This window comes from Lissotriton helveticus, chromosome 7 (assembly GCF_964261635.1).
Source record: "Lissotriton helveticus chromosome 7, aLisHel1.1, whole genome shotgun sequence".
NCBI lineage: Eukaryota > Metazoa > Chordata > Amphibia > Caudata > Salamandridae > Lissotriton > Lissotriton helveticus.
Window position 1 is genome coordinate 17,283,377 of NC_136068.1, and position 144,179 is coordinate 17,427,555.

General features: G+C 44.8%; 1 protein-coding gene across 1 annotated transcript; it reads right to left on the reverse strand.

Moving 5' to 3' along the window:
• Positions 1–2,219: 2,219 nt before the first annotated feature.
• Positions 2,220–118,789, reverse strand: LOC144767941 (uncharacterized). Its single transcript, XM_078651284.1, has 8 exons — positions 117,623–118,789; positions 110,490–110,855; positions 81,061–81,126; positions 59,379–59,516; positions 59,210–59,298; positions 17,805–17,837; positions 16,641–16,684; positions 2,220–4,973 (listed from the first exon to the last, which is right to left on the reverse strand). Exons 1-8 carry the CDS (start codon positions 117,690–117,692, stop codon positions 4,961–4,963), a joined length of 819 nt encoding a protein of 272 aa, XP_078507410.1. The 5' UTR covers positions 117,693–118,789; the 3' UTR covers positions 2,220–4,960.
• Positions 118,790–144,179: the final 25,390 nt, after the last annotated feature.

The following is a 144,179-nucleotide window of genomic DNA, read 5'->3' on the forward strand; positions in this document are numbered from 1 at the left end:
TAAAAAAGACCGGGGGTGAGTGGCTGCTCTACAGTGCCCCGAAGAAGCTCAGGAAGGAAGACTCAGAGATGTGCTTCTTTTATTTTTTAATAAAAAATATATATTTCTGATTATTAACTTTCACATTTTTCAACCACAAAATGTAAAAATAAAAACTATATAAAAAATGTCACAGACAAAGACTGTGCTCGGCAGGGGGTTGGCTGCTCGCAATGTGTTGGATGCAGGGCCTGGCTTCAGGCCTTTGGCCATGTACTGCAGTGGGTTGGCTTTATGTATGGTCATAAAAAATTACTTTATGCTTAAAAAAACAACATAGAAATTCAATGAAAAAAACAAAGGTTAAAGTGTTGTTATAATTAGGTGAACATGTCAGTTAAAATATGCCATTGTAAATGTACAAAACCAATTAAATTCACCGGCTATAGTTATCTCAAGTAACTATAACTCTTACTCTAACATAACTATAACTCGGGTCCTTGCCATGCACTGCTGATTACACCACATATTACATCACTCATGACATCTTGCATGACATCATTGATAATATCACTGCAACATTTGCATTCAAATTATTGATGAGAAAACTGTGCATGGTGGGGGAGCGAGTCACAGTGGAGGGCTCCCAGAGCCAGGTCTTAGCTGTGCTTTCTCAGCTTGAAAGACCTTAATAGCAGCAAACTGCAACCTTATCTAATCACAGCAGCATCTTGGAAACAACCTTGTTATCCAGCTACGGTATGCCTGCTGAAGCCATCTACGAAACCCATCTGGGCACTTTGGCACGAAGATGGATTTATTCAGGGCTTGCAAGGGAGGGGTTTCCTCGTAAGTGCCTTACATCATTTTCTTTTTTTAATTTAATAAATGCCATTTGAAATATTAAAAATATTTTCAATAAGCTTATTCAGCTTTTAAAACCATTATGTTACTTTTTATGGAACCATCTTCACATATAGTTTGCTCTATATTAGGCATTCATTTTAAATCAAGCATTTTTACATAATTAGGGCTTGATTCATAAAACAAAACTTGCACTTTTGTGTAAGTTTGGTTAAAGTTAAGGGGGCATATTACCAACAACTAGCGATAATTTTTGTCTCTAACTTGTTTAGAGACAAAAATTATCGCCGCACATCGGCGATTTTTATCGCAGATAAACCTTGCTATTAGCAAGGTTTATCGCAAATGCGATAAAAAACGGCCGCAATGCATGAATATCGCTGAAAAGTCCGCGATATTCATGCATTATCGAGCAAATGCTCTTAGCCATGTTATCCACCTCCCATTGGATAACATGGTGAAGAACTGCTCAGGGCAGGTGTTAGCTTTTGGAGATATTCGCGCTTAGCGCGAATATCTCCAAAAGTTGGTAATAGGAGATAGCGATGTTAGCGACTGTTTCCAGTCGCTAACATCTTGGCACGCCCACTTTGCATGTCATTAGTGATAAATATCACTGACATGCAAAGCGGGGCCCAAGATGGTCGCTATCTCCTATTAGCTGTCACTAACTGGTGTTAGCGACAGCTTGGTAATAGGGAGATCATTTTATCTCCGCTTTCTTGGCTTTTAAAGCCAAAAAAGCGGAGATAAACCCCCTTGATAATATGCCCCAAGGTTGTTTGCAATTTACAAAGTTATTTTATAATTTAAATTGGAGACTCCACACATGTAAAGATACGACTCGTTAGAAACCTTTGTGGATAGTAAAAAATTGTAAACAAAAGTGCCAGTTACTTTTGAGACTCAGGTCCTTAGTGTGATTTCTTGTGTTAGGAGAGAATACACTAATAAATCTGATCTTTTGGGCCTCGAAATTTCTGACATGATGTTGTGTTCACACAATATTTGTAGCTTTGATATTCTATCAGACATCCTCCTCTGTCTAATTTCTGTACTTTGAGAAAAGTCTCCTAGAGAAGTTAGATGTGTTTCTTTTCTCTCTTATTGCACATTCTGCTCAGGAACACAGCTATTCTTGAGACCACAGAACATCAGCTGGTAGGGACTGAGTCACCATACCACTGCAATATTTATGAACCAGAGTCCGAATACCTATAGTGCCTCACTTGCTCTCCTACCCTTTCCAGAGAAACAAGTGAGTTGACACTCCAGAATATAGTACTCTTGACCCTTTAAAGGATCGCAGTAACAGGACACACGTTTCGCTCTCTCACTTGTATATGTCCACAATAGGATAAACAAGAGACACAAAGGAAGTTTATAATATTTATTTAAACTATTGTGCTCTAAGATGCAGTATTTGTGCCACAATTTGACAACAAAAGCACACCGTAATTATCATCAGCATGGTTAACAAACCATATATCACAAAAAGCCCTGTCATGTTATAAAACAGATTAGCTTAAACCACCCCCTTTCTATTGAAGCTAAATGATTATATATTATAGATCACTGGGATTAGCAGCTGACCCTGTACCATGGCATTCATAGGTGGATGTTCTTCATCTCAGCTGACGCAGCGCTCTTGCTTCAAGATCTTCACTCAGTGTGTGTTTTTCAGAACCCATGTCCTCAGTTATATGACAAGACATGTGTGCTCGCAAACAGCAGCTGCATGCTCTTGTTATGTCTAAGTGCCAATGTCAGACCAGAGAGAATAACAAGGGGCATTGTTGTTTGACCTTGTCTGGTGTGTTCAGACTAAATCCGATGAACAGAACATAACACAAAAATATATGCAGATTCTTTGTGAAAATTCGATGTGGCACAAAAGCAAGCGTGTTATGTAGTAATGTGGGCAAGGGAAATGTGGCCTACTATGTGGACAACTTAGCTAACATAGGGAAAACAACAATGGTCCATGTAGGAAACAAATAACACTCTGGATTGGTCAGGATAAATAATAGCACAATAAAAACACTAGATGATATTAATGTAATTTCCCCTTCTTTCAGGATATTACTGAGCTTCAATATTCTATCAGACAACAGCCTCTGTCTACTTTCTGTACTTTGAGAAAAGTCTCCTAGAGACGTTAGCTGTGTTTCTCTTCTCCTTCTCCCATGTCCCCTTCTTCTAGGATATAACTTTGCTGACAGCAGCATTGTTAGATACTGTGGTTCAGGAAAGACTGCCTTCAGTCTCAGCAGGGCCTTGTAGAACATGGAACTAACACCCAGGGCCACTCGCTGAACATCTCAGGATAATCACTTACACATGTGTGATTGAAAAGCAAAGCCTTTCTTCAGCCGCAGGTCCAGATTAGAACTTCTGAAGCCAAGGATATGGATCAAGCCAAGGCATGTTCCTCACATCTAAGCTTTAAGGTGCAGGAAGGAAGGAAAGAAGTTGTCGAGCATACAACAGCATTGCTGTCCTGAGACTCTCACTCTTTCCACACAGCAAAGAGAACCAGACATGGTGGACCCTCTCGTTCAATGTGTCACTCAGGGTCAGCACTGGCCATGGACCGAGATTGAATGACTCATCATTCTGCTATAACTCTTGCAGCTCTGAAACTTACATATGCACCAGTCATTCAGGTTACTTATGTTGTTGACACAGAGGCGAAAGGACTTCTAGGTCTATCAGTCCTTTGATAGTTGTTTCTTTCATTGTCTGTGCCATTATTTCCAAGCTATCTCGAGAATTGTGATTAGTTATCAGCACAGAATTAGCATAAGATTGGAACTTTACCAGTAGGTAGTATTGGCAGAAGTAGGGAGAGATTTGACTGTAGGTCAAACAAGTTCATTATTGAAGATCCAATGTTATACGAAAAAAAAGCTTCAAACTATTAAGTCATGCTGAGTTAAAACCGGTGCAATACAAGTGGAATCTATTCAATGTATCAGCTAAGGGTTGTTGCAGGGATTCTGCTTAAAAACAGAACTATGTCCAGGGCCACAGAACATCAGTATGTTGGTAGTGAGTCACCATACCACATCAGTACCTCTGAGCCCAAATCAAGACTAGCTTATAGTGCTGCACCTGCCCTCCCAACCTTTACAGAGTAATAGTTAATGTGGCACCCCAGAGCACGCACTCTAGACGCTTCCAGGCATCCCGGGAGCAGGCAATCACCTTTCGTTTGCTCACTCATACGTACCGACAATGAACAGAATAGAGGCAAGAGGAAATCTTGTAATATTTATTGAAACTGTTGTGCTCTATTTTGCAATAGCTGCTCTGCATTCAAATGACATGTACAAGTCAACAATGTCACTAACATAATTAGCAAACTGTACACAATGAAAAGGCCTGCCATATTAGAAGACAGTTGTGCCTAAACCTACCCTCACTATAGAAGCACAGTGATATATAAGAGATCGCTGGGAATTGTGGGGGCCCCATCCCTGGCATATGTAAGTATTTGTTTTACATCCCTGGCAGCAGAGGTCTTTCTCGCCTCAGGACCTTTGCTTTTTGTGACTGTGTCCTCTCTGTTTTCAAAACAACAAATTTTGTTTTTTATGATATGATTTATCCGACCACAGAGCAAATACAGCACCATTTATTGCAACCTTGTAGGAAATGTTCTGTCTAATTCCTAACAGAAGAACTGAATAATAAAACATGTACAACCTATTTCTAAAATAAATGTATTGCACAAAAACAAGCCTGTTCAAGCAAAGGCAGCATACTACCTTTCAGAAATACACAGCAGGGGTATTCAACGTATCAGACAGGGTCGTACATTGTATCAACCGTAGGATGTATTCAACGTATCAGAGAGGGTCGTACACTGTATCAGCCGTAGGATGTATTCAACGTATCAGAGAGGGTCGTACATTGTATCAGCCGTAGGATGTATTCAACATATCAGAGAGGGTCATACATCGCATCAGCCATAGGATCTATTCAATGTATCAGAGAGGGTCGTACATAGTATAAGCGGTAGGATCCATTCACTCTATCAAAGAGAGTCGTGCATAGTATCAGCCATAGGAGGTATTCTCTTCATGGGAGAGGATTGGGTGTGCACACGTTGCGGTCAGTTCTGCGGCCTGTGAGGAAGAAACAAAAGACAGCATGAAGACACTTCTCAGCCTCAGTTTTGGGTTAGTCAGGAGCTCAGGACAACATTATAGGGTGCACATGTTTTTTAGCAATTAATAATCCATATTGCGATAGGAAGGCCCAGCTACCCTTTAAATGCCATCTGCCTGCCAGTATGGTCTGCAGTTTTTTAAATTCTTGTACGCTCTGTGGAAGCGAGGGAGAGTGTAGACATTGAAGATACCGTTCCATGTCTTCAAACTCTACTTTCAGAAAGTGTGGCTTTCAGTTTTTGTGTATTTGGACTGCTTATTCTACAGGTCAAATCCCTCCCTCTCTAGAATTTTAGAGGACTCTGTAACCTGGATGTTCTCAAATATTTTACCTGATTGTGCTATGCATTTGCTATGTGAGCAATTTTATTTTGTCTGATTTTATTGGGATCTCATGCTCAATAAAACTCCTGAAGGTGTCTATATTTCCCTCCAATATAGGTAAAACTCTCTAGAAGGGTTTAATAGCAGAACAAACCTGTGTCCACAAGGACCCTCACCAGGTGATGGCTTCAAGTGCTTCTCCACTACAATTTCCTGAATCAGACGGTGGGAGGTAAAACTGAGGTCCCCATTTTCCTCATGGAGGCTGCCAGTAGCTGTTGCATTTTCTGGCTTTCAGTAGCTCGTTATTTTGCATATAGTTATTCTGGTCTTGTTTAGGAAGAACACACTGCTGGTACCCCAGTAGTGCTGACTTCCTGGAAGTTATATGTTTATTAAAACCACCCTATGCAAGTTTAACTTATATCCTCAAATTTCACATTCTTGCTACAGGTACTAGGGGCAGATCCTTTTCAGCCTTTGCTATCAGACTTTGAGTGGACTAGAAAAACGCTACAGCTGCACGCTAGTTTTCAACTGAGGTTTTCTTTAATGATAGTAATTTTTCTTGTGTCTGTGGAGTTGGGTGGGGTAGGGAATCTGCATATACTCTATAGTATATATACTCTACACATGCATAGGATCTTATCCTAAATGTTGATTCAAAGTATTTTCCTCATTGGAGTCTGTCATGTACCAAAGGGGGTGGTGACTAAGCATGGGCTGCCACGTGATTCTTCATAGATAGAGTTGGATCCAGTTTTAATCCAAGATTTTTTACAGCTTGGGTCGGTATGGGAGCCGTTCCCAACTGGTCCGGCCACCACTCGTGAGTCCAAATCATAGACGCTTTACCCATAAGCATAATCTTGGTCTTGCTAGGATTCAATTGGAGGCAGTTCTCTGTCATCCAGTTTGACACTGCAAGCATACCTGCTGCAAATCGAGTTTTCTCATCCTCCAAGTCGATACCGATTGGAAACACCAGCTGAGTATCATCAGCGTAAGAGATTATCTTGAATCCAAATGGTTCGATAATTTTTGCTAGGGGAGCCATAAATATATTAAACAATGTCGGACTTAAGCAAGATCCCTGAGGGACGCCCTTATCCAGCAAGATTTCTGTGAGAAATACGGTCCTGGCATAATCCTTTGCCATCTATCAGACAAAAAGTGTCTGAGCCATTTCAAGGCTGAGCCTCGGATACCATATGAATATAGTCTCTCCGCGAGCATAGAATGAGAGATGGCATCAAATGCTGCGGAGAGATCAAACAAAATCAAAACAGTGGATCCCCCAGCGTCTATCACCTGCCTCAACGAGTCAGTTACTGCGAGAATGGCAGTCTCAGTGCCGAAGCATGGCCAAAATCCCAACTGAGAAGGATCTAGGAATTTATTGGATTCAAGAAATGCGCTCAGCTGCCTGTTTATGATGGTTTCTAGTTATTTGGCCAACAAAGGTAAAAGAGATAAAGGTCGATAATTGCTAAGCGTCCGAGGATCGGCTATAGATTTCTTCAATATCGGCCTAACATATGCCTCTTTCCAGGCAGTGGGAATAATGCCTGCTTGAGTCGAAATGTTAATGATTTTGAGGATTTCCGGGGCACAACTGGGTGATAGAAGGGCCATATTTTTTGGGGGACATAGATCACCCGGCGAACCGGATTTTGATGACGATAGTAGGTTAGAGACTTCTTCCAGAGTGGTTATTTCGAACTGATCCAAGATGTTAGCTAATGGAATTTCAGGTTCATCTTGTCCAAATGGAGGGGCGGTTTATGGGATTCTCCAGTTGGGAAGTTCGCATAGATTGACATAATTCTTTCATGGAAATAGGTCGCTAATGCATCGCAAATTTCTTGTGATTCCTCCGGAATTGATCTACAGGCTTGGGGTGATACTTTGGGGCCCATTATGATGTCGGGCGGATTGCCTCAGCCAGGCTGGCGGTAGCCACCGCTGGCCTGGCGGAGGCAATCCGCCCGACACCTATGCCCGGATTCCCCCACGCCGTATTAGGATGGCGGGGGGAGCGCGGCGGACGGAAAGACTGTCCGCCGCTTTACCGCCGCGGTCCGCTTGCGACCGCGGCGGAAAGGGAATAATATGGTGGTGGTGTCCAATGGACACCGCCAGCCATATTACAATGGTGGGTGTACGGGGCCTTTCCGCGGCGGCAATGCCGCCACGGAAAGGCAGGCGGTGTGTGCTGTGGATGATGGGAGAGGTGGGGGATCACAGGGGGGGTACCTATGGTACCCCCCACATTTGCATACGCAAAGCGGCAGGCACCGCGCGGTGCCTGCCATTTTGCATATGCAAATGCGTTCAGTAATGTTTAGCATTGTGGCGGGCGGTGCAGAGAGCACCGCCCGCCACAATGCTAAACATGTAGAATGTGCCCGCCACTTTGTAGGGCACATCCTAATTCCCCCTACGGGACCCCCGCCCTTATGGTGGACGGTCCCGTTCTCCGTTAGGGTGGCGGGCGGACAAAGTCCGCCCACCATCCTAATGACCCCCAAAGTCTTTAACTATGTTAAAAACGGCTTTGGCGGAGTTGCTAGCCTGGTCCATTTGGCCCCTGATATAAGTACATCTAGCCACTTTGATACTCTCCAGGGTCTTACATTTTGATTTTTTGATTTTTAATTCGGGTGTAAACCAGGGCGCGGAGTGACATGGCTGGGACGCGCTATGTAAGCTTTGGGGAATTGTGAGATCGAGGGCCTTCGAGTATTATTAATACATCAAGATCATCCGATCCACCCTCCTGTGAACGAGGATGGAAAGCTTCATTAAAAGATTCCAGGGTTAGTTTATTCCAGGATTTACGAAATACCTTCGCTTCCGTTCCCTATTTTGAATGAAAAACTGGGTGACTGGGGGTTAGTAAGTGAACATGACCATGAAGTGGTCAGTCGAAGCTCGTGGGCATGGGGGGCAGCTGCTGAGGTGATCCATATTAGTGAAAATCAGATCAAGAGCGTGGCCGGCCCGATGAGTGGGACCCTGCACCCTTTGAGGAAGACCGAATATACTAAGACTAGTAACGATCTTGCTTACTTCTGGATTTGCAAGATCTTCACCATGGAAATTAAAATCTCCCGGCAGAATGAATTTGTTTCCAAGATATTGGAACTCTGGAAGGGTGGATAAGTCTAGATCCCAACCAATAGAGCACAAAACTGATTTATCCCAATGGAAAACCATTAGGATCATCTCCACTGGCTAGGTGAGGAACAAAAGAATATCATCTGCATAAAGCGAACACCTTCCCTCCTCCAAGGTAGTCTCAGTAACTGGCAAACCCTTTGTACCTACATGACTCCAGACCAGGCTGGCTAGAGACTCCACAGTAAAGGCGAACAGATGTTGGGACAGGTGACTAATCTAATCCGGCTCCTAATGGGAAACTCTGCGGAAAGGACCCCATTGCCACGAGTTCTCGATAGAGTGGCACTATTCAGGCTCGTAATTTGGGGCCAAAACCAAATCTCACCAAGATCCCGGACTGGAGCGGTTAGTGAATGGCATCAAGGGCCTTCTTTGGAATATATGGAATGGAACACAAGGAGTTCTCATTGGGGATGAACTGCCGCCAGCCAATTATGCAGCCTGTACAGACTATATCTAGCAGACCCCTTTGGGATAAAGCCCGATTGGTACCTATAGATCAAGGGAGATGGAATTCCAATGAGCCCGGTGGTCAGATCTGTGGCAAAGGTTTTTCTCAATATTTAACAAGGAAATCAGCATTAAGATCTGCAGCACATTTCTGGCCTCCTTGGTTTGTGTATGACCACAATCATAGCCCGTTGCTGGTCCGGATACAGGGCTCCACCTTCTTGAACCGCGAGAAACCTTTTGAGGCGATGAGGTCCAAGTATCCTGGAGTTTCTTGTAAAGAATTCAGATGGGAGACAGTTGGTCCCGGGTTTTTTCTAGAGTTTAGTTTTGCTGTAGCTGCCTGTATTTCCGGGAGTGTGATTTCTTCATCGAAGGCCACACGATCCTCTAGAGGGAGGACCGGCCCCACCACGTTGTTTAGATCATCAGTAATTTGTTGGGCCTTGGCAAGGGGGTGCTCTCTATTGAAGGCCTCTTATTAACTGGCAAAACTCCCCAACTATACTCGGCAGGCCTCAGCCTCTGGCTTGCTAAGCCATGCCAGGAGTTTACCCACTTTATCTTCTAGACATAAAGGCAGTATTATGTGGCCAGGATTTGGTTCACCACTTCTCTATGTGCCAGAGCACAGCAGTCAGCGCAGAGGGTGGCAATCCTCCTAAGAATCAGGGGGTCAGACAAAGGCCCGGAAGTCCATTCTAAGTGCACCAGTTGACCTTCAATTGCCTCAATCTCCCTTGTGTCCCTCCTTCTCTTATGAGCAATTATTTTCTGAGCCCCTGAGCCCGGTCCCGGAGTACCGTTTTATAGGCCTCTCAAAGAATTATGGAGGAGTCCACATACTTTTAATTTTTCACAAAGTATCTACTCGCAGTTTTCGTGATAATGCCTCATCCCAATGTTTCCAGGTATTCAACTTCCATCCCTGTCTTGGATGGGAGGGCCGCTGATCTGGTGATGTCCAGAGCAATGAATAATCTGACAATCCCCTAGCAAGGGAATCAGCTCATTCAATCCTACCAATTTCACCTGCTGGGCCAAAGATATAGTCTAATCTAAAAAACACCCAGGGAGTGCCAGAGAAGTATGAGTACCCTCTATCTTCTGGGCAATGGTGGTGCCAAATATCTGACAGACCCAGCATGTTCGCAAAATGGGACAATTACATCTCCCTAGGCGCAACCGGGGCGGAACCTGAGTTGTTCACCTCAGGGGCCATTACATCATTAAAACCTTCCCCCAAAATATGAAGAAAAGATTCCTCTTTCTAGCAATATGGCGGTGACTTTGTCTAAAGTAGGTTGTTGCAAGCATGGGGGTGGATGGGCAATGATAAGTATATCATCAGTCCACCCCCTCCCCCATAGGCCCTGCAGTGTGGTGTATGTCCCATGGAAGTCAATCCCGGTATTCCGAACCTGAAAAGGAGTCAATCTCCTGATCAAAGTTAACACTTCCAAAGAGCCCGAGATAAACCCAGCATGGACCAATGTAGAGTATGCCCTTGACCAATGAAACAGCACTGGGTCCATAATAAGTGTGTCTCCTGAAGGAAGTCTCCATCAGGTTTTAAGCATCTGATGACTGTCACAGCCAGGCTTTGCTTGACTTTATTGTTCAGCCCATTGACATTCTAGGTTATTATGGAATGTCTGGAGGTCACTGACATATTAACCTGTGCCATGACTAAAGTGTTTAGTATCTATGTGACCTCGGCATAGTATATTAGCACTGCACTGCATCTGCTTCAAATCAAGTGCCTCGTACAATAACCTAACAACCACACATAAACAACACCCCATCGGGTCTCCTCCACCCCCTACATGACCACCGTCCCCACAAATATGTGCCCTCATGTCAAGAAAAAGACACATCTACTTAGCAGGAGGGCATGAGAGGCCTGTAGCCCACCCCACCCAGGACAATCTCAAACATTAACACAAAATCTCAAAGTTGGATTTGTAGTTACCATTCTAAAAATGCCACTTTTCCCGTGCTCACTAAGCCACTGGAGTCAAGCTATCCGGGCTGAAGACGGCTGATAGCCAGAAACCGGTCCTAGGATGCTTGATTCCCATCCAGGGAAGACATGGCTTGGCAGTTCGGTCTGGACTGTTCCCATGAGGCACAGGGTCAAGACTGATTTGCATATGGCCATGTCTGAACTGGGGTGGCTTGGTGAGCAAAATAACGATGGATTAAACCCAGATCTGTGACTGGGGGTGAATGTTTTGCCATTGTGCAACATTCCGTCCATCATCTTGTGTGTTTTACTTTTAGAAAGTTGGGCATTTTCTTGTTCTTAGCTATGCGATGTCTGCTGCCTGTCTCTGATGACTGACTGGGCAACAGTTCACTTTGTGTGTTCACTCTTGACAGCCACACACAAAGGAAGGCTGGGTGTGACTCTATGCATCTTCCTTGGAGGACGGGAGGGAGGAGCTGGGCACTGCCTCACTCTTACTACTGAATAAGCTGGGCCCTGTCCTCACACAAAGGTCTGTTTACCCCCCTGTGGTGAGTGTGGAGCCAGGGCGGGGAGAAAATAAATGTTAGTACTTCAAAGACCCTGCTTTGAAGTCACCCCCACTTGAAAGGCACAATGAGTATAAGTATCGGCTTCGAACCTCTTATCCTACAGAGTATACGTCTGGACCTGAAACCAATTTGCCAAGAAGAACTGCTGTGCTATGGACTGCCACACTATTGGACTGCTGCTCTGCAAGGCTGTGCTCTCTGCATTCTGCTGATCGGTCTGATTGGACCTTCATCACTAGACCCAGAGTGGTTCTAAGGGCTAATTAACTAGCCTCCTGTCTTCAAAGACTCAGGGACATCAACGTCTTTAACCTTGCTCCTGGTTCACTGGAAGTGAACCCCAGGGCTTGCTCCAGTGCAACCGATGCATCCTCTGCTGCAAGAGCAGAATCTACAAATCACAGCTGTTGCAGGAACAGAACTGGCCAATCGCACTCGGAACGGCTGCATCGCCATCGGGACTGCCACATTGGAACCGCTGCATTACCACCACTTTGGAAACGGCACTTCGCACTCAGGACCAGTGAACCACCATCTTCTCATTTGAGAACACCAACAAATCTTCTGTCTGCAGGATAGACAAAGACGCATTGCTTGGCTGCACCCCACATGTCGTTGATTGCAACCAGGATTAAAGTACGTTTGCTAAGCGGTTTCTGGCCCGCTATCCATCACAGTCGGTCTGAACTCTTAACTTTGTCCCGGTCCAGCGAGACCAATTAATTCTTTAAGCATTTACCGTTTCTAAGCACTATTTTTTCATTTAATCTTTAAAAAAGTCATCTCTTGACTTCTACTTATATTTTTATCATTTTGGTCTTGTTTTATTTTTGAAATCATACTTTCTTTTTCTGAACCTGTGTGTAGTGATTTTGTGGTGTTTTCACCGTTTTAAGTGTTTGACATATTTTACACTTTGGGCCAGATGTAGGTAGGCAAATACCAGTCGGTAACGGCCCGAAATCTGTAAAATCGGCCGTTACCGACCGGTCTTTTGAAAATGAGATGTAGGAGTCAAAAATGTACCGAATCGGAAAATATGAATCTGTAAAATACCGAATCTGTATTTACCGAGTACATATTTTCCGAATCGGTAATTAGCGATTCCTTATTTACCGAGTTCTTATTTACCGAATCGGTAAATAAGAAATTGGAAAAAATGTCCAACGAGATGTAGGAAAGGAAAAAAATAAGTTACCTTCGGGATATTATATCACTCAGTTGCCACCGACTATTGACACACTCTCATGTATTTCTCTTCCCTTATATTTCCGATACTAATCACCTGCATGTTTTTTCGCCGTTTTACCCGCACATTTGAATCCTTCATTAACATCTATTACCATTACCATCAGGCCCTGTTATTAATAACCTCCCACATTTCACACTTTTCTTTAGATTATGTGGACCCCCTGAAGAAGAGCTTTCCAGCTCGAAATGCATCGGGGATATTTATATATGTTTCCACACATACAATCAAGATGGTTTGATTATGGAATTGTCTACAATTGATTGCACATCAACTATTGTGTAACAAAAATATTTTGGATTCAGAATTATGAACCAACTCATGCATGCAACAAAGTGAATAAAAACTTTGAGCTTTCAAACACCTTCTTTCATTTCTTGAGCCTAAATTCAGCATATAGGAGTGCTCAGGTCCTCCACCAGGTAAATAAGTGTTACACATCCTGAAATGAATGTGTCATGTGATTTTAACTCATGTACCTCTCATTCCCTCCTAGGCGATAGTGCATATGCCCTGCGTTCCTTTGTGCTCACACCGTACCTCAACCCAACTAACAGAGTCGAAAGGCGATACAATGTGGCACACAGGTCAACTCGCAACGGAGTTGAGCGAACATTTGGACTCCTCAAGAGCAGGTTCCGCTGCCTCCACAAGAGTGGAGGTGCTCGACAGTACACCCCCGTCCTGTGTTGCAAGATAATAGTGACCTGTGCAATTTTGCACACTCTTGCCACCAAAGAAGGCCCAGAGGTGGAGGTGACACATCACGAGGACATTGATGATGACCAAGAACATGCAGACCCCCAAGCAACAGGACCAGCAGCAATAGATGGTAGATTGAGATGGACAGAAATTACACGTCGATATTTCTAGATAATGTATGACACATAGACAGGTATAGTGTTTGACGAGTGTAGTTTAATATTCACTACATCATCATTGTCACATCGGAAACGGCATTGTACATCAAAGTCTATGTCCATGACTGCTCCTGCTCAGTTGCCGTCACTGTGTGCAGTAGTGTGGATCTGCATCATAGGTCAGTGCTTACGTCCACGCACTACATTGCGCGATTGATGTGCCTGGCTTTCAGATTCTCTGCTGGGGCCTGACTCAGCATGGCTGCGCCGGTCGCTCCTGCGCACCTCCGGTACAGGTGTGCTGGAGCCACTCCTGCTGGTTGACCCCTCTGTCTCCTCCACACCCGTGTCACTAGCATTGCCTGTGTTTGTGTTGAGCATCTGCTCCATCGCAGAGGTCACTCTTCCCATGCCCCGTGTCAATTCTGTGCAGCAGTGCACAATTGCATCCTGCATGGATATTGAGCATCGGCACAGTAGTGACGTACTTGAAGCAAATCTGTTCATTGCCTTTGTCTGCTGGCGCATATACTGCTGATCCCTGCCCGCTGTAAATGATCCCTGTCCAACTTATCCGACAGTACACCCATGTATGTGGAGATGTCTGTTATCCCCTTTGATATTGCCTCCAAACTAGATGCTATGTGGCCTATTCCCTTGTCCATGTTGGTAATTTTATTGTTCATGCAGCGAACCTGCCAATGCATGGCTAACAGTGCTTTGGCCTGCATGCGCTGTACTTTGACCATTGTGGCCTCCAGGCCACAGAAGACGCTCTCCCCTTCCTGCCCCTGGCCACCCTCACGTGCCCTCCTGCCAAGGACACTGGTGCGCAGCGCCTGCTGCAATCTGTGGTCTAGCCTTGTCAGCCACAGGTGAGGTACAACATCCTTATCCTCTGAATCAGAGGTTTACAGGATCCTCTGAGGGGGCTCCTCATGCCTACTTGCCCTTCCCTGCATGGACGACCTGGACATTGCTATGGGTGTACACGGTGTACTTAACAATTCAGGAGATCCAAACAACAAAGGTGATAGCGGGACATGTGTTGAGGCTCGCTCTGGTGATGAGGCTTCCTGGGTGGTGTTGTTGCCTCCTTCTACAGCGCTGTGACCTGTTCTTTTCTTCTCTTTCTCCCTTCTCTCAGTTGCTGGTGCCCTCTCCTCCCTTGCTGGTGCTGGAGTGCGTGAGGACTCTCCTGTGGAATCAAATTGACATGGGGTCAATGTTGTTGTCCACCTGTGTGTATTTCTGAAATAAATCGTTTACACACCTTTGCACAGTGTACATTGTGTGTTTTATGATGTGTGTGGCATGCCTTGCTGAGTCATGTGGTGTATGCTTTGTATCAATGTACTCATGACTACGTCTACCATGATGCATTGCTACCACCAAGTATGAGCTGTTATGCAGTGTAATGATTCTACACAGTGGGGTACGGGTTCAGGTAAATGGTTGTGGATTAGGGTACATGCCTCTTACCTTGTTTCTTTGTGGCTTTTGCTGTACTGTCCAGGTCTCCTATCCCATGGATGCATTCTGGCTCCATGGTGGTTTCCACAAGCTCCTCCATCTCATTCAGCTTTGGTGCTTTGCTCCTGCCACCTCCAGTCACACCAGCATCCTTTTTTTGTGCTGCAATCTTTGTCTTTGTTACGATGCGCAGGTCATACCATCGCTTTTTGATGTCCTCAATCTCCCGGTGGGTCACACCAATTGCATTCACTTTGCCCTGTATGCCAAGCCATATGTTCCTCTTCACAGTCTCTGCAACATGCAGAGACTGTCTCCCGAATATTTGGCTGTAGTGACTTACTATTTCTTCTACAGCCACCTGAAGTTCTTCTGGGCTGAACTTTATCTTTCTTTTGCGCTCCCCACCATCCTTTTTCCCTTCATGAGACTCCATTCTGTAGCACTGCTTGGCTGTGGATGCTCAGCTCCTCTCACCTCAGCTCAATTGTTTGTTCAGTTGGTGTGCACCTGCATGGGTGTGGCCACTCCCAGGTACTGGGGAGGGGTGCTTCATTCTGATTGGTTGGATTCTCAGGGCCTTGGTTGTGGGGTGTGTAGGGTGTCCCTGATTGGTTGGCAGGCTCACATGTCGTTTTTCATACTTCCGAATCGGATTTTACCGAATCGGTATTTACCGATTCGGTAATATCCGATTCGGTAAATTCCGAATTGGTAACACCCATTCATTCCTATGGGCCAGGAGGCCCATAGGAATGCATGGGTTTTACCGATTCGGAATTTACCGATTAGGAAATTACCGATTCGGTAAATACCGAAATGAGATACTGAGTCATTCCGAATCGGTAAGTTTTACAGAATTTTTACCTACATACCATTTTCCGATTCTGAATTAACGATTCGGTATGAGTCGGTATTTAAGAATCGGTAAATGGAAATTACCTACATCTGGCCCTTTGTCTCTTAAATTAAGCCTGCCTGGTCAGTGCCTAGCTACCAGGGGGTGAGCACAGATTAATTTATGGTGTCTATCGACTTACCCGGACTAGGGCTGTCATTCTGCCACCCAGAAATCCAATTTCTAACACCACACATGAAAGGACAGAGCATGCCGTATAGTAGGTCTTAGCAGTAATCAGGCCTTTTCTGGTGCAGTTCAGCTCTCTCCCGTTCACATAACACAGCTCAGCAACTTGCCTTGCTGCGCTGCCTGAACTGTCCGTATCTAGGCCCGAATTTTGTACTGAAAGAGTAGGTTCCAGTATACGTCTTATCCGAGACAGCACCCACACACCTCTGCAACATGGTGCAAAGGTTGTGCATTGCGCTAGGCAGGCTTTGAGGGCACCAGTCCAGGGGAAGACACAAGTATCAGGTAATTTTAAATTAATACTATGGTTGCTCTCGCACACTGTGCTGAAAATATTAAATTTATCCCCTTAGTCATTTTTTCCATTCATGCTATGCGGATCCTTTTTCTGTGGCAGAAGATGGTGCAGATATGACAGTGAGGACAAGAACGTCATGTTTACCATGGCTTACCTTTGCAGGTGGCCGTATATTGCCTGATCTCCATGCTTTAATTTCTGCAAACAAAAGCGACAGTATTAGGATACGTTCAGAAGATATGTTGCTGGATTGCAATGAGATGGGCAGTCTTACTCTGACTTTTGTTCTGTGACATTTATTTTGTTTGTTTCTTCCATTCTATTTGCTTTATTGTTTCTCTTATATTATGTTATTGTTATGTTATGTTATTGCATTCTTGAAGAAAATGAAAGGAGGCTTGTATATCACATGTCCCTGAATGGGTGTGAATTCAGTGAATGGCTGAATAGTGGAATGGAATCTCCTACGGTCCTTGATCATAGGCTTCCACCAGCATCAGGACAGAGTGAGGACCGACCCTCTGTGTGAATACGGCCCTCTACCTGGTTTATAAAGCTGTTCATGAAGCTCATCTCACACTGATGACTAGATAACCCTTCTTGTCTGAGTAGGAGTCCACGCTCTACTACCCAACAAAGGAGATCCAACTGTTAGCTGGGATACTTCTCAGTGAAGGTGTCTCATTGTGGAACATCTCACCTCTAAACATGCATGAGGTGCAGTTCAGGCTGTATTTCCCAACCACAGAGATCCAATTGTGAGCTAGGATACTTCTTAGTGAAGACAGCCATCTTGTGGATCACCTCACCACTAAGTGTAAAACCAGTGCAGTCGGCACTCTACTCCCCCACAGCAGAGAACCGACTACAAGGTAGGATGCTTCTCAGTGAAGGTTGTCATCTTGTGGAACACTCACTTGGTGTCATTTCTTTACTTGTTTCCAAAGTTCTTAATTCTGGGCTGGAAACATTTAGCTCTTTTTATTCCTACCAAACCAAAAGACCTTTGGAGAGTTAATTACAATACATTGCTGCCACAAGCTTGTCAGCCAGGAAATTACATTTGCTAAAACTATTCTATAATCTATAAGGGAGAGTATCGTACCATGTCAGTTCATAAGATTCTGTTTTGTAAGCTTAGATATCCATGAAAGAGTAAATCAGAACCCAGGCCTTCTTCACCACCCACTGGATTGTGTTGCAGTTACAGAGGTGACCTGGTCGGAACTAGGATCCTCAGGTGATATCAAGAAGTAACATTTATCCAAGCAATCAGAAACACAATTCTCTGCTGAAACATAATTTACATTTGTCTTACCATGTAAATGTGGTCTACATCGGGGGACTGCACCTGTGAAAAAAAGATGAGAAGTGGTCACCAGGTGACTAGATGAAAAGAGAGCCGTCATATTCCACCTCTGGTCACCTGGCGGCCATGAGAGGTGAGCACAGAGTAGAAACTCATCCTGGTCTTAGTTAAAGACTCAGAGACATCTCCTTTTTGTTCCGTCACTGAGTCCAGACTCACCATGCATGTGTGAAATGATTCCTGCACAACGAGGGATGCTGTTGACTCAAAAATAACCAAGTTGCTTTTTTAGCAGAAGGTGAAATTAATATGATTAACAGATTAAAGCCTCAATTACCAAAGCCAAGAATTCCCAATTCATAAAGAAAGTGGAGTTCTAGTAAATCTAAATGCTAAAATTGAATGAACAGTACAAGGTGATGGTAAATACTGAAAGACATGTAGAGGATGTCCGCTTCCTACTCTCTGGGGCAAGTATCACAAAAACAGAATATCTTCACATTTTAATCCCCAGTAAAGTCAATATTTCGTCGTCACGTGCACTTCCTTGTTCATACAGGTGTGAACACTCTGCTTTCTTGGTCTAACCACTACGTACTCCTCATCCTACCTTCCTTTAAAGCCACCAAGGTGCCTTAAGTCTGCCACGTAGTGTAGCTAATCATGTTTTAACACAAAATCTCCAGTGCAATACGAAATAAACATACACACTTCATCTAACTGAGGACACCCAACAGCATCTTCCACTGAACAATATGCATTATGGGACATCCTTCCTACTATGCTTATATTTCCCTTTCTGACTCTGAGCATGATTCACGGAACCCCAACAAAGCCTTATTCTTGGCTTGATACTTCTAAGTCAACAGCAATGCCATGGCCAACATACATCTTAGAACCATCCAAATAAAATGCATTGAAACATGTCACACAGTCAAATGCACAACATTGAATCACAGAATTGTACCTTCCTGTTAAAGTGCTCTTCCAGACAAGCAATGAACCACCAGCCATACAACTCGATGAACTTAACTAACTCAACATAATGGTCGAGCCATTGGAACACCTGTCTATAGAGGAAGCACTCTCCAAATATCTTTTGCAGGGAGAAGCTCATTATAATTTCAAATTAGCAAGCAGAATCCATAAAGTAGATGTTTAACAAATACTAACTATATGTAACCACATACATAACATCCATAACATCCAATTGATGGATATTCCAAAACTCAGCAAAAGCTTGCCAATCTGAAATCTGAAAACACAATAGTGCTACACTTCTACTAATAATACGTTGTTGATATGTAGCCTTTCACACCACACTTCTGCTGCTTCATGGAACTGTAAAGACCAGGTGTTACCATTACCTAATGTATGGGTACTCAATTTACCTACCTCGAAGGGATGGAAGGCTTTCTCAGTGGTAAAATGTAGAAGGTGTAACACAACACGGGTAGCATGAAAGGGTCTACATTCAAGACATTATGCAAGTTCTCCGACCATTTTTAAAGACTTCTAATGACCTCCATGCCTCTTATATAAGCAATACAGAAGACATCCTTAACTTCTTGGAGGGTATGTCTTTTAACCCTCACACACAACGTGTGATGACTTTGAAAGCTGCTGCATTTCATTCAAGTATTCCTCAAGAGGAGTCCCTCAAGGTCCTTAGTGAGTTCCTATCCCAATATGAAGTGGCCTCAAAAGTCCTGGTTAAGTTTGATATAAATTGTGCACACATGACCCTTACCAGGAATTATTTCAAGTTTGAAGATGATGTTTATTTACAGATGCATGGTACATTGATGAATAGCTTTGAAAAAGCACTCATATTCAAACTTTCCAACCCTTTCTCAGGGAATGGTTCACTTTGGAAACGCTACATTGATTATATTTTCATTATCTGGTCTGATAATGAAGAAGAAGCTCTCGCCTTTTCTGATTAAATCAAAAATGGGATAGGTTCCTTAGTTTCACTATTAGAAGAAACAAAAACAATATCTCTTTCTCTAATCTGAAGATAGAACTACCAAAGACACTCTTAAGCGTGAAGTATTTTACAAACCTACTGAATACAATAGCCTCTTATGGTATGATAGCTTCCATCCTTAATCCCTACATGATAATCACCCAGTTGGACAAATATTGAGGTCACTGGGTGACTGTGGAGAAAAGCAAGATTACATTCTCTGTGTGGGTATGTTAACCATACAATTACATGAGAAAGAGACCCCTATCAGAATAATAATAAGGGCAGCATTCCAAGAGACTTTTGTTACACTCATTTCAGAAACCAGTGACAGATCGCCTTATCTGTGTGAAAACCTATGGTATTCATTATAATTCAATACAATTTCTAAAAAACAAACATTGAAGAACTATAGTATATGGGACACTGAACTTTGGGAAACCAAAGTTTTCATCAGATATGGTGAATCTCCGAAAGATTAATTGGTTCACACACAACCTCTAAAATTGACCACAAAAAATACGCTTATCACACAACATGGAATCTTCAACCTGTGGTCGACAATTCCCCTGCAGATGTTGAAACATTTGAAGGTGTACAAAAAGACTCAAGCAATTTGACTTAGGGATGCACACTCCATGGGTCCTCAAACTTTTCACAAATTGTGATTCAGGCAACTTTGTCTCCATGATCACATGCCCCTGAGGGCTCAGTTACTTAGCGTGAGAAATTGTGTTGTTGATTGACTGGGGTGTGAACCCTGGTCAAGCATAAACCACCATCACTTGCAGAGTGAACCACAAAAAGTCACAGAATTAACAAGTGTTTAAGCCTGGGTGGCTTGGCACAAAGCGCATTTAGTCTTAACTCAGAGGTAATGTGTAAAATATTTATGCAGCATACGAACAGAAATAAAGTGAAAATGCAACACAAGAAAAATTACAATCAAATTTATAAAAATAGAGTGCATTTTAATAGTAACAGAGTAACAAAAATCCATCAGTAAGCTCAGAATTATACATTTTAAAAGATTTTAGTAAAAATAGCACCAAAACCACGAAGTGCCAACTATTGATGTCTGGTTACGCTAGACAGGGTCCAAGTCATAATTTCAGGTCGACCATGATGATGAAGAGCAGGTCGGCTGCAGGAAATCCAGGTTACTCCTGCTGAAGTTTTACCTTTTCAAATCCATGCCAAGAGTCCCATTCTCCATGGAAGGAGCTGCGGGGCACCCGGAGAGCATCGCGGGAAGCTGCCAGAGTAAACCAGGTGTTGTGAACTTGCATTGCTTGAACTCTACGTTGGCAGTCATCGCAGGCGGTCTATGCTGTAGCATGAATGGTTGGCGGATGGAGCTTTGTGATGCATTGCAGTGCGAGTGGTGAGGTCTTGGTGCGAACAGTCCCGTTCATGGTCACGATGAGCCCAAATGCATGTATATAGTCCTTGGTCCAGGGGCTGGTGCTCAGATCAGGAAGCCAGCAGATTAGCCCTTGGAGTAACTCTGGTAGCCCTGGGTTTAAGATGAAGTTACAGGCCTAGTTCTTCCTCCCCAGACAAATGGGCAGCAGGGCAGAAAGGCAGGAATTCAGCAAAGCATCAGAAGGTCAGCAGTCAAGTAGGGTGGCAGTCCCTTCAGCTCCACAGGCGTCCTACTTCCTGACAGAGCATTCGCAGGTCCAGAAGTATACTGAAGAGTTAGCATCTGAGGTCTTACTTTTATACACTAGTGTCCTTAAACCAGAAGGTGGGAGAAGCTTTTTGAAAGTTCCTTTGAAGTGCAATGAATTTCCCTACTCCACTACCCTGGCTTCAAGCTGTCCGCAGCGACAAGGTGAAGGTGACAGGTTCTTTGTGTGAGGCAGAGTGAGGCTGTGCTCAGCTCCACCCCTCATACTGCCAGCAGATGGCCCATTAAGGCACACCTAATCCCTCCATTGTCTGACTGTCTGAGAGGAATTCACAGTCTAACTGTCAGTTTACACCCAGTCATCAAAGCAATCAATCAATTAATCAGGGTTTTTAAAGCACAGCTACTCACCCTTGATAGACTCAAAGCACTGAGGGGGGCTGCTGATCCGCCTGAGAGGAAAACAACCTTTACAACGCAGTCATTACATCGCACTACATTTACAACACAGTCATTACAGCGCAACATCCTTTACAAAGCATGGCTCTACAACGCAGCCATTATATTGCATGTCACTACAACACATGACACTACAAAGCATGCCACGGCAGCGCAGGTATTACATTGCATGTCATTACAACGCATACCATTACAACGCATAGTACCCCTTCTCTATCCAATACTTACCCTACGGTTGCACCCCCTGGAGTTAGAATAGGAATATTTACCCATACACTATCCAACACTTACCCTACTGTTGCCACCCCTGTAGTTAAAATAGTAATTGTTCTCCCTACACTATCCAACACTTACCCTACTGTTGCACCCCCTGGAGTTAGAATAGTAATTTTTACCCCTACACTTTCCAACACTTTTCCTTAAATGCAATGTAGTGGTTTGCGCTGCAAATGTAGTTTTAAAAAAATCATTGTAATGGCATGCAATGTAATGCATGCATTGTAAAGGATGTTGCGATGTAAAAACGGTGTTGTAAAGGCATGTATTGTAAATGTATGCGTTGTAACATCATACCTTTGTCTGAGCGCTGGGGTTCAGTCAAAGAGGCAGGTCTTGAGATCCTTTCTGAATTGGGTCAGTGACGGGGATTGTCTGAGGTGGAGAGGCAGGGTGTTCCAAGTCTTGGCGGCGAGGTAGGAGAAGGAACTTCCATCAGTTCCAGTCTTGTGGTTCCGAGGGACGGTGGCAAGGGCCAGTTGGGCAGAGCAGAGGTGGTCCTGCGTCGTGGAGGGCTTTGTAGGCATGCATGAGGTGCTTCAAAGTGATTCTTTTGTTGACTGGGAGCCGGTGGAGTTCTCAGAGGTGGTCGGTGATATGGCTGCAGCAGGGGATATCGATGACCAGTCAGGTTGAGGCATTTTGAACGTTTTGTAGTTTCCTGAGTAGTTTCTGGTTGACATTGGCATAGAATGTGTTGACTTAATTGAGTCTGCTGCTGATGACTGTATTTCTAGATTCAGTGGGGATCCACTTGAATGTCTTTCAAAGCAGGTGAAGCGTTTGGAAGCATGATGAGGCGACAACGTCGATCTGGCAGTATTTTGTGAGTGATGAGTCATATATGATACTGAGGTTTCGTGCGTGGTCTGTGGGGTGGACAGGATTCCTAATGCTGAGGGCCATCCCAAGCTGAGGGGATGGGTCCCAGTATGAGGACTTCAGTCTTGTCCGAGTTGAGTTTGAGGCAACAGGTTGTTATCCAGGTGACAACAGCCTTCATCCTGCTGTGGAAGTTGTTTCGGTGGTTATGGTTTTGTTGGTGAGGGAGAGGATCAGTTGGGTGTCCTCGGTGTAAAAGAGAATGTTGAGTTCATAGTTCCTGACGATGGCCATGAGAGGGGCCATGTAGATGTTAAACAGAGTGTTGCTGAGGGAGGAGCTCTGGGGGACTCCGCAGCAGATCTCCGTGGGTTTGAAAAATGAACAAGGGTAGTCAGATTTCAGTGTTCGACCGGTGAGGAAAGAGCGGATCCAGTCCGGGACCTTATCGTAGAATCTGGCATCATGAAGTCTCGTGATTAGGGTACGGTGGGAGATGGTGTTGAAGGAGGCCAAGAGGTCCAGAAGGTTGAGGGCTATGGTTTCGCCGCTGTCTCGGAGGGAGCAGATGTCGTCGGTAGTAGCGAGAAGTGCAGTCTGTGTGCTATGGTTACATCCGAAACCAGTTTGAGAGATGTTCAGGATGTGGTTTGCTTCCATGTACTCAGAGAGTTGGGAGTTGATGTCATGTGACCTGAGACAGGCTACAGGCACAAAGGGCTAAGTGCAGAAAAATATCAAATTTCTAAAAGTGGCATTCTCAAAATTATAATATTTTTTTTTTCCAAAGACAGCAAACATGACATGGATACCTTTTCCCAATTGGAAATTATAACTTAATGAATGTAGTAAGGAATCCTCAAGTTATCTTATGGAGTGGTAGGCCTCAAAGTAGTGAAAAATAACTTTAGGAGTTTATCACTACTTTGACATTTTAAAATTAAAAAAGTAGAAGTCTAACCTTGTAATTACACAGCACAATGCTCTAAGGACTACCTAGGGCCTACCTTAGGGATGGCTTATATTTAATAAAAGGGGAGGTTACGCTTGGTAAGGGGGTTATAATGCCAAGTCAACTTGGCAGTTTAAAACGGCCTTCAGCTGGCAGTGGTAGGCATGGGGCATGTTTTAAGAGGCACATTGAAGTGGGTGGCACAATAAGTTGTGAAGGCTCAGTATTAGCATTTAATTCTCAGGCCCTGGGTATATGGTATACCACTCGACAAGGGACTTACAAGTACATTAAATATGCCAATTGGGTATAAACCAATTTACCATGTTTTATGGGAGTGAGCACAAGCATTTTAGCACTCGTTAGCAGTGGTAAAATGCACAGATTCCTAAGGCTAATAAAAACAAATTATGCAAAAAGTGGAGTGAAAAAAGGCAAGATGTTTGGGGTTGAGCCTACAGAGAGAGCCAAGTCCAACACATAGCGATGACAACATGAAAAGTGAAGATCAGGTTCAATGAACATAAGGTGTAGGAGGACAGTTACCAAAATGATACAATATTTATTGGAGAAAGACCATTCTGAAAAAGACCTGGAATTGACCGTCATTGAGCAGGTGCTATTGATAGCAAGCTTCTTTATGCAGAACAAAGGTGGGTTTATCAGTTTGGAAGATGAAAGATGGTCTCAATGATGAGGTTCATTGAATGCAGCTCTAACTACTTCACCTGTATTATACTCGATGTGACAGGTTATTTTCCACCATAGCATTCCAGCGGTGTTGCTAGAAGCATAGTTATTTGCATGTGAGATTGCTTGTCATGTAGTACAACACCAGTGAAGAATTTTCTCTTTGAATCCCATGTATTTCAATATCAGTGCAACTTTCTTCATATTACTTTTCACAACTTTTGCTTGGGAAATATGCAAAAAGAACGGGCTGCGAGAGATCGGTGTCGGCGGCAAAGCTCTCTCCTCGTTCACATCTTTTCTGGTTGATAGAACTTTTCAAGTCATGTCCCCGCCCTATCACTCCTACTCCCAACCGCTGTGATGTGGGGCGCCCCAGGGCTCTGTACTGCCGCCACCCTGTTCAATATTTATATCCGGCCGCTGGCACTGGTTGTGAAAGCGCGCAACATCACCCTGGTGTCTTATGCCGATGACACACAGTTGGTGTTTTTCTTTTCCAATGATCCTAGGCAGGACCCTGTGAAAATCCAAGAAGATCTGATTGCCATCTCCAAATGGATGGCCGCCAACTGCCTTCAACTGACTTCTACCAAAGTGGAAATTCGTCTTCTGGGAAGGGATAACCACCTATAGGGCAATCCCTGGTGGCCCCACTGCTTGGATTTTTCTGCTCCCCAAAACAGCTGTTAACCCCTTTACCGCACGGCAAATTCTCCCACAGTGTGTGAGAATTAATGAGCAGGTGGGGCTTCGTCGTCCCGCGGACATGCACCGCACCAGGGAGGTCGTGCTTGCGTCAGCCATTGGCCGATGCAAGCACCGAAGGGGTTAAGAACTTGTGAGGGCTTGCGATGTAAACAAACTCGCATTCCCTTGCATATTGAGTCACAGCTCAGGAATATTCTACTATAACAAGGTAACAGATATTTCTTTAAACAACAGCTGGCTGTGTGTTTTACATACTGTGCCGGATTCGCAGAGAAAAAAACAACAACTTGGCCATCATAAAATCAGCGTTATCAAGCAATCCAGGCAAGTTTTTAACCTAACTATTGTAAATGACTAAGTTTTACACGTAATAATGTGCTCAAAATCAATATCATTTGCCATTTCTTTCGGCAGGACAGAACTAAATGAAGATAAATGAAGCACCGCTCTGTTCGTCGGTACTTCTCTGCCGGCATCCGAGCCGACTGTCGGTGCTACATTAATCTCCTGAGCCGCTGCCAGGTGGGGTGAGGTCTTTTCTTCTTACAGAACTGTGACACACACAGTCTGTGAGGCAAGATATGAAGTGGACGCCTAGGAAACCCAGGTGATCTCTATACTTGTCTCCTTTTGATTTCCTTAATTATCACGGAATCACTTTTTATTCATTTACACTTTTTCCACATTTTTCCTGCAGTAGCAATAGTCATATAGGTCCTGAAGAAAGCAAGGACACGTATTGTCCATATGATTTGCTGAAACATGTTGACCTCGATTTAGATCTGGACGGTTATTCTTGAAGGCTGTCTTTGACCATTTTTAACGTTGGTGGAGGGAGTGACACCAGAATAAAACTCTTTAGCATTCCCTCATCCAATTTTAACACACTTCTCTTCTTTTCATCACATTTGTTTGCACTGCGACATCAGTCACTTTGTCCCACCTACATATTCTAGATACAGAATTACAAGACCTAACTTAGGGCTGTCTGAGCAGTTGAGAACTTTTTACCATCTTTGTCCTCTCCTGTGCAAGGCAGGGCCTTTCCGGGTTTGGTCTTAAAAGGAATCCCAAATGATGAATGGCGGTTCCGTGTGGTGACTGATGGGTACCCTGATAAGACCATCCCGGAGATTTAGGCTGATACTTTGACACTAGGGTTATATGTAGTGTTTGATTGGGTGTTCACCATGGTAGCGTAGTTGTCCCTTGTTTAGACCCTCTGACACTTGTGTAGACAGGTGTTAGTAAAAAACATCCTGTTTCCTTTTAACAGACACTATCACAGCCAGGTCCTGATGAAAACCCCATAATGGTTGCGGGGTTGGAAACACATTGACGCCGGCATCTGGGACAACAAATCCTCAAAGTGCTCTGGGAGAAAGCTTATAACTAATTGCCCTCCTTTTGATAGCACTTAAATTAGAGGTCCCATTTAGTGTTTGAATAGTTTGTTTTTTCTCCGCCCAAGTGTGATTATTATCCTTTAGTCAGGACTAGTGTCCTACGTTTAGCAACCAACTGTGCATGACTTATGTATTTTGTACTATATGTTGATGTTTAATGTGCACTTCTCAAACATGTACACTTGTGAAATGTTTGTATAACCAAAATTGTTTAATTTTTGTTATCCTTGATGATGACATGACATGAATGAATTCAACTTTTCCAAACATTTTTTAAGAAAAGTAGAATAAGTCACACACGCTTGTAAATTCACGACATCGGCTCATTATTTGAGTAATTTTGTTTGAGAATCAGAGCCACTGGATATTTTTTAGGATATAAAAAACAAAAAAACAGGCAAAATCAGCAGCAGGCCCTGTTTTGGACTTCTACAGGGCTTAAAGCCCATGCAAGGGATTTTCGACTCCGTCAAACGTCAGATAATATTTCAATCTAGCATTTTGGCTAGATTGGACTACTGTAATGCGCTACTCCTTGGGTCTAACAAGAGGGTGATCAAAAGGCTCCAGCGGGCCCAGAATACCACAGCCCGGACACTTTTCATTCTTCTGAAGCACTGCTCTGTCTTTGGCCTTATCCACCAGCTGCACTGGCTGCCAGTAGAGCAAGGAATCCTCTTTAAGGTCCTTTGTATCTCTCATAAAGTTCTCATGGGCTCTGCCCCCCTCATTCTGGGTGACTTGTGTCTTCCCTATATGCCTGGGAAATATGCAAAAAGAACCGGCTGCGAGAGATCGGTGTCGGCGGCAAAGCTCTCTCCTCGTTCACATCTTTTCTGGTTGATAGAACTTTTCAAGTCATGTCCCCGCCCTATCACTCCTACTCCCAACCGCTGTGATGTGGGGCGCCCCAGGGCTCTGTACTGCCGCCACCCTGTTCAATATTTATATCCGGCCGCTGGCACTGGTTGTGAAAGCGCGCAACATCACCCTGGTGTCTTATGCCGATGACACACAGTTGGTGTTTTTCTTTTCCAATGATCCTAGGCAGGACCCTGTGAAAATTCAAGAAGATCTGATTGCCATCTCCAAATGGATGCCCGCCAACTGCCTTCAACTGACTTCTACCAAAGTGGAAATTCGTCTTCTGGGAAGGGATAACCACCTATAGGGCAATCCCTGGTGGCCCCACTGCTTGGATTTTTCTGCTCCCCAAAACAGCTGTTAACCCCTTTACCGCACGGCAAATTCTCCCACAGTGTGTGAGAATTAATGAGCAGGTGGGGCTTCGTCGTCCCGCGGACATGCACCGCACCAGGGAGGTCGTGCTTGCGTCAGCCATTGGCCGATGCAAGCACCGAAGGGGTTAAGAACTTGTGAGGGCTTGCGATGTAAACAAACTCGCATTCCCTTGCATATTGAGTCACAGCTCAGGAATATTCTACTATAACAAGGTAACAGATATTTCTTTAAACAACAGCTGGCTGTGTGTTTTACATACTGTGCCGGATTCGCAGAGAAAAAAACAACAACTTGGCCATCATAAAATCAGCGTTATCAAGCAATCCAGGCAAGTTTCTAACCTAACTATTGTAAATGACTAAGTTTTACACGTAATAATGTGCTCAAAATCAATATCATTTGCCATTTCTTTCGGCAGGACAGAACTAAATGAAGATAAATGAAGCACCGCTCTGTTCGTCGGTACTTCTCTGCCGGCATCCGAGCCGACTGTCGGTGCTACATTAATCTCCTGAGCCGCTGCCAGGTGGGGTGAGGTCTTTTCTTCTTACAGAACTGTGACACACACAGTCTGTGAGGCAAGATATGAAGTGGACGCCTAGGAAACCCAGGTGATCTCTATACTTGTCTCCTTTTGATTTCCTTAATTATCACGGAATCACTTTTTATTCATTTACACTTTTTCCACATTTTTCCTGCAGTAGCAATAGTCATATAGGTCCTGAAGAAAGCAAGGACACGTATTGTCCATATGATTTGCTGAAACATGTTGACCTCGATTTAGATCTGGACGGTTATTCTTGAAGGCTGTCTTTGACCATTTTTAACGTTGGTGGAGGGAGTGACACCAGAATAAAACTCTTTAGCATTCCCTCATCCAATTTTAACACACTTCTCTTCTTTTCATCACATTTGTTTGCACTGCGACATCAGTCACTTTGTCCCACCTACATATTCTAGATACAGAATTACAAGACCTAACTTAGGGCTGTCTGAGCAGTTGAGAACTTTTTACCATCTTTGTCCTCTCCTGTGCAAGGCAGGGCCTTTCCGGGTTTGGTCTTAAAAGGAATCCCAAATGATGAATGGCGGTTCCGTGTGGTGACTGATGGGTACCCTGATAAGACCATCCCGGAGATTTAGGCTGATACTTTGACACTAGGGTTATATGTAGTGTTTGATTGGGTGTTCACCATGGTAGCGTAGTTGTCCCTTGTTTAGACCCTCTGACACTTGTGTAGACAGGTGTTAGTAAAAAACATCCTGTTTCCTTTTAACAGACACTATCACAGCCAGGTCCTGATGAAAACCCCATAATGGTTGCGGGGTTGGAAACACATTGACGCCGGCATCTGGGACAACAAATCCTCAAAGTGCTCTGGGAGAAAGCTTATAACTAATTGCCCTCCTTTTGATAGCACTTAAATTAGAGGTCCCATTTAGTGTTTGAATAGTTTGTTTTTTCTCCGCCCAAGTGTGATTATTATCCTTTAGTCAGGACTAGTGTCCTACGTTTAGCAACCAACTGTGCATGACTTATGTATTTTGTACTATATGTTGATGTTTAATGTGCACTTCTCAAACATGTACACTTGTGAAATGTTTGTATAACCAAAATTGTTTAATTTTTGTTATCCTTGATGATGACATGACATGAATGAATTCAACTTTTCCAAACATTTTTTAAGAAAAGTAGAATAAGTCACACACGCTTGTAAATTCACGACATCGGCTCATTATTTGAGTAATTTTGTTTGAGAATCAGAGCCACTGGATATTTTTTAGGATATAAAAAACAAAAAAACAGGCAAAATCAGCAGCAGGCCCTGTTTTGGACTTCTACAGGGCTTAAAGCCCATGCAAGGGATTTTCGACTCCGTCAAACGTCAGATAATATTTCAATCTAGCATTTTGGCTAGATTGGACTACTGTAATGCGCTACTCCTTGGGTCTAACAAGAGGGTGATCAAAAGGCTCCAGCGGGCCCAGAATACCACAGCCCGGACACTTTTCATTCTTCTGAAGCACTGCTCTGTCTTTGGCCTTATCCACCAGCTGCACTGGCTGCCAGTAGAGCAAGGAATCCTCTTTAAGGTCCTTTGTATCTCTCATAAAGTTCTCATGGGCTCTGCCCCCCTCATTCTGGGTGACTTGTGTCTTCCCTATATGCCTGCCCGTGCCTTGCGCACAATGGACGTTCACCTTGCCCTAGTGCCCCGGGTGTATAGGGCTTGCGCAGGATGGCACTCCTTTCGGAAGACAGCCCCCGCCCTCTGGAACTCCCTACCTCCCACTCAGTGCATCCAGAATCACTGGGCCTTTAGAAGGGCCATAACCCGCTTGCTGCAGCCGCGATTTCGTGGCAGTGCGGGCGGGGCTGCGTCGGCCGTTGGATGTGCGCAGCACTATGAAGGTAGTGCTCCCGACGTCCAGCGGCCGACGGCAACAGACTATTCTTTATTCTTCATTAGCTGCTGCTGCCTGCCTGCTCTGCTGGCTACAGCACTGGGACGCCCTGTAGCTGGGGCAGCCATGCGCTCTATAAACATTTTAACATAACATTTTCACCTTGTGTTCTGGGCTTGTAGTCTTCCCCATCACTGGCTTACATTTTCTACCTCCGTAATATAGGTTATAGGTAAGTTAAGTCTACTATCCCATGCATTTGTGATATTCCTTTTTTACAACCAGTTACTATCATAGACTATTCTACACTTCATTCTCCAATAATGGTCCTTTACTAAGTAAGAATAAAATAAAGGTGATATGTTGATCCCCTCTCATGAATAATCAAACAGAGAAAAATGGTTCCTTGATCTCCTCGATCTCACCTCTAATCGGACTCCAATTCCCAGCATTCCCAGGGACTTTGTGCATGCAGCAGTTGCATTGTGGATATGCGTTGAAATAACCGGCACCGCGAGGACATCGTGTCTATTATGCAGCAGTGTGGAGATGAATTAGGTAGAGAAGGCTGCACCTACCCTTTGACGAAGTGTTTTTGACTTTTAACTTGGCGATTGTTAAATGCAAAGGGTTTGCTCTGAAGAAAATACCCTGACACTTTTAATATATGTACCTTTATTGCTCGTAGCACACTTTTCTAACCTAAAATAACAAATCAAAGGATGATCTAAGCTATTCTCTCAAACATTTAATAAAAATAACCATAAACCAAACCTATAAAATAGATGTTTAGAAGCTATATTTCTCTACTTTTGTAGAATCTCCAGGTGTCAGATGCATGTAGGTAGCTATCCCGAGGAGATATTCTACTGTCTAACACAGTCTCCTAGACAGACTGACGGTTGCAGAGACAGACTACCTCTTTCTGTTGGCTGTGTGCTGATAGATGTTGGCTGCCACAGTGAGATGGATGGATGGAGAGGCAGGCTATCTCCTCCTCATGGCTGTTCCGGTGAAAAACGTGGATGGTGTTGAGTAAGAGAGATGAATCGTGTTGGCTTTTCAATTGAGACAGACGGATGGTGCTGGCTGTTCCAGTAAGACAGGTGGATGATGTTGGCTTTCCCGTAAGACAGATAGTTGGTGTTGGCTGCCCCAGTGAGACAGATGGATGGAGAGACAGGCTATCTCATCTTCTTGATTGTACCATGATGGATGTTGACCTACAACTGTGTTGGCTACTCCAGTGAAACAGATGGATGGTGTTGGCTGCCCCAGTAAGACAGGTGGATGGTGTTGGCTGCTCCAGTGAATATGCCCAGGTTTCCCACCCAGTCAGTGGGGGTGGGACTGAGCTCAAAAGGCCACCAGGTGGTGTCCCAAAGATAAATATTGGATCCAATGATCAGGATGTTTAGTTCTCAGTGTGAAGTTTTAAGCAGTTAGTGAGCATCCAAGCCACCCCTTCCATCATGCATCTTTTGAAGTTGTTTTTGGTGTTGTCAGAATCATCTGTGGGGGACAGGATGAGTTGAGTCTCATCAGAGTAAGAGATGATGTCGAGTCGGTGGGAGCAGATGATTTTTGCAAGAGGAGCCAGGTAAATGTTGAAGATGGTGCGACTGAAAGAGGAGCCTTGTGGTACTCCACAGTTGATGTCTTTAGATTCAGAAGTGAAGAGAAGCAGTCTGATCTGTTGCGTACTTCTAGTCAGGAAGGAGGACAACCATTGGAGGGCTGAACCTTGGTTTCCTGTATGGTAAAGTCTGGTGATGAGTGTATGTGGGAGTCCGAGTCGGAGGTGGTGAAGAGGTCAAGAAGAGTAGAGGCTGCCAAGTGTTCCTGGTTCATGATGGTGCAAACGGCATTCATTGCTGCAATGAGGGCCGTTTTGGTGCCTTGGTTGCAGTGGAAGCCTGGTTGTGAATGGTCCAGAAGTTCATGCTGTTCGATGTAGCGGGCAGGGCAGAAGTTGTTTGCTTTTTCCATGATTTATGCTGGGAAAGGAAGCAGTGAAATGTGTTGGTTGTAGCTGATGGCTTCCCAGTCCATGGATGGTTTCTCGAGGAGTGTGGTGACATCTGTGTGTTTCCAGGCATCCTGGAACATGGCTGTGGTGATGGATGAGTTGATGATGTTCTAGGGTACAGAGCTTACCGTCTGACCTCTGAGGTTGAACCCGCAGGAGGAGCACCTGCCAGAGGATAATCTGTGGGGACACGAGAGTGAGGGGATGCCATATTTGCTGTGACTTCTTCAGTGGTCATTGGAGTCCGATTGGTGAGTGGAGAGGCTCATGCGATGAGGGGCAGTGATGGAGGATGGATCACGGGGGTGGCTGAGGGTCGAAGTTCCTGTAGATGTTGGCTATCTTGTAATGCCTTGTGATTCATACAACACACTTTGGGCTTAGTGTACATACAATTTCACCGGCTTTCTACTTTGGAACCTCTCTTGATGAAGACCCGGCCCAAGCCACCTACAACTGGCCCTGGAAAGACGTAACAAGGAGAAATGTTTTTTTTCTTTTTCTATTCTGAATTGTGTAGCACACATGGAAAGAGGAAATTGCCTGAACTGATTAATGTTGAAAGGATGCCTGCATTGGTGCATGGCAGCCCATTGTGCACCAGCACAGTGGAAAAGGACAGGAATGCGCCGTATCTCATAGATACCACCAGTGGTCGAAGTGGGCGGGATCGACAGGGCATAGCGTGCCCCTACTTTTATAATATAATCAAATCCATTCCCCTACTTTTTTTATTTATAAATGCTTCTCAGGACAACAGAAATAGCCAAGGCCTATAGATAAGGCTCAGCTGTTTGCGGCTGTATGTGGTCAGGCAGGGTGGGCAGAGACGGGAAAGGACTCTGCCTTTTCCTTCTTGCACAGAGAAGACAAAGACAGTGCCCACTTCTCCTGCTCTGCCGTGGTCAGCTGCCCCCCTCTCTCTGTTTCTTCCTCTTCCTCTTATTCCCACTCTCTCTGTCTCGCTTCTCCTCACTTGCTAAAAACTATGACTTCAACAAACAGCTTTTAACCTCTCTTTCCTCTCCTTTCCTCCCTTCATTCCCTGTGAAATTGATCCAAAAAAGAAACACTTTTGCTAGAAATGTTGTATTTTTTTTACATTTTTCTATTCCAAAGTGCAAACTCGGAACGAAGAAAAAAAAAGGTTCAAAATATGAAAAATAACTACATAAAGCAAGACATGGTGGATGCATGGTATCCAGATTGGTTTATTCGCAACCAAACACATTAGCGCCACTTTACAGATTTTGCCAGGGAAGCGCTACTTTCGTTTTCTTGTAATTTCTTTTAACAGCATAGTTTTCTTCAGCTGGAGAAGTCAGCATTCCTGGTGTACTGCACTACCTGGTTGATGCATGGAGTGGAAAATGTTTAACCACTTGGCTGCTAAGGCACCTGATGAGCTTCCATTGACTTTCCATTGAAATCAATGGAAAGTCCATGACGAGTTACCCTTGTCATTAGCGCTGAAGTGGTTAATGTGATCCTTATCAGCTGTTTTCCTTATTTTAGTTTATAAGATGTGTGCAGCTCTGTGTTTAGGGATGTGGTCTTTTTAAACTATTCTGCTTACGTTTTGGTTGGATACAAGCACTGGATATTGAAACGAGTCACTCCCGGGCCCTGTAGTCATGTCCTTAACTTTTCAGACAAAAACACTCATTGATTTTTGAATAATGAATGTACACGAGTCAAGGTAACCATGTTGTTCCTGCTTACATCTCACTTGCTTACTTATCCTTGCATTCCCTGTGAGTGTTTACTTTTTCCAGGATGTTATTACTTTTTCTTTTCTGGCCGCATATTACTCTTAATTAGTGCATATTATGAATTGAGTCACATTCAAGTGTTTATAGCGGGGCACAAGCGGGTTGCAGCTGAAGGCGGTGCAATTTTCTCTCAGTAGGGCAGTATTGTGTTCAGTGGGGGAGAAGATGTGGCACTATGGCCCGATATGCCGAACTTGGAGCTGGGGAACCAGGTTCAGCCTTCATGACCAGTCCACTCTCCTGAGGGCACACATTCCCATGCTAGAACTTAGAAGCCCTGGTGTCTTAGCACCAGCAGGTGGTCCCTAGCAATGGCAAGTGTGGGTTAACCTTGAAGGCCTGTCCACCACCATCCATACTGAAGTTCACCTTAAGTCTTGTAAGCAGACCTACTCAACAGCACACCCTAGAGCAGCAGTGATTCTTTCACCGAGGTTACAAGACCCTTGTGGCCAGTCCGCCTCAACTATTGGTTCCATCCATTGGCCTTGTTTCAGCAGTATTAGAGCAACTTACCAGGAATTCGCAATGCAAGATTTCCACACACACCAAACTAAAGGGGGTATTTACAAAGAAGTGGCGGAGTGAGGCGCTAGCCGTCATGCTTAACGCCTCACTCTGCCACTTCAGAAAAGCAAGGCTGCACCATATTTAAAAGGCTATGGTGCAGTCTTGCGTTTTCCCCAGCGTTGGCGCTACACTTAGCAGTGTAGCGCCATCGCAGGCACCCTTGCACTTTAGTGCAAGGGTGTCTGCATGCAGGTGCAGGTGTCCCTTCCTATACATAAACAATTCTGAATTGCCATTTTGTCACTTTTAGGTGTGCTGCTTGATGCAGCACACATGAAAATTTTTTATTTTTTTTAAAGGATTGTTTAAGTGCAGGAAGGGTCACCTTCATGGACATAAACAATCCAAGGCATTTTACTTTTTTTCAAGTGTGCTGCACAAATCAGCACACATAGAAAAATAAAAATCGAGGATAAATAAAGTATTTCTCCTCATTTTGTCAAGTTAAGACCAGGATTTCCCTAGTCTTAATTTTGGCACTGCCTCCTATTCATGCCACCCTTGTACATAGGGGACAGCATCAAAATCAGTGGGTGTTGCGGTGGAACGGCCCTCTAAGACAGGATCGAAGCCAACGACACAAAAGCAAAGAGGTCTTCATCATCATCAAAGAGTTCACCAGGCCCAACAGCAAGACCACAGACGTCCCTCCTCCCAAGACCTCTACAATAAACTCTGTACTTTCTTCCACCAGAAGATCAGGATGATCTACGATAGCTTCGACCACAACACCTTTCCACCATGCTCGGGACCACCACACGCAACCACCCCACACTCCAACAGATCCTGCTGAACTGGACCCTGCTCACTCAAGAACATGAAGAGCATTAATTCCTGAGCCCCCTCTGACCCTTACCCGTACCACATCTTCCATAGAGCGCCACCTCCATCATCCCCGAGCTGCGCCGCACCATTAACTGCTACATCGAGACTGCCAACTTCCTCGACAACTGGAAACAAGCCGAGTACAACTCCCTGCTAAAGAAGCCATCCACTGACCCAACAGACCTCAAGAACCTCAGACCCATCTCCCTCTACCCTTCCCAGATAAGGTCATTGAGAGGCCATCAATGCCCAACTCTCTGAGTTCATTGAAGGGAACCACGTCTTGGACTTCTCCAAATCCAGCTTCTGAAACAACCACACCACAAGACTGCACTCTTCACTGCCACTGATGACTTCCGCTCCTTCTTTGACTAAGGCCAAACCGCAGCCCTCATCCTACTGGACCTCTTCACTGCCTTTAATACCAGTTCCCACCGCACCCTATTCATGAGACTCCACGATGCCGGCATCGGCGACAAGGCCCTGCACTGGATCCACTCCTTCCTTACTAGCCAAACACAGCGAGTCAGTCTACCTCCGCTCCACTCAGAACTTACAGAGATCATCTACAGAGTGCCCCAGGGCTCCTCTCTGAACCCCACCCTATCCAAAATTCATATGGCCCCCCTCAATGCCATTGTCAGGAACCATGGTCTGAACCTCGTTTCCTACGCCGATGACACCAAGCTGATCTTCTCCCTTACCAACAAACCCACAGCTGCCAGGATCAGACTCCTAAGCGGGTCAAAGGCTGTTGAAACCGGAATGAAAGATAGCTGCCTCAAGCTTAATTTGGCAAGATTGAAGTACTCATCCTGGGTCACACCCCTTCAGCCACGGACCACTCCTGGTGGGCCGCCGCTTTGAGAAACCCCCCACCCTTTTGGACCACACACATAACCTCAGCATCATACTGCATTACCCCCAGGTTCCTCCATCCTCGACACCTTCATTAACTAAATAAGATATTCCAGCTCGCTGACAGAAAAAAAGAAGAAGAAGGAATGCTGGACCTACCCTCCCCCTCCCGTCGGGAATACATAAGCCTACAGGTCCCAGCATTCCCTCTTTTCTTTTTTTCTGTCATTCTGACAGGATGTTTGAAGTGTGAAGAGCGTGGGCGCTCCTGCGCTGGACTTACTTCTGGAGGGCTCTGTTGCCTCTCCCTCCCTGCCAGGCTTGGGGGGAGTGGCGCGGGCTGCTATGGACGCTTCTCCGGGCCGCGCATTGGTGTCTGGACCGCGTGGGCTCAGCGTTTACCCGATGGCCGCCCCTCCTGGTCTGCCGGGCTTACTGGGGGGCGTGGCCTCCTTCGTGACTCCGGATTGGCTTGCCTTGCTAACGCCTTCCGGTTTTGCCGCTGCCTGTCTTCCGGCTTGAGTCGGGTCAGGCATTTCTGTCCCGGCGTTTTTCTGAGGATTTAAAAACCGGGGCAGTGGGTGAGTACCGCATAGCGGTTTCTGTGATATTGTGGTGCTTACTATTTTGCCGAGTGTGCTGTTCCTCGTGTACCTTCTTCGTGATGGGGAAAAGTTCGAGAAAAAGGAGTCATAGGGAGAGATCCTCTTCCTCTTCTTCGAGTGATTCTCGCTCTCCGTCTCCTGCCCGGTCCAGGCCGGTGGGGAGAGGATGCACGCTTGAAGCGCTTGATCAGGGAGACCATTACGGAGATGGGTGACGGTGGGGCCCGCCGCAAAGGGCCGGTTCCGGATTCCTCTGTGTCTTCTGGCGATGAGTCTGCCTGGGCTGGGGACTCTGGCCTGAAGGGGGAATACATTGACAAGGACGGCCTGCCTGGCATCTTGAAACATGTAAAGGAGAACATGGGATTCCCACATGAGGCTGCTCCCAGTACCTCTAGAGGTCCTTTGTTGCGGCAATTCCAGAGTTCTGCCACTGTTGATGTACCGGTGCATCCCTTCATTAAAGATGTCCTGAAGAGGAAGTGGGCTGATCCGGATCGCATTTTGGTTCCGTGGTTTATGGCTCACCTTTATTCCCTGCAGGAGATGGCTACGAAACTCCCGGATTCGCTCCCCATTGACTTCTTTGTGGCTAGTTTGGTGGGTCGCACTTCATTGGCGGAGGACGCTGTGCTGAAGGATCCAGTGGACAAAAAGGCGGATGTTGCTCTCAGGAAGGTTTATTCTGGTTCCCACCTGGCCTTGAGGGCCGGCGTTTATAGGACTTATGTTTCGCAGTCTCTGCTGTCTGACATTAAGTCTCTCTATCAATCGATGGATGATGCCACTGACTGTTCCGGTCTTCTTGAACACATTGAGCGTCAGGTGGAGCTTCTGTCAGATGTCTCTTTTGACGTGCATGCGGCTGCACTGTCCGGTGGGGCTTGTGTGGCAGCTCGTCGCTGTCTTGTACTTAAGGACTGGAAGACTGACTCTGCGCAGAAAGCCTGTGCCTTGCGTTTGCCCTTCCAGGGTTCTATGCTCTTTGGGGGAGAGTTGGAGTCCAAATTGCATAAGCTGTTTAAGGAGAAGAAACAATCTTCTTCTTTTAAGGGTTCTTCTGCTGCTCCTGCCCCTTCTAAGCCTTTCTTTCATCCTTCCTATCGTAGGCAGTTTAGGAAGGGCCAGGGGAGGTTTGCTTCTGGCTGGGGTCGGGATCATAAGGCTAGGTCCCCTCCTCCTCCTAAGCCGCGTTCCTAACTCTTTGGCTGTGATTCCTGGGTTGTTGGTAGGAGGGCGGCTGCACTTCTTCCTGGATGCCTGGGTTCAGTCATGTTCCGATGAATGGGTGTTGGATGTCCTTCGCCCGACTCCCTGGCCTGCTTGCCGGTGCAAAAGGGCTCATCTATCTCAGGGGGTGGAGGTTCTTCTTCTGAAGGGTGCCATTCAGGAGGTTCCTCCTTCGGAGGTGGGGTCAGACTTCTATTCCCTGAACTTTCTGGTGCCCAACGTTACGGGCGGTTTCGGCCTGGTTCCGGATTTAAGGGTGATGAACTGGTAGGCATTGCGGGTTCCCTTTCGTATGGAGACTTTGCAAAGGGTGATTCCTTTGGTGCTTCAGGGTCACTTCATGTGTGCCCTGGATCTTCAGGATGCTTACTACCATGTCCTGGGGCATCCTCGGTCCCGTCGCTTCCTGCGGGTCTGTGTTCGAGGGCATCACTTCCAATTCCAGCACGCCGAATTTTTCTGATAGGAATGACGTTTTGATACGGATACGTGGATATGAATACTTAGTAAGGGTAGCAATTACTTTTGGACACTGAGAGATATTGATGAATTTGTAGAGACCTTCTGCATGATATTAGCAGTACTATATTGAAATCAGGATTGTCTTAATATACAGGATTCGAGCAATTTCTATATGACCTTAGTGCGTGCGACCTGGATGGGTGCTTTCTGAAACTTATATTGAAAGAGAAGAGGATATATTTTAGTGGTTAAGTCTCTTATTTCGCAAAGAAAATTTGAAAAGGACCAAATATATATTTACATGAGTTAAGCCCTGATGAAGTCATTGGCAACTGTGATATGCCAGATGAAACACGTGTTGGCTGCTTTGGAAATGTACCGGTTGCTTTGGAAATGTACCGTAGCTGTGTTTTAAACTTTTTGTTAAGAAAATAAAGAAGAACTCTACTGGAAACCAACTGCTTGTGGACAACGGTGTTATTAATATCAGTGGACTTGAGAAATGTTGTTGATATATTTGTAACCAATGATTTATGGTTGCACCATTATTTTGATATTTGTAATTTGTGATGCATTATCAGTCTCTTTTGAATTCTAAGCTATTATAGTACATGATTAGTACACTTAATTGTATACCTTTTGGGAGCGCAGGTGAGATACTTTATCAATTCCGGGTTTTGCCCTTCGGTCTTTGGTCTGCCCTGAGGGTCTTTACGAAGGTCGTGGCTCCCTTGGTCGCCTGGCTTCATCTTCAAGGGGTGATGGTGTATCCCTACCTCGACGACTGGTTGATCCAAGCTCCATCTCGGGTCCTGTTGTTGAAGGCCAGGGAGTTGGTGTGTTCTGCGTTGAGTCAGCACGGGTTTCTGATCAACTTGCCCAAGTGCCAGCTAACTCCATCTCAGGACTTGGTGTTCATTGGGGCTCGGTTTCGTACTGACCTCAACCGTGTGTTCCTGCCCGATCCTCGGATCTTGACCCTGGTGCCTTTGGCTCGGCGGTTCCGGGCGGGGGGCTCCTTTCCGGTGCGCCTTTGGTTGCGTCTTATGGGTCTGATGGCAGCGATTGTCTTTACGGTGGCCTGGGCTCATTTTCACCTACGCCCCCTGTGGAGGTATCTTCTGTCCCACTGGAATCCGTTGTCCCGCGATTTGGAGTTTCTTCTACCGGTGTCTCCTGTGGTCCTCCCGACTCTTCTTTGGTGGTCGGCGCGGTTCCATCTGTCTCCAGGTCTCCCTTTGCAGCCTTCTCCTTCACTGGTCTTGACAACGGATGCCAGCTCCTTGGGGTGGGGGGCGACCTTGGGGTTCCGGTCCCATCAGGGTCGTTGGTCCGTCCTGGAAAGTCGTCGGTCTTCCAACTGGAGGGAGTTAACGGCTGTGTCCCGTGCTGTGATGGGTTTTTGGGGCCTGTTCTGGTGAGGTCGGACTATATGTGGCTGTGGCCTATCTCGATCATCAAGGCGGGGTCCGTTCGGCCTCCCTGAACGCGGTGGTCATTCCCCTGTTCTGTTGGGCGGTGGGTCATCTGCTGTATCTGACTGCGATTCATATCAGGGGAGTGGACAACTGTGCGGCGGATGCCCTGAGTCGCCGCTTTTCGGGTACTCTGGAGTTGTCTCTCAACCTCGCCCGGCTTACCTGGCGTTGCAATATTTGGAATCTGAATACTTAGCAAAGTGTGTATCTAATTTCCTAAAATCATGTATTAAACATCGATGTAACCTTTGAGTAATGCAATCTTCACTTTTCCAACTCTCCAGAATGTGTCAATGTATTTTTCAATGTCAGAATATCACTTGCAACTTCTTTTTTTCAAAATTTTAAACATTTTAAATTTTGGGATGTATCTATTCTTCCCGCTGTTTGTTTCTTTTATGGTTTTGCATTGTATTATTTATTTGTTATATGTACTTTTTATGGCTACAAAAATCATGGTAACCGAATAAAAGTTTTATGACTGACTCCCGGGTTGCGTTTCGGCTTGTGTGCGGGAGGTTTCCCTTTCTGGACCTCTTTGCCTCCCGGCACTATGGGCAGCTTCCCCGCTTCTGCTCCCGGTTTCTGCAGGAGGGTTGTTGGGGGGTGGAGGCCCTGTCGGTTACTTGGCCATCCCGCCTGCTCTATGCCTTTCCTCTGATGGCGCTGATTCCCCGGTTTCTGTCCCGCTTGTGTCTGGAAGATCGGGAGGTGGTTGTGGTTCTGCCCTTTTGGCCACGGAGGTCGTGGTTTCTGACGGTTCGTCTTTTGGCTGTGCTGGGCCCTTGGTTTCTCCCCCTGTCCCCGTCTCCATGCGGTCCTCCCCGTCCCTGTCTCTTCTCCGGTTGCGGCCGTCGGTGTGGAGGTTGAGAGGCAGGGGTGGCGGCGGCGAGGTTTCCCGGAACATTTAGCAGTGGCTCTTCAGGGTTCCCGTTGGCCTTCTACCCTCAGGTCTTATGATCGGCATTAGGGTAGCTTCAGTCGTTGGTGTTTGGCGTTGAACCTTGCCCCTTGCACAGTTCTTTGCAGGCTTTGCTTCAGTTTTTGTGGGAAGGTTTTGAGAAGGGTTGGGCTGTGTCCACATTGCGTGCTCAGTGGGCGGCTGTTCGGGTGTTTCGTTCCCCGTGGGGTTTCCTTTCAGATGGTGAGGACTTCGTTTCTCGTCTGCTCCGCAGCTTTTCTCTTTCTCGTCCCGTATCCCGGCCTTCCTTTCCCCTGTGAGATTTGCCCTTGGTCCTTCGGGCTTTGAATGGTCCTCTGTCGGAGGTGAACTTGAAGTTCGTTACCTTGAAGGTTGTGTTTCTGGTGGCCATCACCTCTGCTCGGCGCCTTGCTGAGTTGAGGGCCTTGATGGCACGTGTGCCTTTCTTGACCTTTTCGGAGGGTGGGGTGGTGCTTCGCCTTGATTCGTCCTTCGTGCCTAAGGTTGCTTCTCAGTTTCACAAGTGCCAGGAGTTGGTCTTGCCTGCGTTGGGCTCTGTTCTGGATTCCCCCGGTGGGCCCTGTTGGTCCTTGTTGGATGTGTGCAGGGCTTTGCGCGTTTATCTTGAGCGTACGGCGGCCTTTCGTGTGACTGATTCCCTTTTTGTTTCCTTTGGGGCTGCTTCCCGTGGGCGTAGGGCATCCTCTGTGTCTATAGGTCGCTGGCTGAAGCAGGCCATTTCCTTGGCCTACTCTCTTTCTGGGACCCCTCCTACGGTGGGTGTTCAGGGTCGTTCTACGAGGGGGGTGGCGGCCTCTTGGGCTGAGGTCCGGTGTGTCGTTCTCTCTGAGATTTGTAGGGTGGCCACTTGGGCTTCTTCCAATACTTTCATCAGGCATTACCACCTTCTCAATTTGCTGGGTGATGAGGGCGGTTTTGCTTTGGGGGTGTTGGGTTGTGTTCGCCCATGATTTCTGTTTTCTCAATAAATCTCTAGGTTTCCTTGCGGTCCTGGTGGTTTGTTGAGTTTTTTTGGGATGAATGTCGGGGTTTGCTTTGGTATTTCTCATTTAGTTAATGAAGGTGTCGAGGACGGAGGGACCTGGGGGTAATGTCCTATTACTTACCGGTAATCTTCATTACTCCGGGTCCCGTAGTCCTCGACGCCTTCATTGGTTCCCTCTCTCCCTCCCGAACTGCCGGCCTTCATCCTTGGCTTGGTATTTCAGAGGGTATGCTGGGACCTGTATGCTTAGTCCTCCCGGTGGGAGGGGGAGGGTAGGTCCAGCATTCCTTCTTCTTATTTTTTTCTGTCAGTGAGATGGAATATCTCATTTAGTTAATGAAGGTGTCGAGGACTACGGGACCCGAACTAATGAAGATTGCCTGTATTGAAAGACATTCAGATGGATCCCCACAGAATCCAGAAAGAAGGTCACCCATTTACTCATGACCAGCAGACTCGACTATGGCAACACACTCTTTGCCGGTGTCACCCAGAAAACACTCAGGAAACTACAGAAAGTTCAAAACGCTGCAGCCAGACTAGTCCTCAACATCCCCCACCACAGCCAGTTTACTGAACACCTTTGAGAACTCCAATGGCTGCAAGTCAACAAAAGAATCACTTTCAAGCTCCCCACACATGCCTATTAAGCTCTCCACGATGCTGGACCAGCATATCTGAACCACCGCCTCTTATTCCACGTACCCACCTGACACCTTTGCTCCACCGAACTAGCCCTGGCCACCATCACATCGATCGACAAGACCAAAATCAGAGGAAGATCCTCTCCCACCTCGTCACCAAGACCTGGAACACCCTGACTCTTCACCTCAGGCAATCCCCGTCACTGACCCAATTCAGGAAGGATCTCAAGACCTGGCTTTGGACTGAACCCGGGCGGCCAGACAGATCAGCAGCCCCAGCCGGGAGCTTGAGACCTTCACAGGTGAGTTGCCACGATATATAAACTCCTGATTGTTTGATTCTTTTGATATTTTTAGGTCGAGCCTAGACAGCGCTTGCTCTGTCTGGAAGGACTGTTGTATGTACTTTGTGGGCTCTGGAGAATTGCTGCAGGACTTGTCTGCTTTTTGACGTTCTGGTTAGGGATTTTTTTTTGTTTACACAGCATCCCTCCAAGGCTTTGAATTAAAAAAAATTCACAGCTTGTGGCAAATATCCATATGGTTTCTCTCAATTTGTCTGTGCGGCGCTGTTGAGTTCCGTTGGCTCATGCTATTTTCGCGGTGGAGATCCTCTAACGTGCTTTTTGTCATTTTCCCCACTCCAAACAAAGCCTGCGCGACCAAGCGCCCCCCCCCCGGCACAAGCAGGAACCCAGCAGAGTGCAGGCCTAGTTTAAACCTTCTTTCAGACTCTTGTTGGTGCATCAGGGATGTTGGAACTTTGGGCCATATTATCAAGAAAGGGCAATACATTATCGCCGCTTTTATCGGCAGGAAACTGCCGCTAAAGCGGCGATAATGGGCTTGATAATATGCCCTTGTGAATTCCCATAGCAGCCCAGGTTCTGGTGTTAACCTGGGCTGCTATGGGAATTCACAAGGGCATATTACCAAGCAGTGCCCTTTACTCACGAGGAAGTTCCAACAGGGACTTTATCTCTATAACATTTTTCCAGCAACAAAACAATAAATTATTATGTATACATGATCTATATCATTTCTAAAATCTGCTTACTTTGAAAAGTGTCCCTGCATAATTTCAATTACAGAGAAAATATTCTTTTGAAATATCTTTACATTGTTTTAGAGATGAACTGTGGCATCAGCGTGCACTTTCACATTGAAATGTATTGTGGGTTGGGCAGAGACGCTGTATTGTAATATGGCCGACATGTTAGCATGCTCCTCGGCTTCTTTGCCAGGTTTGAGACACTTTCAGTTTCAGGGTGGAACCTTGTGCGTGCTTCTTACTGTCCTGACTCCTGACGTGTGGCTTTGCTCTGCTCCTCTCGCCTCATTTATGCTTCTCTGCTGAACTATCTGCTATTTGTGGATGTTAATGTCCCTGGATGCATTTTTTAGCCTCTGAGTCTAGGAATTTGACTGCAGAGCAAATCGCTGCCCCTATAGAAATTGTGGAGGTGAGAAAGACTCTGCTGTGCAGAGTTGGAGTTGGGAGGGAGAAGGCTATCAAATTTCTATTTACACACTGTCCCATTCGAAATAGGTTTATGGAAGACGAGGGGTTAGGCAAGATAAAAGCCAATTCAGTTCAATAAGCCAACTTGCCCCATTAACCAGACAGAGAAGATATATTTTAGTAATTACCAAATGTATAGATATATATACTTATGTATGTATTGTCTTTTATATACTGTTTTGAGAGTGTTCCATACTAATGTCTTCTTTTAGAATTGTTTTTTTTTTGTTGCTAGTTCTCTTTTTAAACCTTCTTTTAACTGGCATGCAAAATGTAATGCAAATGGTTTTAGGTAACTGTGCAATATAAATAAAATAAATTCATATAAGTAATTCATACTGTCCCATTTGTGTCGACAAATACCTCAATGTGCCCTTGCACGTCATTCACTCATGGTGTGCTTCTTCTTTGAAGTTAGGCTTAACAGGGCCTCACATTTAATGGAAAACTGTTGCATACAATATACAGAGTAGGGCAATTGGTCTGGAGCATGTTTTTGAAATAGGTAGGATATGCAAGCTTCACAGCATGGTAACTGATTTTTTCTTCTCAGATGCTAATTAGTTATTTTCCATTGCTTACCCACTAACAGTATCTTTAAAAAAAGAACAACATTAAGGTAAACACTTATTGACGTTGCTCAGTGGTCCATAGCAGTATATCTAGCTAATGTTGCTAATGCCCTTGTTTTCAAAATAGGGCTCTGTTTCATAGATCTAGCTATTGGCCAGGAGAAATATAGATGCAGATAGACAGGATAACAAAATGACCTTTTGTGATGGGTGTAATGTTTTATTGTCACATAGCAAAACTACTTCAGATGAAAGCAGGAACATGAAACGAAAACCTTCTCAAAGTTAAGGTTAGTACACTTGAAGAACCTTGTCCTTTTTTTTAACACCCAAAGACACAGATCTGGAGCTTAGCTCCTACCTTTGCGTCACCAAAAAGGAAAAGCTATCCACACAGTTCCAGCTATCCACACAGTTCCATGTCACACAATTCAACTCCACACATTTCCAATCCAACCACATAATTCAACACCAAACCACGTTGAACAACAATTCATTTGAACAACACAATTACACAACACACCACATACATCCAATCCACACAACAAAATTCCACATCATGCCACAAAATTCAGCAGCACACCACATAATTAACCCTCACTACATACCACTCCACAAAACAAAATGCCATTCCACATGATTATACTCCATAACACACAATCCCACTACACATAAGTCCACTACATTCAATAACACATCATTTCCTTCCACATATTTATATAGTACACCATGCACACTACACAAACACACTTTACACCACACAATTTCATGCCATTCCGTACCAAAACTAGCATCCAATCCAACCCACGTATTTCTACTACACACCACATTTATGCACTCAATAACACATTATAAAAGACATTGCCATTTAGAATGCCAATAGTTTTAACCAAATAAAATGTGAGACCTATTACATTTCTAATGCTTATTCAATGTGGAATTGCCAACAAAACATACTTGCTTTGCCTTCCCCAAACCCAGGAAATCAATTTCATGTGTTCTTTATAGAAGTGAAGGGGGGGCCTACGCACCCCTCCCCCCATGAGCCTATTTCAACCCCGGGGGCGCAATCTTCCAGGGACCGGGCAAAAATTATTGGGGAAGGAGACTGCACAGCCCCCCTCCCCAGGCCAATTTTGGGCCAGGGGATCCCATCTCCCAGGGCCTTGGCCTCTTCATGCTGGGTGCCCTGGAGCCCACCCAGGGAACCCAGTGTGCAATGTTCGTTACCACGCGGGAGACCCAATGACCCCACGGTCCCTCCCCGCTCCCCATATCCAGTGGGAGGCAGTATTGCTCCGGTGCATAGGGAGAAGCCAAAAATACTGCTCCATGCGTACCCGTTTAATTGCAGTCATGAAAACAGATAAAAAGTCTGCTCCCAGCTAGCAGGAGCAGTTTTCCAGCTCCCGCTCACGGGAAGCGGACTTGGAGTTTTCACTCACATGGCGGGAGTTGCCAGAGCTCCTGCGATTTGAGAGCAAGCAGCTATATCCCAAGGGTGGGAACCCTGGGACATAGGGAGCCTGCGACCCTCCTTTGTTCATGTAGGGCCTGCCCCAGGTTGGGGTGGTCCCTGGGGTCTAAAACAGTCTAGGAGGGGGGCCACGCAGTGCACTTCCTTCTAAAATAAATAGCAAAACCCCAGAGAGATGGTGGTCCCTGAGGCCGTACATGGCATGGCCCGGGAGGGGGGCACTTAACGGATCACCCCAAAAATTCTCATGCACAATGACACACATTGTTTTAAAAATTTTGCGAAGATTTGTCAATGACACCAAAAATATAGGCAAGTCAAAAAGGATTTTTTGGTCCTAACTATAACTACGCACTGGTGACTGCAAGTAGGTAATATAAATATATATAATTATTTAGGTTGTTGCCTAAGTGTTTATGGTTAATGCTAATATGCTAATATTTTTGGGGGATTGTATTCCTATGATTTTAGGCTCATATTTTTTGGTGTGAATGATTGCTAAATATTTTGGTGATGTCATATATGTCTTTTTATTTCATTTAAACTTATTTATTAAATGTTTTAGGTTTATTTCTAATGATTGTTTTATATAGAAAGTTATTTTTTTTAATGTATTAATGATAACTTAAATATTTTGATGTTATTATTGTACTCTATATTGTGTGAGTCTATGTTTTTGACGTATTATATGTTTATTTAAAGGTGACAATATAATTGTTTCCAATATTTGTGTTTTTGGTATAATTATTAACTCATATTTTTAGTAACAATAATTGCATTTTCGATATTTGTTGTTTTGTATAAGTATAGTAAGTCGATATCTTTGTTACCAATATTTATTTTCTGATATAGTATACATCAATACTATATCAATGATCCATGGAGCGTGGGTGTTTGTAGGAAGTGAGCTCTTCTTGAAGACTTCTGTACAAAGTTAAGAGTGTGAGTAGCAGGTGTTGGGGCTTGGGTGTGAGATGTACTGGCCTCTCGATAAGGAGCTGTGTACAGAATGAAGGCTGTGTGCAGTAGATGCTGGGCAACTTAATGGGGTTTTGGTCTCAAAAGGGTGAGTGGGTTCTCGGGGAAGACTTCTGTAGGACGCGAAGAGAGTGTGTAGTATGATTTTATCCACCTAATTGTGCTTGAGTGTCTGAGGGGAATGGGTTGTTCATGAAGAGTTCTGTACAAGGAGAAGGGTGTGCATAGCATGGGCTTGGTTGTGAGATGGACAGGCCTCTCAATGACGAACTGTGTAGAGAATGAAGGCTGTGTATAGTAGACACTTGGCTACTTAATGGCGCTTGGGTCTCTGGAAGGAGAGTGGGCTCTCAGTGAAAAGTTCTGTATAAGGTGAAGGGAGTGTGTAGTAGTGACTTGGGTATCCGAAGGTATTTGTTTTAACACAGTAGGCCTCACTGGCTCCCACTGCAGTTCACCAGGAGAAGAAACTGATGATTGTTTTTAAATTGATCTCATGGTGGGTTGCTCTGAGACTTCCGACCACTACCACAAGAACCAACGGTTCTGGGTGCTCCTACCCTGCCCTGCTATGTACTATTTACTCTAACAAATTCAGGGCATGAGGTTGTGTACTTGTGTCTATAATGTTGGCTGCAACATTTCCCTCAGTGTTACAGCCACAAATTCAGATTGCTCGGTAGTGAAGGATCAGTGTAGATGGTGGATTAACCTAGAAGGTGGGTAGGAAAAAAAAGGTCTCTAGGCCATTAGAGCACTCAATTTGTTTTTATCGCCATACCGCAGAAGTACTGCAGGATTCCAGGTGGCACCAATCATCTAGATTTTTTATTTTTTTAACCTCAATTTCTCATAAAGTGCTGAATGGATTTACACCAAATCGCAAAAAGCAAGCTTTTTGATTAAAGATCTAGCTTACTGCCAGATTTGGTGCAATTCTGTTGATCCATTTTTCATGTATTACTGTCTAAAATTTCCTGTGGAAAATTCCAAGTGCAAAATGCTTTTTGGTGAATCACTTGGACAGTTTTAAAAATGGCCTTCTGATTGGCCTGAGAACTTTTTCTATCTTGTGCGTTTGTGGTATAGTGGGACCAAGACTGGTCAAACAGTTCCCATGAATTTGATTTGCTGGCCACAACAAGAAACAAAATATTGCGGCAGACATTGCAAATCAGGACTGCACACTGACCAATGAAGGCAAGTAACAGGGGTAGGGTCAACAAGCTAACCCAGAGGGCAAGGCAGAGGGTCAGGATCAGCACAATGAACCACAGAGGGCAGGCCATAGGTGCAGAGACAGCAAGATGACATCGAAGAGCAGGTGATAGGAGCAGGGAAAGAAATATGAATCACAGACGAGAGTTGGGAGAGGCAGGGGCAGCACATGGACCATGGTGGATGTTAGAAATTGGGGGTCTTATTTTTATGAGGCCTTACGACGCTGCAGTGGTGTAATCAATGCATCACATTGCGCCCTATTTTCAAGGCAACACATCAAGGTCACTGCGTCACTTTGGAAAACCCCTGTGCTACAATATACCTGCACCAGGTTTAATGTATGCAGGGTGGGCGTTCCCCTATAAAAAAGGCTTGTAGAAGTGGTGCAGTGAAATCTGAGATTTCAGTGCAACACTTCTATCAGTACATTGCATCAAATCCTAACACCTGCTTCACAGCAGGTGTAAGGACTGATGCAGGCACGTTTACATCGGACTCACCCATGTGTAATGACACATTGCTGGGGTTGCGTATGTTTTGCGACACACTCCAGCAATGTACTATTACTGTGCCACCAGATACGTCAGGATTCCTGACTGCAGCGGCTTATTGTCCATTAGGGCTCAAGGGCTGCACGCGTCTGAAATTCCTATACATTTACATAAAAACATCAGGGCAGGTTTACAACCTCCTTGTGTCATTTTTGCGCTGCCGTTGTGTCACTTTTTGTGATGCAGCGGTGGTGTAAAAATGAACACCATTTACAACGTGACACATCTAGGTAGATGTATCATGTTGTAAAGCCCTGTGTCACATTATACCTGCATAAGGTATAATGTATGCAGGGTGGGCGTTCCCACGCAAAAACCAACGTAGAACTGATGCAGTGAAATGTACAATATTTCAATGCATCACTCTACTCCTTCACGGTGTCAAAATTCCTACACCTGCTGAGAATGGGCATAAGGAATGACACACAGCTTTTTAACCGCATGCGCGTTAGCGGTTTTCCCGCTGTGCGCGGCGGTTTTTAAAAAGCCGCGTTACATGATGAGCTCAGCTCGTCATGAGCGTACGAGCGTCGTGACTCATGACGAGCTGAGCTCGTCATGAGCGCGGAAGGGGTTAAAGGGGACTCATCTCTCTGTTCTGATGTATTGCTGGAGTTGTGTCACTTTAATAAACAACTCCAGGAATGCGTCACTTCTGGGTCAACAAATGCGTCAGAATATCTGACACATCTGTCAATCCTTGCGCCAGGGTGCACCGTATTGTAAATCCATAGTGGCGCAAGGATTTTTCAGGGTGGTGTAGGGTGGTGTAGGGAAAGTGACACATCTCTACAGATGCGTCACTTTCTTGTAAATCTGACTGTATTTTCAGTTTGGGCTGTCTGTTAAAGGATGCCTGCCCTGCCTCGCTCTGAAGTAGGTGATGGAAGTCAGGCATAAATGAACTTTCTGATCTGTGATGCATGACGCTGGGCTTTCTGTTTTAAAGCCCTTCATTGCCATTGTGGTCTAGGGTTGTATACCATCTGTGATGCAATAAGCTTCACGGTTTTGGGCGGAGACTTAATCCCTGCTTGCTTTCAGACGTCCGTCATTCAAAGGCGTAGATCCCACCCTTCCACCATATGTGAGAGTGGGTGCAAGAACATCTGATCCTGTGCCTTGTTCTCAGTAATGGTAAGTGCTTGCATAGTAATCTTGTGTTATGTATAATGTGCTGAGACCCCTCCTCGCACTAACCCACCCCACTGTGACACCCAGGCTCTCGCTGCATATTGCTGGCCCCGTTAGAAGTGGAGTGGAGCTGCGGCATTTGTTGCCCTGCAAAATGGATCCAAATAACGAGCCGGGTTCTTGTTCCCTTGAATCAATGAATCATGAAATTGTCAAGCGTGCTACTCCCCCTTAGGGTCTCAAGGCCCTGGGGGGGGGTTACCCTTGGGGGGATAACTTGCAAAGTTGATCCAAATATCCAAGTCAATCCCGCATCGCAGTACTCCAGCATCCAGAGGTTACCGCGGCAGGAGCTGTGTCACTTTCACACCAGCCGGCGCATACAGCCTGCTTCCAGCCCCAGCAGTGCGGGACGCGCGCGGGCGTGCAAGGACAAACTGCGCCAGTCCGAGCCCTGAGGGCCATCACTCGTTGAAGTGCAACTCTAAGCACATCAAGGTGAGCTAAAAATTATTGTATTTGTCACTATTAGAAGCTCTGCAAAATACACAGATATGGGGAAACGCAATGGAGTATTAAGCCTAAACCCTCGGACTACGACAAATATCGATAGCATGTTGGAGAGAGCAGTCAATATAGTCGCTAATGAGATAGAATTAACTGAGAGGCGCTTGTCATTGGGTTTAGTGGCACCACCATGCAGCCTCACTGTTGGGGAAGCCTCGGAGGACAATGCCGATAATCTAATGGAACTTAATACACAGATCACTAGGCCCATTACCCAGTCACCAACAAGATCTAGTGACTGTAATAAGGATGTATTGGTGGCACCCCGCAATGGCACCTTGGATGGTGTTGTCCTTCCCATAACAACATCACCAGGCGCAAAACGAAAAAGGAATCCAACTAAACCTATTGTCTCCAAGAGGAAACAAAGCCCCGTGTAACCAATCCTTGCACAGCTATCAGTGCATGGATCCAGGGTTCTGCAAGCGCTTCCAACAGTGCTACGGGCAATTTAATAGCAGAGCCAACATAAACTAAGGCTACAATTTGCTCCACCTGTACACAAACTGATGCCACTGTGACCTTTTCCACCAGCTGCGGACTGGGTGAGGCCTCAATCAATTCCATTGTGGACACTGTTGTGGATACTGTGTGTGAACGCTTTAAAGACATTGTGGATAAGAACTTTTCTGCTCTTTGGCGACGATTAGATCATTTGGAGTCACTGTTAGACAAGTCAATTTCCCAAATAATCACCCCCAAAGATATCTCACAACATGGGTCAAATCCTAGTCTTGTTGGTGCATCGTCCAGTGGTGAGCATTCACAGACACCAGTCACAACAGTTACCGCCTTTTCAGAAACGTGTATCACATGCCGTAAAGTTAAGGAATGTTTTTTACCTAAATCAACCTATATTAATGGTGAACAACCTAAATCAGGGCTAATGAGCTGCCCACTTGCTATCCCACCTGTTATCTCACCTGTTATTCCATTACGTGGGCCATCAGCTCCACATAATGCCTGAGTGTGCACTGCAGCGCGAGTAAATTCGGGGAGTTCGAGGGACAGCCCACATAGCATGCATAATATACAAAGTGGTGGAGTCCCCAGTTGCCCGAATAGGGAAATGGCAGAAGGCAGTAGGGACGTTCTCAGCCTCCCCCCGGCAGCTTGCCCATATCTTTTGGTCTTAGCTGGAGTACCTCCACTCAGAAACGACCAGACAAAATCTGGGGTCCAGTTGCGCAATAAATGTGCTGACTGGCTTGGAAAACACAGAGGGCTGCGGGCAGCAAACATTAATGATATTTTCATGGTACGGAGGATAGGGTGGGTTGGTATCTCCCCAAAGAACATCAGGGGTGACTGCATAGTCATCAATTTTAGAAAACCTGTACTGGTAAAAAAATAATTATTATTAACCATGGAGGAGCCCAATACAGTGAATTCCACCCTTATTTGGTCATTGCTTCTGGGTTATTTTTATAAGCCAGTGCCAGGGACAGTAGTTCATGAGGCCCCTCCATTGACCATGCATAATAGGTTTTCCACCCTGTCTGGTCTTGATAATCAGGATTGACTGGCACCCTACGATTGCCTGACATGATTATCCCCTCACCAACCATGTCCATATGTCCATGCCAAGATCCCTAACCCATTGTTGAGAACAAACTTAGTTTAAATATTTTGAGTTGGAATATTGCCAGCCTGGCCTCCAAAATCAAACTCGATGAATGGGCAAAAACAGTTCAAGCATATGGCATTCTTATGTTGCAAGGAACTTGCGCAACACGGGAATTACATCAGGAAGGGTTCGAATGTCATAATATATTTGCCCCTATCCCTAAGATCGCCCGCCCATCAGGCGGTCTTTCTATTTGGATCAAAATCTCCGCAGGTGGCAGCATTAGGGCCCTAACAACTGACAACAACAACTTCCAGCCATTAATTTATACCCAGGTGTTTCCATCTGTTTTATTAATTTTTATAAAAATGATTTCTATACTAGCCCAAACGTGAATTTTACAAATTTGTTTAATTTTATTTTAAAGTTACAAAGGCAATTGTTGTTTGATAAGCTAGCTGGTATATGTCTAGGTGGTGATTTTAATGTCAGGATTTCAAGCAATAACCCACTAGACAAGGAACCCACCACAGATAAATGTCCATGTATTAGGGGGCCTGAATTGTTGGTCCATTTGTCCAATTACAATTTGATAAATGCAATGGAAATTGTGGCTGTATCCCATAAAGATAGCTATACTGTACCAACATACAGAGGGCAAGGTTGCGCGTCCACTATTGATTATTTGTTTATATCTGCCCCACTGGAAGATTGTCTGTTAAGGGCTGAGGTTATATCAACCTTTCTGGGTGACCACAATCCTATTGCCACAATATTAAGAGTCGCCCCTAGGCCAAAATTTGTAAAAGAGTGCGGGATAGTAACCTAATGCCCTCAACTGATAACCTAAGATTGACCTGGTGAGGTGTTCATAATAATGACCTATTTCGTAGAATGATAAAAACTCATTGAACACTCATTGAATATTGTTTGTCACAAGGTGATCATAACCCTAGGGTAACTGAGGCCTTTGTCCAACTATGTGGGTGCACTAAACAAATGTTATCCATACCAATAACTAAGCCCAATCAAAGCCCACGCTGGTTTAATAGTGCTTGCTCTAAAGCTAATAGAGATCTTCGCTAGGCCCTTGCGATGAATCCGAGGGACCCAGTAGTTGTAAAATCTCTGAGAAATCAATACAAGTGTATCATGAAACAGTGGAAAGACGTGGTTCTAAAAGAGATATGGGATAGCCTTGCGTGCGCTGCTACACTTAATAATGGGAATGGCTTTTGGTTAGCAATGAAGGATATGAGAACTGCAGGCCTCACATTAACTCCCATAAGTTGTACAATTTCTAGTGAAGCGTGGGTATCTCATTTTTCAAAGATCTATCAAGCCACACCAAGTAGTGAGGAATTATATAACTATCAAAGACCCTCTAAGATCGAGATATCTGTATCAGAAGTTGAGGATGCTATACACCAAAGCGTGGGCAATAAAGCCCCCGGCCCGATGGGCTACCGATAGATCTTATCAAACACAAACCTGATTTCTGGGCACCCCTCCTACTGAATGTTTTTAATAATCTAACTGTTGCTTCAATTCCTTGCACATGGTCTACCAGTATTATTTTCCCTATTTTTAAAAAAGGTGACTGTTCCAACCCTAGCTGCTACAGACCGATCTCCCTGATTGATAATACATTAAAAATACTCAGGAGAATCCTGATTAACAAGATTAGGTCCTGGGCCAAGGATGACCATATTTTAAATTCTTGCCAGCTAGGTCTCAGAAGCAAAATAGGCACTGTAGAACAGTGCCTAAACCTTAACTTGATCCTCGGTAAATATACTGTAGCACGAAAATCCCCTATTTATTTGGCCTTTATGGACCTTACTTCAGCTTTTGATTTTGTTAACAGTTCACACCTTTGGTCTATTCTTTTAAAATATGGGTTGGATGAAGTTTTAGTTAATTTTTTGGCGTACCTACGTAGGGACTTAAAGGCCCGGGTGCGGATTGGTTTATTTGCGGTTTTATTTATTTATTTATTTATTTGCGGTTTTTATAGAGCGCAACACTCATCCCAAGGGATATCACGGCGCTTATACCAGATAGCAACTGCTGATGGCGGATATTAAGAAGCTAGAGTTTGGGGAAGAGGTGGGTTTTCAGTTTTTTTCCGAAACTGGAGATAGTTTGTGGTATGTCTCAGGTCAGTGGGGAGCTCATTCCACCTCTTTGCTGCCAAGTAGGAAAAAGAGCGACCACCTGTTCTAACTTTGTAGATGCGTTTCGTCTTGGCCAAAACAGATTGACAAGAGCGTAGGTTCCTAGTGGGAACATAAAATTCGATTTTCCCTTGAAGAATTGTTGGGCCCGTTTTATGTAGAGCTCTGTGGGCGTGGCTAAGCTGTTTAAAGGCAGCCCTCTGACGCATCGGTAGCCAATGGAGTGTCTTTAAGCATTCCGATGCCGAGTCTAGTTTGCCCTGCAGGCGAGAGAACAGATGTTCATTCATCCCTACGAATAGTGCATTGCCATAATCCAGGCGGCTGACCAGTAAGGCCTGTGTGACTGAGCGTCTGCAATCCAGGGGTATCCATGGGAATATCTTGGCTAGAAGTTTTAGAATGGCAAACCCCTTGCCACAAAGGGATCGGACATGATCCTTCATGGACAAGACATCGTCCATGATAATTCCCAGGTTCCTGGCATGTTGCTTAGGAGTGGGGGCCAAACCCAGTGAAGGTGGCCACTATGTGGCATCCCATACTTGTTTGGCACCATCGAACAGCAGAATCTCTGACTTACCTGCGTTCAGCTTTAGGCAGTGGGCGAGGCAGTCATGTAGCTTGGTTTTGGTTATATCAGGCCCTTCATCCATGGTCACCATCAGCTGCGTATCATCCGCATAAGAGCAGATGCCGATGCCCCACTTCCTTCCAATGTCGGCAAGAGATGACATATAGACATTGAAAAGAGTGGGGCTCAATGAGGCGCCTTGGGGGACCCCGCAGCTGATGGGATTGGGCCTGGAGTGGAACTGACCCATATGTACTGCCTGAGTGCGGTTGCTCAGGAAAGACTGTAACCAGTTCAATGCCGTGGCTTGAACTCCTTTACTCCGAAGTATGTTCAGCAGGCAATTGTGGGATACCGTGTCAAATGCCGCTGACAGGTCAAGCAGTATCAGCGCCACCGCTCCACCTTGATCGGTGGAGGATCTGATACTGTCCGACACTGCCAGCAGCGTTGCCTCGGTACTGTTATTGGCTCGAAAGCCAGTCTGGGAAGAATCCAGAAGGGAGTTACTTTCTAGGTACCTGGTCAACTGTACGTTCACTAGTTTCTCTAAAACTTTAGAGAGGTAGGGAAGCTGGGAGATTGGTCTGTAATTCTCTGGATTGAGAATGTCAGATCCCGCCTTCTTCAGAAGGGGGGTCACAGAGGCATGTTTCCAGGCATCCGGAAACATGGCAGTACTTAAAGATTTATTAAAGAGTTGTGTGATCAGGGGGCAAAGCGTGGACGCAACTCTTGAGAACACGAAGTGGGGGCAAGGGTCCAGGGGGGAGCCAGCTTTCACTGTGGTCAGGGCTGCTAGGACCTCGTCTTCGGAAAGTGGTCCGAAGCCAGTTAAACGGGGTGCATTTCCTAAGTCTGGTGAAGCAGTGAGGACTTCGGATAGTATCACAGTCTTGGTAAAGGCAGTGAGGTCACACAGGATATAACTATTGGCAGAGGGGTCAGGCAGGGATGCGTATTAGTCCACTTTCATTCATTTTATACATTAACGATCTGCATGACTCCCTGACTAAGCTCACTAAAGACGTCCCAATTATCAATGTTAATATCCTACCCACCTTATTATATGCGGATGATGTGGTCCAGATGGGCCGCACACCAAATGCACTGCGCACTTTAATACAGGGCTTTGTTGATTTTATGGCTGCCTTAGATCTCCGCACACATTTTAACAAATCTTTTTTAATGGCCTGTGGCGCAAAAAAGCACCTTGTTAAATCAATCACTATAGGCAATGAACGTTTACAACGCACTTGTACTTTCCCATACCTGGGGCTGGTATTTGCAGCCAATGACTCCTGGATCACTCACGTGGCACACAGCAGGGGAAAATTCAGTAAAGTAATCAATTCGGTATTGTCACTACCACAGCCGAAAAAAGCCGAGGTGGTATTACCCATCACTAAAAAATGTAATTACAATGTATCCCTGTTGCAACCTCTGGGGCAGAAGTTTGGGGCTTCATGGGTTGCAGTGGCATTCAGGGTGAGGAAAATAGATTTTGCAGAAAATTGCTGGGGGCCCCGATCTCTGCCTCACAGTATATCTGCCACAGAGAGTTAAAATTGTCATATATTGAGGATTTCATTAGGGCACGGCCCAGCATATTTTGGCTTAAAATTTGGCAGAACCCCGCAGCAACACTCACAAGAAACAAAATCTCTGATTGCCCTAAATGTGAAAAGGGGATGGACATACCATGGCTCTTTTCCGTATGGGAAAGTCTGATCAGTGTAAACCTTGAACATATTTTCGTAAATCCAACTAATATGGGCGGTGTAAGCAAGAAATCGCTGCAGGAGGCGTTATATGACAAATATAGCAAGGCAAGATATGATAAAGAGCTCCTGATACCCTCAGTAGTAAGGTACATGTCTCTAGAAGATGTACGATTGTTGCCATCACATCTGCCATCTAGCTATCTTTTGAAAAATATTGGCTGCTGGGAAAGAGAAATGTTGTTTCATTTAAGAGCGGGTACTATGAAATATATGCTCTGTCTTCCCCTAGGGTTTAATGTCAAGCTTGATCAAATGTTCTGCCCATGTGATAACCATAGAAGACAAACAATGCCAAATTTCTTATTCTTTTGTCATTTTTATCAAATGTGTACGAAACTGTTTTTGATTTCCTATTTTAAGAAAACTGATATTATTGATCACAAAATAGCCTACACAGAAATTCTTAAATTAGAAGAGGATGCTCTGGTTTTTCGCGTAGGTTCTTTCCTGAAAGCGGCAGTCGGCTCACGTACTTCTATGAGCACTAAATGAAGGTTGTTTTCCATGTTTGCATTTTTTACATGTTAACCTTTTTGGGACCACACATAACTGAGGTGTCTTATAAAGAATACATGTAATTAACAGTACTTTTGAGCTATACTTTAGTGCTATTTTTGTATCAATAAGAATGTTTTTTATGGATATTGTTCTGAACAAGGTTGCCGTTTTTATATCTATGTTATGTATTTTAATATCGATTTATCTGACCTGTTCTTTTATGGATACATGTTATAATCCGAATAAAGTTTAAATTGATTGATTGACAATGTTTATGTATTGCGTTTGCTACTGAAAGTCTGTGGATATGTGTGTGAAGGGGGTACAGTGATGTCCAAATATTTGCAAGGTAAAAGTAAGAGAAATTAAAGTGCTTACAATTGAGGGAGTGCAGTGCATGTTGGGGCGGTGAAGTGACAAAGATACGAGGATGTGCATTAGAGAGCGAGTGAAAAGAGGAGGCTGAAGAGGAAAGAGCTGGTTAGAGAAATGCAGATGGACAAGATATGCAGAGAAAAAGAGGATACATATCTAACATAAAGCATAACTGAAGGCCAAAAGTACTTCCACAGGCCTCATTGCTATTTGGTTCACAGACCCACTTTTTCAGAATGTAAACATTTCCAATGTTAATTATTCAAAACAAATCATTGTTGTTACTCATTTATCTTAAACTGATACCCCCAGTGACAAAGCCAATCATACTGACAGGCATTAGGCGTATGTCAGTTGCTGTTCCATTTCTCAGAGAGAAACCAAAATACTGGTCAGGTGACAAACTATGGGAATCACAGAAATGTATTTGACATGTTCCTTTATGGAGAACCCCCACTTTTTTTTATCTCACTTAAAGACCTGTCTGAACATATTTCTATATGACTGGTTGCAGCCAGCAACTGTGGGTGCTTCTCGAAGTCTGGTTAGAGCACATTTTTCCAAAGTTAATGATGCTTGCAGTACAAGACACTGGGCAGGCGTACATTTTAAAGGGTCTACATTTGTCATGCTGTATACTTTACACATTACAAGCCTTGCTTTATCGCTACATTCATTTGCTTTAAAATGCACCTTTCGCCAATCTTTTTTTAATTTCTTTCTCAATAGAGGGACTCGCCCTGGACCCCAGTTTTGTCCATTAAACTTGTTAACATTGCTCACCATATAAAAGTCATGCCCAACGTTTACGCCTTACCACTTTCAAACGTCACCAGCGACCACTGCCTGCTAAAACTGGTCAATCCTTGCGACATAGAGTGCTGTATTGTAAATATGGTGCATCCAATGTGTCGCAAGGAGGGCGCAATGAAAAGTGTTGCATCGCTGTTTTCAACCAGCAATGCAAACTTTTTCATAAATGACGCTCTGGGTTTCTGGTTGGTAGAGGTATGCACCCTGTCCAAGCAGGAACCACCGTCTTAGTCAGGGTAATCAGTAAAACGCTCAGAGCAGTCGTGCTTAACTAAGAGGCAATGTGCAAAGTATTTGTGCTCATAACACACAGTAAATTAGGGAAAACACCACAAAGGACTCAACACCAGTTTAGAAAAACAGACCATATTTTGATAAATGAAACAAAATCAAAACGACAAAAATCCAATTATCAGAAGTTCAGTTATAAACTTTTAAAGAATACACAGTTCTATAGTGTTTAGAAGCTGATAGCGCCACCCGGGGCTTTCTGGTTGTACTTCACTCGGCCAAATCCAAAAGCTCAGGCAGACAACATTGGAGCATGGGTCGAGTGCAGAGAGCTTTGCACTTTGTGAGTGGACTCTTGGTTACAGGTTGTACATATATATTTATAGATTTATTATAATGCACTCACTGCAGGCTGTGCTCGGTTTCCATTCTCCACGTTCACATAATTTACTGCAGGTTCATAGATGACTCTGGGGCTGCCACCAGGGGTCACGTCTGAAATAAGAGACCACATTCTATAATATCTGGTTTTTCACTGCTTTAAACTTTGAAATGGGACTTAAATTGACTCTTACCATTTGCTTTTCTTAAGCGTCTCTCATAGAAGAGAACCACACCAAGGACAGCGACGACAGCACCGAGGAGCATCCCTGAAGCCACTGCCAGGGTGACCCACCAGGTAGATATGGGGGCATCTGAAGCAGGAGGAGCCCCTGAAGAAGAGAGACAACCTGTGAGTGTCAGGCTCCTCCGGCTCTTGGCAGGTGCAGGAAGAATGTAGAAAAAATGGAATAACAAAAGGAGTAGAGCGAAAAAGGTCTAAGAGATTCATCAAACACACCAGTACTTTGGATGAAAGGTTCTGAGCTGGTTATCGTCACTCCTTAACAGCAGCATATAGTTTGTCAAAATGGGTATGTTGATGAGGGTTTAGAATTTACATTTTCATGAAATATGTCTCAGAATAAAGAATGTAATAATAGATAAAATCTAGCAATGATAATCTAATAGGTGCACAGTCTAAATATCGAGTTTTTATTTCAACCTACAGTATTATTGAGTTGTAAATATCGTAGGGACAGAATATCGAAATGAAGAATATCGACGACCAGAATATCGACCTGAAGGTAAGAAATACTGTTTTTGTTAACATTGAAGTTAGTAATATCGATAACAAAAATATCGATGTTACTAATATCAAGATTTATATTAGAGTTATGTATTTTATTATGTATTTTATATGTTTGTGTTTATATTTTTCGTTAATTATTGTATTGGTTTCAGAATATATGTATAACATTTTTACAAGTTAGTAATTTGTTTTAAAGTAAATAATGCGTTTTACTACCGTAGGGGGTTGTGGATTTATAGTGGGAAGTAATTTAATTATAGTAAATGAATTAAAACATTTTAGGAATTTGTAACTATTTGTAAGTACATTTTGCATTTTCGTTCTGTAGCGGGTGGTGGGTTTATAAGGGATTAGGGTGGGAAGTAATTTAAATGTAATTAAGTAAATATGTATTTTTATTTATTTGTATTGATAATTAATTTTATGTTAAATAATTATTAATTGGTAATTCATTTTTATTAATTAGTAATTCATTTTTGTTAATTGGTAATTAGTTTGTATTAATTGGGAAATAAGTTTTATTAATGGGTAATTATATTTACTGTATTAATTTATTATTAGAGTGCGTTGTGAGTTTATAGGGGAATAGGGTGGGACGTAATTTAATTCTAATTAAGCTATTATTTATTTTATTGCTGTGTATTGATAAATACTTTTTTGTTAATTAATTATTAATTGGTAATACATTTTTCCTAAGTATAATGTAGTGGTATTTATCAATACTGTATTGTAAATTAATTAATAATTGCTAAATAATTTTTAATACTTTTTATTTTTTGGTATTGGCAATTAATTATTTGTTTTTATATTATTATTTGGTAATTATTTTTCAATAGGTAGTAGTTATTGGTATTTATCAATAATTTAATTGTTAGTTAATTATTTATTGGTAATTATTTTTTATTAATTATGTATCGGTATTGTTAATTAATTTATTGTTATTTAATAATTAAATCATTATTTATTTAAAAAAATGTAATTATTTGTAAGTAATTTTTACTTCTACGCTATCCAACACTTTCCCTAATGTTGCACTCTGTAGAGTGGGAATAGTAATTTTTACCCTACGCTATCCAACACTTTTCCTACTGTTGCACTCTCTGGAATGGGAATAGTAATTTTTACCCCTACCCCTACCCTATACAACACTTTCCCTACTGTTGCACTCTCTGGAGTGGGAATAGTAATTTATACCCCTAAGCTATCCAACACTTTCCCTACTGTCACACTCTCTGGAGTTGGAATAGTAATTTTTACCCCTACACTATCCAACACTTTCCCTACTGTTGCACTATCTGGAGTTGGAATAGTAATTTTTACCCCTAAGCTATCCAACACTTTCCCTACTTTTGCACTCTCTGGAGTGGGAATAGTAAATTTTACCCCTACGCTATCCAACGCTTTCCCTACTGTTGCACCCACTGGAGTGGGAATAGTAATTTTTACCCCTACGCTATCCAACGCTTTCCCTACTGTTGCACCCACTGGAGTGGGAATAGTAATTTTTACCCCTACGCTATCCAACGCTTTCCCTACTGTTGCACTCACTGGAGTGGGAATAGTAATGTTTTTGAATTTGTTATATATAATTTTTATATTTATATTTATATTATTGTTGTATGTGTATGTATGTATTTATAATTTATAATTGTTTTAACAATTTATAAGTTATTACAACAATACTTTGTGAATAATATTAAGTATATATATTATAATTTATATGTATGTTTTTTATTTTTTTAATTATATGTAATTTTAAATATATTTTTAACTATATCTATTCTAATGATATGTATTATTTACTTTATTTTACAATATTTTTAAACATTTGTAAAAAATGATATTCTTAACAACGATATTTTTGATAACAATATTTTTTTTCCAATATTTTTGTATTTACCATAATGTAGATAGGACTTTGATATTGTTGACATCGATATTTCGACTCCGAAGTTTTTGAGTTCGATATTTTTATAGTCGATATTCTGTCAGTGATTCAATCTAATATGAATGCACTTGAAATCAGTTTAGTAATGTATAGAACAGAGCTTATTAATGGGGTTTTCTTCTCACATTTTGCTGGAATCTCCATTTTATTTAATATGGATTTAGTTTTTATGCTCACTCCTGCTGAAATAATATTGTACCTTGTTTCCACAATGAATTATCATGGTGTACCATTAAGTACTTTTTTTATGTTTATCATGTGACCATGTGATTCACTTGAGAGGTGGAGCATCACTTTAAAAAATAAGTTTATAAATAGTCAGCTGACCGGGTGTACGGTGTGTGAACAAGAGCACTTGTTGCTCAAAACGCGTCCCCCGTTGAGAGGTCAACAATAAATCTACCTTGCCGACAGCCTGGGGTCCGTGTCTTCATTTCGCCGTTCATTCAGAGGTGGTGAAGATTGCTGGTGTATATGTAACGGAAGTTTGTTGTCTCCGTTCACGGTACCCGCTTCTCCGAAAGTGGCCTCGCTCTACAACTACCCAAGAAGTTTTCATTCCGAGGAGGAATACAAGCGAGACCCCCTGGACTGGACATTAAACCGCGAAAGCCGTTGGGACACGCAATCAGCAGGTCCGAGAGGCTAGCTGGGAGCATGAACAGCCAATAGCCAGTGGCGTTACTCGACAGAATCCAGGTGAGGAGTTCAAGGCTCAAAGGGCAAGAAGACCGTCAGTGGCGGGCTGCCAACGGTTGTTATTCTAAATCCTTTCACAAGCACCATGTCAGCCAGTCTGGAAAAGGAGCATGAGGATGCTGCGGAAGCTCTGTTCAACAATATTCATCAGAGCAGCAACAGCACCGTCACGCAAGTCAGTCAACCCAGCGGTGCACAACACGACGTCAAGGAACTGCTCACACCACTTGAGAAAAAAACCAAAGCCGAAATAACAAAGTGGTGGGAGCACAAATCGCTCACCAAATATGTGGAGGCGGGAAGAGTGCCGCGAGGTTTAAGAATACTGCTGGCACCAAGTTTCGAGGATCCCAACCCCGCGATGTTGAAAGAATGGGGGGAGTGCAATCTCTTGGCCTCAATGAACTTGGTCAAAATGCTTATAAATTATGCTGCAATTGAAAAGTTGCTGGAAGAAATAAAAAAACTTGACGAGGAGCTAGACAATATAACTGATCCCGATATAAAATCATCTATAACGGCTACACGCAAAGAGATGAGTGAGCGACTCCGCAAACATGAGGAAAGAATAAAAGTCAGGAAGGTACACAAGTTTGCGAGAGACCTCAAAGATTACGAACTGGGTCAAATCTATACCTTTTCCCGCAAATTCGACAAAGCCAACCAGTCTAAATGAATTAGCAAAAACAGTAAAGTGGGTGAACCTGCGAGAAACGATCATCTGGCAGTTAACGCAGTTAACGCAGATTCAGATGCAGATTCAGCCTCAGTAACTAGCGCTTCCAGCATTTCTTTTTCCATAACAAGCAGCACCGACGGAAGATCAAGAGGCAAGATATTGGATCTCGGCGAAGAGATTGATTTTTTAGTGGAGGACCGCCTGCAAACTTTGCGCCCAAGATTACGAAAGAATTACAACGCAAAAAGCATAACGCAAAACGTCACGCCAGACGAAAAAAGCGCAAAGCCACAGCAACAGCAAACGCAGAAAAAGAAAAAACAATGGTACAACAAGAGAAAGTAATGCAGGATTGTACCATTACAAATCTATCTGACGTTACACTGACTGCAGCGGAGGAGCAATTGTTAGCCCTCGGGTTAAATTATTGCCCAGAGAGTACCTTCAGCTACACCAATACGAGGGCGGACGTGTTCCGCTTTATTTGTAAATTAAAACTCAAGAAGTTTTTTTCCTCCAAACCACCATCTAAAACAACAGAGCGTATAAATAACCAGGAGCCATCTAAAAGCCGTACTACCACAATTCCAGCTGCATGAGATGCTAGATTGTTATTAACACTTTGTGACCTAGGGGAATTTGGAAATCCCACAAGAAATACAACCACTACCGAAATTCCAAGTACACAGCGTGAATTACAGGATGTTGATATTCGGCAGAAGGGAGCCGGTGACAGTCCATTCAAGCCGGTAAGCACATTTTTGCCTGTTATGCCTAAAGACGCGGTAGACATTTATCACTAATGCGTAGTAGAAGATTTTTAAAAACTACACCGCATGGCACAGGGACAAAAGTACAAGTGCAATGTTGAATTAAATCAATACACGATGTTAATGAAAAAACTAAGTCAAAATCAGGAAGTAGTAATCAACAAGTCTGATAAAGGCTGAAATATTGTCTTGTGGCAAAAAAAAGATTACATCACAGAAGCCATGAGACAATTAAATGATACCAATTGCTATATAAGATCAAATGGCTTGGCCTACAAAAAAGCTAAAGAGGAACTTAAAAAAATGTTAATATCATATAAAAGACAGAATTCCATATCATCAACGGAATTTGACTTTTTGCACGTGGAGCATTCGGTTATACCGATATTATATCTAATCCCCAAGGTGCACAAAATGAAAGTTCCAACACCAGGTCGACCAATTATATCGGCCATCAATAGCATTGGAGAAAATATTTCCCGATATATTGACTTCTTTCTTCAAGACCTTGTTAAGAGCTTACCGAGCTATTTGAAAGACACTGGTGACTTTTTGAATAAGTTGAATTTGATTCAGTGGCAAGAGAATTGGTGCCTAGTGACTCTCGATATCGAGTCGTTATATACTTGCATAGACCATTCCAAAGGTATTGAAGCAGTATAACACTATTTGGGTTTAAGAACGTGTGAGTATTATAGTCACAACAAGATGTTGTGTGAGTTGGTACATTGGTGCTTATATAACAACTACTTCATGTTTGGGAAGGAAGTCTAGAAACAGGTCAGGGGTGTGGAGATGGGCTCATGCTTCTCTCCCAGCTACGCGTGTTCACACATGGGCTGGTGGGAGGAGCGTGGTCTCATCGTCACACCCGGTTTTAATGGTGTTAAATACTGGATGCGATTTATAGATGATGTGTTCTGTATATGGGAGGGTGACGAACAAAGTGCCTCAGAATTCATCAATGCCTTAAATTGCAATAAAGAAAATCTTTTCTTTACTTCCAACATCAGTAAAGTGCAGGCAGACTTCTTAGATGTACACATCACAGTGAACAACAATACTATAGAAACATCACTTTTTCGCAAACCTATTGCTGCCAATAGCATACTGCATGCCAGCAGCAAACACCCAAAGCATGTTGTTGAAAATATTTTGTATGGATAGCTGTTACGACTGAAAAGAATCAGCAGCACTCCCGAAATATTCGAACAAGAAGGTAAAGTAATGATAACCAGACTGAAAGCTAGAGGATATAGCAATGTAACATTGCAAAGGGCTTTGAGACGAAGCTGGGAAAGATCTAGAGAGTCTCTGTTGAAATCTGAGGTTCAACAGACCAATAACGACAATGCTACTCCTCGCTTAATCCTATCATACAGCAAACAAGAGAGACAAATCAAATCGATTGTCAAGAGACACTATCCAATTCTTATGACTGATGGGTTTCTAAGTGACACACTTCCAGAAATGCCAATAATAACATACAGAAGAGCAAGAAGTATGCACAACAGCTTAGTTAAATCAAGCCCTGAGCTAGGTGGTGGCAGCATCTGGCTCAAACAAAGAGATGTTTTTTTCAAATGCTCATCTTGTCGAGCGTGTAAATTTGGTATCAATACCACGCATTATAACATCCCCTTCAGTCAAGTCAGTAAAGCTATTAGAGGTAATTACAACTGTCACAGCGACTTTGCCATATATGTTCTGACGTGCACCAGTGGCCTACGATACATAGGCAGTACCAAATTACAGGTGCACGTCAGAATTTTACAACATCTTCGAGCAATAGTCAATAATGACAAAACATACCCCGTAGCTCGCCACTTTAGATCTACTCACAATAATGATCTGAGTAATCTGACTTATTTTGTCATTGACGCAGTGCCCCCCGCCAAACGAGGAGGTGATAGAGAAAAACTCTTAAGACAGAAGGAGACACAATATATTGTTGAGCTAGATAGTAAATATCCTAACGGGCTCAATACCACAGAGGATTTACATCACTTTCTGTAAAATATTAAGCTGTGAATTTAAATATATGTGTAGTAAACCCATTTCCGAACCAAGTATTCAACTTATGTTTCCGATAATAGGGATTTCCAGTCCGAATAAAAATGTGAATCTGTTGGAGGACTGTTTGGCGATCTAGTGTATCACTGGTGAACAGGTTGGATTTGACACAACCATAAAGAAAATGAAGCTGAATCAATTCACCCGCTATTATTTCAAACCAGATCGCACTATGTAAATATTGTCTATATATGTAATATTTGTTTAGTATTTCTTTTTCTTCACCTTTGTTTAATGTATCTATACACCTCAGAAACCACAGACATCTATATTTTGGTATTAAACGATTAATTATTAGGGTTAGCAATATTGCACAGGGTGTAAATGATCAATTCTATGACATTAATCTTTCTTTTGAAAGTGTGCTCAAAGAAGATTTGTGTTTTTTAATCACGATATATCTACAAAAAAATTATAAAAATATATTTTTTTGCACAGGTCATGTTTGGTTAAAAAATACCGTTAAACATTTTATAAGATGAAATCTGTTTTTGGGTACAATAGGATTTTTCAATCCACAAGGGGCCATTTCATATAGTTATCCCATCTAATAGGGAACTATGTTCGAATACAGGATAAGGGAATGTAATATTAAAACTCGTTAGTATTAAAAAGTATTGTAACAAGAATAGGATCAACTTTGGTCATGATTGTTAATAGCCCTTTGTATATAGATGAATTGTTATGTAGATAGTGTAGATGGATGTATATATATTTATTTGTATATATTATCTTTAACTTTTCTATGTTCCTGTAACGAATATATCGGCCACACTATTTAACTAACATTTGTTTACTGTATAATTCTTGTGTGATCAGGCATTTATGCTGAAATATTATTGTACCTTGTTTCCACAATGAATTATCGTGGTGTACCATTAAGTACTTTTTTTATGTTTATCATGTGACCATGTGATTCAGTTGAGAGGTGGAGCATCACTTCAAAAAATAAGTATAGTCAGCTGACCGGGTGTATGGTGTGTGAACAAGAGCACTTGTTGCTCGAAACGCGTCGCCCGTTGAGAGGTCAACAATAAATCTACCTTGCCGACAGCCTGGGGTCCGTGTCTTCATTTCGCCGTTCATTCGGAGGTGGTGAAGATTGCATGTGTATATTATCATTTATATGTATGTTTTTTATTTTTTTAATTATATGTAATTTTAAATATATTTTTAACTATGTCTATTTTAATTATATGTATTATTTACTTTATTTTACAATATTTTTAAACATTTATAAAAAATGATATTCTTAACAACGATATTTTTGATAACAATATTTTTTTCCCCAATATTTTTGTATTTACCATAATGTAGATAGGACTTTGATATTGTTGACATCGATATTTCGAGGTCGATATTTTTATAGTCGATATTCTGTCAGTGATTCAATCTAATATGAATGCACTTGAAATCAGTTTAGTAATGTATAGAACAGAGCTTATTAATGTGGTTTTCTTCTCACATTTTGCTGGAATCTCCATTTTATTTAATATGGATTTCGTTTTTATGCTCACTCCTGTTTCTTTCCCATCCCAACCCATCCTGTATGTGAATCTTCCACTGGTGCATAGTCCATTATCCATTACTGGGCTTAGCGCTTTTCCACTGGTGCATAGTGATTGTCCATTACTGGCCATAGAGCTCTTCCACTGGTGCATAGTCTATTGTTCATTACTGGGCTTAGCGCTTTTCCTCTGGTGCATAGTCTATTGTTCATTACTGGGCTTAGCGCTATTCCACTGGTGCATAGTCCATTGTCCATTACTGGGCTTAGCGAACTTCCACAGGTGCATAGTCCATTGTCCATTACTGGGCTTAGTGCTCTTCCTCTTCTGTGTTTTTTTGTTTTAAACAAAAGGTTATGTGTCAATTACATTACCTAACTATGACATCACTGTAACAGTTGGGTTTTTTCAGTTAATTTCTGTGGTTTTTTTTAATGTGAGTTAAAATATTACTACGACTCTTAACTATAACATCCTGTTCTATGTTTTTTCAAAACGTACTTTTTGAGATTTTCACGCACTTCAGAAATCAACAAAAAAAGTTAAATATTCGACTTTCAACTCTGTAAAATACAGGCATATATTCAAATTCGTTTTTTAAAGGAAGATAAGACAATATTGAAGCTAGATGTCAGTACATTCTTTTTTATACTGTTTTTGGACTCTGCAGACCTGCCACAAAGCCCTAAAATGCATATAGTCTCCATTGCAAAACAGAACCTGCCATCCTTTATACAATACTAGCCGCCCGTCCCGACGTTGTTCGGGTATAAAAAAGATTTACCTGAAGGACGGAAAACTTTACCAAATGCTACCCGAACGCTTTCCAATGCAGCAGACGTCTGAGAATGCACGCGCCCACACTCAACAACACTGAAGGGCACGCATACCTCACGACGTGCACGAACGCTAACCTCATCACAGTGAGATTAGTGTTCTTGTACGTCGTGAGGTGTGCGTGCTGTTCAGCGTTGTTGTGTGAGGGCGTGTGTATTCTGAGACGTGTGGGCATGTGCATTCTGAGACGCCTGCGTTTATCCCCGGTTGAGATTGGTAACGCTTATGCCCACAAAGGTTGCTTTGCAACATATGTTATTATAGCCGCCTGAATGGCAATGTGCGTGAATGCGGCACACCTAGTGTCTTCTATAGAGACATCTGAGAAGTGATTATAACTCGTGAATGGAAAGGCGTGCTACTGAATGACGCGGCCATTTTTTGGTTATAAAATTTGTGGCATGCCCCTCTGAGAACGCTGTTGTGGTACGCCCCTCTCACAAAGTATAATGTGTGTACTTTGACACGGCTTCGACCATGCCCCCGACACGCCCACGGCCCTCTGAGTGTGTTGTTTGACACGCCCACGCCCCTCTGACAACGGTTACGGCCACAAAGTAAAATGTGTGTAGTTTGATACACCCACGAACACGCCACCGACACGCCCACGCCAACGCCTACGCCCACAAGGGACTACTTTACCCCTAAGGTTCTTTGACGTTTCTAATGTATATGGTGGCCACCTGTATAGCCTATCTCCATCTGCTGCAACTCCCCTTTCCAATGCTGTATTGGGTGTTGTGATTGGTGCTGTACTTCTTGAGTTTACCCGCCTCAAAGGTTTCAGCTCTCTCTTTATAATAGTAGTATGTATGCGGCAGATGATAACATTTTATTTTTTTCAATTTCCCCTTTCAAGTTCAAAGCCCCTGTTTTTTGGTTTTACCCACTTTATTTAAGGCATTACAAAATAACTTAAAAAATTAAAAACCCAAAAAGGTTCTATTTTTGGCCTCAAATATTGGTTTAAAGATAGATGAACTACATTTTATTTATTTTATTTAGAAAGTTTTATATAGCATGAACATGACCACCGAGGGTATCAGAGCGCTTTACAGTTTATACATCAAGAAGAATACAAGCAGTCCAAACATAACAAACAAGGACAACATTTGTGTAGAGCCAGGCATCCTCAGGAGACCTGGCAGCTTAGGACACAAATCTGCGATGGTGGCCTCAATCTCCATTAGAGCAGCCTATCTAATTTTCTTCATCAAAAACACTTTGACTTCCCTTTTAAGAGGACAGTGGAAGGATTCAGTCTGACTTCAGGGTGGGGTAGGGAGTTCTAAATCCCCGCTGCAATACCTGAGAAGGCTCGATTGTAGGTTTTTCTTTTCTTGAATTTGTGTGTTTTGAGCAATATAGTGCTGGTGCTTTTGGAGGCTCTCTATCCACCTGAGCGCTCCAGTTTTTGTGGGAGGTACAGTGGGGTATTGAAATGAATGGCTTTGTGTGCCATGCGTGCAATTTTTAACTGTATCCACGCTTCATATCGAAGCCAGTTCAGGGATAGCAGATCTGGCCATATAAGGTTGAATATTTAGCGCCTGTTAAGATCCTGGCAGCAGAGTTGAGGGCAGCCATTAGAGGGTCCGTCTTCGCTCTAGGAAGGCTGCAAAGGGTTGCGCTGCCATAGTCCAGCTTTGAGATCACTAAGGCTTGCACCGTAACCTTTACGTCATGAGGAGGGAGAAAAGTTTTAATTTTCCTTAAGATGCTGAGTGGGAAGTTTGCTCCTTTGGTGAGGGAACTGATGTGCTTCTGCATGTTCAGACTTTTGTCTAGCATTGTTCCAAGAGAGGTTGCTGAATCAACGAGGGGCGACGTACAGAGCAGTTAGCTGATTTATTCATTGTTCTATGACCGAGCATTGCTTGTGTGGTGCGATTAGGGGGAATTCCAATTTGAGAGCATTTAGCTTCAAGTGGTTAAGTGTCATCCAGCTTTGTGTTTTCAGTAGGACTCAGTTGAGGGACATGATGTCCTTAGGGGAGGAGATCTTCAGGTATAGGTGGATACCATCAGCGTGCATGTGATAGTGAATGTTGTATGATTTTAGAATTTCTGTTAGAGGCTCCATGAACAGTTTGAAGAGCGTGGGTGAGAGTGCCAAATCCTGTGGAACTCCTAGCGTGACCGGAGAAGGATGAGAAAGAGACTGGTTCACCTTGAAGTTTTGCATTCTGTTGTGAAGGAATGAGGAGAACCAGTTTAGTACAGGCCCAGAAACCCCATCCTGTGTTCCAGGAGGTCAATTAGGTTATTGTGTTTGACAGTGTCAAATGCCGACGAAAGGTCGAGAAGGATCAATAGGCAAGATTCATTATGATCCAGTATTCTTAGCGCATCATCTACAATGTGAGTGAGCGCAGATTCTGTACCATGACCCGAGCAGAAACCAGATTGAAATTGGTCCAGGAGTTGGAAATGATCTATGTGGTTACAGAGTTGGGCGAGCACATATTTCTCCAGGAGCTTTGCCAACGTGGGGATGTTAGAGATTGGGAGGAAGTTAAGTAGGTCTGTGGGATCAGCAGATAGTTTCTTTAGAATAGGGGTAACTTGCCCTGATTTTAGGCAATCCGGAATATCACCTTGCCGAAGTGAAGCATTGACGATCTTTGTCCAAAATGATAGTAAGGGGGTTCTAATTTCAGAGAAGAGGTTCAATGGCAGGGGGTCGTTGTAGTGATTAGAAGGTTTCAGAGTAACTAGCATTTTACGTATAGTGCTTTCATCCAAGGTTTAGAAAAGGCTCCAGGATGCGTTGTTTATGGGTGGGCAAGGCTGCGCAGGGACGGCGACATCCAACCATGGAGGAAGGAGGGTGTTCGGCAGTCTGATCGACATGTGCTGAAGGGCTGAGCGTAGCTCAGCTTCGATCTTAGTAGTCTTATCTGTGAAGAAATCAGCAAATTCTTTGCAGTTTGGCTGTGTCCCATGACCAAATGCAGAGAGATTAGGATGACTATTAACTTGAGACTTGATGAGTTCAAACAGTTTTTTGGGACGGTTGTTTACCTGCTCTAGTTGATTTCTGAAGAAGGTGGGTTTTGAGCATCTCATGCTTCTTAGTGATCTCATAAGGTAGAGATGTTCAAGGGAGGGATAAGATCTCCAAAGTCTTGCTGAGGCGTCTTGGCACTGAGGTGAGTGGAAACCAACCAGGTACTGATGGATCTTAGGGCATTGAGAAGAGCCAGGTCTTATCGATTTACTGAAAAGGGCCCTGTTTGATTGTAATCTAGTCATCAGGGGGAGGGAGTTCCACAGGGTTGCTGCTTGATATGAGAAAGCCTTTACTCCTCATTTGGCTCGTTTGATCTTAGGGACCTGAACCAATCCTGCATTGGCAGACCTGAGACAATGTTGCAGCTGGTATAGAGGAAATAGGATTTGAATGTCCACAGCTCCTCCTCCATACAGCGCCTTATGCACTAAATAGAGTGCGTTAAAGTCCACTCTCCGACGAACCGGAAGCCAACGGAGCTGCTTAATACTAGCAGACGTGGGGTGATGTTTGAGTAAATCAAGCAAAACACAAGCAGCAGCGTTTTGAAGTGACTCAAGTTTAGTGATCTGTCCTTTGCTCGCACCTAAGTATAGAGCATTACCATAATCAACTCTAGAAAGAACCGGAGCTCCGACTACTGTTTTGCTAAGTGATAAAGGAATAAATGGGAGAATTTTTGCACAGAACTTTTAATGTGAAGAAACATGCAGAAGAGTTTTGATTTATTTGTGGGGCAAGTTTCAGATCCTCATTGAACACAAAGCCAAAGTTCCTAGCCTTGGACACAGGGACCAAGCAGTTACCCGCTTCAGGGGGCCACCATGCTTGATTCCATACAGACGTTTTTTGACCAAACTCAATTACCTCAGTTTGTTTAGTGTTAAGCTTCAGGAAGTTCGAGTTCATCCAAGCCATCACATCCGTGAGGCAGTTGCAAAACCTGTCAGCTGTTAAATCCACACTTTGCATCACCAACACCACTAACTGTGTATCGTCTGCATACGACACCAGCATAAGACCATGATCTTTGATTAATCTTGCCAGTGGTGTAACATATAAGTTAAACAGTGTCGGAGACAAGGCCGACCCCTGTGGGACTCCACATGGGAGGTGGAAAATTCCTGACTGAAGGCCGTCCCAGTGAATCAGTTGTTCCCGAGATGCTACGAATGAAGTAGAGTTAACTCTGCACCTTCAACACCTGCTGCCCTCAGTCGGCATAGCGAAAACGCATGATTTACGGTGTTGAAAGCTGCAGTCAGATCAAGCAGGATGAGAGCAGCTCTATCCCCTCCATCCATCACTTTAAGGATCTCTTCAGTGGCCATATTTAAGGCTAAATCAGTGAATTGCCGAGATCTAAAGCCATGTTGGGTGGAGTCAAGGATGTTATTAGAATCCAAATAGTCTGTCAATTCCAAGTTCATAGCTTTCTCCAGACTTTTTGATGGTAACGGAAGGCAGAATATTGGGCAATAGTGTGTTGCCGCCGTAGGATCTAAAGAAGCCTTTTTTAGGATGGGTCTGATGCATGCATTTTTCCAGGAAGAAGGGAATTTCCTGGAGCTAGTGATTTCATTTAGTAGATTGGTCAAAAAAGTACTAAGTTCCTCGAGAACCAAATGCAATATGCGCAGGGGACAGGGGTCCAGCGGACAACCGGACTTGGTCTGTAGCAGCAAATTTGTTACTTGATCGGCTGCTAGAGCAGAAAAACGTGACACGCTATGCAGTGATAGAAGATCATCCAATAGCTCTGCACTGTTCTTTTCAGGATCACTTTCTGAGGTTAATAGTGCATTATAGACTGTACAGACTTTATTCTGAAGAAAGGGGGGCATTTGGTCCACAAAATTTTGGTCTGGCGAGAATACACTATCATGCAGACATTTAGATAAGGCTGTCACAGTTTTGAACAACTCCTTTGAGGAATTCTTAGCCACCTGAATTTTAGCGGCAAAATAGACTGATTTGGCATGTTTTATAGCTGCCTTGTATTCCTCAAAGGTGATATTATATTCTTTTTTATGATCCACACTATAGTCCGATCTCCAAATATGCTCCTTGCGTCTGCATTTAACTTCAATTTGTTGGAGCTCAGCTGAGCACCAAGGTTAGGTAACTTGTTTGTTTCAGGAATGCTTTGTGGTTACAGGAGCAAGCGTATTTACTGCTGAACTGAGCCAGATATCAAAGTTTCTGGCTACAGCATTGGAATCAGATGCCACATCAGGGGGCTCCCTCGCCAGAGCAGTTTTCAAATCTCTTTTTTGGAGGGATTTCCAAGAACGAGATTTGACCATACCAGATCTTTCCCGACGGCACCTCCTCGTATGAGGGTTTGTTATAGTGAAATATACTGCGGAATGATCAGACCAAGGTAGTGGTTGCACGCTGACTATCTCCAGATGTTGGTTTGAAGACTTTGGAGGCCAGTCTTTTTAGCTGTAGCGGCGCCACCGAATCTAAAACAATTGTCATGGAGCAGTTATAATGGTCTGTAAGGTCATGGACATCAGACATGTTCTTAGGAGGGGACAAGATGTAATCGCAGAGAGCCGTCAGATCATGGGAGTGGTTTGTATCGTAGACATCTTTTCGAACGTTTGGGGTTCTTAGGCTGACCACTATTAGCTCTTATCAAATCCAGGATGAGGAAGGTGATGCAATAGTGGTCTGTCCAATCACACGGGAGGATTGAATCAAGAAGGATGGTATTGGGCTTACCAATGACAAGATTTAAGGTGATGATCGATCACAAAAAAACGACCTGGTTTTGCAAGGGGGTCATCTGCGTTTTTGGTCAGGACTCGGCGGTCATCTAAGAAAACCTACCAAATCCAGACAGTTTTTAAAACTGGACTCATGGGGAAGTCCAGGGAGGTGTGGCTTTTATGGATCGCCCAAGGCGTTCTTATCTAGAAACCCCTGCAAACATTAGAATTTGCTAAAAACATCAAATTTTACTCACATTCCTGTGTGGAAAAGTTGTAGGATCATCAAGCCCACACAAATTTCCTACCACCCAGCCTTCCTCCAGGTCTCCTGATAAAATGATACCTCACTTGTGTGGGTAGGCTTAGTGCCCGCAACAGGATATGGCCCAAAACATACTGTGGAGACTTCTAAATTAACGATCACAAAAAGACATGGTTTTGCAAGCGAGTCACCCTCGATTTTGGTCCCAGGATTAGCGGACATCTAAGGAAACCTGCCAAACCCAGACATTTATGAAAACTAGACACCCGGGGGTATCCAGGGAGGTGTGGCTGCATTTCCCTGGAAGTCTAGTTCTAAAAAATGTAGAGGTTTACTAGGTTTCTCTACGTGCTAGCTGAGCTATGATCCAAAATCCACAGCTAGGCACATTGCAAAAAAGGTTTAGTTTTCACTTGAAACAATTATGTGTCCACATTGCATTTTGGGCCATTTCCTGTCACGGGCACTAGGCCTACCAACACAAGTGAGGTGCACTTTCTATCGGCAGACTTCGTGGAATGCTTTGTGGGAGGAGGTTTGTGGCTTCCCACAGATTCCAGACCTATACATCCTAGAAATTTGAGGAAATATGTTTTATTTGACACCTTTATTTTCACAGGTCTTTTGATTTATCGACCCCCTGGGCCAGCGAGCACTTTCCAAGAGTCACTGGCCTTGTCTATTTCGACCTTTGCCCTACTGTCCGCAAATTTTTGTATTTTGGGGGATCTTAACCTTCATTTAGAGTGCCTGGACACTCCGGCCATACTGAACTTTTTGGGTGATCTGGAGGCATGTCAGCTAATTCAGTTGGTCAAAGGGCCCTCCCACTCGGCAGGCTACTTGTTAGATCCTGTGTTTTCCAACATTCAAGACATTACGGCCTCTGCACCCCTCCCTCTTAGCTGGACGAACCATTTCCTTATTCACATCTTTATTAGGATACCAACCTGTCCTAGGCAAAAGCCCTCCCTCCCCCTTTGGAGGCGCCCATGGCACAAACTAGATGGTGCCATTTTTGAGTCCAGACTCAAAACCTCCCGCCCGGATTGGCCCAGCAATTTGGAGAAGGCGGCTACAGCATATAGGGAGTGGATCAATAAATCGCTGGATCTCCTTATCCCTAAGAAAATGTCTAGGCCCAAACGCGAACAGTCCCATCCTTGGTACTCTGAGGCACTCGCGATCGAAAAAAAGCATTGCAAAATCCTTGAGCGTACCTGGAGGCGCTCCTATGACCCTCTAGCAAAATCTAGCTACAGATCTGCCACCAAAGCCTATCACAGACTGATAAAAAAAGCTAAAGCCACCTATTATACCGATCTGATTAATTCCAGCACTAATCGTTCGAAAACCATCTTTTCCCTAATAAAAAATATGACTAAAACGCCTGAGGCAACAAGCAGCACAATAATCTCCGACTTTCAGTGTGATAAATTGGCCTGTTTTTTTGCTAACAAAGTAAAAGGAATCTATGCTTCATTAAACCTTGAGGAGTCTGTTATGACCTACAGTGAAGCCACTGGCACATATGATCTACCCTACTCTCTTCTTACTCTTCCACCTCTTACTCAGACAGATCTGGAACTCCTGGCCTCTAAGGTGAAGTCTGGGTCACCAGATGACCCTGTAAAACCTGAGATGTTCCGATTACACCAGGATTCCTACTTGCTCGAGGGATGGCAGCTGATCAATAGATCGCTCCAATCAGCTATAGTCCCCAGCTCCTGGAAACACGCTAAGGTGGTCCCTTTGCTGAAAAAGCCCACCTTAGATCCTTCGCGGCCAGAGAGCTTCAGACCCATCTCTTTGTTGCCGTATCTGGCCAAGGTGACGGAATCTCATGTTAATTCCATCTTGACCAACTACTTGGAGACTATTGGGATCCTGGTTGAGGCTCAAAACGGTTTCCGAGCTAATCACAGCACGGAGTCCGCTCTTTTGGCAGTCACTGAACAGCTGAGGGCTGCACAAGATCTGGGCGATACTTCAGTCCTGATCCTGCTGGACTTGAGTGCGGCCTTCGACGCGGTCTCCCATAAGATCCTACTTAAGCGACTTGGGAGATCGGGGTCGGGGGCGGGGCCCTGGATTGCTTCATGTCTTTTCTATCTGACCGTTCCTTCCAGATCCACGCCCCACCGTACTCGTCCAGCAGGCTCCCCCTCAGTTGTGGGGTCCCACAGGGGTCTGCCCTCAGCCCCACGCTGTTTAATGTGTACGTCCGCCCCCTGGCCTTGTTAGCCAGGGAGCGTAATATCAAATTAACAACATACATCGACGACACACAGCTTATTTTCACCTTCTCCAGTGACGCCGAGATGGACCGAGTTAAATTTCAAGGAGATGTACTAGCCATCTCTGGCTGGATGTCAGAGAATTGTCTCCAACTCAACTCGTCTAAAACCGAGGTGCTCTTGGTTGGCCGTGATCCACAGAAGTGGGATGAGCCTTGGTGGCCCCCTGCATTGGGTTCACCCCCGATTCCAAAACAGGAAGTAAAAAATCTGGGGGTCCTCCTGGACAACTCTCTTTCTCTCGACTCCCACGTAAAAAGAGTGGCAGGCACCTGTTATGGTCGTCTACGCTCTCTCAAGCCCATTTTAGGTTTCTTCGAGCCTCCCACCCGTCAGACAATAGTCCAGTCCATGGTCCTATCTCATCTGGACTATTGTAATGTGCTCATGTTGGGCTCAAACCTGACAGTCACAAAAAGACTTCAAAGGGCTCAGAACGCGGCCGCCCGCATTCTTCTTGCCTTGCCGAAACACTGCCCCACCTCACAGATTTTACGTCGACTACATTGGTTACCCATTAAACAAAGAATTCAATTAAAAACTCTCTGCTTAACTGACAAAATTCTTCATGGCCATGGCCCCCAAATATTGCAGGGACTCTGTACTTTCTACACTCCCACGCGTGCTCTCCGTTCTGCTGATCTCCATCTCGCCCGCACCATTAGGGTGCGTAGGAGTAGAGCTGGGGGTCGCTCTTTCAAGTGCATGGCTCCGACACTTTGGAACTCCATCCCCCTGGAAGCACGTAATACCATGAACCATCTGCTCTTCCGAAAACTAATCAAAACTTGGCTGTTTTCCTCCTTCTAGGGCCCTCCTCCCGGACACTGACCGCTTTCTTCCCTCTCTATTATGCGCCTGACATGCCCTACTGTTGGTCCGTTTGCTTAGCGCTGGGACGCCCCGTTGCTGGGGTAGCCACGCGCTATACAAATACATTTAACATAACATAACATTTTTACAAAGTTCGATGTTTGCAAGGGATACTGGGTAGCAAACCCTGGTGCGAGCCACACAAGTCACCCTATCCTGGATTCCCCTTGGTGTCTAATTTTCCAAAATGTGCAGATTTTCTAGGTTTTCCTAGATGCTGGCTGAGCTAGGGTCTAAAATCCACAGCTAGGCACATTGTGAAAAAAGGGTCAGTTTTTACTGAAAAAATGTGATGTGTCCAAGTTGCGTTTTGGGATGTTTCCTGTCGCAGGAACAAGGCCTAACCAGACCAATGAGGTACTGTTTTTATTGGGAGATTTTGGAGAATACTGGCTGGGTGGAAGTTTGTGGATCCACGCAGATTCCAGAACTTTCCATCACAGAAATTTGAGGAAAATGTTTTTTTTCACAAAGTTTGAGATTTGCAAGGGATTCTGGGTAACAGAACCAGGTAAAAGCTGAAGAAGTTACCCCCATCCTGGATTCCCCTTGGTGTCAAGTTTTTACAAATGTACAGAGGTGCTAGGTTTTAGGTGCTGGCTGAGATAGGGCCCAAAATCCACAGGGAGGCACATTGCAAAAAATGTGTCAGTTTTTTGTGTAAAAATTTGATGTGTTCTCATTGTGCTTTGGGCTGTTTTTCTGCTGCGGGCACTAGCCCTACCCACACAAGTGAGGTACCATATTTATTGGAAGGCAGGGAGGAATGCTGGGTGGTTGGAATTTTGTGGCTCCCCACAGAGTCCAGAACTTTCCATCACAGAAATGTGAGGAAAATGTGTTTTTATTGACACATTGTGAGGTTTTCAAGGGATTCTGGGTTACAGAACCTGGTGAGAGCCACACAAATCACCCCATCCTAGATTTCCCTGGGTGTCTAGTTTCCATAAATGTACAAGTTTTCTAGGTTTCTCTGGGTGCTGGCTGAGCTAGGGCCCAAAATGCACAGCTAGGCACATTGCAAAAAAGGGCCAGTTTTCAGTGGAAAAATGTGATGTGTCCCTGTTGCATTTTGACTCATTTCTTCTTGTAGGCACAAGGCCTATCCACACAAGTGAAGTACAATTTTTATCAGGAGACTTAGGCGAATACAGAATAGTAGAACTAATGTTATTACCAGATGTCTTTCTATGTATTTCTGCCTTCTAAATGTAAGACAGTGTTTAAGAAAAAGACATTTTGAAAAATTCCCCCTAATTTAGAGGCTAGTATGGCTTCCCACAAATTCATAGATTTGCAAATAACCACTGCTTCTAAACTCCATATCTCCTTTCCATTTTGGAAATACATAGGTTTCAATGATACCTATTTTTCACTCTTTATATTTTACCAAATAAATTGTTGCATACCCGGTACACAATGAAAAACCATTTCAGTGTGGATCACAGTTATTGGCTCTGGGTACCTCAGGTTCTCAGTGAACCTACAAACCCGATATATCCCCACAACCAGAAGGGCCCTGCAGATATAATGGTATAGTGCTTTAAAATATCTAGCAAAGTTAGAAGAAGATACTGGTGAAAATGTAGGCACAAATGGGTGTTTTTTTCAACTCAATTTCAATATTTCTTTTTATTTTAACTGTACTTTCCATAGGAAAACCTTAAAGGATCTACACAGATAACCCCTTGGTTAATTCAGAGTTTTGTCTTCTTTTCAGAAATGTATAGCTTTCCGGGATCTATTCTTGGTTTTACACTCATTTCTACCTCTAAAGGAAGGAGGTTGAAAGTACAAAAAAATAGGAAAACTAAGCTATGTCCCAGTAAAATGCCTAAACTGTGTCGAACATTTTGGTTTTCTGACAAAAGTCTGCCTATGCCTGATAGCTGGGAAGATGGTAATGTCAACATCACAAACCCTTTGATGATACCATTTGCAGGAAAAAAAACAGATGCTGGTTTCTGCAGCACTTATTTCCCATTTTTCCCCAAAAATCCAAAATGTAGCTACATTTTGCCTAATTTCTCAGTCCCCTCCAGGGAAATTCACAAACCTGGGTACCATTAGAATCTTCAGCATGCTGGAAGAAAAGGACTCAAATTTGGCATGGATACCTTATGTTGGCAAAAAGGTATGGGGCCTAAGCGCGAAATACTCCAAATAGCCACCAAAGGGTGTGGCATGGGGGAAGGCAAGTCAGGGAAGGGGCTAATTACTCTGAAATTGTGTATAAAACCCTGGTTTTGGGGGTGAGCCAGAAGACGTTCCTGTCTAGTAGGGGCTATGTCTATTTATTGGGAGGCCTTTCCTTTTCTGCTGGAGATGCTGTTGGTTTCTTTTGTGATTATATCAATTATAATGTGATGACTTTCCTTTTCTACCAAGGACTCAGGGGCATGTTACCAAGGGTGGCGATTGGCAATTATCGCCGGTTTAGCAGCCGTTTTCGGCCGCTGAGCGGTGCTAATTCTATCGCTCTATTAGCAAGCTAACTGATGTTAGCGACAGCTTTTAGGCAATGCGAGCGGTTTGGGGCCCGCTTTGCATGTCAGCGATATTTATCGCTAATGACATGCAAAGTGGGTGTACCCAACCTGTTAGCGACTGCAAGCATTCGCTAACGTCGCTATCGCCTATTAGCAAGGCAGGTGTAGCGATGGAAATATTCCCGCTATCGCCAAGAACTAACTCCTCCTCAGACCAGTTCTTAGCCATGTTATCCAATGGGAGGTGGATAACATGGCTAAGAGCATTTCGTCGCTAATGCGCGAATATCGCTGTATTCTCAGCGATATTCACGCATTTCGCCGCTATCGCTGGATATTTTAGCACAATGGAGAAAAACGTTGCTAATAGCATGTTTTCTCTGCTAATAAATCCAGCAATAGGCAGAGATTAAAAAAAATGCACTAAGCGCATTTTGCGATAAATATTGCTATTCCTTGGTAATATGCCCCCCAGTTCTCTCCACTTATAATTTAACTGTTCAGTTGGGACTTACAATAATTGGATTTTTGTCTATGTATGATGGATTTGAGACTTTACGGCATATTTTGCAATACTCTGTACCCCTTGATTTTGAGATGTTGTAATAAAACCCTTTACCTATTCTTGATCTCGAACTCAGTTACTGAATGTTCCCAGTTAATTATTCAAATTCAGCCAAACTAATGTTAGGTCTGATAATGAGGATGGGGTTCTTTATTAAAAAAGTGAGGGTTGAAGCGGAACCGCTAAAGGTAAATTTGGGGTGATCTGAATTGCAGAGTGCCTAAACTTTGGGGTTTGGGGTGCTGCTCCCCATACTAGCAGGTCCAGCTCAGTGCTTGTAAGTTCCCAAAGGAGACATGAAGTTCATGCTTCTTCCGTGACAATCACCTATAATCTGCAACACACAACCCTTGTTACACAAGAAATTCACACCAAACTTCACTCCGACATACCTCTCTCAGGAATAGAGATGATCATTGGGGAGAAGTTCCGGATGTTATTTCCACCAGCTTCAGGAGCTACAAGGCAATCAGAAATTCAATTCATGAATCTTTGGAGCACTTAATTGTGAAGTGCATCACAAGGGCCTTGAATTTCTTATCTTTGGAAGCAATTTCCCCACTACACAAAAACCTTTCTTCTTTCCATCAGTTATTTTTGGCCCAACTAAAGGTTCCAGCCTCTATCCAACCTAACAGTTTTAATTAACATCTGCAACAGTTGTGTCAGTGACATACTGAAAACCATTCTCGACAAGTAATCACATATAAGGAGGAGCAGATTTACAAGCCCCTTGTTACACTTTTGCGCTGCAGCTGCGTCACTTTTGTTCTGCAGTGGTGGTGTAAACAATGCAGACAATTTACAACATGAATCATCTAGGGAGATGTGTCACATTGTAAAGCCCTGCATCACAATATACCTGCATCAGGTATAATGTGCTGAGGGTGGGCATTCCCACACAGGAAAGCCTCATAAAAGTGTGCCACTTTTAGGATGCCACTGTGTCAAAACCTTACGCCTGCTTGAAGCAGCATAAGGAGTAACGCAGTACAAAGAGTATAGGCCCCCCATGCATTCCTGGAGTTGTGTTGTGCTTGCAAGACAGCAACGCATGACGTTTGGGCCAACAGATGTGTCAGAATTTCGGATGCATCTGACAATCCTTGCGCCATGATACGCCATATAGAAAATATGGCGCATAAATGGTGGAACAAGGGTATCGCAGGCTGGGGCAGTTTCTTGTAATTCTGCCCAGGTGTCTTTAAAGTTTAGTTGTATGGTTTGTCACACAAGGGAGTCTCAATGGCTCCCATCACCAATCATCCACTGTGCCAGCACCAGTTTCCGCAAGAAGGTGTCATAATCTGCTCAACTGGGAATTTTTTTTTTTTTTTTAAATATACTTCATCATCCACTTGTTCAAATTGTCCCCACGGCAAACATTCATCATAAAAAAAACGTGACCTGTATTGTTGCAGAGTGACTTTAGGTCTGTATTTACTCCCATACTCCCTAAAACAATCTCAATGGCAGACTAGAATGTTGCCTAATAAACCAAACTCTTGTGAGAAAATCCGCATTTTGAAAATGTCTATTTTCGTTTTATCTATCAGATTCTGTCTCTCTTGTCACCTTGTGCTGGCAAGAAAGAATAAATAAAGACTATGCTAGTTGTTGAAGATCCTATTTAACCCTTTCCCTGCGGGGCGAATTCCCCCATTGTGCTGGGGGCGGGGGCACGCACAGCGCCCCGGCGCTCATGACGAGCTGAGCTCATCATGGCCACACCCATTTCTTTAGAACGCTCAGCACAGCGGGGGAAATAGCCCCGCGTGCGAGCGTTGCGGCCGTTATGACGAGAACACAGACACCGTGAGCATGTGAGGGATTAATGGAGAGCCTAAACACTTTTAAGTTCCTGTCTTTGGAACACTTGGATAGAAACAAAATTGTTTTAAAGCAGAAGTTAAATCAATCAACTAACTTGTTCCCGCTTTTATTGGATAAGGTGGCGATTGCAAAACAAAGCATGCTTGGCCGGTAATTAACTCGTACAATAAAACCGAGCCCCAACCCTATTTAACCTCCCATTTAAACTGGTTTTAAGGGATAGATATCTTATGTTAAGATTTGGTCGCTATCCAACAAAGGATGGGACTCCGAGATGAGTACAAAATTGTAGATTATGTGGTTGTGTCAATGAAACGCTATTGCATATTGTATTTATTTGCTCTGGATTGCGACAAGAGAGACAAACACTGTTAAAAACCATTTTTAAGGAAATAGGAGTAAGAATGTGCCGCAAAACAATTATATCTTCCTATATATTCCTCCTAGGGAATACCACCGGTTTAACAACCCATTTATAAGTTCATCCTTATAGCTGAGAAAAAACTGACCCAGACTGATTTTGCCTGTGTTACAGGAATACTATATGGTTATATTAATAACCTTGTTGTTGTATTATTATTGCTATTGTATCGATGTAAGATGGGTGTCAGTTAAGGTAAAACCTTACTGTTTGCAATTAGTAAAGCTCATTACGACCAGATAATCAAGCTGCTGAACTACCCAAAATTAGTCAAATAATTTGTATCAATCTTAACTTGCTCCTTTAAAAAATGTTTTTGTAAGAACGAAGGCACGCGTAGACATTTCAAACTTTTTAATTATATTTATTTGAATTTATCAAGAAGTCCTCCTTTGGCTAGTTTCAGAAATGTGTTCTGAAACATAGGTTTCCTTGTATATGATCCCAATAAAATGCTGTTATGCTTCGAGTAGAGACACAGAGGCCCTTTATAGATTAACAGCCTGATTCATGTAGCTAACAGCGCTCGCAAAAGGGCCAGATTCTGAGAATCTGGCCCTTTGCGAGTGCGATTTTTGCATTTGGTATTCATGATCCCAAATGCAAAAATCGCTATTAAAGAATTAGCAAATATGCGAGGATTAGCATTTAAGGAATCTCTATTAGAGATTCCTCAAATGCTATTCATGACACATTAAAAAATTGCGATTTTGCACTTTTGGGCCGCTATTTACCGAGAGGTCAGACCTCTCGGTAAATAGCAAAAACTCAAAGAGCAAAAACTCAGAAAAATGCTTTTAAAAGCATTTTTCTAAGTTGCATGTTGCACACACACATGTCCTTTGGACATGTGTGTGCGCAACACCTGTTCAAATGTGCATTTTAGGGGTGCTACAGGGTGTCCTTTGGACACCCCTGGCACCCTTAAAATCGCTATCTTATTTGCGAGTAGCAAATTGCTACTCGCAAATAAGGGATACTCCCCATTCATTCCTATGGGCCTCTTGGCCCATAGGAATGAATGGGGAGTTTTTGCGAGTAGCAAATTGCTACTCGCAAATAAAGAACATGTAGGAATCGCTATTTATTTAGCAATTCCTACATGAATGCCGTTTTGCGTGTCCTCAATAGCGAGTCGCTATGATTCGCTATTAGGGCCACGCAAAACGGCCCGTACATGAATCAGGCTGTAAGTTATTGTTTATTATTATTAAATGTGACATGTGTCAGTATCAAGAATAGCTTGTTTGACGAGATTACACAAAGGCAGTTTAATTACTTGGCTGGGCAAGGCGGATAACATTGAACGTATGGAAGGTTTTATTATTATTATATAGAGTGGTTACATAATGAAATGAAATGACTAAATATTACTTTTATGGTGTTTTATGTGATGTTAAGGCTCTAGTATGGCATGTCATCGCTGAATTATCTTAAAATTTGTAATGTATCTGTTCCAAAATTATTTTTGACAACTGTGTTTTAAGAAACTTGATGGTTTTATTCTCCATGATTGTAATGATTTTTATTAATTGTTCAATAAAGACTTACAAACTTGACTGATCCACTGAATGCTTACCGAATTCACTGGTGTGGTTTCACTCATGTTTTTCTCTGATTTTAAAATCAAACTCTACCATGTGATGCACTCTTTAGATTTCCAGAAATCCTCCAGCGAATCCTCCTCTTGTCAGTCAGCCCAGGTCTCCCTCCTCTCTGGCAGACCACCACAAAGCATCAGACAATGCCTTGGATATCTAACAAAGAATCAAGTACTGAAGAGAACCAAACTGACAAATGTGATCTCATCTCTGATCATTTTCTGAATCACAAACTCCTCACCACCCCTCATCAATGTCCTGAGAGTAACCGACGTTGTGGAGAGACAGTCCCTCTCCACCTTAATCTATTGCATTTAATATAATTATTCAGAAAGAAATCCATCAATAGTTACAAACTTCTGAATTTAAAAAGATTGATATGTCTTAAACTTTGAGAAATTATATACAATGGCGTAATTAAACTTTGTCAAGTTGTCACTAATTTCAAACAGTCAAAACACATTTACCACATTACATTTGCCTTTTAATTGACCATTCTAAGCATTAAGAATCCAAAGTTTCAATCCAATTCTAAATGTTCCTAGTAAATATATTGTGAAGGAATATGTGGTGTATGTATTTATGCAACCCATTTCTACCCAAGAGCAATGGAGAGTAGTTCACTGAAGCACTAGGGGAGAGGATGTGGCCGAATAGGCTATGTCTGTGAATCTCAAATCAGATTTGATTCTTGTCAATGACTGCTCAACACATCCTGTGATTCTGGGCAAATCACCTCATCTCCCCGTGCCTAAAAAAAATTAATGTGTCCTTGTGTAACGTAACTTGTGCTCATGTAAAGCGCTCAGATACCTGTAGTGTCAAATTTGCGCTATATCTCTGTAAAAAAAATAGGGCATAATACCTTGGAGGACTAAATTATTTAGGATTATGTACACAGTTCTGCTGTTTCTACATTTTCATTTAACAAACTGATAGAGTCACTTTTCTTTTTTGAGTTTTGGAAGGTCACTGGAATACGGCTAAGGTTTTAAACCCCTTTATGAGCTAAGAGGAAAGTTATATTTTGAAATGTACTAGAGGTGACGTTAAAGGGCAGGCAGGCTCTAAACCATGGGCCTCATTTATGAGGCCTTGCGTCAGTTTTGCGCTTCCGATGCGTCACTTTTTGTGACGCATCGGCAGCGTAAAACATGCCTCCTGTTGCGCACTATTTACAAAGTGACGCATCTAAGCAGATGCGTCACTTTGTAAACCCCTGCGCTACATTATACCTGCGTCAGGTATAATGTATGCAGAGGGGGCGTTCCCCCGCAAAAAGCCTCGTAATAGTGACGCAGTGAAATCTATGAGATTTCACTGCGTCACTTTTAGGACGCTGTTGCGTCAAAATCTTGCGCCTGCCTCCCAGCAGGCGTAAGACTGACGCAAGCCCTTTCACATGGGGCTTTCCCCATGTGAAAGGACGCATTGCTGGAGTTGCGTCACTTTTGTGACACACCCCAGCATTGCGTGACTTTTGCGCTTACAGATACGTCAGAAATACTGACGTATCTGTAACTCCTTGCGACATGATGCGTCATACATTAAATATGACGCATCATTGGTGTCGCAAGGAGTGCGCACTGAGAAGTGACGCATCGCTGCTTTCACGCAGCGATGCGTCATTTCTCATAAATGAGGCCCCATGTGTTAAATGAATAATTTAACCAATTTAGATCGAGCCTTATTCGGGACAAAGTAGGCTCAATTACATTTCTATTGAAGATAATTCATTATCTTCATGCTGCAGTTTATTTATAGAGAGATTATGTAATATTTGACCGGCGGCTGGATAAATAGTGTGAAGGAAGGCTTTATTCATCCAGACATGAATGAGAAAGGGCCTCCAAGCAATGGTAGGCTGGTGCCCATTTTGCAACCAAAAAGGAATGCACTATTAGGAGGTGACTGGAACTTAGTCCAGAATCTGTACATGGAGAATTCTGACCACCCTTGCTCTCAGAATGCCTCGGAAAGAAGGCTACTTGGGTTTATGATGTCAGATAACTCCATGGTGGACCCCTGGAGTTTACTTTAGCACACAAATTGGAACTGCACTTACGCGTCCTGTTATCCCCACCCTTCTGGCTCACGTACTTGACACTGCCTTTCCAAGGGTTTCAGATCACAAACATATCTGGCTTGATCTGGGTGTATTGAGACCACCTCAGAGTCAATGAAGAGTGAATCTGTCTCACTGCAAATTGCCCGACGACAACACTCAACTACGCTCCCAACTCGAGGTCTTTTGGGAACATAATAAAGAGTCATTTGACTCCTCTAATAAACTTTGGGCAGCTAGAAAGGCAACTGTAAGGGGCTATCATCTGAGACACACCCCATAGGAAACAAGAGGCCTCCAAGACCAAAACCAGACTAGAACTCAATGATAATAGTATAATGATATACTTTCAGAAGCGAACAAAATCTCATCACTATTATCAAATTCGCCTATTATGAACTCTCCATCAAACCGAACTCAGAAATATGTGGTCGGGCAGGCTCTGCCACCTAGGCCCGAGGTTGCTGATTCACAGGCCGCTCTTAACAAATACTGATTGATTGATTGACAAATATTCTATATACGAATGATGTTGATTCTATAAACATTGAAAATGTTCCTCTGTGTATCCTTTGCATATTTCTCTGAGCAAAAGAGAGCATGAGTGGGTGAGAGAAATGTTCTAGATCTGTCACCAGTAGTCATGATCAGTCGTTGCCAAAACTGTTAACTCTATGCATAGTTTAAGAAGGCTTATGGTGGCTCTGAGAGGTAGCTGATCTATGTGGCAACATATCCTGCGGGGGGCACAGAATCCGTCTGGCCCCGTCCCAAAGTTTATGTCATCCACAAACACACAGTTCCTACTGGTTAGCGGAAACTATATGACATGGTGCTGCCAATTTGAGACATCTGTGATGGTAGGGAATATCCTCCTCAGCTGAGTAGGAATACCCTATGATGTGTCAGAAATGATGTGTTGGTAATTCAAGCTTAAAAGGATCTAATTCCCACTGTGATGGCCTTATTTGTGCTTCAATTTTGCATACATGGCACAAAACATCACTGAGAACTGGAGATATGCAGTCACTCAGAAGCTACTACAAAAATGATCTCATACAAGATGGTGGGGACGTTACCTTCATGGTAGAGGCACACGAAGCATATAGAACAGAGGTGTTTTACTCTTGGGTTTAATTCCCAGCTGAAGATAATGCAACACTGGTATTTTACACATCCACTGAGGATCAGATACCAGATGAATACACTACATATGAGGAATATAAGTTCCTCTCACTTAACAAGAACATATTAATTGGCTACATTTGGTTTAGGATTACAGGGGAACATTTTAGGGTGATGTAGTGGGGATGTTGGGGGCGAAATTAGGGGGAAGGGCTGATGGATCAAGATGAAGTGTGTGAGAGGTTTGTGATGGTGGTGAATGTAATCATAGGTGATTATGAGCAGATATATGTTAATGCAATGGGGTGTGCATGGGGACAGGGCGCAAAATCTAAGGGGAGCGTAGGGCAGCGGAGTGAATATCGTAGGGACAAGGAGACTGCATATGATTGTTGAATGTAGAATACACATGGGTGTGGATGGCATTTGGGTTAAAAATGGGTTTGGTTAGTGTAAGTATATGAGTTTTGTGGGGAGCAAGATTGAAAGAGAAGCGCGTCAGGCGGATCAAGTAATAGATTAAAGCACCGGGAATGACCTAGAAGCTACATTAAGAATACGTTTACAGATGAGAAAGGGGAGATGACAAACAATGGGTTTAGGGGAAGTATGTGGGAGGGAAACACAATAAGTTGGGAAATAATTGGGAATTTTGGCAGTTGTTTGATTTAAAGCGTTACATTAGAAAGCAGGTTACATCGCGTGGAATATTTTTGAATAATTGTATAACCATTTGCATAACTATTTGTGAAACAGCTATGATGTTAGAAGGTTAAATATTAATAGTCATTTTATTGTATTTGTCGTTGTAGCGACCCCTGATGAAGAGCACCAGTGGCCCGAAATGCAGTGGGTTATAAAAGAAACAGCACTGCCTAAGACGAATTTGCATTTTTTGTGTTTTTCGCAAGAGGTTCGGATGGCCCAGCTTAAACATTCGAAACTGTGAAAATTGGCAAAACCACTCCGCATGTGGAGAAAAAAGGTTGAAATTAAGTTGAACTACAATGTTTATTCCTATGGATTGCTATGGATTACATGGATAAAATTGGCATCACTAGATAATGGCCTAGCAGGTGACTTCAGCTGTGCGTTTGGACGGAGGAGACGATGCCCCGAGCAGTCAATGTGATTTCCCCAGGTGCCTTTTGGGCATGGCAATAGCCAAACTGCACGGATTTAGTTTCAAAATGGACAAATATGAAGATAAGACATACAAGTCAGGTGTGCATAACTATTGTTGAAAATTCATGATGACATATATTTGACAGATAATTACCTTATAGAGCACTTGACCAGTAGATCACATTAACCTGGGGTTTGCTAACATGGGCTATACATTTAATTTCAAGAAATTAAAAAATCGCCCACCTCAGTGTCCTGTTTCTGGGATATGAGTTCTCTAGTGCAAGAGGGTATTTTTTACCCCATGTCCTTCTTTTCCTTCAGGCACTTATCCACCTTTCCACATCCTTCTGGCCCCCCTGATCCTTCTCACTCTGTTCCAGTACCCCAGTCCTCTTTTCCCAAGTCCTGTTCCTCTAGTCCATGTATTCCTGACCTTGGCCCTTGTGGATTAGGTCTCCCTAGGTCTGATTCTTCCTGTCCCTGGTCCTTGTAGCTCTGGTATCCTAGTCTTCCAGATGGTCCATCTCCAGGCCCATATCTTCCTATCACTCCGATTGTTGGCCTTGTTTTGGCTTCAAGATTTCTTTTACTGGGTTTAAGGTAATGCCTCTTTTTGCGAGGTCATCCCCAAGTTATTGGAATGATACTTCTGATATTTTGATTCACAGTGCACCAAGAGCTGCTAATCAGACCTCAATGCCAATGTCCTGATCTCAAAGTGCATGTTGAATTGTTTGTACCCAATTGGAAATGTCAAACTTACCAGTAAGTTAGAGGGGTACCTTATTGATTGCAGCAATGGCTGTGCCACCCTGGAGATCCCAGAAGTAAAACAAGTTTTCCAATCAGCCACTGCAGACTGGTAGAGCAGTTGTGCTCTGCTGGCCCGGCTTTGTCATTGAATGCTAATGCAGATAAGGAGTGAGAATCTCAAATTGTTGAGGTGGTCCATCTTGGTACAGGAAATGGAATTCACGATGCAATACCATCCTGAGACTAAGCTCTCCAATGCTGATGGTCATGTCTGATGCGTCCGCAGATGCAATGTCAGTCTCTCTCCACACCCTATACTTAAGGGTGAGGTCAGGATCCCCAGTAAATTGGGTGACTGTTGGGATCACTCTTTGTTCAGCTTTGTCTTTTTGAGCCAGGTTTGGACTAGATGTAGCTCATAATAGAAATGGCATCATGGCGGGGTTGAGCTTCAAGTAGATGCTTACATTCCATTTCTGGTATAGGTGCTGCCTGCTTGAGGTGTTGGATGTGTGGAGCTGATTAGACTTTAAAGTTCAGTTGGCGTTGCCATACAGTTTCATGTAAATGCTGCAGATGACCAAGCAAGATAGAACCCTGTCTGCAGCTGATAGTGATCGTCTGAACCCTGGGTGTGGTCATGCGAACCAACTGGTGTCTGTTGACTAGGCAGGAGGAGACCCAATGAAAGATGTTGCTGATGAATCCCAGTAGAACCTTAATGGTATGGGGTAGGTTGAGATTACCAATAGCAAAGGTAGTTTAGAGTTCTTACAGTGTCAGTAAGCAGGTTTCACCTTTTCCTATTGTTAGGAGGCCACCGCCTACGATATGTAGGTACCTCCAGGTGTATCTCTATTTACAGTACAAAAGTAATGTAGCAGGGTAATTTCTGTGCACTATTGTGTTAAATATTTAATGCACTAAGTCCAAAACGTTGCCCCAGGGATGTTAAGCAGCCACTGCACCCTTCAAGTAGGTGACCATACTGCCTCCAACCACAAAAAATGTAATCTCGAGCACCAATATTCAAATCACAGAGTTTCCACAACGAGTTGCTGTAGATATGTTATCCTCTTTATTCTAAATCTTTGTATGTCTTCCAAATATACTCTCTGTAGATACGATATATGTACATGTAGTCCTGTGATATCACCGAGGACTGTATGGACACTGGAACACGTCCACACCTTCACTGTGTCTTCCAAATATGCCATATTCATTCTGCGTGGATGTGGTGCATTGGGGAGATGTAGTGAGGGTGCTGATATGTTTTGGTGTTGGTATAGTCCTTGATGATATGATAGGATTATATATGCATATATTTTTTATTTAAATACAGACTGTGTACTTGGAAGACTTTGGGGAATGTTGACTATGATTTGGGTTGACAACCGCATTGATGAATACAGTAAGGAGTTGAACCTTAGGGGTCTTACAATTGGTTCGGACTTTGGTCAAATATGGGAGCACTAATGGCTTTACTTTATCCATTTAGGACATTGAAAGGCACTATACAATATTGTGTGCTCGTAATAACAGTACCTTTGCAATAGAAAGAATAGGTGAGTAGGTTTGGAATGGAATCAGTCTGCTGATGGCTGATCTTTTAGTTTGAGCACAATACAGTTGAGTGAGGCATGACATGATTTTGATAAAAGAAATTATGAGGTTATCCTTCACCTCCTATTTTTTTCTTTTATTTGTTTCCGCTAAGTACGCATAAATATTGTTGTTGACAACAGATTGCACTGATCACAGGACTGTTCTAGGGTGTAACCATGGTCCTAGAACACAGTCACATTGGATGTCTATGGCAGTATCTACATACTACTTTCAGCCATTTAGCTAAGGCTACTCAGCGTCTAAATTTGTAGTTCCTTACGCAACAAATTCTTATCTTGGATCTATTGGTTTTGCTAATATTTGTTGATACTTGCCATTTAACTATCTATTCTCCTAAAATGTAACTGACAGCATGAAGAAGATCTTACCAGTTGCACATCTCCGGCGAGAAGACTCTAGATAGACTCTCCCCACGCTCCAAGACATTGCGTCATAGATTAGCAAATTTCGCAGCGTCAAAAATAAAACTTTGCAGCACACAATTGAATGTTATTACTTCAATTTTTTTTTTTTCAGCCTTTAAAATGGAAGCTATTCGAGCAAAAGTATTAGATTTGAAATAGGCATGTTTAAGGGGATGGAGTTGTTTTTTCTTTACCTTTCTTACTTGAACACTCTGCTGTTTGTACTACCCATTGCTGAACCTGATGGGCTAAAAGGTGCTTCCATGGAGGTCACCCCATACACAAACTATACCTTTATACTTTCTCAGAAAGACTGTTCTATCGCATTTGAGTGCTGTGTACTCTTTTGAATGAGCCCAGTAGCTTCTTTCTCCATGGTGGTTACTTTTGTTGTATGTTAAAAGCTGCAAAAAGCCTTCTGCTCCATGGTATAATGAATAGCTGAGACTGATGAAGACTAGCTGTAAACAAGCTGAAAAGGAAGTGGAGGAAGAACTACTTAGAGATAGATAAGGCAGAGCTAAGAAAATCTGCTTTATACTTATAAAGAGTCAATAGGCAAAGCTAAGTCTAAATATCTTGAGGAAACTATTCATCTCTCTGCTAAAAAATCACAAACTCTATTTAGCCTAGTAAGAGGCCTGTCCAACCCAGACTGTGCTAAGTCTAATATCCTGGCTTCACAAGATCATTCGTTAACCTTTTTCGAGGAAACAATTAGTAACATTTTAACAAGGCTCAAATCACCGTGGAATGGGGATGGGCGCCAACATACAGGTAATGATACCTTATTAAATTATGGTATATATGATAAGGAACACATGATAGTTCTGGGCCATTTTCAGATGCCTTCACAAGAGGATTTCTATGCAATTGCTGCTGGCGTTTCCTTGGGTTCCCCTATGGACCCAATTCCACACAGGTTTTGGAAATTGTTTGGAGGTGAGCTCTTTCCGCTTCTATATCACATATGAAATCAATCTCTAACCACAGCTGTAGTTCAGGACTGCTGGAAAAAGGCAGTTGTCTCCCAATTGCTAAAAAAGGCCACACTGGATCCCCAGTGCCCCTCAAACTACAGACTGATTTCCCTGCTACCCTATCCAATTAGGATTCTGGAGAGGGTAGTGACCAAATCTCTTTAAAAATATGTAGAGGATAATGAGCTGTTGGACGAAGTTCAATGTGGTTTCTGCCCTGCTCATGGGACCAAGACCGCCCTGGTGGCAGTCTTGGATGACCTGAGAATGCGGGCCGACAGTGGTCACACAATCTTTTTAGTGCTGCTCGACATGTCGGCCGTGTTCGACACAGTTAACCATCAAACCTTGATTTGGAGATTGGAGGAACTGGGTGTTGTGGGTAGGGCGCGTGACTGGTTACACTCCTATCTTTCTAATAGGCAGCAGGCAGTGATTTTCTCACCGTTTCTCTTCCAGCATAGAGATGTTAAACAGGGGGTTCCTCAGGGCTCGGCTATCAGCAAATCCTATTTAATCTATATCTTCGTCCCCTTATTGTTCTAAAAAAATCATTTGGCATCAATGTGCTCAATTACGCAGATGGCACTCAGCTTGTCTTCACTGTTGAGGGCAACAATGTAGTATCTCTGGAAAAGTTCCACAACTGTTTGCATCAAACGGCAGATTGACTGAAAGAGAATTCTTTCCAATTTAATGAGGAAAAAACTGAAGTCTTGTGCTGCACAGCAGGTAGAATTCAACGTCCTCTCCTAGAAGACTTCTGGCCTGGTTCGGCTAATAATTCCTTAGTGCCCGCTAACACAGTGCGCAATCTTGGAGTATTGATTGACAGCAATTTGCAATTGGACTCCCAGGTGAATAAAACGGTGAGCTCCTGTCTATCTCTGCTTCGAGCTTTGCGAAAGATACTCCCATTCTTGCCCACTAGTACTAGACCTCAAGTGGTTCGGAGCATTGTTTTAAGCAGAATAGACTATTGTAATGCACTTCTTTTAGGTGCCCCAGTCTCTTTGACCAAGAAACTACAAAGAGTACAGACTCTGGCGGCTAAGTTGGCACTAAACCGGCCATGCGGAGCCTCTGCCTCTCTGGCCCTTAGGGACCTACATTGGCTGCCTATTGTACAAAGAGTACAATTTAAGGCACTTTGTATTGTTTACAGGGCAGTACACAAAATCGGACCTAAAGTACTACAAAGGAAATGTGTATGGTACTCTCCGATTAGACCTCTGCGTTCCTCCTCCGCAAATCTGGTCTGTGTTCCCCATGTCAAAAAAGAATGGGAGGCAGATTTTTTAGCTACACAGCATCTAGACTTTGGAATGCACTTCCTCCGGAGCTTAGACAAATGAACACCTTGTCATGCTTTAGGAAGTAATTGAAAACCAAATTGTTCCCAAGAGAGTAGACCGTGCCTCTCTCAGCCTTGACACTCGCTGCTTGGTAATCTAAGCGCCAGGATACCCTTGGGGTGACAGTCAAGCTATATAAGTGCACCCTACATTACATTACATTTCCCTCTACTTGTAGAGTCTCACTTCAAGAGGAGTCTCCATGCAATGAGAGCAGGTCGCGCTCCTCTACACCATCCTCTGTGCAATTGGACTCCTTTTAGTATCCCTCTGTAGGTCGCCTCACTCTGCCCCTTCCCTTTGCTTGTGTCCCATGTCTTCCCTTCCCTGTGTATAAGATCACTTCCTGGTCCTTCTATGTGCAGGTGGCATGACTCTATTCCTTCCTATAAAGTACCCTTTCCTATGCACTCCTATGACGATGCCCCCTGGGCAGATACCTAACTGTTCGTACTTACAGCGGTACCCGAGCAAACTTGGCTGATGCTGGGTAGAGCTGCCCTATGCAGCTATGGAGGAGTTTGGCTTGGGTGCACCGCCTCGGCTGGCACCTACCCAGCCGGACACCTGACATGGTTTTCCTTGTCTTCCTTGTCTCCCTGCTTTGTTTTCCTCCCCTGCCCCTCATATTCCCAGTGTCTTGGCTATACTACACGTTAATTACTATATTATTGTGTAATCTCTTTTTTTTTCCTGTGTCTATACTTTGCTCCTGTAACTGACGTAACTATGTAACTTGTAAACCGCTGATCCTCATGTAAAGCGCTCTGATACCTCCAGGTCTAGCCAGCACTATATACAACTTTGCAAATAAAAAAAATAGTGAGGAGAACTTCCATGAGGGTGGATAGTTCTCCCTCCTTTCAACTGGGGGACAGGGACATACATTAGACCTGACATCCTTGGTGTGGCCTTTCCCCAAATTCTCTTTTGAATTTTTTTTGTTCTGAAAACGCCACTTTAAGAAAGTTACAATTTACTTGTCATTACCGCCACTTGATGCATGTTGCCAGTGTCCTGGGTCACATGACTGTGAATGATTTAGCTGCTGTTCTTTGTGTATGCCTTCCAGACAGTGAGACAAAAGGGGGCTAGGTGTTGGCAGGATGGGCCATCCTCCCAGGATGGCTGGGGTGGAGCTGTTCCCTGCCCCACTTACACTTCAAAAGGCTGCTCCCCGTACACACATAAAGTAACCTGACACTAACCTTTTCTTATCCCCAGATATCTTGGAATCATTACAAGTAATTTTCAGAGCCAGGTGTGGGTATAGGTCAAGGTGTTCACCCACTTCACAGAATGGCACAATTTGTAAATATTGGACCCTTAGAACACTTCTTCAGTACACTCCTGAGCCTGTGGAAGACTTTAGAAGGACTACTTAGACTCCAAGAGGACTGTACTGATGCTTAAGACCACCCTAGTTCCCTAGAAAACTGTTTTGCTGTTACTAGAGGATTTCTCTGCTGCCTGAGGCCTAGCTTGTTCCAAAGGGGGCTGCCCTGCTGCTGGTAGGAAACCTGTCTTGCTGCTTGATGAAGAACTGAACCATTTCCTTGAACCGAGGATGGCTAGAAGTGACTTCATGGGCTGGTTGGCTGGCCTCTTGTGTGAGCTACAGGACTGTAAGCTCCAAAGACCTTGAACCCTTCTGCTGACCTCTGTTGGAGTGAGTCCTAACCCACAAGTGGTGCCCCCAGGTGCTGGACCTTTGGAAGTGATGTTCGAGGTAATTCTCTCGCCTAACCCTAAAACTTGGGATTTAGAAAAACTTTTATTAAAAAGTGCCAGAAGAAACAACAGATGTCTGGGTCACCTGCCAGCCGATCCACCCAAGTTGTGTCACTGGTCAGCCTGCCTTTATGGAAGCTTCCTCTATGTTCTTCTCCGTAGCAGTAAATGTTGTTCAGCTGGACCTCTCAGTAATGGTATCCATCCAGTTCCGTCTCGCTGGAGGTTTTTGACTCCAATAAGTTGTCTAAGTCCGATGGTAAAAATCTTCACTGAGCTCGACAGTGATTGGCACCCCATCGATGACGATGATGACCAGCCTGCTGAACTCTATCTTCTAAGTCTGAAGGCAAGCCTAGACTGGGTCCCATCGTGGTCAGACTTAACTTTTGATTTTGCCCTGATCATGCACAACCAGATACCCGTGATTGGTGCTTTGTTCTTTTAGGCACTGTTTTACACTAAAAACGTTAAAATTTCTTAACCCCGGTTTTTAGTTCTGGAAAGCCCATTGGTAGCCATGCACTTAAGAAGCTCCTTGAATTGAATGGAATTGAATTGAGGCAGTGTTATTTAGTGTCTTGAAAGTGTGGGTGGGGAGTTTGAATTGTGCTCGTTCATGTATGGGGAGCCAGTGAACCTCCTTCAGGTGTGATGTGATATGAATGTGGTGCAGGAGGTGGGAAGTGATTCTGGCCACCGAGTTCTGAATAGTCTGCAGCCTTCTGGTGAGTTGTTTGGTGATCCAGCATAGAGGATGTTCCCGTAGTCCAGCTTTCTTGTGACAAAGAGATACATGATGGTTTTCACAATGTTGATTGGGAGCCATTTGAAATCTTCCTCAGCATATTCCAGGTATGGAAGTATGAGGTGGTGAAGATGTTGACGTGGGTGGTCATGTTAAGTTTGCTGTTGATGACGATCTTTAGGTTCTTGACTTGAGTGATAGGGGTGGGTGGGAGTCCTAACTCTGTTGGCCACCAAGAGAGCTCCCACTGTGAAGTTCTCTTCCTGACGTGGCTGCATTAGTCCACTGAGCATCAGACTGGCCTCTTACCAGGACAGGGGCTCCTTAACTTGGCTTAACATTAACTAACCTATTATAGTTAATTAAGTTATTTATTTTTGGAACACAGTCCGGTGTCCGTATAGGCTTGATCTGGACAATGCAGGGATGTTCTGTTACAGTCTTTATCCAGTATGGATATCAAAAGTCACTTTTCAACCCATTTTTCTGACACTCTTTTAAATGTGCAGCACCTAAGGTGTGATTGGTGAGACTGACAGCATTCACTGTAGTGGAGATGCTTTCTGCAGCATATTGTCCCATGAAAAATGCCTAAAATTCCCATGCCTGCCTTTAGCTGCTTAAATCCCTGGATGACGTAAGTGATACATTGATTTTATTTTCTTTGTGGATTTTTATATCAGTGGCATAGCTCTACAGACAGTTACAGCACTTTACAAAGCACTGAGTTACATGTCAGACATTAGAAACAATGCATGATAACCCCTTTTCAAAACATGGGTTGCGAAGCATATCTATTGTTCCCATCTCGTCTTAAGGTAATAGATAAGGGACAGACCAAGATCTTTTTCTCAGAGATTAAAGCACAGGAGTACCTTGAGGAGATCAAGCAAAGAAAAGGGGGCACAAGAGAAAATATGGTAGTTGCACTAATCCAGATAAAACAAAAAGTTTAACAATAAGGTGGATTACTTGAAAGGAAAAACTTAAAATATGTGTCTGAAATAAAAGAGCAATGGTATAATGGCATAAAGAAATGGATGGTAACTAGAGCAGTGGAGGGAGGGAGGGAGGGAGGAGCGGGTGGCACCTGGGGCTACAGCTGTCACGCATAGGTCAGGACTGACCTATTTGCCTGTAAGGGGGGTGTGGGGGGTGAGGAGGGGGGGGAGGGGTACAGGGCACTTGGATGTTTTTTGTCTAAATATTTATGTACAGGGAAGATTTCACGAAATATGCAAAATTCAGTGGATGGATAGATCACTTCGAGGAGGTAGTGACAGAATATTGTGTGCTGTTGAGGTTAATTTGATGGGGCAGGTAACCAATCTACATTAATGGGTACGCGTATAATTACTGTAAATGTCTGAGGGTTAAATGATCGAACCAAGGGGCAGCGGGTGGCGGCATGGCTAAGATCTTTAAATGTGGACTTGGTGTGTCTCCAGGAAACGCATATAGCGGGAGAGCAGGGGCATTTGTTAGATCAGTTGGGATATCAAGTTCTAGCCTACACTAAGCAGGGTGCCAAAAATAGAGGTGTGGCAATTTTGTCTAAACAAAGGGATTTTACAATAAGGAGAAAACTTGAAGATCGATGGGGGAGATGGGTCCTTATAGAGTATAAAATCAATGAGCAATGGTTTACTTTAGGGTGTGTATATGGCTCAACGGAGGATGATCCTGATATCCTGGATTTTCTGGATTTGGAGTTGTCCACATGGTCACCAACTATTATTTTAACTGGGGATTTTCATATCAATGGGGCAGGTGGGCTTGGACTGGCTTCTAATAGGGGGTATCAGGGTAGAAAAAGGAGAGTTTGGTGTTCATTGGGTAACCTCGCAAGGAATAATGCTTTGATGGATGTATGGGGGACACTTTATCCTGACAAACAGGGGTTCACTTATTACTCAGCAACTCATAGGGTATGTGCTAGGTTAGACTACTTCTTGGCTTCAAACTCTCTTCAATCAAAACTAAAAATCGAAAAGCTACCACGTATAATCTCTGACCATAACCCTCTTATCTTAACAGTAAGCCCTAGCAGTAAAAGACCGGATCGTAATTGGACATTTGAGAGGGGATTGTGAAAGGATGAGACATATATTACCCATATGAAAGAGTGGATTACTGATTTTTTAAAGAATCAATAGAGGCAGTACGGAAGTTGGGAATGTTTGGAATGCCTTTAAGGCAGCTATTCGAGGGGAGACAATAAGCTATAGAGTAGCGAGTCGGAGGAGGGAAAGGCAAAAAGATGAAGACCTTATTAAAGCGGTGGTAGAAGTAGAGGATGAGTTAACTAGTAACGTTATAAGGGGAGCACCTCTAGATCAGGTTTTAATAAAAATAGCTAAGGCAAAGATGGAAGCGCAGGAGAGCATAGCCAACAAAGCTGCTAAAACATACTTAGCAAATAGAGAGAGATGCTACGAGTTTAATGAATCTGTGGGTCGAACTCTTGCTATTCGAACTAGGCAGAATGTGTCTACCGGTCAAGTGCGTGAGGTTCAGGATGAAGTAGGAACAACGGTCTCGGATACAGAGGGAAGAAGAGAAGTATTTAGAAAATGTTATACCTCACTATATAATCAAGAGAACCCAGCGGATTCCTCTAAGATAGGCGATTACCTCCGAGATATCCCAGTAACAATGTTATTGGAAAACAAGGCAAAGGGACTGGAAGACCCTATTAGTTCCGATGAGATTTTTATTGCCCTGACTAGTTTACCCTCTGGGAAGGCCGCAGGACCTGACCAGATTCCAGTGGAATTTTTAAAAATATTTTGGGATATAATTAAACAGGATCTGACAACTACAATGCAGCAGGCGCAGGGAGGGATATCGATCCCAAAAAGTTGGGCAGGGGCAGATATAGTCATAATTTTGAAAAAGGGCAAGCCCCCTAACCAACCTGGATCATATAGACCCATAACATTGATGAATGCGGACACAAAAATATATTCGAAGGCATTGGCTCTTAGAGTTGCCAAAGTCATCAACAGACTTGTGAGCATTAACCAGCATGGGTTTATACCGGGGAGAGGCACCACCCATCATATACGAAAAGTCATTACCCTTCTTGATGCTACAGAGGTAACAGGAGACCCGATGGCGATTATGTTATTGGATGCTGAAAAAGCCTTTGATCGGGTCTCCTGGGACTTTCTGTGGTTTATATTGAGGAGGTTGGGTTTTGGAGGGGGGCTGGTAAGAGCGTTACAGGTATTATATGAGGCTCCAACCGCTCGTATTCGAGTAAATGCTGGATATACGCTTCCATTTAAAATAAAGAGGGGAACGCGACAGGGGTGCCCCTGCTCCCCACTTCTGTTCGCTCTTTATTTGGACCCATACATACGCCGCATAGAATTAAATAATAATATCTGCCCAGTAGGTACTTATGGGACCCAATGCAAAATCCTGGCCTACGCCGCTGACGTAGCGATTGTGACTTCTAAACCTATGGAAGCCATGGCAGTGGTTGAGATGGAAGCCCAACAGTTTGGAGAAGTGTCTGGTTACGCTCTTAACACTACTAAAACACAGATTATTAAAAATTGCAAAGCACACTGCTCAGATAATCAGGTGGTGGGAAGTGGAGTATATTTAGGGGTAACAATCACAGCGGATCTAGACAAATTAGTGGAGGCAAATATAGCACCTATAATAAACAAAGCCAAGAAGGAATTAGACAGATTACATAACATCCATTTTTCAATAGTAGGACGAACTAATATAATTAAAATGATTTATCTACCAAAATTTTTATACCTATTTAGGGCTATACCCTTATTATTTGAGGCGAAATGGTTCAAAACTCTGGAGCATATGATAAACCGGTTTGTCTGGTCGCATGGAAAGACCCGAAGGGCATTGAGATTTATGGCACTACCTAGGGAACGTGGTGGATGGGCCTTGCCAGACTTAAAACTATATTACTGGGCGGCAGCCCTTCAAAACATGGCAGGGTTATTAGGAGGGGGAGAAAATGAAGGACAAGACCAGTTAGGAACCCTAGCATTTTACACATTGGTTTTAGGAGATCATGCTGAGAATCTATTTCTGAAAATTACTGACCATAGTTATTTTAAGAGGACTAAATTTAAAACAGTCAAAGCAGCACATAGAATTTGGATTTCATTTGCGAAAAAGTTTGGATTGGGTAGATATAACGCTTATACTAGGTTAGAAAATAATATCAGTCTCCCTGATGATATATTCTCAGGAGTGGTTTTTAATGATTGGGTAAGACGTGGGATTACGAAAATGGGGGATATGATGGGAGCACAGGGGGTAATGCAGTTCTCTGGTTTGCAGGCAATATATGGTTTGGATTCAACTCATTTTTTTAAGTATCTGCAAATAAGGAGCTTCATGACGACAAAAACCGGAGGATTGGCGGGATTTAATTCGAACCCCATTCTGGACATCATAGAGAATGGTACAGAGGGTACAATAAGAAGATTTTACTCTGAGTTGATTGAGCACCAAGTTGATGACTTGGAAAAGTTTGAGAATAAGTGGACGCAGAAACTGGGGGTTGAGAAAAAGTGTTTTCATAGATCATTGGAATTAGGTCAGAAACTCCTGTGCTCAGCACCACTCCAGGCACAACATTATAAGACTCTCTACCTACTATATCATACACCCGCCAGGATAGCGCAATGGGGAGGGACAACTGGAATTATGTGCCCAAGATGTGATAGCGATGAAGCTGATCTTGTCCATATGCTTGCGACGTGTACCCATTTAAAAAACACCTGTGATGAAATTGAACTATTTTTTAAAAACTCATTAAGGATAGAAATCACACTTACCCCAGTAGTGGTGATGTTTGGAATAAAACAGAGCGATATCCAGGTACCTTATGAATATTTCATATTCTTGGCTATGGCTGTTTTGAGACTATGTATTGCCACAGCTTGGCTGGACCGCATACCACCCACATTCCATCAATGGTTAATGAAGCTATTGACTATGTATAATCTTGAAAAAGCAATTTATGCTAGGAAAGGTATAAATGGTAGGAAAATAGGTAAGGAAATATGGGAACCTATTCAAAGATGGAGAGACATAGATCCAGGGTAGGAGGTACTTATGTTCTGACTATATCTGATGAAGATATATTAGGATTGTAATGTGATTGTTTATGTTGCTTTATCCTGTATAGCTTAAGATGTATTCTCGGATCATATGTTTTGGATTAACTTGTTATGTTGTATTATTTTATATGTTAATTTCCATTATCCTATATGTAAATATGTGCCCTGTACAAACATAAAATGGGGAAAAAATCTGAATAAAAACACTTTAAAAAAAAAGAAGCAACAATAAACACCATGGTTTTTGGTTACAGGACAACAACAAGAAACGCAGTTTAGAAGGACATAATGAAGCATAGAGAGCCATTAGAGGGTGATCAGAAGTGGATATGGTTGAAGCTGAATGATCAATTAGAGAGTGATCAGAAGTGGCTATGGTTGATGAACAGGAAGTCATTAGAGAGTGATCAGAAGAGGATATTGTGGAAGATATTTCTCCCTATGCAAATTGTGGTGCGCAGTTTAGGGCTTTTCTTTAAGAACATCTGTAAAATGAGAGTCTCTGTAATGTAATCTCACTGGGATCAATGATTGAGCAACTGGGTGTCCAATCATTTTTGACTTTTGATTCTTTTTTTTTAATCTGTGTGGGATTTTTCTTGTGTGGTGTTTTCACTTTCTTACTGTTTGTGTGCTGCATAAATACTTTTCACATTGCTTCTAAGGTACGTCTGCCTCTTTTGTACCAACAGACCCAGGGTTAAGCACAGGTTAATTTAGTGACTTTTTGTGGTTCAGCCTGCACGGGACTGTGGCTATTGCTTGACCAGGGCTCCCACCCTAGTCATCCAACAACACAATTTTTCAAAGGCGGCCAACCAGGTTTGTTTGTCCCCTAAGGTATTAGCAAGGTGAGGTAGATCTTCCTGGTGGAGACCTTGATGTGCGTCTGAGATTCCTCGGCACTTCGGTGGTACGCTGTGCCGGAAATCTGTAAGGGCTAAACAGGGCTAGAGGAAGAGTGGGGCCTTAAGGGACCCCTTGTGACAGAGAGACTGAGTAAGGGTGATTTGTCGACGTAAAGAATTTAGGAATGATCGCTCTTTAGAGCTTCAAGAAGAATTCAATCTGTTATGCTTTTCAAGGCCACTGCCAGGCGAAGGAGAATAGCGACTATATAGGTTAAACTAACTAATCCATACATCATCAACATAGTGCTACAGGTAAAGCCCACCCTCTTCAACATCCAAATGACCCCTCTCGCAGCCATCATAAGAAACCACAGACTCAACATCACATAAAGATGCTGATGCAGCTGAGGCTGTGGCCTGTCAATCACTGGTTCAGACTCAATGACGTGTCAAGGCTGCTTGTCGCCCAATAGACTTTGCTCCATTCTCATTGGCTGTTCAAAGCCACTGGACTGAAGCAAACCAACCCTTTTTCCAATGTTTACATGTGCCACACCTCCACCCTTCTCACACAACACGGAGCCTCAGACAGGTCTACATGGCCACAGGCAGTGAAAGTGAAGCTGGCCCCGTGGCCCTTGCCTGCCATCTTCAAGTCCTGGCAGGACTCAGCAGAACTTCTGGTGGTCCCTGACGGGAACCAGCTCCGATCAGGAGGTCTCTTGAGTGGAGCTTCGAGGCCACTTATAAATATGAAACAGATATTATGATCAGTCGGAATATAAAGACGAGCCTGAAACACGTCCTGCATGGGCCAAGTAAACGGGAGACTGCCTGGCGCGAACCCCAGGGTGGCCGACCTTGGAAGTGGAGAAGCAGGTTCAAGCCCCAGCCTTGGATCAACATCCTGTGACTCTGGGAACTATGTTAAACTTCCATCCTTAAATAAATGTGCAATGTAATCTGGTGCTGATGGGAAACGCAGCACTGCCCTTGGGCCAGGAGTGCCCTACATAAAACTGAAAAAATAATCTAAAAATCCAAATTTACCATTAATTCTCGCTCAAATACTTAGATGCAATGACCCAAAACTCCTCCATTAAGTATGTTTTGAATGTTGTCAAGGTTTGTGGGACACTCTTGGAAATGCACAATATTCTACTTACTTCATTATATATTTCTGGTTAACCCAAGGCCGAGCACAACCGTCTTTAATGCCTATGATCTTTAAGGAATGTTATTGACAAGCGTGTAATAAAAAACCCATGGTGCGGCCCTCCTCATGGAAGGGGTGCTAAGCCCTCTGTAAGATTATCTTTACATCCATCTGGGTCTCCCTCTCGTCCCAGACTGGAACAATGGGGCATATTAGCAAGGTCCTGCGATAATTATCGCTCAGCGCTTTTAGCGGGAGGATAATTATTGCGGGCTAACGCTGGATTCCATCGCAGAGATAGCATGCTATCAGCAACGCTTATCTCCCAAGCGAGAGGAATCCATGCGTTAGCTGGTAAACAGTGTGATTATCATCACACTGCAACCAGCGAAACCTTGCTGATAGGGCAGGGTGATCTTAGCCATGTATCCCACCTCCCATTGGATTACTTGGCTAAGTCTGAAAATTAGCAGACGTAAAAAAGCAGCGTTAACTGTGGTTAGCGCTGCTTTTTTTGTCTCTAACATGCTTAGCGTGAAGCTTGATAATAGTAGAAATGTTGCTTAGCAACATTTCTCCTATTATTTTGCTCTGGAACGCCCACTTTGCATCTCATTAGAGATGCAAAGGGAAGCGTAGTGGAAAAGGGTGCTGACATGTGATTTTGCATGTTAGCACCCTGTTCTAGATAGGGCAATATTTTTTTCTCTGCTTCTTTGGTTTCTAAAGCCCAAAAAAGCAGAGATAAAGCCCTTGATAATATGCCCCAATGTGTTTTAAAAGTAAGCTCCTTCAGGCTCTAGGGTGGTGCAATCGGTGCAACCGCACCGGGCGATGACTTGGGGTGGGGGCGTCATTCTTCAAAATGTCTATTATAATTTTAAAAGTACCTTCTGCCTAGTTCCTGGCCTCCAGCAACTCTCAGACATTAAGTAAATTGTCAAGAGAAGTCCAGTGATTAATCGTCTTTTTGGAAAAAGACGGAGGTTTGTCTAGTGGAACCCTCCAGCTATTAGCTCACTGTTCTTTGTTAGGATTTAAACTTATAAACGTCAAGTAACAATAGGGGCCTCTGACAGAAGCAGTAACACACTGATCTGTTTCCATTATATGCTCTTTGTGATCTGTAGGGTACACGTGCATTGCAGCAAGCACATTAACCCTCTGCGCTACCTTATGAGAACTCAAAACTTGCATTAAACAAAACACTGATCTCTGCAGCAGACCCATCAATCACCAGAGTTGTCTGGACACTTTTATTGGTGCCGTAAAGGTGCTGGAGGCCAGGGGCGCCGCAGCAGGTGCTTTTAAAACCATAATGTACTTGAAAACGCACACGCCGATCCGCCCCACCCCAAAGGTCAGTGCCTTGTGCGGAGGCACCAACGCACCGCCCTAGGGCCTGCCCTGCTCACAATCACCACTGACTGAGGAGAGCAAGTGTCTGAGGGTCACACAAGACCCTGAGCTCCTGGAGTGAGACAAGTGTTCGAGGGTCACACACAAGACCCTGAGCTCCTGGAGTAAGACAAGTGTCTGAGGGTCACACAAGACCTGAGCTCCTGGAGTGAGACAAGTGTCCCAGGGTCACAATAGACCCCGAGCTCCTGGAGTAAGACAAGTGTCCGAGGGTCACGCAAGACTCCGAACTCCAGGAGTGAGACAGGTGTCCGAGGGTCACACAAGACCCCAAGCTCCTGGAGTGAGACAAGTGTCCGAGGGTCACACAAGACCCTGAGCTCCTGGAGAAAAACAAGTGTTCCAGGGTCACACAAGACCCCAAGCTCCTGGAGTAAGACAAGTGTGTGCAGGTGGCAGTGACAGGACAGGTGTAAGCGACCTTACCGTGCACTCCAAGCTGTGCTTTGGCCTCCTGTATCCATCCCATCACCCGGGCTCACAATCACCACTGACTGAGAAGTGCAAGTGTCCGAGGGTCACACAAGACCCGAGCTCCGGGAGTGAGACAAGTGTCCGAGGGTCACAAAAGACCCCAAGCTCCTGGAGTAAGACAAGTGTCCGAGGGTCACACAAGACCCTGAGCTCCTGGAGAAAGACAAGTGTCCCAGGGTCACACAAGACCCCAAGCTCCTGGAGTAAGACAAGTGTGTGCAGGTGGCAGTGACAGGACAGGTGTAAGCGACCTTACCGTGCACTCCAATCTGTGCTTTGGCCTCCTGTATCCTCCCCATCACCCGGGCTCACAATCACCACTGACTGAGAAGTGCAAGTGTCCGAGGGTCACACAAGACCCAGAGGTCCTGGAGTAAGACAAGTAGCAGGGGATCACACACAAGGCCCCGAGCTCCTGGAGTGAGACAAGTGTCTGAGGGGCACACAGGACCCCGAGCTCCTGGAGTAAGACAAGTGTCCGAGGGTCACAAAAGACCCGGAGCTCCTGGAGTAAGACAAGTGACCGAGGGTCACACAAGACCCCGAGCTCCTGGAGTAAGACAAGTATGTGCAGGTGGCAATGACAGGACAGGTGTAACTGACCTTACCGTGCACACTGAGCTGTGCTTTGGCCTCCTGTATCCTCCCCATCACCCGGGCTCACAATCACCACTGACTGAGAAGTGCAAGTGTCCGAGGGTCACACAAGACACCAAGCTCCTGGAGTAAGATAAGTGTCCGAGGGTCACACAAGACCCCGAGCTCCCGGAGTAAGACAAGTTTCCAAGGGTCACACAAGACCCTGAGCTCCATGAGTAAGACAAGTGTCCGAGGGTCCCACAAGACCCTGAGCTCCTGGAGTAAGACAAGTGTCCAAGTGTCCGAGGGTCACACAAGACCCCGAGCTCCTGGAGTGAGACAAGTGTCCGAGGGTCACACAAGACCCCGAGCTCCTGGAGTAAGACAAGTGTCTGAGGGTCACACAAGACCCCGCGTTCCTGGAGTAAGACAAGTGTCCGAGGGTCACACAAGATCCCGAGCTCCTGGAGTGAGACAAGTGTCCGAGGGTCACACAAGACCCCGAGCTCTTGGAGTGAGACAAGTGTCCGAGGGTCACACAAGACCCTGAGCTCCTGGAGTAAGACAAGTAGCAGGGGATCACATACAAGGCCCCGAGCTCCTGGAGTGAGACAAGTGTCTGAGGGTCACAAAAGACCCCGAGCTCCTGGAGTAAGACAAGTGTCCGAGGGTCACAAAAGACCCCGAGCTCCTGGAGTAAGACAAGTGACCGAGGGTCACACAAGACCCCGAGCTCCTGGAGTAAGACAAGTGTCCGAGGGTCACACAAGACCCTGAGCTCCTGGAGTAAGACAAGTAGCAGGGGATCACATACAAGGCCCCGAGCTCCTGGAGTGAGACAAGTGTCTGAGGGTCACAAAAGACCCCGAGCTCCTGGAGTAAGACAAGTGTCCGAGGGTCACAAAAGACCCCGAGCTCCTGGAGTAAGACAAGTGACCGAGGGTCACACAAGACCCCAAGCTCCTGGAGTAAGACAAGTATGTGCAGGTGGCAATGACAGGACAGGTGTAACTGACCTTACCGTGCACACTGAGCTGTGCTTTGGCCTCCTGTATCCTCCCCATCACCCGGGCTCACAATCAACACTGACTGAGAAGTGCAAGTGTCCGAGGGTCACACAAGACACCAAGCTCCTGGAGTAAGATAAGTGTCCGAGGGTCACACAAGACCCCGAGCTCCCGGAGTAAGACAAGTTTCCAAGGGTCACACAAGACCCTGAGCTCCATGAGTAAGACAAGTGTCCGAGGGTCCCACAAGACCATGAGCTCCTGGAGTAAGACAAGTGTCCGAGGGTCCCACAAGACCATGAGCTCCTGGAGTAAGACAAGTGTCCGAGGGTCCCACAAGACCATGAGCTCCTGGAGTAAGACAAGTGTCCAAGTGTCCGAGGGTCACACAAGACCCCGAGCTCCTGGAGTGAGACAAGTGTCCGAGGGTCACACAAGACCCCGAGCTCCTGGAGTAAGACAAGTGTCCGAGGGTCACACAAGACCCCGAGCTCCTTGATTAAGACAAGTATGTGCAGGTGGCAGTGACAGGACAGGTGTAAGCGACCTTACCGTGCACTCCAAGCTGTGCTTTGGCCTCCTGTATCCATCCCATCACCAGGGCTCACAATCACCACTGACTGAGAAGTGCAAGTGTCCAAGGGTCACAAAAGACCTCAAGCTCCTGGAGTCAAACAAGTGTGTGCAGGTGGCAGTGACAAGACAGGTGTAACCAACCTTACCGTGCACTCTGAGCTGTGCTGTGGCCTCCTGTATCCTCACAATCACCCGGGCTCACAATCACCACTGACTGAGAAGTGCAAGTGTCCGAGGGTCACACAAGACCCGAGCTCCGGGAGTGAGACAAGTGTCCGAGGGTCACAAAAGACCCCAAGCTCCTGGAGTAAGACAAGTATCCGAGGGTCACACAAGACCCTGAGCTCCTGGAGAAAGACAAGTGTCCCAGGGTCACACAAGACCCCAAGCTCCTGGAGTAAGACAAGTGTGTGCAGGTGGCAGTGACAGGACAGGTGTAAGCGACCTTACCGTGCACTCCAATCTGTGCTTTGGCCTCCTGTATCCTCCCCATCACCCGGGCTCACAATCACCACTGACTGAGAAGTGCAAGTGTCCGAGGGTCACAAAAGACCTCAAGCTCCTGGAGTAAGACAAGTGTCCGAGGGTCACACAAGACCCTGAGCTCCTGGAGTAAGACAAGTGGCCGAGGGTCACACAAGACCCCGAGCTCCTGGAGTAAGACAAGTGTCAGAGGGTCACACAAGACCCCGAGCTCCTGGAGTAAGACAAGTGTCCAAGTGTCCGAGGGTCACACAAGACCCCAAGCTCCTGGAGTGAGACAAGTGTCCGAGGGTCACACAAGACCCCGAGCTCCTGGATTAAGACAAGTATGTGCAGGTGGCAGTGACAGGACAGGTGTAACTGACCTTACCTTGCACTCTGAGCTGTGCTTTGGCCTCCTGTATCCTCCCCATCACCCAGGCTCACAATCACCACTGACTGAGAAGTGCAAGTGTCCGAGGGTCACACAAGACCCCAAGCTCCTGGAGTAAGATAAGTGTCCGAGGGTCACACAAGACCCTGAGCTCCATGAGTAAGACAAGTGTCCGAGGATCCCACAAGACCCTGAGCTCCTGGAGTAAGACAAGTGTCCAAGTGTCCGAGGGTCACACAAGACCCCTTGCTCCTGGAGTGAGACAAGTGTCCGAAGGTCACACAAGACCCGAGCTCCTGGAGTAAGACAAGTGTCTGAGGGTCACACAAGACCCCGCGTTCCTGGAGTAAGACAAGTGTCCGAGGGTCACACAAGATCCCGAGCTCCTTGAGTGAGACAAGTGTCTGAGGGTCACACAAGACCCCGAGCTCTTGGAGTGAGACAAGTGTCCGAGGGTCACACAAGACCCTGAGCTCCTGGAGTAAGACCAGTAGCAGGGGATCACACAAAAGGCCCCGAGCTCCTGGAGTGAGACAAGTGTCTGAGGTGCACACAGGACCCCGAGCTCCTGGAGTAAGACAAGTGTCCGAGGGTCACAAAAGACCCCGAGCTCCTGGAGTAAGACAAGTTACCGAGGGTCACACAAGACCCCGAGCTCCTGGAGTAAGACAAGTATGTGCAGGTGGCAATGACAGGACAGGTGTAACTGACCTTACCGTGCACACTGAGCTGTGCTTTTGCCTCCTGTATCCTCCCCATCACCCGGGCTCACAATCACCACTGACTGAGAAGTGCAAGTGTCCGAGGGTCACACAAGACACCAAGCTCCTGGAGTAAGATAAGTGTCCGAGGGTCACACAAGACCCCGAGCTCCCGGAGTAAGACAAGTTTCCAAGGGTCACACAAGACCCTGAGCTCCATGAGTAAGACAAGTGTCCGAGGGTCCCACAAGACCCTGAGCTCCTGGAGTAAGACAAGTGTCCAAGTGTCCGAGGGTCACACAAGACCCCAAGCTCCTGGAGTGAGACAAGTGTCCGAGGGTCACACAAGACCCCGAGCTCCTGGATTAAGACAAGTGTCTGAGGGTCACACAAGACCCTGAGCTCATGGAGTGAGACAAGTGTCCGAGGGTCACACAAGACCCCGAGCTCCTGGAGTAAGACAAGTGTCCGAGGGTCACACAAGACCCCGAGCTCCTGGAGGGAGACAAGTGTCCGAGGGTCACACAAGACCCGAGCTCCTGGAGTAAGACAAATGTCCGAGGGTCACACAAGACCCCGCGCTCCTGTAGTAAGACAAGTGTCCGAGGGTCACACAAGATCCCGAGCTCCTGGAGTGAGACAAGTTTCCAAGGGTCACACAAGACCCTGAGCTCCATGAGTAAGACAAGTGTCCGAGGGTCCCACAAGACCCTGAGCTCCTGGAGTAAGACAAGTGTCCAAGTGTCCGAGGGTCACACAAGACCCCAAGCTCCTGGAGTGAGACAAGTGTCCGAGGGTCACACAAGACCCCGAGCTCCTGGATTAAGACAAGTGTCTGAGGGTCACACAAGACCCTGAGCTCATGGAGTGAGACAAGTGTCCGAGGGTCACACAAGACCCCGAGCTCCTGGAGTAAGACAAGTGTCCGAGGGTCACACAAGACCCCGAGCTCCTGGAGGGAGACAAGTGTCCGAGGGTCACACAAGACCCGAGCTCCTGGAGTAAGACAAATGTCCGAGGGTCACACAAGACCCCGCGCTCCTGTAGTAAGACAAGTGTCCGAGGGTCACACAAGATCCCGAGCTCCTGGAGTGAGACAAGTGACCGAGGGTCACACAAGACCCCGAGCTCCTGGAGTGAGACAAGAGTCCGAGGGTCACACAAGACCCCGCGCTCCTGGAGTAAGCTAAGTGTCCGAGGGTCACACAAGATCCCGAGCTCCTGGAGTGAGACAAGTGTCCGAGGGTCATACAAGACCCCGAGCTCCTGGAGTAAGACAACTGTTTGCAGGTGGCAGTGACAGGACATGTGTGACCGACCTTACCGTGCACTCTGAGCTGTGCTGTGGCCTCCTGCCCCCTCCCGGGGTTCATGTACATTTGCACAGTGTAGTTTCCGGTGTAATTCGTCTGCACATCTGTGATCCGCAGAGACCCGTCCAGGAGCAGTGCCTCTCGGCCGGTGGATTCAAAGCCATAGAAAGGAGGATCGCTGCCAAAGAGACTGAGGATGACGTCATCTCTGCGTGTCCTTCCGCCCCTGAACCAGATAACACCTTCTAAACGCCCCTTGTGCCGCACAGACAGGGTGACGTTGTCTCCCACCGCCACGGTCACCACATCTGGAGTGATTGACAGCTGCGCCGCTGTGCACTGGAACAATGACGTCACCCAGACTGACGTCACCCAGGCTGAAAGAAAACACAGACGAGAAACAACATTAGAGGCGCTGCGGCTGAACCCCAAAAACAACAGACCCCAGTGGGTGCGGAGAGACAAAGTCAAATTTAACTAGATGAATGGATTACACAAAAGCATCACAATATCAGTCCAGAGCTACAATGACTTTGACGTCCTATACAACTTATTTTAAATAAATATCCAATTATCCAACTAATTCGAGAAAAACTACCTGACAAAATATACATAATTGTTCCCCAGTTAATTTCATAATCCTATGCCAGGGTTACCGTATAATACAAAATCTAAAAAAAAAAAGTTTAATCAAACTCCCTAAAACTCAGCATATGTATTGCTCTCACAGAGAGTGTGGTGTAAACAAGGGTCGTGTCTCTTCACCCTAGCATAGCAAACATTATGACATCTATGAGTTGTGAGAATTCCTTTAGACAATTGAACACTTGTGACATCAAAAAATAAAGTGATTGATGGAATGCTTGAATTAATCTCAGCCACTGGCGACCACTCTGGGCCGTATTCCAATCTATTGTTTTTCACCCACCATGCTACCTCAGTTTGGACCCAGCTATATGCAAATCAGCCTTGCCCCTGCTCCAATGGGAACAGTCCTGCCGACCTGCCAGGCCATGTCCTCCCTGTTCCGGAATACAAGCAAGCCAGGACTGTTTTCCTCCTTGTTATTGGCTCATCAGCCAAGAATAGATAGATTCCAGTCACACAGTGAGCACCGGACCCACGTCTGGGGAGACTCCTCACACTTGGGGCATCCAAAGGCAAAGTGATGTATGGAATGCTTGAATTAATCTCAGCGACTGGTGAACCCTCGGGCCGCATCCCAGTCAATCGTTTTTTGCTCACCATTGCCGTTCTGCCGGACAAAGCCTTGCATTTCAAAACTCGCAGGTATCTAGCGCAAAAGCTTGAATTATCCTGTGGCGGGAGAGACACAAGAAGCGCTAACACTTTCCTCCTGAAACCTCTCATCCTTAGCAAAAAGAGAACTTGTCACCGAGCCTTCTCTGGGGCGGCCCCAAAGAGATGGAACTCTCTTCCACCGGAAGCTCACAGAATCCCCTCAACGACTGCTTTCAAACTGGAAGCCAAAAGATTCCTTATGGACAAATTCCTGCCTTAATCTGGGCGAGGTCCATTGGCTCGAAATCATCGCTCCTACAATCTCTGGTCCATCACGTGGCTCTGCTCTTCTTTACAGCATTGTGTGCCCCCCTTCGTAGCTCACTGTGGGGCATATTACCAAGGGGGGCGATAGACAATTATCGCTGATTTAGCGGGGGAAACGGCGATAATTCTATAGCCCTATTAGCAAGCTGTCGCTAACTGATGTTAGCGACAGCTTTTAGGCGATAGCGAGTGGTTTGGGCCCGCTTTGCATGTCAGCGATGTTTATCGCTAATGACATGCAAAGTGGGCGTACCCAACCTGTTAGCGACTGAAAGCAGTCGATAGCGTCGCTATCGCCTATTAACAGGGCAGGCCTAGCGTTGGAAATATTCATGGTAAGCGCGAATATCTCCAAAAACTAACGCCTTCTCAGACCAGTTCTTAGCCATGTTATCCAATGGGAGGTGGATAACATGGCTAAGAGCATTTTGTCGCTAATGCGTGAATATCTCTGTTTTGTCGCTAATGCGTGAATATCGCTGTATTCTCAGCGATATTCATGCTATCGCCGGAAAATGTATCGCTTTGGAGATAAACATTGCTAATAGCACGTTATCTCAGCGATATTTTCCGGCGATGCTTAGCGATAAAAAATTTGTTGCTAAGCCTAGTTAGCGATAAATATTGCTAATTGTTGGTAATATGCCCCTATATTCCTGATTTTTGTATTATTCTCCTTTGTGTCATCTGTATGTGAATCATGTGATTATTCATGTTTTGTATTATTACTTGATGTTGATATTGGGTCTTGACCTTCCTTCCACCCTTTTGTAAAGCGCTCTGATATCCTTCGGGATCTGGTTTGCGCTATATAAAACTTGATAAATAAATAAATAAAAAATAAATAAACCTTGACCAGTCTCCCATCAGCCCACACGTGGCTCTTTCTCCGCAAACCTGGGCAGCATCACTGACCCCCAGACCCTAATGTCCATTAAAAAGGCTTCAGGAGTTTAACATGATCAACCTTTACTTCTGGACAGACACAAGGGGTGACTCTCGAGTGAGCTGTAGGGTCACAGAGGTGGCCACATCTACTATGAAAGATGTGTCACTTCCTCCACCAGACCGGATGGCAGATATTGGCAATAACAGGGGTCTGCATCTCATCAATTCCTACCTCGAAGCCGCCTCACTGGGCTGGATCAATAAATCTGTGGATTTGATGATCCGAGGGTCTCTGGAACAGAGTGACCTGCCTGTAGGTTCTCACCACATGTAGGGCACATTTACTAAACTTTCACGCACTGCAGCGTATCAAGCAATGCTTCTGCGCTGCGTGAAAGGGAGGGACCAGAAATACGCACTATTTACAAAGATATGGATAATTCCTGCTCTCTCCTTGCAGTGATGCACGGTGTGCTGCCTAGCGCCAACACTGGCACCATGGTGCACAATAGCACCTGCAGTACAGACATGATTGGTTTTGTACGGTAAGGGATACCTTCCTGCACATAAATAATCATTTGAGGCCTCGTCCTCTTTCTATGTGTGCTGCAGAGTGCGGCTCAAGTGGAAACCGAAAACAACAAGGAGAAAAAAACATGGTTCTCCTCATTGCGGCCATTTTCACACATTCCCAGGTTTACTCATCATTGTAAATCTGTGAATGTGCCAACATCCATGGGTGGACGCATGGCAACGCTCTACCCATGAAATGCCTCCCAAGTAGAAATGTATTATAACTCAGCACGTGTGATTGCATTGCGTTACATTTCTTTACAAAGCTGTGTGATGTGGCACAAATCGCCCCTTGCACGGCATTGCAAAACTTACTGTTGACTTTGCGTTGTACTTGTGTCACCTTTCGTGACCATCCACGCTTAGTTACTTAAGGAGAGCTGAAGAGCATCGAACAGTAAATCATCTCTCGGCCCACCCACAGCTTGTACTTCCCATTGGTGGAGGGACATGCATGTCAGGCAGGCTGCTTGTCCATTGGACGGGAACAATGTCTATCCTATTGTGGGTTCAACCCCTTTTGATGAACATGGTTCTTAAGCTTGCTTGAGTAAGCCTGACATTATCCTGTCTTCAGCAGAGAGTTGTTTATCAATAAATGTTATTGATCCATGGATTCTCGTAGCTTGTAGAGTTCATTCCAAATACTTGCAATCTCTTCCTGTGAGAATCGCAGCAGAAACATCCAAAAGAAGGACACCCACTGCTCGATGGAGCTTTGAATGTGAAAAGGAAGTGAATTCTGTAATTTAGGACCTTGCAATGAATAGAGCATCAAACAAGAGGAGGAGAAGGAAGGACGGTTCTCAGCAGCACAACTGAAGATGAGGGAGATGGCAATACACACTTTCAAGACACAAAGGTGAGGAGTACAACCCACACAAGAGAACAAGGGGGGGGGGTCCTCCACTCCCACCAGGCCCCTTACACGTCAGAGAGATCATAGCAAGGCTCGACTCACATTCAGGAATACCTTCAAAAGTAAGAATTCTGAAGGTTGGGCAAGAGATAGGGGGGTGCTTGGGAGATCAATCAATTGATCATCAGTAGATTTGTAAAGCGCTTCTTGTCCCCGATGAGGGTATCCAGGCGGAGATCACCGAAGAGGAATGAGGGAGGCTATCAAGGACCGATAGACAGAGAAACCAAAGGCAGAGGGTTTATCTGATGAATCTTATAAAATATGTGGTGAAGTTATGGCCTAAGTGCTGGCTAAGAGTTTCAAGAATCTGTTGACTGGGAAAGAGTGTGAGTTCAATAGGGCAGTTATGGTGCAGAGAAAGAATATTGTGGAAGAAATATCGAATTTCACAAATATTGTGGTAATAATATCGTGGTAAAAATATCGTGGGTCAGGAATATCGACAGAAAAATCCTTGTGGTCAAGAATATAGATTTTAGGTAAGTAATATCAATTTAAATGTTATTTATTTATTTTAAGAGTTTTATGTAGCGCTGGCTAGGCCCGGAGGTATCAGAGCGCTTTACATGAAGTTCCACAAATTTACAAAATTACATCAGTTACAATTTACAGCAGTTGCTAGACAAACATTACAAGAGCATAGAAGACGAGATAAGTGAAAGTGTAGAGGGGAATGGGGTAAGGGTAAAGGGGTAGGAGGGAGATATGGCGGAGAGACAAAGGAAAGTCTGCCCAAAGCCTGGCTGGGTAGGTGACGGTCGGGGGGAAGTCCCAGAACCCATCTCTTCTATAGCAATCAGGTAGCTCCACTGGGCATTGGCCAAATAGCTAGGTCTCAATGGGAAAACATTTAAAGAAAATAGAAGACGAAATAAATGGAGCGTAGAGGGGTACTGGTGTAGTGTAAAGGAGTAGGAGGGAGCATATGACAAAGAGACGCAGGAATATCTGCCCAATGTCCAGTTGGGTAGGTGACAGCCGAGGGAGAAAGTCCACAGTCCATCTCTTCTTTAGCTACCAGGTAGCTCCACCGAGCGTTGGACAGAAAACTAGGTCTCCACTGTCACAAGTAACAGACAAAAACATTTAAGGCGCATAGAAGACTAGGAAATGGAGTGAGGGAAGGGTAAGGGATAGGGTAAAAGGGGTAGGAGGGAGATACGACAGAGAGACGAAGGGAAAGTCTGCCCAAGGTCCAGCTGAGTAGGTGAGGGCCAAGGGGGAAGTCCACAGCCCATCTCCTCAATAGCTATCCAGTAGCTCCACCGGCCATCGGCCAAATGGCTAGGTCGCCACTGAAAAACATTTCAAGAGCATAGGAGATGAGATGAAAGGAACGTAGAGGGGAAGGGGGTTAGGGTAAAGAGGTGAGGGGGAGGTACAACGGAGAGACGAAGTAAAGACTGTCCAAAGTCCGGCTGGGTAGGTGAAGGTCGAGGGGGAAGTCCACAACCCATCTTCTCTATAGCTATCAGGTAGCTCCAACGGGCATCGGCCTGATAGCTAGGTCTCCTCAGTCGGAGGAAAGTTCAGCAGGTTCTACGTCTTGATGGGGGATAGGTGAAGGTCAGTTTGATGTCCGGTTTTTGTACGAGAGCAATAGCATAACATGGTAGGGACCACTGTGTCAGCCATCTTGTGGTCGGGCAAGGGAATTTTGACCTTGATGTTACATTCGGACAGTCCCCATTATTACATGGGACCAAACTAGGCCCTAGCAAGTCCTCCAAGCTCCCATTGTGATCACTAGAGGAAACGTTTTCCAAGGCCACTTCAATGATTCTGAAACACAGAACTGTACCATGTACAGTTACTCAAAGTCAGGGGTATGCACGCACACACAAATACACATACATACATGCATGCACACACATGGAAGAGCACAAACACACACACGTAAATATACACACACACGTGCACACAGATGCACACACACAAAACTACACATACACACACGTGCATGAACGCACACTCAAATACACAGACGAAGGCACGCACACAAGTACACGCACACACTCACACCCTAGCGCACGCAGTGCTGTGGAGGTTAATTTATAATTGGTACATCTGAAGGAGCCCTGGCGGAGCACAGAACTTCTGTGTGATGTGGTTGCTCTAATAGCCCGGTGCTGTGTGCCTGCAGCCACATGGTAATGAACACTCTGGAGGAGAACTTGATGCATTCCGTAGGCCGGCAACCACCCTTACCGCCAACCGGCTCCTCCAAGGCCTGCCCACACTCAAAGACAAATCTCGCACCTGTGGGGCACAGCGTGTACCACAGGTCGCGCCACCCCAGAAGGACGCCATGTTTTTATTCTTTCCTTTAGCAAATTATCGAGCGTTTTGATCAGGTTGGATGGTTGAAGTGGATATAGAAGTGTTTAATATCATTTGTAAAAATATAGGGGATCATTACGATGTCAGATGGCCCGCCACCGCCAGCCGTGCGGTGGCGGGCCCTGCCTGACAAATTAGGATGGTGGGGGGAATCCTCAGTGCAGAGTGGTGGTCTCAAAGACCACCCACAACTGTTCTTGAAGGCGGTCCTTTTCTGGAGAGGGCTCTGTCCACACATCAGGCTCCCTACTCTTCACCTTTCTCCCAGTTCATCTCCTTGTGGATCAAGGTCTCATGAAGGTCATGCAAGGAGATGAAGGTCTCCCAGATAACAGGGCACATGGCTCCGGATGGAGGTCATGGACTGTAAACAACTGTCACCTTGGAGATTAGGAGGCCATAAGTCACCTTATAACAATGGTTCACGAATAGTTCACAATTAGGAACAATAGTGCACACAAATAGTGCACATCTTGTAACAGTAGTGCACTAACTGTAGGAACACTCAACCTGTGTTACTCCATCACCTCTTTAATTCCCAACCTATGTTCTTGAAAGACTTCTCAAGGTCATTTAAGTGCATTATACAAACAATGAAAGAACATATTAAAGAACAATTCAGAAACACGCCTGCCTCTTTTATCTCCCTGCCTACGTCATACTTACGTCATTCATGGGAGACATGGCTTTCCACAATGTTAGATTTTGAAGCTACAGACATAGCAATTAATTAATAATGATGTGAGGTCAGTGTCCTCTACCTCTAGATGACGCAATGCATGCCCCCGGAATTTCCTGTGTGTTGCGAAACTACAAGCACCGGTCATAGTGTCGCATTGCCACTTGCCTTACCTGTGTGAATCCAGCCCCAGCCGCCATTAACTCGTCCACTCTGCCTCCAGCTCTTCAGTGAAATCACCATTGTGCTTCAAACACCACGAGCTGAGCTCACTCTTGAGCTGGAAGAAGACTTGAGTGTGCAGAACCCGCCCTGTGTCCTCACTCCCTGTCTGCAGAGACAGGACTCCTGAGCCTTCCACAATCTGATCCTTTCACAATCCTGTGTGTGGTGGGATTATCTCTCTCGCCCTGTGTACTCCCTTGTCTCGACAGGCAGGACTCCTGAGCCTTCCACAATCTGATCCTTTCACAAGTCTGTGTGAGGTGGGTTTATCTCTCTCGCCCTGTGTACTCCCTTGTCTCGACAGGCAGGACTCCTGAGCCTTCCACAATCTGATCCTTTCACAAGTCTGTGTGTGGTGGGATTATCTCTCTCGCCCTGTGTACTCCCTTGTCTCGACAGGCAGGACTCCTGAGCCTTCCACAATCTGATCCTTTCACAAGTCTGTGTGAGGTGGGTTTATCTCTCTCGCCCTGTGTACTCCCTTGTCTCGACAGACAGGACTCCTGAGCCTTTCACAATACTGTGTGCGGTGAGAGTGTCTCTCTCGCCCTGTGTACTCCCTTGTCTCGACAGAGAGGACTCCTGAGCCTTTCTCAATCCGATCCTTTCACAATCCTGGGTGCGGTGAGAGTGTCTCTCTCACCCTGTGTACTCCCTTGTCTGCAGAGACAGGACTCCTGAGCCTTTCACGATCCTGTGTGCGGTGAGAGTGTCTCTCTCACCCTGTGTACTCCCTTGTCCCGACAGAGGACTCCTGAGCCTTTCTCAATCCGATCCTTTTACAATCCTGTGTGCAATGAGAGTGTCTCTCTCACCCTGTATACTCCCTTGTCCCGACAGACAGGACTCCTGAGACTTTCACAATCCGATCCTTTCCTGTGTGCGGTTAGAGTGTTTCTCTCACGCTGTGTACTCTCTTGTCTGCAGAGACATGACTCCTGAGCTTTTCTCAATCCAATTCTTTCACGGTCCTGTGTGCAGTTAGTGTCTCTCTTTCCGTGTATACTTTCTTGTCTGCAGAGACAGGACTCCTGAGCCTTCCACAATCTGATCCTTTCCTGTGTGGTGAGAGTGCCTGCTCTTGCCCTGTCTCCAGACAGTCTCGTCCAGCACTCTGCTGCAGGGATGCCTCCTCCCCTCTCACCAGCTGTCAAAACCCAGGTTCTGTGGTTAGAGTTGGTCACTCTTCTGCAGAAAACTTCTGTGTGGGTTTACTTTACCATCATAGTCAGTTCCTCCTCTCTAGCAGGAAACGGTTCCCACGCCTTTGGTTATATTTTTAACTTTTGCAGGCCTGCTACATCACACAGGACATGGAGACCCTGTATCCCAGATCCAGAAAGATTTAGCATCTAGTTTGCATCACTTATCTAACACAGACCTGAAGCAAAATCCAGGTTGTTCTTCGCAAACCAATCCAAATGGTGATTTGTTTTGGTTTGTAACCAAAAGTAATGCCGGCCAAAAGAAAACATTTGCACTAGAAACAGAAAGTTTTATGATTTAGGGAAACAGAATGTAGACAAACACTAAGAGTTTCATTTGTAGCACTTGATTTTATAAAATGTATTGTTATAGTTATAATTAACTGAAACAGTAAACTTTGTCACTTTTTCACTAATGCCGGCCAATACTATGCCTTGCATTACTCTGCTTTAGGGAAGCTTTGAACGAATGGTTCATGGCCATGCCTGTGCATCCACCCATGGATTGTGTCACAGGCTCATGTCTACAAAGACTTGTAGAGATGTATTTGGCATAATTTTGGGCCTCGCTTCGATGTGTTTGTGGCCCATGGCTTTCTGCTGGGTGATACTAAAATGCTCAGGAGACACCCCATATATCCACGCAAACCCTCTGTGACATGATCCTCACCTTCAATGTCATGGGGATGCACTTGGTCATAAATGACACCTGATACACTATTACTTGGTGCCGAGGGGGTGGACGTCGCATTCCTCCAGGAAACACTTTCGTAGGGAGATACTCATATGGATCTGTGCAGGGGTACACTTCCTCTGTGAGTCCCACCTCACTGACGATGAAGGGCCACGTGTACTGCTTGCTGGCACCCTTGCAGAGACCTTTGGAGGTGGGCAGCATCTATGCCCCCCAGTATCAATTAGACCGCATTCCTGGAATCCTTGGCATCACACTTAAGTATATCCTTGCCAGCTTCAAGGATACTGGGACGTGATTTCAATTGTGTGGCATGTATATCATTAAACAGATCATCCCTCCAATAATTGACTGCCCCATCTGGAAACCAGCCACCACCTTCCATGAACGTTTGGTGGCTCCACCATGGCCTGAAGCTGGTGCATTTGTTTTATTCACCAGTGCATGCCTTCTATGTGTAACTGGATGGGATCTCAGCATCTCCAGCAGTCACAGACCAGGCTACGCAGCCAGAATATCTGGGCCGTACTTATATATAACCCGCTCATGTTGTGCTTGCACTGGGGAGGTGGCAGACCCGGATCCCTAAATGGCAACTCTGACCGGAATTCCTGGCTGACACGGTATTCAATGGCTCCCTACGGGAACTGATTGGTAAATATTTCCCTCATAATCAGGGCTCAGTGCTGATAGCAGTGTTCTGGGAGTAATTTAAAGTGGTGATTAGGAGCCTGTGTACGGCCGTACAACCTGGGGTATGCCTAAATCTAGAGTCTCTAGCTGAATACCCTGGAGACTAGGATGCAAGCCCCAGAGGTTGCATCTGTGCTAGACTCCACCTGTCTCCCGGAACTCCTCAGTGCGAGCATCAATCGATCAATCAATGTTTATGAAGCGCAGCTACTCACCCGTTAGGGTCTCATGGTGCTGGGGGGGGGGGGGAGTGTAGCGTGTGCCGGTAAGGTGGATTAAAAAAGCCAAGTCTTCAGTTCCTTCATGGAGTGAGGTGGTTTGTCTGATGTGGATGGGTAGGGCGTTCCAGGCATTGGCTGCGAGGTAGGAGAATGTGGAGGTTTAGTCGCTGGTTCAGATAGGCTGGTCAGGTGTTGTGGAGGACTTTGTGTGCATGGGTGAGGATCTTGAAAGTGATTCTTTTCTCTATGGGGAGCCAGTGCAGTGTATGTAGGTGTTGCGAAATGTGGCAGTGTCGTGGTGGGTTGAGGATCAGTCTGGTGGTGGCATTCTGGATGTTTTGCAATTTGCTAGTGAGTTTGTTGGTGATTCCGGTGTATAGTGCGTTGCCGTAGTCCAGTCTGCTGGTGATGAGGACGTGTGTGTCGGTCTTTCTATGTTTGAGAGGTAGCCATTTGAAGGTCTTGCTTAGGTGTCGGAGGGTGCGGAAGCAAGTGGAGGTGACTGAGTTAATCTGATGGGTCATGCTGAGGTAAAGGTCCAGGATGATTCCGAGCTTGCGGGCTTGGTTGGAAGGGATGGGCAGGTTTCAGAGGTTCAGAGGCTACCAGGAGTTGCTCCATGCGTTGGGTTGAGGATCCATGATGAGTACTTCTGTCTTGTCTGTGTTGAGTTGAAGGCAGCTGTCTCTCATTGAGTCGGCGACTGCTTTCATGCCTTCGTAGAAGTTGTGTCTGGCCTTGTCAGGTTCATTGGAGAGGGAGAGGATTAGTTGGGTGTCGTCGGCGTAGGAGATGATGTTTATTCCGTAGCGTCTGACGATGGTGACTAGCGGGGCCATGTAGATGTTGAACAGCGTGAAGCTGAGGGAGGATCCCTGGGGCACTACGCAGGTGGTGGGTTTGGGATCTGCGATGAAGGGGGCGAGTCTCACTCGTTGTGTTCTGCATCTCACTAGGACAACAATATGTCATCTGGACATTTTCTTCTACAAAGAACATGTAGCTAGATCACATGTGGGGAGGGCAAGTTTGGGAGGATGGTGTCATGACTCTTCTCAACAGACCCCTAGTTAGCAGTCAAAAACACACTCCGGACAGCAGACGATATGTTGCTACATACTCAATTCAACATTAACAGGGAGGTTGTGTGTGGCCTGGTCCATGCCATGGACAATATGTTTAAGGGGTTCCTGGCCGGGGTGACCCTGCCTCACCTCTCATATGCAGCCCATTGGGACATTGGCCAATTGACTTCAGAGCCTGAGATCAGGGGAGTCATTAAGTATTTAGCATCAGGGAAGTCCCCTGGGGTGGATGGGCTGCCTGAGGAATTTTACTATTTGTTCTGCTCACCGCTGGTACCCCAACAGGCGACTCTATATAATGCGGTGTGGGAGGCGGGTGCCCTAACACCAGCCTGTTGAGAAGCACTGTTGATTGCTTTGTTAAAGCCTGAGAAAGACCCAGTGGACATCTCTTCATATTGCCCCCTGTCAATGCTCACAGTAGATTACAAAATCCTTAGCAAAGTCCTGGCTACCAGCCTACAACCCCATATATACTTCTTGATCCACGAGGATCAGATTGGTTTTATTCTGCTTTGCAACACCTCTCTGATCATCCAGCGCCTGTACAGAGTGTTGCAGGAGATACAGCCGCAAAGGCAGTGGTACTATCAGTGGGCCTGTGTGAGGCTTTTGATACCTTACAGTGGAAAAATATGCAAAAAAAATGACCTTTATGACCATGGGCCAAGAGTGAGCCAAATGGGTAACACTGCTATATAAGGGAGACCGAGACAGTACAAACAGGGCAAACAGCTTGTACCCCATCGAGATTCGCACAGGCACGAGACACTGGGTCTGTGGTATAGTTGGTCACTCTTCTGCAGAAAACTTCTGCATGGGTTTATTTCACCATAAAAGTCAGTTCCTCTTCTCGAGCAGGAAATGGCTGCCATGTTATGTTATGTTATACATTTATTTTTATAGCGCACGGCTACTCCAAAGGAGTGTCCCGGCGCTTTATTGAGGCAGCTCAAAATAAAAAACATAACACCATACAGCGAACAACTGAAACAAAAGAAAGCACAAGATCATGTCTTTGATATGTTTTAACTTTGCAAGGCTGCTACCTCAGACAGGACATGGAGACACTGTAGCCCAGATCCTGCTGTTTGCATTGACCATAGAGTTGTTTGCTGGCGCAGTTTGGCAGCAGGGGAGGGGCCTATGTATATGGCTTCATGATGGGGAACATGACATCTCGCTATACATGGATGACATACTTCTATTCTTCTGCATCTCTGCACAAGGAGGTGCTGTGATGGGTCTCGATGCTCAAATGTCTTGGAGAAGCGAGGGGCTTCTGTACCAGCTGGGAGAAGTCCTGCGTCTTCCCAGTTAGGGAGATCACCGCAGTCCCACCCCAAGGGATCCACGAGATCACCACAGTCCCACCCGGGGATCCATGAGATCACTGCAGTCCCACCCAGGGGGATCCATGAGATCACCGCAGCCCCATATAAGGGGATCCATGAGATCACCACAGTCCCACCTGTGGGGATCCACAAGATCACCACTGCTCCACCCTTTGGGATCCACTCGATCACTGCAGTCCAACCCAAGGGGATCCACAAGATTACCACAGTCCAACCCAAGGGGATCCATGAGATCACCACAGTCCCACCCTCATGGATTCACAAGATCACCACAGTCCCACCCACGGGGATCCACTTGATCACCACAGTCCCCCCACAGGAATTCACAAGATTACCACAGTCCCATCCACAGGGATCCACTTGAACACTGCAGTCCCATTCAAGGGATCCATGAGATCACCACAGTCCAACCTGAGGGCATCCACGAGAACACCTCAGCCCCACCTGGGGGGATCTGGTCGATCACCACAGTCCCACCCAAGGGGATCCACAAGATCACCACAGTTCCACCTAGGGGGTCCATGTAATAAGGTATCATGGGAGCCCTGAACGTTCTCTGAACTCTGGATCTGAGTTTTCTTTAAGGGCACGCACCGCGGAGGATAATCTTGGGGGCTTGGGGGTGCGCTAAGATCCCTACAAGCGAGAGTGGTATTCTGACACACACTGAGGATCCCTTTTGATGGAACGAGTATCGCCTATGAGCATGATTATCCTGCCCAGACTGATTTATTACTTTGCAAATCCCTCTCTGGAAACCCCGGTCTTGGTTTAGTTCTCTAGACACCTTGTTGTGGTAATCGACTTGGGATGGCATTATTTCAGGGCATAGCTGCGCACTTTTCAGCACCGACACTGGAAGGTGTACTGCGGGTCAATCACCTTGAGCTGTGCCACATAGCAGCAGAAACACAATGGGTGGCGGCCAGCCACAGAGTGGAACTGGGGTCTCTGGTGAAGACCCTGATTATGGATGGCTGCTGTGGCTCAGGCTGGGGGCATGCCCCACTAGAGGACTGACACCCAAAATACTGCAAATCACACTACAATGCTGAGTACAGTCGCTGGGGCTGGGCCAGCTGTGCCCCTACTCTGCAGTCCTACCGCTGGTGGGCCTGCAAATGCCGACAGGCCTGCTTACAGCCCACATGATGCGTGACTAGACTGTGGCTGACAAACACACAGACAGGGACTGTTATGCAGAAATACCAGTGCTGTTCAGGTGATCGTTCTATCTCATGGGAAGCTCATATCTTGGGGTGAGGGAATGACGAATCCAGTTTTTTTGCGTTGAGATTCAGTGTGGTGATCTCCATCCACAACTGTACTTTGGAGATGTATGACGTCAGATGGGCTTATTTAGAGGCCCATTGCACCGGCTTTGCATCACTTTTATTTTATGCATCAGTGACGCTGAGTGCAGATCCATATCTCCAAGGCCATACACACGGTCGGGGACACAGAGGGTAGATTACTTGTAGTTATGGAGTGAGGCAAAGCAGCACAAGTTGCTGCGTTGCCTTACTGTGCATCAAAGATGTGTGTCATGGGAGTTGTGGTGAGTGTTCTCACACAATACCCATGGATTTTGATGCATTCCCAGATTTACACTGACTTGTAAACCGGGGAATGCGTCAAATGCCTACACCTCCCCAGGGGAGGCATAACGAGGAGAAATAACCTTACACCTCCCCAGAGATGGCATAACGAGGAGAAATAACTTTATGTCTCCTCCTTTTTTCCGCTTTCCATATGTGCTGCATTATGCAGCACACATAGAATAGGAAAAATTTGTCAATTTATTTTTTTGTGTGCAGAAAGGAGTCTCTTCCTGCATAAAGAACATTATTCCTCCAAAGCAGGCACCCTTGCTCCAGAGTATTTTGTACTTTTTCCCTCACAGCTGCGAGATAATGAATGAGGAGGACGTCCTATACTTGTTCTGGTTAGATGTAAGGGTGCTCTGTTATCCATGTGGTATCAGTTATTTATGGGAGAAGCTTGCCCTACTGAGATCTAACCTGCATGTGTGTGAGGCTCATGTGCATTGACTGCAGTGTATGATAGGTCTGTTCAGGTGTTCATAAGTTTGCTGTACTGGTTCTGTATTTCAGGACAGGTACCAGGGGTGGTGTCAGTGCTGCGTCTGTTCTGAGTGCATGCAGAGGTATGCAAAGACATAGTGTGGTTCCTATCTGATGTGTGTATGTATGTGTGTTTATGTGTGTGTGTAGGTGTGTGTGTGTGTGTGTATGCGTGAGTGAGTGTGTGTGTGTCATCCACTGCTGCAGCCAGCCCCATGCCTGACTAGTGTGGAAGGGATTCCTGTCCTCCAGCTGTCAGTAGTGCATCCAATAGGCATGTGTGTGTATATATATGTGTGTGTCTGTGCATGTGTGTGTGTGAGTGAGTGTGTGTGTGTCATCCGCTGCTGCAGCCAGCCCCATGCCTGACTGGTGTGGAAGGGATTCCTGTCCTCCAGCTGTCAGTAGTGCATCCAATAGGCATGTGTGTGTGTGTATATATATGTGTGTGTCTGTGCATGTGTGTGTGTGAGTGAGTGTGTGTGTGTCATCAACTGCTGCCGCCAGCCCCATGGCTGACTGGTGTGGAAGGGATGCCTGTCCTCCAGCTGTCAGTAGTGCATCCAATAGGCATGTGTGTGTGTATATATATGTGTGTGTCTGTGCATGTGTGTGTGTGAGTGAGTGTGTGTGTGTCATCCACTGCTGCCGCCAGCCCCATGGCTGACTGGTGTGGAAGGGATGCCTGTCCTCCAGCTGACAGTAGTGCATCCAAAAGGCATGTGTGTGGAGCTTGCGCTCGTACTGGCACTACTGCCAGTGCTGCACATGCTCTGCATGTGCTCTTACCTCTTTGGTGTGGAAGGTTCACACAAGGGCTGCACCCTGACTGTCAGTAAGGGATGTGTTGAAGAGATGAACTTACCAGACCATCTGTAAGGAAATATCGCTTCCTTGTTATGTTCCTTCCTTGCCCTGTTCTGTGTGTTTGTAAAGCACACTGTTACCCATGAGGGTGTCCTCGTGCTGCGTGTGCGTGCCTAGCAGTGCCTAGCAGTGCCTGTGCATGCCTAGCAGTGCCCAGCAGTGCCTAGCAGTGCCCAGCAGTGCCTAGCAGTGCCCAGAAGTGCCTAGCAGTGCCTCTGGTAAGTTGGATACTTGAAAAGCTAAGTCCTCTGCTTCTAGTGGAACTCAAGAAGAGAGGAGGAGGCTCTGATGTGGCGTGTGAGGCCGATCTATGCGTAAAGAGTGATGGAGGCTATCTGGTGGAGTAGAAGGAGAAGCGACTGATAAGGTTAGTGGGGCCTAGAATGTATGTGCATTGTGTGTTTGTGAGTGTGTGCATGCATGTGTGTGTGTGTGTGTGTGCATGTGTGTGTGTGTGTGTGTGTATGTGTGTGGGTTTGTGTCTGTATGTGTGTAGGTGTGTTAGAATCGGGGGTCTCTGGTTGGCACAGATAGGTACTTGTGACAAGCATGGACCCTCTCCTCTAGTTCAATTCTAAGAATCTTGATTTCGGCATAAGCCATAAAAGAGAACAACAGTAGACCTCTCCTCTATTCAGGGTAAGGTAATTACCCTCTTAAAATAACCCCTGCTCACCCTCTAGGCGGCGTGGCACAAGCAGTCAAGGCTAGTTCAGAGGCGATGTAAGTTAAGCATTTGTGACCACATACAGTAACCCAGTGACAACACTACAAATGGACACCACACAAGGTTTTATATAAAAAATAAGTATACTTTATATAGAATTATCACAAGGCCAATAAATGACAAAAAGAATCCACAGTGCTATTACATTTCAAGAGTTCTGGTTGAATGGGTGTAAATGAAAGTTCGGTAGCCTTGTCCAGCTACAGCGTGCTGAAGGAACAGAGTCTTACAAATCCAGCAGGCCGCGGCGGTCCGGGCCCACTCAAATGTTGACAGACTCAAACACCACAGTACCTTTTCCTTGGGGCGGCCGGCACGGATGTGCAAGCCATTTCTGGGGATCCTCGCGGAGTACAAAAAGAAAGCGTTGCAGGTCACGGTGTCCCTTCCGTCGCGTTGCAGGCTACGGCTCTTTGACGGCGTCGGTGAGCTCAGAGCTGACGTTGTTCGGGGCGGACGTTGCTCGTTGCGGTGCTTCCAGCTGTACGATGCAGCGTTCGAGCCGGAGTTCGGGAGCTGGCTTCGATCAGTCTGGACAGCGGTGCGAGTCGGGCGGTGCGTCACAAAGCATGTGAGGCAGTGACCAAACCCGGTGCAGTCACAAAATTGGAAGGCAGTAGCAGTGACTGCATCGGTCAGACCAGTTCGATTCGGTGTAGCGAGGCGTTGCACATTGCGGTGTCCTTCCAGTCGCGGTGCAGGCTGCGGCTTGTTGACAGTGTCTGTGAGCACAGGGCTTGCGTTGTTCGAGGCGGACGTTGCTCAGTGCGGTGCCAACAGGACACCGAGCTGGTCGGGAGAGTCGGTCAAAGCTCCCTACCTCTGTAGCCGCTTGTTTCCTGCAGCAATTCACAAAGGCTGGTGAAGTCCACTGGTCCTGGGACTTCGGTCAGGGGGCAAGCTCTCTTCCAAGTACTTGGAGATCTTTTGCATAAGTTGAAAATAAAGGTAAAGTCCACAAAGTCTTTCCTCCTCTCTAGGCAGTTCAGGCAACCACTGCAGGCCAATCCCCCAAGCAGCACTTCAGCTTGGGAATAGTCTCTCCTCAGTTTCTTCAGGTTCCTTCTCCTCGGCAGAGGTTTCGTCTTGTCAGTTCCAGGAGTGAACTAATTTCCTGGGCTCAGGGTCCCAATACTTATACCCCAAAACCCTTTGTTTTCTGAGGGGAGAGGGGCCTGTGCCCAGTTCAAGCCAGTTCTGAAGCACTCTGTTTACCAGACTTCTCCTTTCCTTTCACAGAACAGGGCAGGCACATCAGACGTCCCACAGGAGGTGGAGCCAGCATTGTGGAAGGCAAGTACAGTCCAGGAGCACTTTGTTGACAGTCTTCCTTCTCTTCTTTCAGGGTGCAGGGCAGTGACATCAGACACACCACAGGGAGTGGAGCCAGCATGATAGAGGGAAGGCCCAACCCTATTCAGGTCCCAGGTGCAACTCCTACCTCCCATCTTAGATGCAGATCTCCCTTTTCACCACCGGGCAGCCCCAGCCTGTCTCCGGGAATTCCCCAGTCCTGTCACACACAAACCCAGACAAGGAATACACAACCTCGTAGAGGCGGGCTCCAATGGTTAGGCACGCAAATACCTACTTTCTAAAAGTGGTATTTGCAAACACAGATTATTAAAATAAAATAAACTAAAAGATATATTTTATTATTCTGAGTCCAGGCATACTAAACTCGAATTTCTACCATGTTCTATGAGTCTGCTAGGATTATAAACATGTAAAAAATCCAGCAGCCCATTCTAGCCTATGGAGAACAGGTAGCCTTGCAATAGTGAAAAACGAAAATGGCTGTAATTCAGTATTAGGACATGCCACACACATCAGGGCTTGTCCTACCTTATACTTTCAACGCACCCTGCCCTTGAGTCTACCATTGGGGTGACTGATATGAAGAAAAGGGAAGGTTTAGGGACTGGCAAGTGGGTGCACTTGCCCAGTCAGCATGACAGTACCAGACTGCACGCAGGCTCTGCAATGGCAGACCTTAGACACATTTTACAAGGCCGCTTCTGTGTGTGGCACAACCAGTGCTGCAAGCCCACTAGCAGCATTCGGATTTACTCACCCTGGGCACACTCAGTGCGCTGTACTATGGTCTGACAAGTAAACCAAATATCCAATCATGGAACCCCTAATCAATACATCAATTTACAGTAGGTAGCACTCGCACTGTGGCACTCGACAGCAGTGGCACAGTGCCCAAAGCATCTAACACCAGAAAAACACATGAGGCAACAGCAAAAAAAATGGAAGGGAGACCCACGCCAATGATGCCAGGTCTAACAAGGGGTGTGTGTGTGTGCATGCATGTGTGTGTTTGTGTGTGTGCGCATTCGTGTGTGCGTGTGTGAATGTGTGTGTGTGTGTGTGTGTGTGTGTGTGCGTGAGTGTGTGTGTGTGTGTCATCCACTGCTGAAGCCACCCCCATACCTGACTGGTGTGGAAGGGATTCCTGTCCTCCAGCTGTCAGTAGTGCATCCAATAGTTATGTGCGTATATTTATGTGTGTGTGTGTGTATGTGTGTATGTGAGTATATATGTGTGTGTGTATATATGTGTGTGTGTGTGTTTATGTGTGTGTGAGAGTATATATGTGTGTGTCTATATATGTGTGTGCATGTGCATGTGTGTGTGTGTGAGTATATATGTGTATGTGTGTATATATATGTGTATGTGTGTATATATGTGTGTGTGTGTGTGTGTGCGTGTGCATGTGTGTGTGAGCGTGTGTGTGTGAGCGCGTGTGTGTGTGAGCGTGTGTGTGTGAGCGCGTGTGTGTGTGAGTGTGTGTGTGTGTGTGTGTGTGTCATCCACTGCTGCAGCCAGCCCCATGCTTGACTGGTGTGGAAGACATTCTAGTCCTCCAGCTGTCAGTAGTGCATCCAATAGGCATGTGTGTGGAGCTTGCGCTCGCACTGGCACTACTGTCAGTGCTGCACATGCTCTGCGTGTGCCCTTACTTCTTTGGTGTGGAAGGTACACACAAGGGTAGCACACTGGCTGTCTGTAAGGGATGTGTTAAAGAGAGGAACTTACCAGAATCTCTGTAAGGAAATGTTGCTTCCTTTTCCTGTTTCTTCCTTGCCCTGTTCTGTGTGTTTGTAAAGCGCAATGTTACCCGTGAGGGTATCCTCCTGCTGAGTGTGCATGCCTAGCAGTGCTTAGCAGTACCCAGCAGTGCCCAGCAGTGCCCAGCAGTGCCTAGCAGTGCCCAGCAATTCCTTGCAGTGCCTAGCAGTGCCCAGCAGTGCCCAGCAGTGCCTGCACGTGCCTGGCAGTGCCCAGCAGGCTTTGGTAGACAGGCAGGCATCTATCTCCATCTGAATCCCGCCTGTCCCTTGGTCTCATTACTTTAAGGACTGGTTTTCCTTTTGCTTTATGTTATATTACTGCACTGTATATAATTGCAATTTATTTGAATTAGTACATGTTTATTTGTTTTGGTGTGTCACTACCTGTGTCGTTTGATTCGACTGTTGTAAATATTGTATATTTGAATTTTTGTAGATACTGTGTACATGAACCCACTATTCTGATGGCCATTTTGTTTGTGCTTATGTTTTGAATTGTAAAAAAACCCTTAAAATACGACAAAATAAATGTGTTTGGAATAATAATCCATTGGTCACGTGGTACAGTGTGACTGCGTGACTGTAGAATTTTTTTGGGAGAAGTTTTCCTGTCCAGTCAACTTCTTCTGTTTTTCCTATGGTTGAGATCCGGGCTGGGTAGACGTAGGATCCAAAACCTTCATTGTTTCGTTGCATATCATTAAGGGACACTCTCATCAAGTAGCATGGTTGCTAAACGTGCTACAGTGCAATGGGTGTGGCAGAAGGAGAAAGACAACCTTATGCAATTCATTTTGTGTTACAGAAGTAAACCAGAGCACCCTTAATTGCTGCAGACTCCCAGTAAACTCCCAGAACACTTCTGCAGGTCTTTTGGGAAACTACTCTCTAAACGTCACCACCCATACACCATGGGCTTGTCAAGGGACAAGCGACAGGACAGATACAGAAAGTTAACAATTGTTGTAAGCACTGGCTGAGTGAACTCTGCCAACAGACTGTCAGAGTATGCTACTCACTGCAGAGTATCCCTCATCCATCCCTCCTGCTCTCATACTGTGCTTCAGGGCTCTGGGGCATGCTGCTGTCACATAAGAAGTGTCACCTACATAATCACAATAACAGCAAACAAGAGCTGCTCTGGCGTCTTGGCTTCCTCCCCAATGACATGAAGCCAGATTGAGAGGAGGCTGTGTTACCTTGCTGGGTCCCCTTCCGGTTCACACCTCTCTCAATGTAAGACCACCCCCGCAACCAGGACAGAAGCAGCAGTGAGGAGAACTGTGCAGGCCACGCCCAGGGCCACCTCCCAGGAGGAGGAGAAGCAGGAGCAAGGACTGGCTGTAAGAGTGTGTGGGGTAAGAGGACCCTCTGCGGAATAAAACCACTCGATGACTATGTGTACCGGACAGTCCGGTGCTTCATCCGGATTTACTAGTGGTGGCTAATGCAAGGGCACCCAGAATACTTCACTAGCCACATATGAGCCTGTCAGACCTGAGATGATGGTAGATGGAGATGGATAGTAAAGCAACAGGAACTGGGGCTGAAAGAGGGTCTGGTATAGGAGTGGGAAGCTCAGAGGTGGAATGTAGACCAGCTTTCATTCCCTGAATTATATTCATATTGTGAAACCTTTTTCTGGTGTAGTGAGCAACAATCACTGACTAGAAACAAGGTGCATGTCGAAGCAATTCTTTAGAGACACCTGTGACATCATTTTTAACTTGCTGTGTCCAATGACCACGCCTTCCATGGACCTTCTCTAAGGCTACACCCTCCCCTCTGTCTGGGACATGTTTCCCAGACTATGGGGCTTGTTTATGAGCCCTTGCGTCACTTTTGCGCCGCCGGTGCATCACTTATTGTGACGCACCAGCAGCGTACAAAATGCACCATGTTGAGTAAAATTTACAAAGTGACGCATTTAGGTAGAAGTGTCACTTTGTAAACCCCTGCGCCACATTATACCTGCGCCAGGTATAATGTATGCTGTGGGCGCAAGTAAGCCTCGTTGAAGTGACGCAGTGAAACCTATAAGATTTCACTGCGCCACTTCTAGGACGCAAATGCGTCAATACCTTTCGCCTGCCTCACAGCAGGCGTAAGACTGATGCAAGCACATTTGAAATGGGACTTGTCCATGTGAAATGACCCATTGATGGGGTTGCGTCACTTTCATGACACACTCCAGCAATGCGTCATTTTTGCGCCTACAGATACGTCAGAAATACTGATGTATCTGTAACTCCTTGCGACGTGATGCGTCATATTGGAAATATGACACATCCAGCATTTCGCAAGGAGGGCGCAATGAAAAGTGATGCATTTCTGTTTTCACGCACGATGCGTGACTTCTCATAAATGAAGACCAATGTATCTAGAGATGCTCGTCACATTATCAGTACATAAAGTTTGTTTCTGGTCACCCCGAAGTCTTCTGAATCCCTCTATTGTTCCCCTTGGCTGCTGGTATCTCTCTCTCTCTTGCTGCTCTAGGTTTTTCGCTGCAGCTCAACCAATGGATGGGGCAGAGTTCATGACTCTTCTAGTGGGCAGGCTTACTACACCGGCTACAAGAACCTGAATGACCATGACAGGCCAGGTGGCCAGCCTCTTTGAGCTGTATTGTTGTCATCTCAGGCACCACAGATGTCATTTAAGAGCCACCAGAGTTTGCTGGTGCATCATTTGCCCTGGACAAGAAGTAAGGTGTGTTTACGTTTGAAGTTTCCATTTCTTGCCCATCCCTTAACCACTCAGCAGATTTCTGGTTGCTGCTGATTGGTTATGACTGAGCATGGATGGGGATCCAGACCACTTCCCGCACCCATGACCACTTTGCAGCATTCACATCTCTTCTGTCATGAATAGCAATGGGCTATGATCATGTGGAAGAGGTATTGAAATGGTGCCACAAGAAGACACCAGCAGGTAAAGGTTCCTGACCCGAAGGTATCAGGTACCCGACCACTTTACATGAGCACCAGTTGCGTTACATGAGGACACATGAGGAATTTTTCTTAGGCATGGGGAGATTGATTTGCCCAGAATCACAGGATGTTGAGCGCCGTTGCCAAGACTTGAACCAGGGTCCCCGATTTGAGATCCACCGACCTAGCCCGTTAGGCTACATCCTCTCCCCATTTACATTTCACCTGCACTGGGAATTTGAAGCTGGGTAGGTAGACCCTTACCTAATCGGGGGCTGTTTCTAAGCATATGAGACTGCATCTGGCCATATGACATTGACTCTTGGTGGAGGAGGCTGTTCCTGGGCATATAAAGACCTACATCAGTCCATAAAGCTACAGATATACACATGTGTTGCACGTGTCTGAAGCTTTTGCATCTAGACAGAAGATGGGACCTGAAGGATTAATTTTTGGATGTCCGGATACGTCAGAGCCTGCACCCGGACATATCAGGGTATCCTTGAGCATTTGAAACTCTATTGGCATTGTTGGGTCTGGCACATTCTGCTTGCGGGGCAGTACTCCGGCCAGGCAGAACATAGCACTCCAGTCAGTGAAGGGTGATTACACACACTGTATAACCTGCACATACCCTTGGGTAGCTTGTCACTGAGCAGTCAGGCTTACCACTGAGGCAATGTGTAAAGTATTGGCACAGTACTCACTCATGATAAATCCCTTGAGCGTCACAAAAGAGACTTCACACATGATGTATGTACATAAAGATTATATTCTGCAAACATAAAAATCAACACAACATGAACATCATGTTTTTCAATGCTCTAAACTCTTGTTTGACTTGATGCTTGGCTCCAGTGCACACTGGAGATCATGGGAGCACATCTGGGCATTCCCTAGGGACATCCATAAAACATTTGCCATGCAACTGGAATGATAGATCTCTGGCATGCAGACCGACTGGGCAGATTGGAGAAAGAGGTTTTGACACTTGGCCTCTGGAGCCAGATCATGACCCCAATAAAGATAAAGATCTGCATTCCACGGCCTCATGGCAGACAGGACTGAAATGTAGGCTCGACATCTGTGCTTCAAAGGAAGACCATTTGAACCAACCCCAACTTCAAAGGCACACTCCAGTAAAACTACTGGTGCACTACTTCTGCAAAGGGTGAGATATGCTCGTGGGGACATAGGACGGGGGACCTAGAACTATGTGGTGCACATTACCAGAGGACTCTGTTGTGCACATGGAGGATTATTGTCATTGAAATGGACCGCATGCCCTTCCTGAATAGGGGTTGGCCTGGGCAGATGACCTGCTGCTGTGTGGCACCCTGAAGTGTGCTCTCCAAGAGTTTGTTGAGCTTGCACCCTTTTCTTTAGGAGGTCTCAGGGACATCAAAGATCTCCTAAGAGGGATACACACTATCTACCAGTGACACCTGAATAGCGGAGTCCTCTCAAGTGCCCACAATGTTTGCTGAATCCCAACCGGTAACGCAGCATGGAACTAAAACTTGTGGCTAGAGACCATATTGCTTAGTGTGGAGCCCAGAAATCTTGCCCGCATCTAAGGCATATGACCCCCACATAGTGGGGACCTTGGCACGCATAAGCGTCTCGTTGGTGGTGAGCGGTATTCACCAGTTGCAGAGCCTCAGTGGCCTGCTTCTTCGATCGGCCGCATCTCTCTTGTGCGACAAGCTGACTGCATGCTCATTGCATGGGGGGTCCGATTCACTGTGTGAGACCCTCGGCAGTGGGGGCGTAACCATAGTAGTGCCTCATTCTACCTCGTGAGTCATTGTTGAACTTGCACCTGTGTGTGTGTGACCAGAACTGTCTTGTGCGACCAATGTCAATGAGCACTGGACGTTGTGCCTCATTACAAGGGAGGTACAGAATTTGCAACTCTGCGTTGTGTGAGACTGGAATAGGCTGGTGCGATCCGTATCCTCACTCACCCGACATTGTGCTTGGATTCCCTAAGTGCAACTCTGATCAACTTATATCTTACGAGGTGCCTCCTCCATCCAACACGCCCCCTCACTTCATTCTCCATTCATCACCTGTTCCCTTAATTGGCTCTCAGCATTGTGGGCCAACTGCGTTATCCTCGCCTGGCCTGTCCCAATGACACTATGTTGCCAGGTAGCATTGCCTGGCTCGACCTGGGTGGTGAGAGTGACTGACTGGGCTAGAGTAATGCCTGTAGGAAGGTACACCAAATACACAGGGTGGGTGAGATACTGGCAAATGGGGGGACATCACACTGATTGCGCCACCCACCTGAATAGACGGTGAAAAATGTCTCATGCACAGGTTGAGCGGTGTCACTCCATAGCCAAACCTGAGGGGACCATTCACAACCACCAAGCCGGGGTAGGTGAGTGGCCGGGTAGTTACATCTTCGTGTGCCCTGCTCAGGTAGAGATGAACCCCATGTGTTTTTTTACTACCAATGGACTAGGCTCTCTCTATGGGACACTTCCCGGGTGTGGTTGATTCTCTTGTTAGGGCCTTGGGGCCTGGCGAGCTTTCCCACTGTAAGTGCAGTGTGAAAGTGCACATGCTCTTCCTAGACATGCTAGGAAGTAGGTTGTGGTAGAAAAACTGTAATAACCAGGGGGTCCTTTATATTCAACTTACATTGTTAACTGTGGTGCTGTTGACATTTAGTCAGTTTTAGGGAGATTTTTTACACAACATGTCATACCAAGTATATTGTCATGTTTTGTATTTTCCAACACCTTCATGACCTCAACTATGACAAAGTGAATAATCAATCGAAACGTGGTAAATTTTGTAAGACGAGCCCATTATTCACAACATCCATAAATTATTCATATCAAAGTGTTAATCAATATATGGTAACTTACTCAATGTAACAAATAATGTACCACTGAGGGCAGCAAGACTTAGAACATTAGGGCTCATTTATGGGGTTTTGGCATTGGGCAACGTAACAAGTCACCTTGTTGCACTGCCCTATATCAAAGTGAAAGGGCAGGAATGTATTGTATTTAGCCATACGGTGCATTCCTGTCCTGTCCCCCTGTGCAGGTGCCACTTTGGCATGCCTAGCAGCAACACAGGGACACTTGCAACAAGGTTCAAGGGTGCCTGTCTTGTAGGCAGGATTGTTTTTATGCAGGAAGGAGTACCTTCCTGCACGAAAACTAACCAGAGAGGCATATTCCTTCTTTTATGTGTGCTGTTGAATGTAGCACACAGAAAGCGGCAAAAACAGGAGAAATAAAGATATTTCTTCTCGTTATTCCTGCCCTGGGAGGGTCATAAGATATTGATCTCAAGGTTTACAAGTCCTTGTAAATAAAGGACAGCATCAAAACCCATGGGAGTTGCGCGGGAACTCCAACATCACGACCATGGGAGGCAGAGTAAGGCGATACAGTGATTTGCAATCCGTTGCCTTACTCAAGAATTATGAGGCCACTCAAAGCGATGCAATGTGGCTTCAAAAATTTGACTCAGAGCCTTGTGTCACACGTGTACCACTTTGAGTAGTGCATACATGAAGCAAGGCCCCTTAATGACAAACACTCTAATCTCCTGTTTCAAATCCTGTCAAACTAACTAGAGTCCAAATATTAATAAATGCTTCTCATTTTCAACTCTACGTGCTGTGTTACGGTCTCATACTGAATGTATATGGCGGTCTCCCGCAGGATCATTCGCCAATGAAAATAGGGCCCTGAGCAATTAAGTAATCTGTGAGTATTCATCATACAGAACATGATCTAGTAGACTGCCTATTTAATATTTTACAGTGTTTTTCTATAGCGCCACTTCACCAGCTGATCACCCTATAACACTGATAAAAGTCTCATCTTCTGGAAACAGTGGGGCATATCTACAAGGACGGCGATAAATAAACGCAAAGTGTGCTTAGCGATTTGTTATTTATCACTGTTTATCTCTGGAATTTCTCGCCCTGGTAACGCGTTATTAACAACGTGTTACTCCAGGGCGATAAAAATTCCAGAGATAGCCAGGAAATTGCCATTTTGCAAGGGGCACTGCTGGTTTTCCAGCGATGTTCCTTGCAAAATGGCGATAACCTTGCTGATATGACCCACAGAGTCATATCAGCATAACCCACCCCAATGTCAGGGATAGGTAAGTCTGCATTTTAGCAGACGTTAGTTTATGGAGAAAACAGCGGTTTTCTCTATAAACTAACGTGTGCTAAAATCCTGTGGGCTGTCTTGTAAATATTGCGTTGTGAACATCAGTGATATTTGCATGGTAGTCTATCTGGGGTACGCCCAGTGACGCCCCCTTTGCATCTGATTAGAGATGCAAAGGGATGCACTGGGAAAAAGGGTGCTAACATGCGATTAGGCATGTTAGCACCCTCTTGTAAATAGGGCAATAGTTTTATCTCCACTTTTATGGCTTTTTAAGACAAAAAAGCGGAGATAGGGCCCTTGTAAATATGACCAAGTATATTTTGCAATATTACTCCTGCAATTTAGCATCCAAGTAAACACAACATTTTCCAAACTGTGCTTGGTATTTCTGTTTTTTCAATTCCTTGCAATGCTTCCCAACCATTGTCACTTATAAGAAATTCCACCAGATTGACATCTCATCCTTGTACCACTGGCTTCCTAGGTTCCTGCAGGTGGGAACACAACAACTACTCTCCAGCTCCTCACAGGGAGGTGAGGACCTAGAGTGTCATGTAGTTCCTATATATCCTATACAGGATCTCCGCTTTTGGATAACATAAACTGTGGGTTTGGTGGCAGACTGGTTCCGAGCAAACCCAACAGAAACGTTAACCGGTTTCCATTAGCTAGCTCACAGTTCCACTAGAGTCTCCTCTTATCAGGGAGAGAATAGTTTCTAGCAACCTCAGAACATGACAACCCTGATCCCTCAGGATCGTAGAAACAATATACTACTTTTCGCTCAGTCACTCGTGCTTACTTCGTTTGTCTCAGAGAGAAACACAGAATAAACAGTCTAGGCATTGAAATAATGATTTATTGAACAGTTGTTTTTCTAGTGTAGAATAGATTTGCTGTAACAACCATTAAACAGTAGCAGAGATATATGATGAACAGTACTATGAAAGTAAAGGGACGGTACAGTTCTACCATCTTGCAGTAATCATGAATATATACAAGTACATAAAACACATGACAAGAAAGTGTGTACTCCTACGATGTCTCCCTAACAACATGTACCCAAATGTACCTAGCATCGGTGTAGGTGTTATGCATTATGCCAAGAATCCCTCTAAGGTCTAGTCAACCCCATTACCTGAGGAAGGAGAGAATATGGGACCCCGTCCTGGTCTTGAGTTGGACACCCAGCAAGGGATGTTAGACCACTGCTAGTTGGAGCGTCTGCATGCAGGAACCTCAGCGTCTCTGGTCAGTGTGTCAGTCGGGAAGTCACGGTCTCCTCTGTCTGTCTAAGCAAGACATAATGTAAATATACCCACAGGTCTCCCCAGGGGTCCTACCTTGCTGTGTTGCTGTGTTGCTCTAAAGGATGATGTCGGGTTTGAACTTTTACATAGATATTATACAGGAGATGTTCATCCTGCTGTGAGTCCTGCGGTGCTTCCAAGAAGCCTCATGCCTTATGCATGAGTATCGAACCGGGGAAAACCCCGCGTTCCGAATGCAGTGTTGTATCTAGGTAAAAGGTCAGTCTCTATGAACCGTTATGTATGAAATGTATGGAAGGATATAGGTGAAAGGTTGCCTATATGGAATATAACATGAGAGTAATTGCTCACTCAGTACTCCCTGATCCTTATGGTTCCATTACACTTCACTCTGGCCAGCACTTTCCAGTTTCAAATGAGCAACTTCTATGGCAATCACTGGTGTCAGCTTCCTCCACCCTTGGGCAGTTTACCTTCCTGAACCAGAAATACATACTTCCAGACAACGCTGGGAATAGTAGTCCCAAAGTTGGTTCCCATGAGGGTGCAATGTTTAATTTGCTTCTTTCCCGAGTCGAAGTCTCTTTACACTCTTTATGTCACTCTGGAGGACAGGTGAAAGTCAGCATTAGTCCGAAATACTTTCGTTATTATTTAGTCAAGGTAGGCTAGTCCCTGTTCCAATGCAGTTCTTGCTGCCTTCCATGGATAAAGGGACTGTGATGCCCTAGAGGGTGGATCCCTTTTTCGGTTGGAGGACCATGGCACACTCTGGTCCGGATTCCCAAATCCATAGTTTTTACTCAGTAAGATGACTCTTGGAGAGTAAATGTAAACCAGGACAGTCATCCCTGATTGACTCATGAAGTCATGTGCACCTGGCATCACTAAACCAATCAAAAAGTCTCCACTGTGCTTCAGGATGCTCCCTTTAGTTGATGTAGATCTCTTTGGAAAAGGAAATCTGTTTCTGTGGATGCTGGAGGTCACTGTTGATAGTCAGTCAGGGGAGAACATTTTACATGGAAACCTACAGCTCAGGGATCTCTGAATCTACTTCTTTGTACACCAGAAGGTCTATCTCAAGGTAATGATCCACAACGCTGAAGAATGTTTGGACTTCTGAGGAAATCCAGTGGTTTCATTGGCACTATACCTCATTTAACTAGTCGATTCAGACACTCTGTGTGGTCCCAGATCCAACATATGCTGCCATACTAACTACCCTGAAAAACTAGCCTGATCCAGTGCATTAGAGTCACTCAAGATGGAAGATGCACTGGACTTTTTAAATCAGAGAGAGGGGTGAGGCAGGGATGCATCCTTGCCCCTCTCCTCTTCACTTAATATATAAATGCACTCGAGCCCGTGCTCTCCACCCTGGGGGCCGACGTCCCGCGTGCAGGAAAGATTAACATCCCGGTCCTCCTGTACGCGGATGACACAGTCCTATTGGCCCGAACGGGCGTGGCCCTTAGCAAGTTATTGGCTTCCTTTGGGGATTTTATGACTTAGTTAGACCTGAAAATAAAAACACAAAAATCCCACGTCATGATCACGGGACTTAAGGGCAGGAAAAAGAAACCCATAACTTTTAGTTGCACAGGAAAGGAAGTACAAAGGGTTTCTCCCTTTACCTACCTGGGCGTGATTTTTGATGACAAAGGAACCTGGGGCGCTCAACACAAGTCCAAATCAAATGCAGTTACCAGATCCGCTGGAGCCCTTTTGAATTTTGCCAAAAGATTGGGGTCACGCCCAATGGAAGCCATTCTTAATGTATATAACGCCAAATGCTTAGCAATCGCTACCTATGGAGCCTCAATATGGGGATACACAAATCCAGTTAATATCCAGAGGGCGGAAAATAGATTTTTTAGATCACTACTTTCCGTCCCCCAGTCCACACCCACTTTTACCATCCACTCAGAGCTAGGCACTGGGTTTGTTCCAGACCACATAAAATCTGCCCCTGTCATCTCCTGGCTAAAAACTTGGCTAAATGAGGAAATTTCTTTAAACCATCAAATCCTCAAAGATTGCCTGGCCATGGATGGAGCCCTAAAGATCCCATGGCTGAACTATGTAAAAACTATGTTATCTCATGTGGGACGAATTGATCTCTTCTACTCCCCCTATAGCATTCAAAAGGAAGACGTCATGATGATAAAAACATCATTGATAAACTCCTTTATAGCAGAGCGGGAGGAAGCAGAGCTTAAAAAAACGACTGTTAGAAGAAACTATGCCCTCATTACTGTCCCAGGCCCAGAACCCTACCTGGTCTTTGTTAATAACCCATTCCACCGTTTTCTTTTAACTAGATTTAGTTTAAATTTGATACACTTTTTGTTAGGCACCTATACTAGACGGGATACACCTGACAACGCAAGTCCTTGTGACTGTGATCACTTTTCACCTCAGGACACTTTACATTTCATTATGTTCTGTGATCATTACGAACAAATCAGGAGAAAATATCTCTTACCAATTCTTCGAGAGGCTGGCTTTTTACAGGTCAGGCCAGCACTCTTATTTTTGCAACTTTTGCACAATGTACGAATAACTTTTCATGTTGCAAACTTTCTAGTAGCAGGAGTCCGTATAAACAAAAGGCGTTACAAAGGGAGACAAGGACAAATTCTAAACAAAATATTTTAATATATTTTAACAAACTGTGATGTTTTAAATTTTCTACGTGAACTGACCTTTCTTTCAGGCTAATTTAGCACGATGTATAACTTGTGTATATATACTTTTTTATGAACTAATGAAATATGAAATCTGTTGGCCTGATGTATGATATATTATTTAGATATTTTTACTGTTGTACTTTATTGTCTATTTCATGTTCTGTATCCTGTGTCTTTTTGTGATTTTTTAAAAATTGAATAAAAGTGATTGACTGACTGACTGACTGACAGTGCATGGTGAGAAGACTGTAAGACCTGTCGGAGATCCTTCTGCGCACCATAGAATATGCCGAGCAAACCCCTTCCACCTCTCACTCATGCGGCAAAGGCTATGCACCTTCAAACGATCCAAAACCGCTCTGCATTCTGAGCCTCATTCAAATAATTACTTCGAGTGCTACTACATTTTTGGTTGGTTGCGCACATTTGGCTTTTGCTTCAAGATTAATGCCTGTTGCAGGAATCACACTGTTAGCTTTGTTAATCCATCTGCGGTTGCCAGGATTCTTTGATGCCTAAAAGGAGTCTCTGGCTCAGTTCTACAAGGTTTGATTTCACACCCACGAGTGACATGAGCGAACTTAGGAGCATATTACCAAGGGCCCTTATCGCCGCTTTAGCAGGACTTTTTCCCGCTACAGCGGCGATAATGTTCTCGCCCAATTACCGAGCTGTCGCTATCACCAGTTAGTGACAGCTTGTAGGCGATAGCGAGCATTTTGGGGCCCGCTTTGCCTGTCTGCGATATTTATCGCTAATGACATGCAAAGTGGGCGTGCCAAAATGTTAGCGACTGAAAACAGACGCTAACATCCCTATCACCTATGATCAACACAGGCGTAGTTTTGGAAATATTCGCGCTAAGCGCGAATATCTCCAAAAGCTAACGCCTGCCCTGACCAGTTCTTAGCCATGTTATCCAATGGGAGGTGGATAACATGGCTAAGAGCATTGTCACGCTAATGCGTAAATATCGCTGTATTGACAGCGATATTCATGCATTTCGCCTGGTTTTTATCGCGTTTGAGATAAACCTTGCTAATAGCAAGTTATCTCAGCGATAAAAACAGGTGAAGGGCGGCGATAAAAATATTACCGCTAACCCTACTTAGCGATAAATATCGCTGTAGGTTGGTAATATGCCCCTTAGTTTAATGTAGCAGCACTGAATGTGGAACACAGTATATTTTAGCCCAGTAGAACAACACCCAGTATATAAATGATGTGGTGTCAATGCTTTTGGGTTGCTAACAGGGAGCAATGGAAATGGAAACAATTGTTCATTAACAATTTAGACACACAAGATCACTAGAAACAGAATATGTATTTCAACATATTCATTTTAAAATAGTTACTTTAAAATGTCAGGATTTAGATCGCCTTATATTGGTAACATCCCAGAAGATAATGAAAAGCAGCTAAACTTTTCAATAAAAGTAAAAACTAGGAAAATTGTTACAGCACAATTTATAGCCCTTACACCCTCACTGTGCTGTCTTTAAGCGTTATGCTACTTCTAGCAGATGAATAAATAATAAGCCAGAGTTTCTTAGATGGTGTGCATAACTGGACAATAGGGTGTTTGGAATAACTTGTTAGTTATTTTGAGCAGAATGCCAAGAGCTAGAAGATTGCTTGTATGAGAGAACACAATCCTGGTACCAACTTGTGAAGGCATAATTGAATGCTTTGCAGAGCCTCGGGGAGTTTTGCTGGATGCTTCTACGGTCAAGCTTGAATCTGTTGCCGTGCTCATCTGCGATCTGAGTCTTTGACCTGGGTGAAGTGGACAAGTGGTAATCCTTATATATTGCATGTTATCTAAAATGGAATTTGCAAAGCCACCTTAGGAATGTTTTGACAATCATATACATCAATGGATGCACTAATAAGGCAAAAATGTGTCAATATAGACTACATTATTTGGGTTATAGTTATATGACCTTGAAAACGGCAACTCTTCCAGACTGATGTCACACTGGGGGCTTTGTTGATGTCTATATCAGAAGGACTTGACACTTTCGCAGTTCTTGGACAGATAGATATTAAGCATGGGCGGATTTTGCGGATCCACGATTCACGAATTTGCGGATTCACGGATCAGCGGATTTGGGGGCGGGGCTTCCTCGAGTGTGTGGGCGGGGCCAAACGGACGGGGCTTCCATGCGAGCGCACATGCCTCTTGTGTGTATAAAAGGTCAGAGACCGATCAGACGAGTGTGTGGGCGGGGCCAAACGGACGGGGCTTCCATGCGAGCGCACATGCCTCTTGTGTGTATAAAAGGTCAGAGACCGATCAGAGCAGCTTGCGGTTGAGGTGTAATTTTTGTGCCAGGACCGTCGTGCCAGAATGAACCCTGCCCTTCATATTTATTCAAGAAGACACCACCGTTTTGTGCCTGCTGTAAATAATTTACGATGGCGCCGGCAAGCTGCCAGCGCCATCCTGAAAAAGTTACTTAATTAGCTTCAACAGGAAGCTCCAATCGGTAAAGTAAAGCAGGCGCTCGAGCCCCTGCTTTATCTTATCTATTAGAGCTTCCTGTTGAAGCTAATTAAGTAACTATTTGAGGATGGCGCTGGCAGATTGCCGGCGCCATCGTAAATTAGGCTTGAACTTTTGACCGCGGAATCCGCCGCTCGCGGATTGCGGATTTTCGGTAAATTCGCGAGAGTTCGCGGACCGCGAATTTACCGAAAATCCGCAAAATCCGCGATCGGAGCGGATTTTGCGCTCATGCTTAATAGATACCTGCCCACTGCCTGCGGATCTTTGGTGGCCACAGGGAATGGGCCCTCCACCCACTCCGGCAGTCTCTGCAAAAAATGTAGGGGTCAGATGTGAGACGGACCTCTCCCATTCAGCTCAGATTACACAGGTGTCATCGACCTGCTTTGGCAAATTGAAAAGCCTACATTAATTCATCCACTTACTACCTGAGGACTGATGCCGAGTTATTATACACGCTACGGTGATGGCCAGATTGGACTATGCAAATAGTCTATATGTAGGTTTACCTGCATACCTGATTAAAGGCTGCAAATGGTCCAAAATGCGGCGGCAAGAATGATTAGGCGAATACCCTACATCCACCATATCTCGCCACATTAGGAAGCTCCACTGGCTGCCCGTGGCAAGGAGAATTGAATTTAAGGCCATGACACTTACTTTCCGCTCTTTTCATGATAAGTGTCCGAGCTATCTGAAGCGGAGCTTATGTAGCTACAAACAAAACAGGCTCCTGAGATCAAATTACTTGAATTTACTGTTCGTCCCGAGGTTCAAGAAAGCACTAATTGGTGGGAGATACCTCACAGCTGTGGCTACTAAGCTATGGAACACTTTGCCCAACTTCTTGCGACAGATAAAATCCGAGCCAATCTTTAGGAAAGCACTGAAAACGTGGCTTTTTAGCCTCGATCCATAGGGCTAGGTTAGC

Excerpts from the sequence above, each read along its gene's own strand:
- LOC144767941 (XM_078651284.1), bottom strand. The coding sequence starts at position 117,692 with ATGGTGATTTCACTGAAGAGCTGGAGGCAGAGTGGACGAGTTAATGGC. Across the intron at positions 59,517-81,060 it reads CATCTCTATTCCTGAGAGAG|GGGCTCCTCCTGCTTCAGAT; the intron begins GTATGTCGGAGT and ends TCTCTTCTTCAG. Across the intron at positions 16,685-17,804 it reads ATGTAGACCACATTTACATG|AAATTAAAGCATGGAGATCA; the intron begins GTAAGACAAATG and ends TTTTGTTTGCAG.